Below are 109,971 nucleotides of genomic sequence, written 5' to 3' on the forward strand. Positions count from 1 at the left end.
ACCCTTATATGCAGTTGGGGAGCCACGTTAGCTAGGTGGTTAAGACGCTGGCTCGCTAGCCTGGAGGTTGGGTGTTCGATCCCTGCATTGGCCGAGAAAGTTCATCCTGATTTTCCGACGTGGTTTCCCCTTGTCAGTGGTGCAGAACGGAGGACCTGACAAGGACAGCTGTCTAGTCCTTCGGGTGATATGAAAAACCGAAGTCCCATGTATATATTGGAATGCACGTAAAAGATCCCCTGGCAGTTGGAATTCGATATAAGAGTAGATAGTGCCGCTGGCCGGGCAAAATTTCCCTCATAGCACACTGTATGGCGTATGCCGTCTTCATTAGCCCAGTATAGGAGCAGAACAGTAGGACGTTAAACCCAATTTCATTTCATATATGCAGTTGCTGTGATTTCATCTAACAGACCGTAATTTCTTACAGTCTACTTGCGCTAAACTATATGCAATAGAAATATAGACAGTGAAAAGGCAAGCTGCAGAGGTCTGGATCCATCACTTCAATATAGTTATCTCCGTTTAGTCCTATGACACTTTATTTTAAACAAAATATTCTACGGATCTAAAACCAGGAAAAAAATGTCTAATGATTCAAATAAAAGGAAATTTACACTTCTGAGTCAAACATAGTGTGCATTTATTAATAGCTGAACTAATCGAAGATTATTCAACATAATTTATCGCCACAGACTATGAGAAGAAGACTATGAGACGAAATTTGTGTTTGACCATTCGTTCACCCGCCCCCTAAAACATATCACGTGTTTATTAATAGCTATTACTGTAAAGTATAAAATACGAACTATTGTACTGAAGAAGACGAAACACATTAATTTAATTTGATTTCTTCCTTTTCAATAACAATTAAATAAAAATACCGGTATATAACCAGAAGGCAATTGACTTACTTTCAGTTTTAATGTTAAAAACAACCATTCACTCTTCATAAATTAGTTCCATAAATTTCTAAAACAGTTTCACATATTAACACATTTATTGTAATATTGGGGACATTGCACTAATTGAAAAATTCAAAAGAAGATCCAGTCATGGTTACAGGTCAAGGCCGTTATGAAGAACAATTCTGGTGATTATTCTATGTTTTCCGATCGAGTCCATATTATTGAGTTTAGAATGCAATCTACAATGCCCGATTTTCAACCTACGACCAAGATTTCACTGATTACCACTGTCTAACATCTTTATGGCGGTTGGTGGTTTACAAATGACCCTACATGTTGTCGGGTGAATACAAATGGTCGAAACGTTGACGGTTACGGAGAAGAGCAACTATACGGCTACAGTAAATCCTTGCCATTCCGTCACCGCGGAAAATCCAACATGCTGTAAAAAACTGCGAAACTGTAAAATAGTTAAATTAAATCAGACTAATCGGATTATCTACAAGCCGTGTTTCGTCTTATTCAGTACAATAGTTCGTATTTTATACTTTACAGTAATAGCTATTAATAAACACGTGATATGTTTTAGGGGGCGGGTGAACGAATGGTCAAACACAAATTTCGTCTCATAGTCTTCTTCTCATAGTCTGTGGCGATAAATTATGTTGAATAATCTTCGATTAGTTCAGCTATTAATAAATGCACACTATGTTTGACTCAGAAGTGTAAATTTCCTTTTATTTGAATCATTAGACATTTTTTTCCTGGTTTTAGATCCGTAGAATATTTTTTTTAAAATAAAGTGTCATAGGACTAAAGGGAGATAACTATATTGAAGTGATGGATCCAGACCTCTGCAGCTTGCCTTTTCACTGTCTATACATGTATTTCTATTGTATATAATTTAGCGCAAGTGGACTGTAAGAAATTACGGTCTGTTAGATGAAATCACAGCAACTGCATATATGAAATGAAATGGGGTTTAACGTCCTACTGTTCTGCTCCTATACTGGGCTAATGAAGACGGGCATACGCCATACAGTGTGCTATGAGGGAAATTTTGCCCGGCCAGCGGCACTATCGCCTACTCTTATATCGAATTCCAACTGCCAGGGGATATTTTACGTGCATTCCAATATATACATGGGACCTCGGTTTTTCATTTCACCCGAAGGACTAGACAGCTGTCCTTGTCAGGTCCTCCGTTCTGCACCACTGACAAGGGGAAACCACGTCGGAAAATCAGGATGAACTTTCTCGGCCAATGCAGGGATCGAACACCGAACCTCCAGGCTAGCGAGCAAGCGTCTTAACCACCTAGCTACCGTGGTTCCCCAACTGCATATAAGGGTGATAGATATGGGTTCAAACGGCTACAGCTGGCTATTTCCCTGTTTGGGGTCTAAACTTATAATATTTGAATATTGTTATATGTCTTCGTATATTTTGGCATCGCGGCAGGCGTATATTTTAAAACTTATTTATATTAAATAAAAATGTCTGAAAAAAGTAGACTACAAGGATAAATGACCGCAATTATTGAATTATGCCAGCGCCAGCTAAGGCCAAGGAAAAAGAAAATTTTGCGTGGACCAATGACCGACCCGGACACTGACCCAACCCCACCACGGAGCAGCCCCCTCACCTCCCCAAGGCCCACCCAACCTCACCCACGCAAAATTTTAGGACCTTTGGTACAATTTTGTTTTGTATGACATGTCCAGAAGGGGGCGTGGCAAATTTAAAAATTTTTTTTTTAGTTTTCATGCGTGACCTGCAGAATGGATACCGGATCACCCGTGGCCGCCCACCCCCAGCCGTGACACCTGGACACGACAAAGTGCGAATTACTGACTTTGGGCCAAAACTGCCAATCACATTCTCGATCCAACACGTTTTTACAGCCACTAAAATGTCCTGGAGTCCAGGTTTAGGGGGTCCTCACAAACATGCGTCACCACTGAACGTCTCTAACCCGGAATCCCATCCCACGACGTCCGCGTCTACTTCCGTCGGCCGCCAACGAACCGATTGGGCCTCGCTTCGCCCTCCCGGGGCGAACGGGGTGGTGTGTGTCCGACCTATGTGTTTCGGCAGGTGTCTTTCGAAGACAGGTAAATCCGAAAAGGACGGGTAGAGCCCTACGCGGCGCACGGGGGGGGGGGGGGGAGAGGGAGAGAGAGAGAGAGAGGCGGTCGAGCGCAGACAAAATACGCCTGGGAATGCGCCCTCGTTGCGGGTGAGAGAATACAGTGTCGGTAACAGATAACCCGTTAACGGGTATCGTTTCCTGGCTTGCGCTTTCGTCGCGGGAGCGAGAGAGGCTGCAGTGTCGTCGTCAACAGACATCGGGCATCGCCTGGAGCCAAAGAAAGGGCAGGAGAATCTACCATCCGCCGTCGTCAACAGACAATGACAGGTAAGGGTCTCAGAAAATCTAAATACACCCTTTCTATGGGGCAACCAGACTGATAGGACATTAACATTGAACGAGAGTGAAAAGTGGATTTTATACAGGTCATTTCGGGACTAACATTATGGTTTAATTTTATTTCAATAATTCGCTTGCGCGTAGTGGTTTTTGTGTGACGTCAGCGCATATGGCGGCAGTGACGAAATGGACTAATGGACGAAAGTAATGTAAATATTGGGAACAAGTGGCTATGATATCGTTTTGTGGGAGTATTTATGCAAATCAAAACGACTAGATTGACGAAAAAACATATCTGAGTGAATCGACAGAGGTTTGATTGCCTGACATTACGAATTGTTGAAAAAAAAAACGAGCCGAAGCGAGAGCAGGTAAAATCGAATCTTCAACAGGCATTGCATTCTTGTTCATTTTTTATTATATATTGTCTGGTTGGACATGGTGTATGCATATATATACGGATAGAAGTTCAGACTCCTGTGCATTGAGGCACAAAGAGCATTGAGTTTTAAAAAATGCAGTATGATAATATCAATCTTCATTTAATCGTTTGATTTTTACAAATAACTTTTTTGGGTAAACTTTTTCCTACGAATTACTCCAACCTCTGTTGAGAAAATAATTATATAAATTTATATGCTTAAAGTTTACTCTTTTGTAGGGCAGTAATGCTTTCGGTTCGGGGATGGGATTGTAATTTACTATCTGTTGTGTAATCTGCTTCCCTGTCATACAAAACAAAACAGAACCCATATTTTTTTTTATTAAATCCTGGAATGGTCCAGCAAATTATTGCCAAAAGTTTCAGTTATCTTGGTGGCTTCTGCGTACAAGTCCTGTTCTTTCCAAAATATACTCAACAAGTGGTGGTCTCCGCGGCATTGGAGGCTTACTTGCAAAAGTTGCGCAAAATTTACAAATTCGTTGTAAATAGTATCATGGTTTTAGCCCGTGGGCCCTCTATGTGTCACCTTTTATCCGATTTTGATAAATGATGCGTTCATATCCCAAAGATCTTGGTTTCTTTTGATATAGTCACATGTAGGACCGAAACATCCTGAATTATGGGCCCTGGATGTACGAAAAATTGTTTATTTTTTTGCTTGTTTTCCGTTTATCTCTTGCAAAATGTCGAAATATATCTTGCATGACAGCATCTTGTTTACATTTGCTTTTGTTTGTTAATAACAATTTGTTTATAACACCCACTCACTTTCTTCCAGTGAGATGTCAACTCAACTATCAGTTTAACAGTTCATTACAATTAAATGTACAGTTACTTTGGTACTAGATTCTTTATATCTTACTACCCTATTGGGTCAATGATAATGAATGCACCCAATGAATACAAATATTTGAATACTAATACGAACTCTAAATTTTACACAAAATATATTTTTCTTTAATTAGCAGTATCAGACAAAATTCAAAATTTAAAAGTACGTAGTTCAATCAAGCATAAGTCTTGACTGCATTACACATTTCATCATATGGGTAATTATTTTTTTGCTCAGTAGTGGTGGATAGTGTAATTGTAATGGTACACTATGTACAAAAAAATAATATGACCAATATTTCATGAGTGTATAGTGCATTTTATATTACAGAAAGAACTAAAACGTAAGAAGAGGTGGTTAAATAAATTTGAACTTGATTTGGTAAAAGATGTAAAACAGAATTGTAATGATAGTGAAAGGAATGAAGATATAAGAACATAAGAGAGACGATAGTGGAAAGAAGATGGTCAAAATCAAGCAGAAACTGCTGAAAAGTGTGATGATGGGTGGGATAATGTATTAAAAGAAAATAATGATGAGGATGGATACAGGAAAGAAGATAATGGTGGGAATGACGGTGAATACAGGCAAGAAGATAATGATGGGAATGAGGGTGAATACAGGCAAGAAGATAATGATGGATACAAGCAAGAAGGTAATGATGGGAATGAAGATGGATACCGACAAGAAGATAATGATGGGAATAAAGATGTATACAGGCAAGAAGATAATGATGGGAATGAAGATGTATTCTATGTCATTTCGGGACTAATTATAACATAGGGTTCAATTTTATTTAATTCGCTTGCGCGTACGAGTCTTTGTCAGTGCGGGAGGAAACCTGCATGGCGTATGCCCATCTACACTAGATCAGTCGGGGCAGAATAGCAGGGCATTAACCCCCAGTTAATTTCATTGCTTTACATCTCGCGTAACTTTTATGTTGACGTTATAAATCACACCATCGTGCACTTGCAAATGCATGTGGTGAAAGGATAATCCATTTTTCAAGGCATGGTTATCTTCTCTAAAACTATATCTGAAGCAAATACTGAGTGTCCGTCGAACGCAAATATAAATACAATTGAATACAGGTATGCGAAACTAAAACTTCATAAATGTATAAGATATTGTACAAACTTTACCAAAATCTTTTGAACACAAATGCGGCACAAAAACAATGGCATTCATTTTACGGGTCTTTTAGCCATGAATATCTTTAATATGATATTTAACATGATATCAAGATAAAACGTATAAGTATGAGGTATTAAAAATTATGGAGTGATTAAAATATTATTTACAATAAATTAAAAGGTAGTTGATGATACAGAATATATTAACATTATGAACAATCAAATATTGCACCTCATCACACTACAGTCAAACCTGTCGAATCTGGTGGGCTTCATACAGGTTTTTAGCATTATACAGCCAGCCAATAGGCACTTTCTGGACTTCCGCAACATGCTTATATATTTTTTTGAAACGGTTATAAGTGGATTGAAAGAATGATATCAAATTGACGGTACATTCGGAAACTTGTCACTGTCTTCAGTTGATATTGTTGGTTGTCCAAACTCAAACGATCGAAATGATTGCGCTCCGTTTTGATTGCAGCCCGTGATTGTCAAATTATCTGTCAAAGGTAAACCTATCATGCAACAGCTTCATTGATTTTGTCCAACACGTGACGAAAGCCATGTTGTCTTGCACTTCTTTTTTTTGGGGGGGGGGGGGCGAATGGTTAGCACGTTCCGAATCCCCGGTTGTACGTGACAAGGAGTAGGGTCGCCTGTCCAGCCTCGTGGGTTTTCTCCGGTCCTCCGGTTTTCTCCCACTGCTAGATACCCCTACGCGCAAGCGAATTATTGAAATAAAAGTAAACCATGTTAGTCCTGAAATGACCTAGTTTGTGTCGAATGGACGATAAACCCCATTTCTATCTCTCTCTCCCCCTGTCTTGCACTTAGTCGAGAATACAAGTAACTACGTCAATTTTTTTTTTAACAGAAAACATTTTTATTCCTTGGAATTATTCATTTTATGATTAAATCATGAATGGAAGCTAAGCAGCAAATCGGATCCTAATCTAGTAAATATCGCAAGCTAGCGATGATATCAAGAGTTGATTGTGGTCTTGATAAGTTAATTAATGTCTTATTAATTATTTAGATAACGTTTCAGGCCTGAAGAAAGCCCTGAAATAGGCAGATTTAGCTCTTGCATAATTTATGTTTAAAGTGCGAGTATTGATGGCATTAAATCATTGTGCAAATCGAATTTAGCTAAATGAAAGAAAAAATCCGAACATTTGTTTTTTAATCCCTTCAAGTGCTCGTGTAGATGGCATTCCATTAATCCATTCGGCATTGTGTAAATCAATTTTAGCTAAATAAACAAAAAAATCCGACATTTTTATATCCAGATAATTACAATAATCAAATAATTATTACTTATTGAAAACATATTATTTGTTTACGTTTTTGATTCAGTAAACATGTCAATCTTTTGAAATAAATCTAAAGGCATTTACCGAGATAGTTAGACCAGTTGATGGCTATTATCAAATATAATGTAAAGGAGCGTTCGGTGGGAAATGTATGTACTCTACACTCCTTTGTTCTTAATAATTCTACGCTAATGAAATGAAAATTATTTGTAGTTGTTTGACCAAAATTGGATTTTAAGATAATTTAAATGTACAGATATATTATGTTTTAAATATTTATATATGTAAAGGATTTGATATATTTGGTTTTAATTATACCTTCTGTGAGATTTGTTTTTATTTACATATATATGAATATATTTCTCTGTTTTAATTTAATTTATTTCTCTGTTTTAATTTGTCGCGTTAAATTCACCATGTTTGGCACAATATAGCCCGGTTGGAGCTGACGTGCCATAAAACTTCATTTTATTTCGGACATGCATATATGATTATAAAGTGTGCAACAATTCAGACGAATCTGCCCATTCAGATTTAAGTTAGGAGAGAACTCTTAAGATTAAATTTATCTTGAAATCTAATTTTTGTCGAAAAACTGTAAATAATAATTATTTCATCGAAGTAGATTAACACATATAAGCGAATATTTAATGAATTAAGTGAATAGAAGATGTATTTAAATGAAATTTAAACTATACGCCTTATCAGCACATATCATTTCTTCGTTTCGTTGTGAATTTTCCGGTAGTTCGAATTTTTGCAGCAGAATAAAAGATACATGGAGAATAAAAGAATCTCCCTCATCAAGTCGCATTATCCCTATGTTTTTGGCTTTCGCAATTCGCCGTTTTAGTGTAATCTGTATATTCTGTCCAAACTGTGGCGTCTTTAGTTTTATTATTTCTATACATTTTTCCGTACTTATTATACAGTGTTGTTGGACATGCGTAGTCGAGTTAGTTTTACATGTGGTTGAACGTTCGATGACACGAGAGCCATGCAAGAAGATATACTTATACGGCGATTTGGATGTCCGAATGGTTAGCACTTGCGCGCTGTATCCTAAGTTTTGTCACTGAGTCCAACTGGCGTGGTTTCGATTACCCAGTCTTACGTGATAAGGAGTGGGGTCGCCTGTCCAACCTCGTTGGTTTTCTCCGGGTCCTCCCATTGCTAAAGACCCCTACGCACAACCGAATTATTGAAATAAAATTGAACCATGTGTTAGTCTCGAAATAACCAGGATTGTGTCGAGTGGACCTTAAACCCGATTACTCTCTCTTTGATAAAATAATTAGATGTACTTTCAATGTATCAATGTTTGAATTATATAAAGCATTCAGTATTGATGATGAGTTAATTTATTATTATAAAAGTTGAACAATACAAATATCTATTTCCTTTTTAGGCTGGCTGGCCGTAATTGCGACACCATTCTTTTAATAAAACAAATATTGCAGTAGCTATTCCGATTAATGCTATCAAAATGGCGCCCAATAAATCCTCTAATCGTAGAGGTCGTTTGGTGTTTTGGGTCATACAATGTCGTGGACGATTGTCTTTAAATAGTCTATCATTGAGATTCGTTAAATAACCACTAGCCGACAGTTTTTCCATTGCTGATTCCAGATCGTATTTCAAATAAGAATTCTTGGTAACTGCAATGGCCTGTTGGTAATTCGACAAGATACCATCGACAAGTTCGAGATTACAATTGTTGGCATTCAAAACATGATATTTGGCATCATCTCCCAAATAAACATACTGTTCACCCTCGCTTAGTATTCTGTTAACATGTACATTTATATCCTTATCAAAAATAGTTGGATCTGTTTTATTAAATTCTTTCAGCCCTTTCCATATTTTGATCATTAGGGGGTCATTAGAATTCCGAAGAATTTTCTTCGTTAAGCTATGTCCCTGTATCCCCCATTTCCAATCCGGTAATTCCACAAGTTTCTCCATACTATTGAATGGTTTGCTGTATCTAATATCGGTTAGTGAAGCGGTCAGGTTACCCAGATAAACACCAGTAAATACAATACAAAACATCCATAGGAAAGCCACCAATAGTCGAACCGGTGCCTTCTTGGTCGAAACCCCGTCTCCGCGTGCTGTCAGGAAACTCATTAATAATAGAACATTGTTGAGTATAGAAATCACGAAGTTCCGCGGGCTGCAACCATAATTGAGATTTCCTTCAGTAGAATCCGTTTGTACCAAGGGAAGCAAAATGGCCACAACTGCAACCGTAGCTAGAATTGAGATGTAAACATAAGCGTTTAATGGACGAAATACTTAAATCCAGTTACTTTCTACCTGAATCCCCCTTTTAAATACAATTGCCCAGGTATTTATCAAAAATGGCGGGAGAATGAAGTCAATGATCTTTGACCTTTCATCCGTAAGCGTTAGGTCAGTAATGACAATGTCGACCTCATTACGAACTAACAATCCAACCAATCCTTGCCATTTCCCGTCGTTTGTTTTACCTGCATATCCTCGGTTGTTCGGTTGAACGAAGGTATAAGTAAAATTCAAATATTCTGCCAACGTGTCAGATAGTTCGACAGCGACACCTGAATAAATAGTTTGGTTGTTTATGTCAACATGTTCCTGTAACACGTTTGATACCAAAGTTCCAATTAGAACGTGGCGTTTACTATATCTGTGTTTAATGTTTGGGAACAGGGAATTCACAGAACAATTTTTGTGCTTTAGTTCGTTATTATGCGTGACGCCATGCGTTAAGCAGTCGAGTGTTGTCAAATCCCCATCTGATATTGTATAATGGTCAACAGTATGACCGGAACAGGTCAGAACAATTATGTTCTGTAATTCAAATTCCAAGAATTGTCTTTTAAATATTACAGATGACAGAATAATCCATCTTGAATCGGACCTATAATTCGTTGTCTTATTGGAGCTGGCGCCAAAATTATTCGCTATTTTCAGAAGTTCTAACGTGCTGTTTCTAAGGAAAAGAATAATATTCACTCCCCCGGATTCCATCTTATAAATGTCCACTAGAATTTCCCTATTCTTGGATGAGCTCAGTCTGGTGACGTCATAAATTGTTGTTTGGAATCCCAGAAGTTCTTTTTTCAAAATATAGCATTGTGCTTAAAACCAATTCTTCGTCCGCTGTTTCGTAAAAAATGATAATATCCGACCATTGCCGTATTTCAATGATTGTACTTAACGAGTCTAAGATATCACCAGAACAAATCCAAACACTGTCTTCTCTGGCAAGAGCCACTTGTGATGTTATGTCCACATCACGAGTATCAATTTCAGCAATAAGAAACCAAAGTACAGTTAGACTAACCCTAGCAGTCGTAACGCCAACCATCTTTGAATCATAAAGTTCACAAACAAACACAACTTATTAATAAAAGTCCATTGAATAAGCCTACACAGAGAAGATAAATATGAACTGAAATCTTTGTTTGATTAGGGACTTTCATTAAATCCAGTGACCTCACACAACAACCAAAGCTGGACCATTGCTTCACAAAACTAATATATAAAGGAAAGCGTAAAAAGAGGGCTCACTTCAGTCTCCGCATAAGGTTAATTGTTAATCCAGTATCACCGCCATCAAGGCAAACAATATTTCACGTTTATAACTGGTCAATACAGCAAACATATTGACTAGCTGGAACAATACGAGTATAACCAGACTAATTAAATCAAATTTACACAAGAATAAAATTGTGTTAAAGGCCATGTTTGATTCAGTGGTATCTGTCAATACAATATTTGAATTTAATTTCATTAATATAGTAAACGATTTTATTTCAAGGTTTTGTGTTTATTGTAATGGATTTCCATTTTTTTCTAAAGTAATAATTCTAAAACAACATGAGTTGTCAAGAAACGACACGCCCACCACAATCTAACTAGTCCGAGATGTTATCTTTAAAAATATCGGATCAAAATTGAAGCATGGTTTTTGTTTAGTGAAAAAGCGGACATAAAATTCCTAACATCCTTTATTGACCTCACTGTTGTTGGCGAAACACAATAACCTTTTTATACGCCAACATTTTCATGTGGATTTATATTGTCGTCGCCCCTGTCCGTCCGGACGTCCGTCCACAATTGTTTGTGGACTCTGTACAGGTCACAATTCTTATCCGATTTTGACGAAACTTGAAATATAGGTTTATCCCCAACAGATCTCGGCTGCTTTCGATATTGGCATCGAAACTTCATAGATTATGGGCCCTGATTGTACGAAAAATCACGTTTTTAGCTTGTGGACCCTATAGAGGTCACAAATTGAATTCGATTTTGATGAAACTTGAAATGCATGTTTATAACCTAAAGATCTTGGTTCCTGTCGATATTTGCGCATATCGGATCGTAACTTCCTGAATTATGGCCCCTGATTGTCCGAAAAATCGCCTTTTTTAGCTTGTGGTCCCTCTTGAGGTCAATTATTATCTGATGTAAAAAAAACCCGTTTGATTAGATCACCGTTACACCGTAGTAAATGTTGAGTTCGAATTTCCTGAAAATCAAACCAAAACTGATGAAACTTGAAATGCATGTTTATAACCCAAAGATCTTGGTTCCGATATATATCGAATTGTAACTTCATGAATTATGGCCCTTGATTGTAGGAAAAATCACTTTCTGTTTAGCTTGTTCTGTATCCATCTCTCGAAAATGTGGGCGTATCCTGCCTGGCAGCCGCTGGTTTATAATAAATTTTAATTTTGATATATTATCGTGTTTTCATATTAAATTGTAATATTTTTATACGCAAATCTTTGTGATATTTGTATTTTTTTTATTTTAACTGGTCTCTGATATCTGTTTTTAATTTTGTGTCTGAATATTTATTTTTGATAGTTGTTTAACTTGTCTCCAAGTTATCACCATGATTGACGCATTATAGCCCGGTTACATGCCGTAACATTTCATCCATTCATTCCGTTTTCTTTTAAATATCGTTGTAATAAATTGTTTTTTAAATTATAAATATTAATGGTCATTGTAATTCATTAGTTATTGTCAATAATTTTTTTTTAATTTCTAGGATGTGTTCCTTTATACTAGCGACGGATATCTATAGAAAGGTATGTTTAGCCATTGATTAGTATTTTGCATACAGAATTACATCCATAAAGTGTACAGCCATTGAAGCACATTAAATACATTTTACGCTTTTAATTAAAGCTAAGAGCTTTATCAATATATGGAGAAGACAAAGAAGTAAATTTAATTACCAACCGATAACCTTTCGTTGTCGGAAAAGTATTTGTTTATTAACGATTTGTTTTTCACCAGGCCAAAGATGAAGTTGTCCTGAACTTTCAATTAAAAGTTCTAATCTGTTTAAAAGTCACGTAGTTAACACATTGGGATGCCGTCAGCAGTAGTAGTAGCTAATTCACCGGTGGTAAAGGAGTTTATGAGCGATAATAAGAACATTTTTATTGTTAGACGAATTTGATTCACAAATATTATAACGTTAGTCCGGATCAAGTGAAAATGTGATAACCATTAATATAATGAAAGTAAAAAAATGATCATTAATATGATGAAGGTGCAAATGTGGTGTACATTAATATCTCAATTAATGTGGAATTATCCTTTGAAATCCCTATGGCCTGCCATACAAATCAATTATTAATGTGTTTTGCTTTACACAAAGACTGTATTCATTCATAGATTACGGGCATGGCGATCCCGCGTACATGTAATAGCTTAACGATTGTTTGGTTCCTTACTATTGGTGTTTATACCCGGAATTTGGACATAAATGCACCTTTGGAACCTGTCATGGACAGGAATTTGGGTTGTTATGATAATATCGCATCATCCTTAAGTATTATCATTAAAATACTAGAGTGGCCCGATGTTAATATCTTCTACGAAGCAGGAGACAATGAAATAGTTCTAAATACACTCCACTACATTGAACAAAACGTTTTGGGTTTCCAAACAACAGCCTTTGACATGACCGGAATAAGCCGATCGAAAATGGAGAACTTGCTACGGCAAATATATCAGAAGAAATCCAGGGAAGTCCGAATTATTCTGTTCCTGAGTAATACAACTTCTGAATTTTTGAAAATAGCAAATACTTTTGACTCTCGTTCAAATAAAACAACGAATTATAGATCGGGTTCAAGATGGATTATTCTGTCATCTTTAATATTTAAAAGACAATTGTTGGATTTTGAATTACAGAACATAATAGTGTTGACCTGTTCCGGCCATACTGTTGACCCTTTTACAATATCAGATGGGAAGATAACAACAATTGACTGTTTAAACCGCAATTGCATACCTACAACGGAACCGGAGCGCGAGAATTGTTCGGCGAATTTATTGTTTCCAAATATTAAACACATATATAGCAACCGCCATGTTCTTATTGGAACCCTGGTATCAAATTTCTTACAGAAACATGTTGACAAATACAATGACACTGTTTATTCTGGTGTCGTCGTAGAATTGTCTGAAATATTGGCTAAATATCTAAATTTTACTTTTACTTTCAGTGAACCAAGTGATGGTAAATATAGCGGTAAATCCAGCGATGGAAAATGGCAAGGATTGGTTGGATTGTTAGATCGCAAGGAGGTGGATATGGTCATCGCTGACCTTTCGATCACTGAAGAAAGATCAGAGGTCGTAGACTTCATTCTCCCGCCATTTGCGAGAAATACCTGGTCAGTTTTGTGTAAAAGGGGAATAAAAAGAGGAAGTAACTGGATTAAAATATTTCGTCCATTAAACGCTTATGTTTACATAGGAATTCTAGCAGCGGTTGCAGTTGTGGCCATTTTGCTTCTATTGGTACCGACGAATTCTACTGAAGCAAACTGCAGTCATTGTCTCAGCCCATGGAACTGTATGATTTCTACACTGAATAACGTTCTATTTTTAATGAGTTTCTTGACAGCACGCGGGGATGGAGTTTCGACAAAAAAGGCATCGGGTCGAGTATTGGTAGCTTTTCTGTGGATTTTTTGTGTTGTGTTAACTAGTGTTTATATGGGTAACCTGACCGCCGCATTAACTGATATCAAACACTACAAACCGTTTAATAATTTGGAGGAACTGGTGGAACTACCAGATTGGAAATGGGGGATGCGTGGGTACAGTTTAGCGAAGAAAATTCTTCGGAATTCTAAAAATACCGTTATGATAAAAATATGGAAAGGCCTGGTGGAATTTAATAAAACCGACCCACGTATTTTTGATATGGATATACATATTCATATTGCTAGAATTATGACGGAGGGTGAACAGTATGTCTATTTTGGGGGCGATGCCAAGTATCAGATTATGAACAGAAATGACTGTGATCTCCAAATAGTTGACAGCATTCTCTCCAATTTTCAAACAGCCATCGCAGTTACCAAGAATTCCTACTTGACGTCAGATCTTGAATCGGCGATGGTAAAATTATCGGACAATGGATTTTTAACAATGTTAGATGAAAAAATATATCAAGACAACCGTCCACAACATTGTAAGATAAAGGACACCAAGCGGCCTCTACAATTAGAGGACATTTTAGGTGCTGTTTTGGTAGCTTCAGTTGGATTAGCCACAGCTATATTTGTTTTATTGATAGAAAAGTGTCAACATCATACTAAACCATCTCTCCACTAACCCAATGATCCCAGTCTTTTCAATAAAGCGCTAATGTTAGTAATTCATAATATCGGCAAAAGAAAAATGATTGTGAAGATCGCAGATTGAGACTGGTTGCGTGCTTGTTAAAAGAAATTCAAGACATGGATTCAGAAAACATTTCTGAAAACTGTTCAAAAAACATGTAAGAGGGAGAGAGAGAAATGGGGTTTAACGTCCACTCGACACAAACTAGGTCATTTCGGGACTAACATATGGTTTAATTTTATTTCAATAATTCGCTTGCGCATAGGGGTCTTTAGCAGTGGGAGGAAACCGAAGGACCCGGAGAAAACCCACGAGGTTGGACAGGCGACCCTACTCCTTGTCACGTACAACCGGGGATTCGAAACCAAAACATGTAAGAAGTAAATGTGCAATTTGAATAAACATATTATATATTATTACATGCAGTGCTAGGGAAAGGGGACAAATTTACATAGCATGTTTGCTATACGCAAGTCCCACGACTGCAAAACAATGCTCCAGAAGTATACAACAAAATACAGTTGGACGAAAAAGTGCAACAATCAGATATTACATCAATACCTTGACTAGGTCCGATAATGAGCATTTTCTGCTCAGGGTAAGCAGAGTGGTAAGCAATTTGATTTGTCGAGAATTTTCTGATTAGGCAAATTAGAGACTTTAATCTGATTGGTTGAGACTTTGGAACACAATAACTCTCCCATGTTTTCATCATAAATTTTAATTGTATATTTATCATTTCGATTTTGTATTTTAAATATTTATATGCATAAAAGATTTTTTTATTATTAATTTTATTTACTATGATATCGATTTTATTTATGCATAAATTATACTTTTCTCTGATATTTATTTAACTTAAATAAATCACCATGTTTGGCGCAATATAGCCCGGCGGGTGCTGCCGTGCTTAACACGATATTTCATTTCTCTTATGTTACAGGTTGACTAAAATCAGATCCTATTTCGTTTCGTTTTTATTGTTAGTAATTTCGTTAGACTTGTCTTCACTATGTGGGTCATATTCCTGAAGCAATGGCCCGAAAAATCCCTCTCTGGCCATTGCTGGATTAGCTTCTGATACTTGCGCTTTTCAGGGAGTGTGTCTATTCTTCCCGTTCAATCAAATCTATCCAAAAGCACAGCAACATGACAGCCCTTCTTTTAATCTGGGGCCTTTCCTAAAACTTTGGACAGTGATTTAAGGTATTAAAAGCGGTGAAAGTGTTGCTCGTCTCAAAACAATATTGTTTACATGATATACACAGTTTAAAAATCGTGCTGACAGTTGATAGCCTTGTTTGTCACACAATTAGTTTTTCTGCAATATGCTGCTATGCACTGGTTAATTAGGAATATTAAAATCGTGAGTCATGACGTAACGTTATGTAAACATATTTGGTCCAATGTGGAGCTATGTTTAAATCGTAATGATATTGTTACGCAGTAAGCTATTGGTTGTTAATCGGACTATTGACCAGTCATAATTTAGAACAAGAATGTGCACTCTGTACAGCAGTGAGTTGTGGGATTAGTTCTAATCAAACGAAACACTGCGAGGAGTATATTAGTTCTAATCAAACGAAACACTGCGAGGAGTATGTATGTGGGTAAACATTCGCCGTGTTGGGAAACAATTTAAAGCAAAAGTAAACTAGACGCTGATACAGATCACAACTTCGGGTTTTAAAATCATTTATTTTCTGCAGTCCATTAAAATATTTCTTTGTGTGTGACTCTTCCCAGATAAAAGTTACCTGAAAAGTGAAAGAAGAGCCAGCAGCAACACAGAACAGAACAATTTAAACATGTACATGTATAAGAATAGTACATTACATTAAATACAAATTAGATAGATTTATATGCACAGCTATTGTTAATAAAGGGTTGTGTAGATCCTTATTCCGTTTGTCATTATTATTCGATTATATTATTAATAAAATGATCGTTCGTTCGTTTCTAGAGTTTTACGTCCACTTCCACCTAAGGTGATATCGTAGACAAAAAATAAAAAAAATAATCGTACAGATGGGTATAAACTGTAATTAGTACAGGAATAAAAAGAACAAACAATTATTTAGGATGAAAAATGAGCCACGAGCAATAGGTCCTGACATTAAAAACATAATATATATATATATATATATATATATATATACAGTAATTAGTTATAGATGAAAGTGATAATAAAAGATGAAAGAACAGGTATTATAGGGGTGAACTGAAGCCATAAGCAGTTTATCCTGACAGTAAAAACAAGATGCAGTAAAAGTAAATTTGTAAATATTTTAAGGAAATATACCAAATTAAAAACAATATTAAATATTAAAATTAACGGGTAATAACTGTATGAATTTTTCTGGGATGATGTAAACTACATTTTGATGATGCGATCATACGTTCTTGGAATGTAAATTTCTGGGTTCCTGTTTTATTTATTTGTGTTATATGCTTGATAACGACTTGTGAAATCTTGTTGAAACGTCGCAGTGAAATAAACCATAGTGATTGTTATCCATAAATAGTATGTTATTTGATTATGTTCCAATTACTAAATGCCATTCAAAGAATATAATATAAATGATAGCTGTGATAATTATCTTTTATTATTTCTCTTTCTTGTGTTTTACTAATTATCTTACTTTTATTTTAATATTTTCTATATTATATACACGTGTCTATTTGGTGATATTTTAAGAATTTCAAATGTACGTGCCGTTCCTATTGTATGTTGTACCTTATTACCTGTATATCCTTTTTCTATTTATATTTTTCTATTTTCATATTTGCTTTTATATCTATATTGTAAACTGCACTGGAGCACAGTACTGTGGAAGTGGCGCTATATAAATCATCCATAATAATAAATATCCCAAAATAATAAAGAATATGTAGTGTTTTAATGTCCTAAAATTTTCTGCAGCGGCGTTGCTAAAGAGTCCAATCAATCGAAATGCCGCTGGTAAAGGGCACAAGCCTTGGCTTGGCGTGATTCGAAACTTCGCCACTTGACTCAATGACGGATCCCGTGATCACGCAAGCCCCCGTAAGGTATGGCAATGGATAATGTGAAATAACAACCTGCTGATGATAACAACCTGTAACGATTATATATATAAATACCAACGATTGGATATCTATATCTGCCGTAATCATATCGTTTCTACCTGTTTACACCTTATCTTGTGATTGATCTAGAGGTATATACACCCAATTAGTAGAACAATTACTGAAACAATTATCTTTTACGTTTGGAAGTGAAACCAAAACCATTATATATATTTGTACAGATTCCTGAACATATGTAAGCATGACGGATAGCATGTTTTCATTGTTGACTTACTCCTTGTCACGTACAACCGGGGATTCGAAACAACATTCAGACAAATATTGTACGAATGATCTCATACCAATTAAAACAATATATTGATGATTTCAGACCAGTTAAAATAATATATCAACAAGTTGTTAAAATCTAATAACAAGCATTATTATCAGTAGTCCTAATATTAGACAAGTGTAAAGTGAAATAATCTATAGCGATATAGATTAGCAACCAGCAATTCTTGTTGACAATCAGAACATATAAACGCCGGTGCTTTTAATATATTTTAATTTAAAGTTATAACAACAAAATAAAATAAAACCAAGTACGAACAATCCAAGACAATATTCGAAGTCCTACAAAACCGGTATAGGCAAAATAGCGTAATCAGCACAGAATAAAATTTTGTAGGATATATTTTCCCACTTCTTATAAGATATGATAAAACTATTATTGTTCCAGCAAAATAAAAAGAAAATGTTTCCTACATTTTTCATGGTCAACTTTTACAAACGTCCCCAAACCTTAAACCTTGCCATGTCTAGCTACACATTATTTGTTTTGGCCATTAATCGTCTAGGTATGTCTGCCGTGTATTCTCTTAAATCCTGGCGTGGCAAGGAGTAGGGTCGCCTGTCCAACCTTGTGGGTTTTCTCCGGGTCCTCCGGTTTCCTCCCACTGCTAAAGACCCCTACGCGCAAGCGAATTATTGAAATAAAATTAAACCATATGTTAGTCCCGAAATGACCTAGTTTGTGTCGAGTGGACGTTAAACCCAATTTCTCTCCCCCCCCCCTCCCTCTCTCTTAAATCCTGGACTTCACGTCGTTATCATTTTGGACTTGACTAAATATTCGACTTTCGCAAAGACTTCAATATCACTTCACTATGACCTCCACTTCACTATGACTTAAAATACAAAACTCAGGAACACAGTGTTCTTTTTAAAACTAGTTTTTATGTTAAGTAGAAAGTAGGATACCCACATGATGTTGGAATTCCGGCCTCTAAGCCCAGGCGACCAAATGTTGTCCGATTCCTGGCCTCAAAGTCGAGGCAACTAAATGTCCCCCTGGGACCGATCTATGATGTCCAAAACATCTTCAACCCCGTTCTTTCTATAAGGAGGATACGTGACCCCCCCCCGCCCCCCCGGGGACTTGGCCAGTTACCTCCTTTATCTGATTGAAGCTACCCTGAATTTAAACACAATGTTCTAATATAGACACCAAGGAGGAGGGGCGGTTGACGGGTGTCCACATTTCTAATGCATGGGATACCATATTTGCATTACTAGCTTATGATGTCATTGCCCTATCTACAAGAAATATCTAATTAGTCCAGTTCTCGTTGTCACTTGTACTAACTAACGACTTCAATACATTAAACAGAACATCATTTAGAGTACTTAAATAACCTATACACAATATATAGTATTACAACTGGTGGTGTTTTAAGAATAGATATCCTACAAGTATCGATACCATTGCTAACGATGAAATGAAATGGGGGGTTCAGCGTCCCACCTTCAGAAAATGGCGGGTTTAAAGTAAGTAATAACGGGGTCTGAAAATGAATTTTAAAGTGCTCTTTGCCAAATAATCTACTAAGAATTATGGCTTAAATTTAATTTATATTTCTACATTTACAGAATACTGTTTCCCCACCACCCTTTATTAATATTATCGTTCCGGCACAGTTCACTACTCTTCGGTCATTAACTTTACGAATAGAACGTACCATAAACTCCACTTTCCGTTCCAGCCCGGGGCCACGGTGGCTAAGTGGGTAAGATGATGGCTCGTTAGTCTGGAGGCCGCGTGTTCGATCCCTGTATTGGTTGAAGGGGGGTTGGAGGACCGAATGGTTAGCACGTGCACGCTGTATCATAAGGTCTGTTAAAAAGTCAACTGGCGTGGTTTCGATTCCCCGGTTGTACGTGACAAGGAGTTGGGTCGCCTGTCCAACCTCGTGGGTTTCCTCTCCCTGCTAAAGACCCCTACGCGCAAGCGAATTATTGACGTAAAATTGAACCATATGTTAGTCCCGAAATGATCTAGTTTGTGTCGAGTGGAGGTTAAATTTCAGAAGCCCATCTTTTCACGGTAAGATCACAACATCAATGTTGATTTAAATTGACTAATAATTCCTGTTTTCAATGTCGAAGACTTTGAATGATATTGAATTAGAGACTTAACTACTTTAAGATCGCTGGTTAGCTCCCGGTGTCGGCCGAGTAAGTTTATAGGGACTTTCCGACTTGGTTTCCGCTTGTCAGTGGTGCAAGACGGAGGGCCTGGCAAAGACAGCTGTCTAGTCGTTCGAATGGGACGAAAAATCTAGGTCCCGTGTATACATTGGCGTGCACGTAAAAGATCCATTGACAGTTAGAATTCGACATGAAGAGCAGAACAGTAGGATATTAAAACCCATTAAATTTCCAACCATTCAAACTTCCATACATTTTAAAGTCCCATGATTGTGTAATAATATGGCGTGGACGTCTCGGTCCCGACCATAACCATTGCGTGCAGAACTGCACTATATGTTATGTACATAGTTCAATCTACGATGCTGTTAATGTTTACAAAGCCGAAATACGGTTAGCAGCTATTAAAGTAATTGTTAGATATTTTTGGGGTTAACGAGTTAAAAATTCGTCAGGAAAAAATCAATGATTTCCGATAATATTAGAGTGCACGTTTCATGACGCTTTTAAAACAAGTTTGATTTAAAGCAGGACCATATTGTCGAAATCGGAACCGGACCGGACAAAAAGCGGAACTCCGTTTTAAAACGGGAACAAATCATGTCTGCACCGACTAGGGTAATGAAGACGGGCATATATTAAATAATAGTATAGCCAAATTACGTCATAATTAGAGCCAGGGAGCTTATTAATAGCAGAAGTCTCATTTATTGACAGGTGAATAATGTTCAATAGATTGCAGTTGATATCAGATCATCCAAGGATGGAACGAATATAGAACAAACTCAACAATCCTGGATGTTGACAGAAATTATAGACGACTGCATTTTCAACCACCCTATATGCCAAGTACACAATTTTCTATTTAATCATACAATTATCCAATATAATTTCAGATATTTATAACTGGTTCAATTTAACCAAAGTGATCGGATCCTATATTTAGCTATTTACAGTCAACCATTACTGTAATAATAACAGAATGAAAAGAGATTTAACAGATAAACACAGCCAAATGGTAATATTTATCTTGATGATTACTGTGTGTTGTGCGGAATGGCTAAGCTCATTTCCACTGATATCATTCATAACAGACCAAAAATTGTTTCAGGGATTCCAATACAATTGATCTAACGTAGCTTAAAATTTGTAAATTCTTGTGAAAAACATTGCTGAGACGATTGCAAGTAGAAATGTTCTGATACACATTTTTATAGTGATGTAAGTGTCGATGTGATCAGCATTAATATCATGAGGAAAGTGATCTAGTGGGATCATCCAGATCAATTACTGATGTGTTTAATTTATAAACAGGGTGTATTATTCAAAGATGACTGGCATGTCGATCACACGCATATTTATTACCTTAACGGTTGTTTGCTCTCTTACTGTTGGTGTTTTGTCTCAGATTTTAGACATATATGCACCAACGGAGCAGGAATTGGAAATGGACAGTAATTGTGCTTCCGATAATATCGCTTCCGTGTTAAGTACTATGATTAAAACATTGGAATGGCAGGATGTCAATATTATCTACGAAACACGACACGGTGAAATACTTCTAAATACACTGCGCCACATTGAACAAGAACTTGTGGGTTTCCAAACAATAGTTTATGACGTAACAGGGATAAGCCGATCCAACATGGAGAATATGCTTCTGCAAATATATCAGGAGAAATCCAGAGAAGTTCGAATTATTCTATTCCTGAGTAACACAACTTTAGAACTTTTGAAAATAGCAAATACTTTTGACTCTCGTACAAATAAAACAACGAATTATAGAACAGGTTCAAGATGGATTATTCTGTCATCTTTAATTTTCAAAAGACAATTCTTGGATTTTGAATTGCAAAACATTATCGTGTTGGTCTGTTCCCGCCATCTTGTTGAGCATTATACACTATCAGATGCGAAGATAACTCCTATTGACTGTTTAAACTATTGTCGCGCGCATAAAATGGAACTAGAGCGCAAGAGTTGTTCTGTGGGGTCTCTGTTCCCAAATATTAAACACAGATACAACAACCGCCATTTTCTTATTGGAACCTTGGAATCTGACTTGTTACAGAGAAATGTTGACAAATACAATAACACTGTCTATTCTGGTGTCGTTGTCGAATTGTCTGAAATATTGGCTAAATATTTAAATTTTACTTTTACGTTCGTTCAACCAACTGATGGTAAATATGGCGGTAAATCCAGCGATGGAAAATGGCAAGGATTGGTTGGATTATTAGATCGTAAGGAGGTGGATATGGTCATCGCCGAATTTTCGATCACTGGAGAAAGATCAAAAGTTGTAGATTTCATTCTCCCGCCATTTGCGACATATACGTGGTCAGCATTGTGTAAAAGGGGAATACAAAGAGAAAGTAACTGGATTAAAATATTTCGTCCATTTAGTATTTGCGTTTACAAAACAACTTTAGCAACAGTTGTCGCTGTAGCCGTTTTACTCCTCTTGGTACAGACGTAGTCTACTGAAGAAAGTGGTAATTATGGATTCAGTCTGTGGAACCATATGATTTCTCTTCTGAATAACGTTCTAGTTTTAATAAGTTTCTTAACAGCACGCGGAGATGGCGTTTCCGCCAAGAAGGTGTCGGTTCGAGTATTGGTTGCTTTCCTATGGATGTTTTGCATTGTGTTAACTAGTGTTTATATGGGTAACCTGACCGCCACATTAACTGATATTAAATACCACAAACCCTTCAATAGTTTGGAGGAACTGGTGGAATTACCAGATTGGAAATGGGGGATGGCTGGATATAATTTAGGGAAGAAACTTATTGGGAATTCTAAAAATAATTTAATGATTAAAATATGGAACGGGATGGAGGAATTTAATAAAACAGACCCAACTATCTTTGACAAGGATATAAATGTACATGTTAAAAGAATTCTAAGCAGTGGTGAACAGTATGTCTTTCTTGGAGCTGAAGCCAAGTATCAGATTATGAACAGAAACGATTGTGCTCTAGAAATTGTCGATAGCTTCCTCTCCAATTTTCAAACAGCCGTCGCAGTTACTAAGAATTCCTACTTGACGCCAGATCTTGAATCAGCGATGGTAAAATTATCGGACAATGGTTATTTAAAAATGTTGAATGACAAAATATATAAAGACAACCGTCCGCATTATTGTAAGATAAAGAACACAAAACGACCGCTACTATTGGAGGATATTTTAGGTGCTGTCTTGATGGCTTCAGTTGGATTAGCTACGGCTATATTTGTTTTATTGATAGAAAAATGTGCTGGCTCAGTTCGAAAAGCACTTTCACACTAATCAAGCCGTCCCAACATGGAACTAAAGAATAGGAAATGTTCAGTTAATTCTTTGTGCCCGAATATTAAAAACCCACATATAGGAGCCCACATGTTCGTTTGGAACCTTGGTATCCGACAAGCTACATTAATATGTTTAATTAATACGACAAGAGTGTTTATTCTGATGTAAATTATGTGCAAATCTTTTGGATAATTCAAAGGTCAATATTATTGTCCGACTCACATAAACATGTAAAAGAAATTGGATGATTTAGATTTTCGTGCACATCAGACCGCAACTTATGGCGCCTGTCTTTACGGAAAATGTAAATTATGTCGATGAGTGTTATTTTGAAACATTCCGGAGTTCCCCCTTTCCAAAATCCCTGCGAACGTGACAGACGTTATAGCTACATAGAAGTGAGACTTCTAGAACATAGACTTTCAGATGAGGACAACCTTACTATGATGTATGCGGATCCCTGGGTTATGAGACCCACGGTTGCGAGGGTCACACTTAGATAACCAAACAGTCGATCTTTATTTCAAGTCCATCTCGCGTCCGTTGTATCTATGACAGATTAGCTCATTGGAAAAACTACAGGATAGGGTTTTTCTTATACTCTTTCCTTGTCTCCCTTACCCATCAAAACATTCACTGCTATGAGCTATGACCAGTTCAAATAAACGGTTGCCATGCTAAATACGCCCACAATTTGCACGAAATGGATGAGGAAGAGATAAACAATAGAATGTTTCAATGGCATTTAGTAACTGAACTAGAGTATACAGGTCACAATTCTATGGAATACAATTACTGCTTATTACTGAGCGACGTTTCGACTAGGCTTCTCTAGTCATTATCAAGCTATGATAATGACTAGAGAAGCCTAGTCGAAACGTCGCTCAGTAAAAAGCAGTAATTGTATTCCATAGAATTGTGACCTGTATATAAATCAATAGGGCTCAACCTCTCATTCAAGACCATTTGATCCTTAACATATTTGTCAAGTTTGATCAGAATGGGACAACAATGGTAGCCCCCCTCTGGAGGGCCTATAGAAAATCCATACATGTTTCAACTTTCGCGTGATAAGCAGTGGCTATAGCTCTAGAATGTATGGTCTGATGCGTACCAAAGTCGAACTCCTCCAACAACTTTTGATCCTTAACAGGTTAAGTTTCATCGTGAAAGTTCCACAAACTTCATTCATATTTTCATCTGGACGTATACTGTCGTCGCCCCTGTCTGTCCGTCCCGAGGTCTGTCCACAATTTGTTTGTGGACACTCTACAGGTCACAATTTTCATTCAATTTTGACGAAACTTAAAATATAGGTCTATCTCCCAGAGATCTCGATTCCTTTCGATATTGGCATATATCGGACCATAACGTCATGGATTATGGGCATGGCCCCTGATTGTACGAAAAATCACGTTTTTAGCTTATGTGGACACTCTAGAAGTCACAATTTTCATCTGATTTTGATGAAACTTGAAATGCATGTTCTTGGTCCCTTTCGATATTTGCGCATATCGGATGGTAACTTCCTAAATTATGGCCCCTGATTGTACGACAAATCGCTTTTTGTTAGATTGTTCTCCATCTCTTACACAATATGGGCGTATCTTGCCTGATTGATTATCGATGTCGCGATTTGTTAATTGCCTTATGCTTTAAGTCACTTATTAAAAGACTGAAACACATTAAACATCGTCTACTAAGAACGAGAGGATCGACTGGAATACATTAAAATAAACCAAAATCATGATAAACAAGATAAAGTATACATTTATTTTTGATTTACTAGCGAAAAATAAAAATATTGAATCAAATATATAAACATGTTTCAATTAAAGATACATTCCCACAAAAGTATTTACCCGATGGTTATTTCCAATAAAAGTATGGCAGTTTTGGTATACATGTATATTATGGAAAGTAGAAACACCAAATCTTACTAGAAAGATACCCATGGAACGCGCATGAGAGGGCTGACGATTAGGGGCTGTCGGCTCTAGTGACGTCAAAGGTTGCACGCGTAGATTGTGGAAAAGGTGAGAGATTCTTAATCGTACAATAAGTTCAGAGATAAAAAAAAAAACACGAAAAAGACGTGGGCAGCGGATATTCCGAGACTTTACTTCGATATTTATGATACATGGACAGCGATTACAGAGTGGGGAGGGGGGGGGATAACGTCCACTCGACATAAACTATGTCATTTCGGTTCAATTTCATTTCAATAATTCGCTTGCGCGTAGGGGTCTGTAGCAGTGGGAGGAGACCAGAGAACCCAGAGAAACCCCACGAGGTTGGACAAGCGACCCTACTCCTTGTCAGGTACAACCGGGGATTCGAAACCACGCCAGTTGACTCAATTACAGACCTTATGATACAACGCGCACGCGCTAACCATTCTGCCATCCAACCCCCTGTTTTGAGATGGATTAGAATATGTTTTAGTTCAAATATATCATCAAATCACCCAGTTTATACGCGGGAAGGTATCTTTAATACAAACTAAGTGTCAGTATTGAACATTACGATGTGAATTCGATCATACTGCCAAGGCTCATTTGTATTCAACCCATTATCAAAATAATAGACTAGAAAGAGATTTAACGTCAACACGAGTCTTAATATATAGTAATATATATTTCCATGGTAACGCGTGCAATATACGTCAGCTGTGATACTATGCAGTTAACCAGAACCTTAATGCTACTAAATGTGGACACCCCCATGACACGATTCTGCAATATTCGTAGACATGCGTCATTCACAGATCCCCCCCCCCCCCCACACACACACAGGCTATTGATAAGAATTGTTCATTTGTTTTCTTTTCGAAAGGTGACATAATATTATCTTATTGGGCAGTAGGGGCAAAGGTGGCATACTATGTGAAATATTAAAGAGCGCCGATGTACGTAGTGAAAGTGAAGTTAACACTTAAATACCATGTTGTATTTTGCGATTTGCCCCATTATTTTATAAATTTAGTTTTGCTGGTTCGGTCTTTTGATTTTATTAACACATCGTTAAGTACTTCTGTGACACAGGAAAGGGTCAAATCGGCGAATTCGTCCGGCGACGCTGGATTGTGTCACACAGTAATGTTGTGCGATGGGGTTAGTCTGTTGTGTGATGTGTTCAGACAATAGCTGTTACATGCCTACTCGATTTACGATACAGTTTATAACAGTTTATTTTGAAATTTGGCTGGAAGATTTGGCCTGGGCGTATTTCCGTGTCGTACATTTCTTGTACAACAACTGGGATAAAGATGTGGACATACGCCATGCAGATTGCTACGCCCTCACGTCGAAAATACAGCCCACTTTTAGTTCGATTTCCATGTGTCAAATGACCTTTAACTGCCTCAGTACCTCGGATTTTAGTCCCATCGGTATCACGTTAAAGATCCCTCGGTTTTTAGTCCCATCGGTATCAAGTTAAAGATCACTTGACTGTTGGAAATCGAAATTAGAAGGTTAATATTTTGGAACTGGAACTGTTCCCTAAGCGTTACTCGATTTTTTGTTGTTCTTCTTATGTGACTCCGCCAATCCAAGTACAATCGACATGAAACTAGACATGCGTCTTCCTATGCATCGATTGACGAACTCCGATTGTTAATATGACGTCACGATCCCAAGATGGCGTCATGCTCGGATCCTGATCCCTATAGCGCTATCGGCTTTGTTGAATTAAAATAACTCGTTATGATCTGTATGAGTCGCCGATTCTATCGACATTATTGATAATGAAAGACCCCAACGTATTTGCACGAAAAGTTGTAATAAACTTTTTATATGTTATTTATGATCTCTGCTGATATTATATTAAGGGTTATTATAACTTGAGCAGGGTACTTTACAATACGAGTATAAATAATAACGAGTTGATTACCTGACTTCTATAAAACACCTGACAGACTGATTGATTATAGAAGGTCTTATAATTACAGGTACACAATGTCCAGGTGATCGTCTAAAGAACTCGTCGTAGACTTTCTTTATACTTGACGTTGTTATTATGTAGTGGAATTAATGGCAAATTCATTATATGCACGCTCATATACGTTAATTGCTAAAACATCAGGCCTTCAGCGAAACCCAGTTGCTTAGAGTAATATGATATGGCTCTGCATTGACACATTCGATAAGTTTGGAGACGGAAGACGTTAGACCCACAAATCGCCATCTTAATTTCTGCCAACATCACAAATGGAAGGTAATATAACTTTAGCACTGAAGTAGTGCCCCGAGTGGTTTTATTTTTATACTATGGGTTCTATGTATATGGGAAGTGATTTAATCAACTCAAATCAACTTATATCTACAATGTATCAACGCACGTGGATTCAACCCGTTCCTGTCTCCAGATTACAACCCACGTGGATTCAACCAGGCCCTGTTCACAAATTACAATATGGGTAAGTGACATGATAAACATGGATATCATACTTTACACGTGTTATTCCATATTTTGAAACATTTATTTCGTACTAATGGGGTTTAACGTCCACTTGACACAAACTAGGTCATTTCAGGACTAACATATGGTTCAATTTTATTTCAATAATTCACATGCGCGTAGGGGGTTTAGCAGTGGAAGAAAACCGGAGGACCTGGGGAAAACCCATGAGGTTGGACAAGCGACCCTACTCCTTGTCACCTACAACAGGGGAATCGAAACTACGCCAGTTGACTCAATGACAGACCTTATGATACAGCGCGCACGAGCTAATCATTCGGCTACCCCCCACCCCCTGTACTATAAGAACTTCATCCATGGTTTTGAAATAGGGTTTAACGTATTTTCTACACCAATCATGCTAATGATGACAGACATGCAGGGGCGGATTTGGCCATCGGGCGATCGCCCGAAGGGCCGGCGGACAAAAAATGATACAAATAATTTTGTCCAATTCGTCTTAAAAACCTTTTTCTGCTGAACATTATGTGGGGGGGGGGGGGCATTAGACCGGTCATGGAGCGATGATGATCATGTTGTATATGGCCGGTGGCTTTAACGGGCCGCCACGCCATCACTGGAGTATTGAATGGGCTGGTGTAATAGACTTTCTGGGCCGGGTGTGCTGGGTGTGGGCCGAATTGGGAATGGTCAAAACTTTCTCAACTAGTCGCATTTTTTAACCAGTTAAATTCTCTTGACTCTTGACGATACAATGATAATACGTTAATTAGTAATGACGATATGATAATTGTTAATTACTTGCAAGTTGGGGTGTTAGCCTAAATTAATCGATTTATGAGATATATTATTTGACAAAGATTATCATCAGATATGCCACCAAATCGCATATTTGGGGTTCATTTTTCAAAATTTTCCCGGGGGAGAGCCCCAGGACCCCCCGTCCGGACTCCGCGGTCAGTAAAAGGGGCCGCTCCGAGACGGGAGCCAGGGCCGGTTCCCGGCCCCAATCCGCCCCTGCAGACATGCGGTATGTAGTGGGCCATTATGTAAATTTTGATTGGACAGCAGCGAGAAGGTCTACTCTTATTATCCAACTGTGAAGGGTTCTGTTACATACACTACTAATTTTTACACGCTGCAACTGACAAGCGAAATCTAGACTGGGATCAAACCCGGGACCTTTTGGTCAGCCAGCACAATTTTCATTGAGTCTCCGTATTAGAATAGACTAGATATTTAATAAAATAAATAATATAAAATATCAATATAATACGTTGTATTCAAATTTATATTTAATTTATTTTTGTTTGAGAAATGATGTTTGCTTTGTTAAACTATCAATCTTTTTGTGTTTCCTCAGACCGGGTTCGCTGTAAAATTAAAATAAATCCTAGCTGTGTCAATTTTCAAAATAGAAAGCAGATTAGGACTCTCTCTCTCTCTCTCGCGCGAAACTTCGATATCAGATCCCAATGATATTGAACTCTACCACCCATCTCCGATCACGAAATATTTCTGTTCAGTTTTATATAGTTTTTATGTATTCAGTGGGGAATACCAACGGGGTGAGGAGGATGTGCGCCTCGCCCTATCCGACGGATTTCAAAAATTAATATATGCTCTTTTCATTCGAAGAAAGTCATATCGAGGCTCTACGAGCCAATATTACCCCTTTCTGATCTATACTCAGTCTATAGAACCCTTATCCAAATATAAAATTCTGTGTTATACATTTCGCTGTTTAAATGGTACTGCCCAAAAATACCCGAGTGATCTCTTACAATCCTATACTCCTGCAAGGACATTAAGATCTGTAGATTTTTGGACAAAGGACTTTTCCTACTCCGCCATGATCTGCCACTGGAAACAAAGAACTCTCTTTGCTGTGTTTAGTTCCAGACTTAAAAACCTTTTTGTTTAAGAAAGCATTCACTTTATGACAGTTGTGATCATTTTGGACTGCGCTTTGAGGATGCTCATGCAAGGATATGGTACAATATAAATATACTATTATTGTTATTATTATTAGTATCCATGCTCCACGAGTCAATACTACCCCTTTCTGGTCAATGCCCACCGTCTATAGAACCCTTTCATGTATGGAATTGAGCATTGATATTCTGGTGTCACATTTGGAAAATATTCAGAATGACAACCCATTTACATTTATAATTGCACTTTACTTATTTCTTTTTTCGAGTTAGTTTTGTTCAGGGAAAACAGTTATCAGAAGGTATAGACCGCTAGTCGTTTATATTAAACACTTCATAACGTAATATATCACGTAATATAATAACTTTATTGCTATATAAGGTTCTAAATAATATCGTATTGTCAATCTTATCACCACTTACCTCACCTTAATTACAGTTTAACTTGTTTACTAATCATAAAAATGAACCGAAGCAGAATAATGAATTACATTTAACACTGGGTATTGAACTTGCTGTCAATCTGAACAAGTCTTTTTATACGACCACATCAAGTGTGGTCTTATAATGTTGTCACCTGCATCCAACGTCCGTTCACAATTTTTTTGTGACCACTTTGTCTGATTTTGTTTTCGAATCTGCACGGATGTTTCATGTGATTAATTGAAGGTTAAATACTTCTAAAAATGTTGATCGTAGATTTTGGATTTATTTCTTTGTTTAAGTTGAAATTTATGAAAGCTTTTACACACAATACAAGATAGTCTTAATGGAATATTTTCAAACATTTCGCATTGTAAATTTCGAATGCGTTTTCTGCCTGTTCGCATTTTGACTTTTAAATCTTTTAAATCTTTATTCGCATTTGACTTTTTTAAAACTTGGTGCGTGTTAGGGGACATGATACCCCGACGTCTAAGTTTATAAAACCAGGTTTTTTAGGGGACCTGTCACGCCTATGTTTTAAAGTACTGATTTATAAGGGGACCCGACACGCCCATTCTATGTCCACATCTATGGTTTAAAATACCGGTATCTTAGATGACCGACACGAAAAAAGGTGGGTTTATAAACTTCCGGGTTATTAACATATTTCAACTAAGGCATAGTGTTCCAAACTCCAATATATGTACTATAACCTGTACGATACCCGTACCGGAACATCTGATACCACTGTTCACTTATCTAATAGTTAGTGCAGGACAACTTCACCTGACGCAAAGCTACTTCTGAATGGGGATAGTCTGCCAGTTGACGTCATGAGTTAGAACGTAGAACGTCAAAAAATGTAACAACAATAACGGGTATAATCGGGATAGAATCTCGGAAAAGGCTAAAAAAATAAAAATAAGGTGTAGTCAGCAGATGTTGAGATATAATATGTTACCTATTAGTTTTCGTTGTAACAATTGATATGTCTGATTTAAGGGTTGGATCAAAATGTCGATAAGGACTTCACGGTAATAGTCTATCATATATTTAAACTAGAAGTAATAAGAGATACACCACTTGAATAACTAAAGTTATATTACCATATATCATATATCAATTAGTTACATACTTACCAACAAACAAACAGTATTGTAACTATCGGTTTACATAATAAGAAATCAGCGGTGTCTACAGTAAATGATATTTCGTGGATCTTTACTATATTTGAGATGAGATGAAGTTTACGGAGCAGCTTCATCTAAATCATTGGGCGATAGTCATTGGATCTTGGGTTTATACTGTACCTGAGGTCAGATTACGTTACGTCTAAATTATTAGACTGTATTTAGTGTATACTGTAACTGGGATCCAATGAAGGTATTAGACGACAATTACATTGATCTTGGGTATATATTTTTCTGAGGACAGATGCACATGATGCACATATCGGTATGCTGATATTTAAAATGTTATTGATTGGAAAGAATTAGATGATATTTTGGTGAAATTATTAGATGATACATATACTATATAGGAGGTCAGATAAAGTTTGGAGATATTTCTTGGGCATTTCATTGATGCAGTAGTTATCGGTACAGTGAAATAAGTTAAATCTTGAAACTTGGTGTATTAATATTAAATAGATGATAATTATTTCTTGTGCAGTGGTACTATATTTCATATTAATGGATAATTTAATTATGGCCTGGTGAGCATCCAGTATTGAGTAAGTTTCTCATTAAATTGTCAAATTATTCAAACTTCCGGTTAATCCTTCGTTATATACAAACATATTATCGTATATAGCTGGCCACACCATTAATATAAATACAGCATTAGAGCAACCCCGGGGGGGGGGGGGGGACTGAATGGCTAGCACGTGCGTGCTGTTTCATAAAGCTTGTCATTGAGTCAACTGGCGTGGTTTCGAATCTCCGGTTGTTATACGTGACAAGGAATAGGGTCGCCTGTCCAACCTCGTGGGTTTTCTCCCACTGCAATAGAGCCCTACGCGTAAGCGAATTATTGAAATTAAAAAAATAAACCATATGTTAGTCCCGAAATGACCTAGTTTGTGTCGAGTGGACGTTAAACCCCATTTCTCTCTCTTTATTAGAGCAACCCATTTCAATGGTTTGTTCTGACCTAAATAAAAAACGTTTCGGTCCTTTAAGCGAAGACAATCACTTAGCTATAGAAGGATCTGTAGTCCTTATGTCAAATGCTACAAAGATGACCTGTGTTATTGATATTGGCTGTAATAATGTCATTTGTTAATACTATTAAGTGTCGCTAGACTAATCCTATTACAGATCAGTTCAAGTGGAGCAATTAATGGGTCGCGGCTGTCGAGTGGTAAGGGAACAGGACTCCCGATTGGAATGTCTGGCGTTCGAGGCCAGCCATAAGTCCAGAAGAATCTCGGCGGGAGTTTTCAAGATCGGTTCCCACTTGTCAGAGGTAGCAAATGCAGGGGTGAAATGCAAAGTGTTATCTAGTTATTCGTATAGTACGAAACACCGAGCTCCCCCCGTCCACCCACCGACATTCTCCTCCCTACCGTTGCATAGTCTTTGAATAAATAGAAATATGTGTTTGTCAATCTAAAAATGATCGAAAGGGTAGATTGACAAGACGTTAAACTACCAATCTGATTAAAACACCAGATCCTATTTCGTTTCGTTTTTATAGTTCAAAATTTCGTTTTACTTGTCTTTACTTCATGTAGTGTAGGCCATCGAAAGTATAAAAAGACGAAACGAAATATAGATCTGTATTTTAATCGGGGCCCTTATTCACGAAAACTTAAAACTAAGTTACAACCGAAATTTTAAGAAATACTGCAACTTCATTGGATATATGCAAATTGATTTTACTGGTCAGCCAATAGAATTGCAGTATTTCTTAAAATTTCGATTGTATCTTAGTTTAAGTTTTCGTGAATAAGGGCCCAGATTGTTAAACTACCTGCATTGCCTTTCTCCAGGTTTAGAATTGTCAGAGAAGACTGGTGTGTAATATTCTTTTCCGTCAGCACTTGTTGTTGTTGATCCCGAAATGACCTAGTTTGGGTCGACTGGAGAGAGAGGAAGGGAAATTGGATTTAACGTCCAATCGACACAAACTAGGTCATTTCAGGACTAACATGGTTCAATTTTATTTCAATAATTCGCTTGCGCGTAGGGGTCTTTAGCTGTAGGAGGAAACCGGAGAACCCGGAGAAAATCCACGGGGTTGGACAAGCGACTCTACTCCTTGTCATGTACAACCGGGGAATCGAAACCACGTCAGTTGGCTCAATGACAGACCTTACGATACAACGCGCACGCGCTAACCATTCGGCTATCCCCCTCCCCACCCCCCTTTGTGTCGACTGGAAGTTAAACTCCACTTCTCTGCCTGTTGTTGTCGCTGTCAGATGTTGTTATGATATTATTGTCAGGATGGTTTTCATTAAGATTATTTACATATGAAGGAGGTATATAAAATTGTTATTTTAAAGCACGGTGTTAAAATTCGCATTCGTGAGATATGCGGGCGGGTCGTCTTCTCCTTTCGTCGTTCAAATGCTTCTTCGTCTGTTTTTTTAATGCCCGATACCATAGAAATACCCGACTCGTGTACTGATTTTAAAATGTCCATTATGTCTTAAATATTTCATATTAGGATCCCATATTTTAACGGCAAGATAGCGACATCAATATCGACTAAAAAGGGCCAACTTTAATTCGAGTTTTTAATACCGAATCTTATGGAAAGGAATAAGTTAGCGCTTTAACTCAATTAATACCAGAGGGCTAACTGATCCGCCATTACTGTTATCTTACAGTTGATCTATAACGATAACATGCTGTATTGATCGTAAATGTAAATTCGTTTATTAATCCTATTAACTACAGTCTAAACCTATCATAGATCAAGTCGATATGGCCAATAACAGAAAAATAACGCTAAAATAAAAAGCAACAGAATCGTTAGTTATTTTGGAGAGGTGTAATGAGTTCAGCTATCTGTAACTTGTGGTACTTCATGACGTACGAAATATAATAAGCTATCTGTGATATGCTGTGGATTCGCTTAAAGGTGAAAGGTAATATTATTCAGTGTTCCAACACGATTTACTAATGAAGCAATCTAATTAAAATACAGATCTATATTTCGTTTCGTATTTTTTTACTTTTGGTGGCCTATACTACATGTAAAGACAAGTAAAACGAAATTTTGAACTATAAGAAACGAAACGAAATAGGATCTGTATTTTAATCAGATTGCTAATGAAGTGATATCTGTCTGTGTTACTCTATACGAGATGAAATATTATAGGGACACCGGGTTAGTTTGAACATGGTTGTATTCGCACAACCCGAGTGGCTAATGAAGACATAGTTTAAACTACCAATTATTTACTCATATTTTCAAATAGAAGCGAGAGCCTCAAGCAGAATTTGAACACTGTCATGTTCCTTTGACAGTTTAGCACATTCTGATTGAGTGCAATCATCTCAAGAATGTAAGATCAAACTATTACCGTTGTCAGTCACTACAGTTGTTTGGTCAACCAAATTACATGAATATAGAAAATTGTATTAAACATGTCAGCAATAAAATAACTATCTAGAATAGACGCATTTACCTTATTTTACATATATTATCTACTTCTAATGGAATCTTCTAACTCCGTATTGTCTTTTTAACTATTTATATACACAAAAGGCTTAAATTTATTTGTGTTTATATTTAATAATATTATTGTCAATGATATTTGTTTTTATTTATGTATATAAATTTATATGTGTGATATTGGTTTAATTTGTCTCGTCATAAATCACCATATTTTTGGCACCATATAGCTTTGTTGGAGCTGACGTGCCATAAAACTCCATTTTATTTTTTTTTATTTCACTTCTTAATGAATAAGCGCATTATCCAGTTCATTACAACATTGATTATAGAAAATATACATCATTTAAGAAGATGATCAAAGACCAAAAAACTGATGGAAATATGTCTTTTTTTTTTCAGGAATGGAACGAAAATGTTGAATGTCGTAGAAGTAGAGAACAGGACATCGCGGAACGGCACGAGACTCGATTATCCTGGTCTATACACTCTTCGATTAATCAGCAACTGGAAGAACTTGTCTTCTTCGAAATTGAATATGGTAGGTTAATTTTCTATAACTGAACATCCCGAATTCACATGTCGCGTCAATCCATCTGGGCAGAAGGAGTCATGCGTTTTACCATTTGTGCAGTACTGAATAGGCCTAGCTTTGCAAGGATACGTAGGCCCTATCCGTGTACTTACATCACAAAAAAAGTACCATACATTTTCTTTATCTGTTGGGGGCTGAAAGACCGAATGGTTAGCGCGTGCGCGTTGTATCATAAGATCTGCCATTGAGTCAACTGACGTGATTTCGATTTCCTTGTTGTACGTGACAAGGAGTAAGGTCGCCTGTCCAAACTCGTGGGTTTTCTCCGGGTCCTCAGATTTCCTCCCACTTCTAAAGACCTCCTACACGCAAGTGAATTATTGAAATGAAATTGGACCGAGATGACCTAGTTTGTGTCCAGTGGACGTTACCCCCGCCCCGCTAGCCTGGAGGTCGGGTGTTCGATCCCTGCATTGGCCGAAAAAGTTCATCCAGATTTTCCGGCGTGGTTCTCCCTTGTCAGTGATGCAGGACAGAGGGGCTGACAAGGAAAGCTGTCTAGTCGTTCGGATGGGACGAAAAACCGAGGTCCCGTGTACACATTGGCGTGCACGTAAAAGATCCCTTGGCAGTTGGAATTCGATATAAGAGTAGGCCGTAGTGCCGCTGTCCGGGCAAAATTTCCCTCATAGCACACTGTATGGCGTATGCCCGTCTTCATTAGCCCAGGTTAGGAGCAGAACAGTAGGACGTTAAACTCCATTTCATTTCATTTCATTTACCCCCGCCCCTTTCTCTCCCCCTCCCTCTCTCTCTTTATGTTACGTGATATCAGGATTATCGAAGGCAATTAATAACAGACGAAACAATTTTATATTTAAAGAATGTGAGGCCATGTACAAGAGTAGCCGCCATTATCGTTATCCATTATCATATTAACGCTTCATTAAACCTTTATGGGGTAACTATTATAGTAAACATTGCATGGATAGAGTTTAATGTCCCACTTGCATGCACCTACCTGAATAATGAAGACGGTCATAGCCTAGACAGTGGCGAATATTTTGCGAGTACACTAATTGAATTTCAGTCCAGCCTCCAAGAGTTCTTTTACGTGCCGGCCAAATTATAAAAAGCGATATGACAAAAATGAAATGAAATGGAGTTCGTCCAACTGTTCTGCTCCAACTGGGCTAATGAAGACGGACATACGTCATACAGTGTGCTTGCCCTATGGCCCCCTCTTATATCGACTTCCAACTGCCAAATGATCTTTTACGTGCACGCCAATGTATACCCTGACCTCCGTCCTGCACCACTCGGCCAATGCAGGGATCGAACACGCGACCTCCAGGCTATATAGCCAACGTCTTGCCCACTTAGTCACCGTGGCTCCCGCGAAATGACAGCAGAAACACAATGGGATTAAGTGGAATAGGTTCTGGTTAGCTTTGCTGTAAAAAGAGTATTTTGTTTTGTATTTAAGTGGCGAGTACCAACTGAGATGAGATTTTCAGATGGTTTACAGTCAGATCTGCAAGATGGTAAGACATTTTCAATTCATTGTTTAGTTATTTCAGATGCATTGGGTAAGAAAATGTGCTGTCCGTTCTTGCTATAATAGTTTTAAAATATTGCTATGATAATACACAAAGTCTCGATTATCCATTTTGACGTACAAGTATTATATGGCGCGGCTATTCTAATCCATTTAACGTCTCGGGTATCATATGCACCAGAGAGTTGATTACGGGCTTACCATGTGAATATATGTCTACAAATTTTTTTTATAACATTTGAATCAGAAAGATAGAGAGCCGCGGTGGTTCAGTGAATAAAACCTTGACTCGCTAACCTGGAGGCCCCGTGTTCGATCCTGTTCATCAGGATTTTCCGGCCTGGTTCCCCATTGGACCTGGCATAGTCGTTCGGCTGGGACAAAAACTGAGATCCTGTGTACACATTGGGGGCACGTAAATGAACCATTCCAAGTTGGAATTTGATATAAGAGTAAGCCGTAGCGCCGCTGTCCGCGCACACTTTCCCTCATAGCACACAGTGTGGCGTATGCGGTTTAACGTCCTACTGTTATGCTCCGGCTGAGCTAATGAAGAGGGACATACGCTATGAGGGAAATCTTGCCGGAAAAGATGGTCTACGGCCTACTCTTTTATTGAATTCCTTTACGTACCCTGGATCCTTGACATGTCCTCCGTCCTGACAAGGGGAAACCACGCCGGAAAATCATTATAAGCTTTCTTGGCAAACACCATGAGCGTACCCGGGACCTCCAGGCTAGCGAGGTCTTATTGACTGAGTCGCCGCGGCTCCCTATATTGATATAGATTGAATTATATAATGGTTATAATTAGCCACCTATTGATTGTTGTAGTCAATAATACCCAGACACCTGTTGATTGCTGTAGTCAATAATACCCAGACACCTGTCAATAAAATCTCGTATTATATTCAGTTTCAGACGAATTCCCAACACGGCTAACAAAGGTAAGAATTTACATAAATATATTTATACTAATGCAAATGTAATTGGACCGTTTCCATGTAAACGGTGAAATCTCGCACGAAAACGCCTTGAGACGCGAACATGGAAAATGGGCTTAAGTGTGTGCTAGTCATGACGTCTGTCTCGGACTATATACAGATAACTGAAATGTTAGTATTTTTTTGTAAATGTATCACATCACCACAGATAGTTGCTTGGGACTGGTTGCAATAATTCGCTTATTATGTCCTTTCTATTTCTTTCACCTTGTTAGTTAATGATTTATTTTTTATGTCGTGGGGGCTGGTAAGGGAAAATGTGTAGTCGTGTACACATTGGCATGCAAGTAAAAGAACCCTTAAGTGTTGGAATTCGATATAAGAGTAGGTCGTAGCGCCGTTGTCTGGGCTCAATAAATGCCTTATAGCGCACTTTATAGTAAATGAAATGAAATTGGGTTTAACCTCTTACTTTTCTGCTCCGAACTGGGCTAATGAAGACGGGCATACGCCATACAGTGTGCTATGAGGGAAATTTTGCCCGGACAGCGGCACTACGGCCCACTCTTATATCGAAGCCTTACTGCCAAGGGATCTTTTACGTGCACGCCAGTGTGTACACGAGAGCTCGTTTTTCCGTTCCATCCGAAGGACTAGATAGCTGTCCTTGTCAGGCCGCACTGTATGGCCTATGTCCGTCTTCATTAGCTCAGTTGGAGTTGAACGATAGACCGTTAAACTGCATTTCATTTCATTTTATTTTCTGTGGTAACAATAGAGCTTTAATCTAGTTCATGGCATTTTTATTCATTATTCAAACTACATATTATATATTCTATAACTTATAACATAGCCCTTTCTGTTTATTTATTATATTACTTTGTACGTATTGAATGAAACTATTTTACGAGGTATTTTTACTATCTGGGGTTAACTTATATTCTTCTGGTTCATTAGCTTTTATTGGATTATATACTAGTCTATGATCTACATATATGTAGGTCTATCTTGGTACGAAATTACCCAACAGGGTATGTCAAACTACCAGCGCTGCCTACTTAAGCATACGGCTGGTTTGCTACTATATATCTCTGCTAGGTGGCTTTGATTACAAGAGAAAATGGATCCAAAAGGGCAATAATAAAATTAATCCGAAATATAAAATAGACAAAATATAAAATAGACAAAATATAAAATAGACAAAATATAAAATGTAAAATATAAAATAGACAAAATATAAAATGTAAAATATAAAATAGACAAAATATAAAATGTAAAATATAAAATAGACAAAATATAAAATGTAAAATATAAAATAGACAAAATATAAAATGTAAAATATAAAATAGACAAAATATAAAATGTAAAATATAAAATAGACAAAATATAAAATGTAAAATATAAAATAGACAAAATATAAAATAGACAAAATATAAAATAGACAAAATATAAAATGTAAAATATAAAATAGACAAAATATAAAATGTAAAATATAAAATAGACAAAATATAAAATGTAAAATATAAAATAGACAAAATATAAAATATAAAATGTAAAATATAAAATAGACAAAATATAAAATGTAAAATATAAAATAGACAAAATATAAAATAGACAAAATATAAAATAGACAAAATATAAAATGTAAAATATAAAATAGACAAAATAATGGTATATCTTGTTAGGAACGAATGGCGGGATTAGGAATGGATGTTCGGTTATGGAGTAGTTGGATTAAGCCCTGGGAACCCAGGTCAGTATTGTTTCGAAATGTATTTTTGAACACTAAAGGAGTTGAATTGCTTCACTTCATTTGCACAACACGTGGTACCCAACCCTAACTGGTTAAGTTGAAGTTACATAAAGTCATCTTAAGATATTTATTTTTATAAAACAAACAGCGTGCTTGTAGTGGATCCAATATTATCTACTAGACCCGCCGGATATTAAAGCATCCACCTCCCCTAGACGTAAATCCTGTATCCAGTAGTAACTACCAGACTCATCGTGCGTCTAAGACGTCATCGATGTCGCTTTAATGATAGGAATGTACTAATAATATGAGTCAATATGGTATTAACTAGTCAATTAGGTCTTATATGGTTGAATAGATACGCCGAGCTCATTACCCTGGCTGTAATAGTCTTAAAGAGACAATCTAACCATGCCTTTCTAAATACGTACAGGGTGACTCAACGACTCTCTCTCTCTCCCCTCTCTCTCTCTCTCTCTGTATGGGAAACACTCTCTAGCATCAAGCTCGTGGAATTTCTCCGGGTCCCCCGCCCCCCATTGCTAAAGACCCCTACGCGGAAGCGAATTATTGAAATAAAATTGAAACATATGTTAGTCCTGAAATGACCTAGTTTGTGTCGATTGGACGCGCCCCCACCCCCTCTCTTTCTCTCCCCCCCCCCTCTCTCTCTCTCTCTCTGAACGGGAAACATTCTTCTTCCTAGCATTTCATACTGACATATGAATAACCTTGGATTAATATCAAAATAGTTTACTAACGTTCCCACAAAGACCCGCTGAACATCTTGTAACAGTGCCTACAGAGGTAAAAGCCCTATTCGTTTTTATTAGCCATGAAATACTGGTCTGAACCAACCGGGCTATTGAACACTTTGTGTACGTGACGAAACTCCGAAAGCTTTCAATGTACAATTAAAACCATATCTATTTGCTATATCTTATTAACTTTTACTAATATAAGCCCATTTGAATGTGGATAACTAAAAGTGTCATGAGTATAAACTGGAATGTGCGCATTAGTACACACTATTATTATTAGATGAATTGTCCCTTTAAATAGTCAATAGGCGATGTATTATTATACTATGGGATTATACAGGTTAATCTGTTAGTGGAGGTTGTTGTATATTATAACGGTGGTATATATAGACAGGTAATAACACCCATTGTATATAGCCTATATACCCCAGTATATCTCGCGACCTAACAACCAATAAACGTGTATATACAAATCTGTACCGGTTACCTGTAACATAAATCACAGGTGTTAAACATTTTACCTGTAATCAATGACTAAATAACTGATTTGTTTACAAGTTAACAACTATTTAGGAATATGTACATCACAAATTGGAGGATTTAACCAAAGGAACGACAGAAGTGAAATAGTGTAACCGTGGTCACAAATCGGCATAATCCGCAGCTGCTAACAGTTTGAACTATTTTGTTCATTTAATCAGTAACTTTAAATACATGATTTGTAAAGTCTAACTATTTCGTGAAATTAGGAATTTTTCTCACAAGGCGACATGAACTTCATTTGTGGACGTTCTGGACCAACTGCTTGTGAATATTTTGGTCTTCGGGAAATAGGTGATTTATAGTACTGTTGACATTAATTTGTTATTTAGATTAAATTATTGTTAGAGATGCGGAATTTCTAGAATGAGTTACCGTCCCCTTACAACTGCTATTAAACTATGAGGGCTTGTTTTAACAGTTACAGGAAAATAAACATTATTGTAAAGACGAAATATTTCGTAAAATTAGGAATTTTTCTGACACAGGGACAGAGGTTTTCGTGGAGGTTCTGGGCCAACTACTTGTGAATGTTTTGGTCTTCGGGAAATAGGTGAATTACAGTACTGTTCGAATTTGTTATTTGGATTATTTTTATAGAGATGCGGAATTTCTTGAATGAGTTACCGTCCCCTTACAACTGTTATTAAATCTGTGAGAGGTTTGTTCTAACAGTTACAGGAAAATAAACATATGACGGACTTTTAAGTGGTAGAAATTATTATTTACAATCATAGAAATTCACGAACATCTTATGTCAATTTAGGTATACTATTGATAGATATTAAACTACGTACGATTGGCCGAAATCACCGAATGACCATTCTGGTTGTTGGAAGTGGTCGTATATCGGTCTGTGAATAGATTGGATTAAGAGGTCGAGTGGTATCAGGTGGTTTTTATTCAGGAGTCAATGGTACGATTGAGTAATGTAATAACATTACCCTATGAGGAGTTCTGTTTTAAAACCTGTGAAATATTCTGATGAGGTTTTGTGATTAGGCTTTCGCTGGCCCTTCTAACACTTTCTTATATGGGATTTTTCATCAAAACGTGATTTAGTATGATTTAAGTCTGTTTAAACATACTATGAATTCTCGTAATATATCCGAATTCCTCAAATGGGAAGTGAAATTAGGTGTTCTAAACTAATTAATCGTACTCCTTCACCCCTTATGAATGGTTTCGTTGTGTGAGTCTAGAAGAGAGGTGTGGTCTGGTGACGTAACGTCTATTCATAACGAAAACTTTATATAACGGAGAAGGGTGCGATTCTAACGCACTAGTGATTGTTGTATGTTTATTCCGTTGATTTCTGAATTTAGATTTGGGATCGGGCTATGTGTAACCCCACTCCCAAGCAGATTGTTATTCGACAAGTGTATATGAAAACGATTAGGAACAAATATTAATAATATTGTTATTATTACTATTATTGAAATCCCATTCCATAAGAGATAATATCATTCAACTAGTGTATCTAAAAACGATTTGGAACAAATATTAATAATATTGTTATATTATTACTATTATTGGAATCCCATTCCCAAAGAGATCATTTCATTATCTAAAAACGATTTGGAACAAACCATAATGATATTGGTCTATCGTTATTGAAGTCTGCATTATATTTAATTCACGCCATAACGAACACGATCAAGCTTGGGGTTAATAATATCATCACAGGGATCAAGTTGTAAACAGGATATCACACCTACCTCAATATAACATCGTAACTTAAGACACGGCGCATGTTGTTGGCAAGGGAACAAATATTATCAAATTAATGACTTTTAATCGGTTGTGAAAACCAATAAGCCTCGTGATGGTTTCATTTATGCATGAAGTATGAAGTAATATAATATATGATCCACAGAAAATCGTTTGTTTTACCAATAGTAAAGAACTATTTTTAATTAGGATTATTACGTCATCATTATGCATTGGTTTATGCCACAGGGTGAGTTCCGGCGATTAACAGACCAAGTTCGTGACGTCAGTATGGGCAAGAAGGACAACTTCCGAACTTCTAACTGTCAGGTAGGCCACATTCTTATTATTTTGGAGAACTAAAATCCGTATGTGATGGGTGAGGGGTCAATATATTGTACGTACACGACAGAGCATAGTAAAGTTTTTTACCACCTAAGGCAAAGAAACTTGTCACCAAGGGTAGTTATAATTTCGGCCTATTTTACTAAAATTGGATACATTGCATAATTAAGGAATAATAAAATGGGATGAAATTAAATATGTTTAATAACCGCTCCGAATGAATGTTATAACAAGGGTGATTTTAATGTATTTGAGCAACAGGGGAATAATTTTTAATTAACCGATATTAGTGACTAGATCCCTAAATATTCGCTCCTTTACAGCTACGCCCAGGATCGAACACTCCCCACACCCCTCGCTACCAAGCCGCCAATCAAATGGGTTCTACCTTTAACAATGTTTAAGGGATCTGAAGCTCTGGAGCTTAACAGGGTCAGTTGACGTCTGCAATCACGACGGAACCGGTGAGGATCGTACAGATTAATCAGGGAGTGAGAGAGGGGTGGAAGAGAGAGAGAGAGAACAAGAGAATAGAGAGAGAGATAACTAGGTCATTTCGAGACTAACACATGGTTGAATTTTATCTCAATAATTCGCTTGTGCGTAGGGGTCCTTAGCAGTGTGTGTATGGGGGGGGGGGGCGGAGGACCCGGAGAAAACCCACGAGGTTAGACAGGCGACCCTACTCCTTGTCACGTACAAGCGGGGATTCGAAACCACGCCACTTGACTCAATGAAAGACCGTATGATCAAACGCACGCGTTAACCATTCGGCCACCCATCTCTCGCTCTCTCTGGCGCATATATGGCTTTTTAGTAGTGGGAGGAAACAGGAGGACCCGGAGATAACTCACGAGGTTGGACAGGCGACCCCACTCCTTGTCACGTGCAACCGGGGGAATCTAACCACCCCATTTGACTCAATGGCAGGCCTTATGATCTAAAGTGCGTGCTTTAGACCATCCGACCACCCAACACCTGAGTAGGACTTCAAAGTTAACTGCCCTGTCCATAACAACACGAACGTGACAGACACTGGCTGTAAAGGAATTTAAACATACATTATGCAAGAGCTAAATCTACCAATTGCAGGTCATTTTTAGGCCTGAAATGTTATCTAAATTATTAATTAGACATTAATTAACTAATCCAGACCATAATCAACTCTCAATGGCATCGCTAGCCTGCGATATTTACTGGATTAGGATCCCATTTGCTGCTCGACTTCTATTCATAATTTAATCATGAAATGGATGATCGAGACTATGTGTTTTATCGTACAGGCTTTAGTAATGATGATCGAGGCTAGGCCGAAATTTCAATCGTTTAATTCTCGGTTCATAGAGGATCAATTTGTCTGAAATTTCCATCAAATTCCCTTTACATTATCAAGTTGTTAACTATTATAGCGAGAACTGTCAGCTCTTTATCTTATCCCCCATAATGTATCTTTAATAAGTGATAAATACGGCAGAAATCTCAAGTTTTGCACCGCCGTGGCACTGGTTTGCCAAAACTAATAATGCCCTGGGTTACATAGTCGCACCTCTATGTATTCCATCATTGAATTTGATGAGGTTTATGCTTAGGTTAAATTATAATCTTTGAATGGCATTTAGCGATTGAACATAATATAACACAACACAGTTGATAACGACCAGTGAAATCCTGTCGAAACGTCGTGTGATTATAATATAGTGATTGTTATCCATAGAACTGTGTTGTCTTATATTAGTTTAAATTAAACAAACTCCTTTAGCTACATCTATTGTCATTTATTTTGTCTGTAGTGTCGTGGTATTTAAGGTGTGTATCTTTTAAATGTTCTAACTGTCGTAACATCTTTCTGGATATTCCGGAATGTCTGAAAATTTAAATAATTTGTTCAGATATGTTAAAATATAATAATATAATTACAAAATAGAGAAAAAAATATCATAAAATTGAAATAGTTATAAATAATAGATAAATAATAGCATTATATTTATAATAAGATATGATAATATATACAAGATAGAAAAAAAAATATAATATCATGAGATTTCAAATAATAAAATTGCCATCATTAGATATACAACAAAATTTAAACAATATAAATTAAATAAATAGATATACAATAAAATTTAAGAAAAATATATCATTACATATAGATATACAATAAAAATAAAATAAACATGTCTTTAGATATATAATTAAATAAAAATTATATTATTAAATATATAATATAATAAAATGATAGAAATAATGATAAAAATAATAAAAATACAAAAAAATCAACAGCAAATTTCGTGTTCAGAAATACCATGTTTTGCATCAGATGTGTCCGTCTATATTTTATATATTTGATATGATTTGCACTAAATAATTTCAAATGATGTTCTTGTGCAGGACGTTTAAAGTACACAACACTGCATCAATTGAATGAAATGTATTTAATATTACCAGTATTAGTGTATCATCATCGGCTAATGTTCTAGACATATGAGAATCGCATTCTCCCTCTTTAATTGCTTTCTGTATCTGAACCAATGCCCCATCTTCTAGGGTAAAAGTTGACTGAAATATTAAAACAAATAATAGTTAATCTGAAAGCAGTAAGGTCAATTATTTAGGCCAAATAAAACGTGTTTAATTGGATTGTTTTAAAAATGATAGAGTGCAATTTATTGTTGTACGCCTTCATCCATCAGGAGTCACGATGGTTTAGTGGGTATGGCGTTGGCTCGCTAACCTGCTTTGGTCGAGAAAGTTCATAGGGATTTTCCGATGTGGCTCATCCTTGTCAGTGCTGCAGGACAGGGGGTCTGGCAAGGGACAACGTATAGTCGTTCGGGTGGGACGAAAAACCGAGGTGCCGTGTATACATTTGACAATTGGAATTAGAAATAACAGTCGGTCATAGCGCCAAAGTCAGGGCGAAATTGCACTCATAGTACACTGTATGGCGCATGCCCGTCTTCATTAGCCCAGTCGGAGTAGCACAGTAGAACGTTAAACCCCATTTCATTTCCTTCAGTCATCCACTGTGTAACGAAAACTCACCTATGTAACGAACTTCTATAAATATATGTTACTGATTATAAATTAATAATTCCAAATAAAAGCATTTGATATTTACCAAGTGCCAAAGTAATGTAAATATAGTTTGGCGACGCTTTTCTCTAAATATAGGACATGTACCAGGAAGTAATGTTCATGGCACTCGAGTAAATGTCCATAGGCCCAGGAAGAGTTGAATGCATTGTACATTAAAGGGGATTATGGGAGATTAGATAAAGTAAAGGGAATATGCTGAAAATGTCAGTCAAATTGCTCCACTCTGAACCGAGATATTAGCTTTGGAATTGTAGGCTAGCCTCGATCATCATTGCTAAAGTCGGTAGGCTAAAAACAAAGTCTCGATTATCCATTTATTGATTTAATTATTTTTAAAAAAAAAAACAACAACATGTATTCCAATCCGCAAATATCACAGGCTAGCGATGGCATTGAGAGTTGCATATGGTCTCGATAAGTTAATTAATGTCTAATATAATTTAGATACCATTTCATGCCTAAAGAAAGATCTGTAATAGGTAGATTTGGCTCTTGCATAATGTATGTATGTTTAAAGAGTCTCAAAAATAAAATTCCGAGTACGTATGAAATTTAAGCGCCAAAATATAAAGGAATGGTGTATTTACCCTGTCTCAAAATTTCAGCTCAAAATATTGAGTCATTTGGACGTGAACGTCAAAACTGCTTATTCGGACACGTAACCCTTTTAAGATTTTGGGTCAATTCTTTCGTTGGGTGACCTGATAATCGATTCCCGTTCCTTTAGGGGCTTATTCAGTTAATGACCCATGTGCTGTACTTGATAACGAAAGGTAAATTTCACCTACACATTATTCTTCTAAAATAAAAGTCTGGTATTATCCAGACACCGCATAATACAGCTCGGGGCACCGGTCCCCACTTCCAGATTAAGACTGGCGGGTTTAAGTTGTTTGAAAACGTATCAAATACGTCGAGTTAGTTGCTCGGCCCTAAGGTTGAGGATTTTAAGGGATTTTAACACAACAGTAATCAGTTTTATTCTCCAAAATATTATCGGGATTGGCCCTTTAAGCATCGGAGGAAGTCCAGCCTGTATACACAAAGATTGGAACACGGCAGATTATAGCCGGGATTACAACCATAACTTCTTAATTTTGAGAAACCCACCTTTACGTGCCTGCCATCCATCGTGTGTTCGTCAAATTCTTCCCCCAGTTTAAATTTTAACGTCTGGTTTTTAAACGTGGATGTTATCAATATCTCCCACTCGTCGCCATTTTGTCTGATTTCTTCGTAACTTGTAATAGAACCACCAACCTTCCTTAATACATAATTTACACCTGAAAGAAATAAAGGAAATAAGCATGAAATGGTGTTTACTTTTCTCACCAACCGGGCTAATGAACAAAGGCAGTATGCTACAAGGTGAATGTTGTAAATTCCAACTGCCAAGGGCTCCTGACATTTTTATTTCTAAAGTTTGGAGTTATGCCCCTCTTAGAATCCCAAGGCACCCCACTGACAACGGCTGTGTGGTAGAAAGCGTTTTACATACCCATAGACTTCATATATTCATCGAAATTTTCATTTTTTTCTAGTTTCCAATGTCCCACTAACTTTGACATAGTGTTCCAAAAATATCAGCTGCCGCTGTGGTGTTTCTATTTGGGCGATCGGTTTATGGCTTTTGTTTGCTGGAAAACAGATATGATATTCAGTATTAGCGTAAATGTAGATACTTGGTTAAATTTGATTTCACATGAGGTTATTGTTGTGATTTGTATGAAAGGCCTCAATAGCAATTTACCCCAAACACAGTCCCATAGACAGCTTAGATGAAAAACAAAACTATAATTGCATAATTTTACTCTGAGAACCGGACATGCAATTTTACTTTTGTGACCGCAATTTTGAATATTACGGTCATATCGGAATACCCTTTGGTCGGAACATATTTTTATGTTTATATCGGAATTAAATGTCCTCAAAAACCTATATTTCAATATATTATACGCCTATAAATGGGATGTTTGGATTTTCCAAATTGGCCCCTAGCGGAATTAGCTGTCACTTTCGGAGAGGGGATATCAATGCTCAATGGATTGAGCGAGTTCAATTCCTACAGAAACCACCTTCAACCCGAGCTTCCAGGGAATTGGCCACAAATAGAAATCCAACTAAATAACCAGAAAATGACTCATGACGGACATCGTGAATATTTCAATTTCTCTAAGGATGCCAGTGTGACATCACGCGGAATTTGAATCAACACAATATTGAAGATATATAATCCATCAAAAAACATTAGGTGGACTATATACAGATTTGTCGACCTGCTGTCGACTAATAACTAGTAAAACATGTCAATTGACCCTTAATCTTTTGAAACAAAAACATTATAATATAAGATATTCAACTACTTTTAGACTTTAGCCAATATAATTAGCACACGGTTATATCGAGTATCATCACTATACATTGAGTTGTCGATTCATTTCGAAGTTATTTGAAACCCTTTTCCTAAAACAAACAAATTAAAATATATACTTTTATTTAATAAATATCAATACTATGCACCGTTACCTACACAAACAACAAATAAATTTCTGCTCTTAAGAAAAATCTTCATGATTCTCAATGAAAACAGAAATGTAGTAAATGTTTCAGTATTCAAATCGTAGATGGTGTCCCGATCCAATTTGTTTCAAAGAGGTATTACGAAAGCCTTCTAATAACTCTATAAAAGATGACTGCTTTCAACATGTGACGTCACATCACGCGGTATCAACCATTAGTTCAATGGCGCTTGCATTGTTTACATAGGATGTTACTAGTTCGGGCAGAATGGTGCTTTTTACTCATTGTACATACCCATTTACACTAAATATGAAATAATTTTTACGTACATATAGTTCAAACATCTTTATTTATTTTTATAATGCTTAAAAATGTTCTAGAATTTAATTTGCAGAAGGTAAACGGTTAATATTGTGGGTTCATTAAGCTTCACCTATGACATCCCTTTCAGTGATTTTAGCGGCCTAGCGAACGAATATTCACTGCTGATCAGTATTCACTGCTAATCAATGTGGTTTCGGCCATGTGAAACACTGATTAAAGGGAGACTACCCCGATTAACATTGTTTGGATACAGACCACCAAATATTACCCCTTTGTTATTCTAATTTTGGTTGAATTGCACATTGCGAAACGCTAGTTCAAGGGTGGCTGCTCTCCTTGCACAGCCTACTCAAATATTGTGCTTTCTTTATAAAATCTTTATAAGACTTTATAATGGTTCTTTAAAAGATATCCTTAATTACAAGAAATTTCAAAACGTCGCCGGGCTCCACGTTGTTCCGACCCCAGAGTGAAAGAGACAGGAGACGATTAAGAACACTAAACAGTTTATTTATAGCACCACCTGATTAAATAGACAAATATCAATAGAAAAATATCTACATAGAAGAAAAATGGCATACATTGTAAGCAGAATAAAAAAAGATTATTTGTGCGATAAGACAGATCTTGATATTTTGACAGATCTGGAGTGGATATAGAAGAAAATAGTTAATCCAAGGCCCTGTTTCTAGAAAACTTAACTAAAGATAAAATCCAAGTTTTGATAGATACTTCAATTTTAATTGGCTAAGCACTAAAATCAATCTAATATTATCCAATCAAATTAATAAAATTTGGATTTTATCTTAGTTAAAAATTTCGTGAAACATGCCCCAGGTATCTAATATACATACATTTACCAACAAGTTCTATATCAGATCTATGATGTATACAAACTAAATAAACACTAAAGGTAAAAAAAATACACTGGATAAGATTAGATATATGAGTGACAAATCTAGATACTCTGACATATCTAGAGAGAGAGAGAGGGGGGGGGGGAGTGGACAACAATCAAGGTATCTAACGAGTTCTACATAATATCTATAAAGTATAAAAACTAGTAATATAACGATCGGAAGTAAAAATACATTGGATAAACAAGACTAGATAGATATATAATTAAATAGAATATAACACCATATTACGGGTTCTATGCTACAGTATTAGGCCACAATACTACGCTCAAATATCCAATCCAAGTTTGCACTGAGTTTAAAATAAACATAATAATTTTTAAATACAACTAGTGTAATATATTTTGTCTATGGTGTGTATCTTTTAAATGTTCTAACTGTAGTAACATCTTTCTTGAGATTCCTGAAAGTCTGAAAATTAAAAATAACACATTTAGATCTCTAATGGAATGGAAGAATGTCATTCCATATTAAAGACAATTAAATAAAATTAATACGACTGGATATACAAACAAAATTAAATAGAAAATAATATCATTAGTCTAGATATCCATTAAATTTCAAAATAACTTCACTAGATATGTGACATTATTATTACACTATATTGGTAGAAAAAACTTCGCATTCATAGGAACAACTAATCTAGGCTGTACCAAGTAACCCTATTTTGCATCTACACGTACATTGTCTTAATATTAATCACAAAGACGATGCGTAACAATGTCAGTTTGATTGCAGTTATTTCGTCATCAGGAATTGTAAGCCTATAAAGCCTATAGATGTTCAGTTGTGGACTTTAATCCAGAAACGTTTATGTTAATGTTCGTGTAAACGCTATATAACACTGCACGTGAACATCATGAACTTCAAGTACGTGTACTAGAAACATATTGTACACGTATGTTGCCATGGTACAACGAACAATCATGCCAGGGGCCTGCTTCACGACATTTTAACTAAGATAAAATCCAAATTTTAGTAATTTGATTGGATAACATTAGATTGATTTTAGTGCTTAGCCAATTAAAATTGAAGTATCTACTAAAATTTAAATTTTATCTTTAGTTACGATTTCGTGAAACAGGACACTGGTTTCGTGTCGATCGTACATTTGGAACCTTGGGCTTTTTTTGTGAAAAGCATCGCACCCAAGCGATGATTATCGCGTGTGTGCAACTAGTCCCTGGTTAAAGTCATTGAACGTTATAGAAATTATATGAATTTAATATTACCAGTACTAGTGTATCATCGCCGACTGCTTTTCTAGATATCTGACAGTCACACACTCCCTCTTTAGTTGCTTTCTGTATCTGAACTAACACGCCATCTTCTAGGGTAAAAGTTGACTAAAATATAAAAACAATGAACTCTTTAAACCTAAAGCAGTAAGATCAATTTGATTGGGATCAAAATTTATCTAATAAAGTTGGATTGTATGTCACGTTGCAACAGGATTCGAAACCCAACAGGGGGTCACGGTGGCTAAGTGGATAAGACGCTGGCTCACTAGCCTGGAGGTCGGGTGTTCGATCCCTGCATTGGCCGAGAAAGTTCATCGAGATTTTCCGGCGTGATTCTTCCTTGTCAGTGATGCAGGACGGAGGGCCTGACAAGGACAGTTGTCTAGTCGTTCGGATGGGACTGTGTACCGAGGTCCTGTGTGCACGTAAAAGATCCTTTGACAGTTGGATCTTAATATCAATCACAATATTTTGCTATCCCGGCAAAACTTCCCTCATAGCACACTGTATGGTACATGCCCTTCTTCATTAGCCCAGTTCGGAGCAGAACAGTAGGACGTTAAACCCCATTTCATTTCATTTTCGAAACCCAACAATCTAGTCCATAATTGGTACAGCGACATTGATTTTCAGAATGCTTAGTCTTGGAGAACCAATGACTTGTGATTAGGCTTCTGGCTTAATAACAAGGGGGTTTCACGTCCAGTGTTGGTCGAGAGGTTTCTGAGAAAGTTTCCAATCTTGTGTCTATCCGTGTACCAGGTGTACTAGCTGGCAAACCCACCTTTACGTGCCTGCCATCAATCGTGTTTTCATCAAATTCTTCCCCAAGTTTAAATTTTAACGTCTGGTTTTTAAAGGTGGAGGTTACCAATATTTCCCACTCGTCGCCATTTTGTCTGATTTCCTCGTAACTTGTAATGGAATTACCAACCTTCCTTAAAACGTAGCTCACACCTGACAAAATAGAAAAAAAATACAAACTGCATCTGTTGTGTTCGTACCCTAAAATACAGTATTTTTTTTTTATCTAGATTTGGAAACCAGATCGGGTTAATGGGATGTAATTAAAAATAATCTGGTTTCTTGTGTGCACATTTATTGTCATCGTCATAACCCCCCAAAACAATCTGATCGTCGCTACCGCGTATTGGTGTCGTCATACCCAATTACACAATAGAAAGAAATTGGTCGTCGTTCACGTGAGTTTATGTGCTCACTTATAGTCATCGTCATACATATACCCAATAATACAATAAAAATAATCTGATCGCCATTGGTGTGCACACTTATTGTAATTGTCATATCCAATTATGATAATATACTAAAACAATCTAATCGTCATTAGTGTGAGTTTGTGTGCACACTTACTGTATATTGTCATACCCAATAATACAATAAAAATAATCTGGTTGTCACTGGCGTGCACACTTATTGCCATCGTCATACCCAATAATACAATAAAACAATCTGGTCGTCATTAGTGTGAGTTTGTGTGCACAATTATGCTTGTCGTTATGTCCAGTAATACAGCTTTGCTCTCTGTGTTTGAAAACCAGATGAGGTTAGTGGAATAGTTTATGAGACTATTTCCGGTGACGGACAGTGTGAGTAAAATATCTCAGTCACAATGGGTTTAAAAGGCCACAGGCGAGACACTTCATGGACAAAGTATTTCTGAACGAAAATGTTGTACATACCCATAGATTTCATATATTCATCAAAATTTTCACTTTTATCTAGTTTCCAATGCCCCAATAACTTCGACATTTTGATTCACAGAAATCAGTAGCTTCTTTGTTGGTTTTTGATTAATGAAACGATGCTTATTCCAGGAACGGAAATGTCCAGCCTTTGCCTAAAAGGTAGAGATTTCCTTAAATTGTACTTTATTTGAGAGGGGATGTCTATGACTCGCATTGTTAATTTACCACCGCAAGTCAAAAAGATAGTAAAATGGCAATGAGAACTATTGGGTCCATATTTTGGACATCTGTGTCCGAAAGCACGATATTGAGTAGCGATATAACATTATTTGGTGGTGGAAGCAAACCCCATTTAGTCGTTATATTTGTGCCAATCACAGCACTCCTCGGATTGGATGGAACCTTGTTCACCAACACACAATACAGTCTTATAGATTCTTACATTTGATTTAATATCATTGGCTACGATTGATGAAATTGAGGCCCATACAATCTAGTCACAAAAAATATAGTTACACTCATTAATGGATAAAAATATATATACAATGCAATATACAATTTAATATTATAGTATTTAGATATTTACATTTCCTTGAAGGTCAATATTTATTTATCTACATTTCCAAAGTCAAAATCTATATACAATATGTGAATTACATGATATTAAAATACAGCTTTGACGTTATCCTTTGATGTTGGCGTATCATTATTTCAAATAATGGTACGGGCAATGTGGCAAGCATACATTACTTATACTAGTTAAAATTTTGGACCCGTGTGACGTATTTCATTGCAAAGCACGCGCGAGTGTATGTATTTCAAGTTGTTTAATGGTCTCGAGCTTAAGACATTGCGTAATATATTGAAACAACAACTCGTATGTGAGGCAGGGTATGCTTATGTGCTCTTCCTCTCCCTAGGATACATTTTACCGCTTCTCATACCGCTTGGCAAAGCTGCGACCAATTTTAGGCGGGGAGTTGTGAAAACACAAATAATATAGATAATCCTTCAAAGAAATCGCTTCGTGTTTTCTTTAAAGAAAAACAAAAACACTATGGGGCGATTTAATATCAAATTAGATATAATTAGATATAATGGCAAAGTGTCCAATTCATTAATATTGAACATGTCAATCCATACCTATGATAAAGCTTGGATTAATTCACACGGTTTTTATTAGGTTCTCAGGGTCTTTAAGTGTGGAAGTCATTCATGTATAAAAGGTAATGGGTTGATTTTTATGAATTTAGGTGTCGATTTAAATTGTATGCATTGGATTGAATTTCATGCCTTGATATGAATTTCATAAGTTAATTTATTTGAATTTCATATGTAAATTTATTTCAATTTCATGTGTTAATTTAATTGAATTTACGTGTTCATTAATGGTATTTTATGGTTTATTTGTTTTTATCAAATGAATAGTTTTCTTCGTTAACAATTTTGGCTAAATTTTTATTCTACAGTTATATAATTATAATAATAAATGTCCATCCAAATGCGTGACTCATCCTAACATAGAAAGGTGAATACACCACAGTTCAAACGGGTTTGTCTTAAAGACGAGATTCGAACTGGCTCCAATTCGGAAGTAATCTGATGGAGAATTCAATGTTTTGGATTCAGCTGTACGAAAAAGCTGGCACCGGAAAGACTTCAATTGCTAAATGGGAGAATTTGGTTTGCTTTGATGATTTGATCGTAAGTCTCTTAGAGCTGTTCACATCATTAGTTCTTGGCGGGACTCGCCAGTGCAATGATTTTAGTTGTAAATATGGCATCATGGATTCGTTCGAGTCGGTCAAGTTGGTTTCTCCGGCGACTAGATAGCAAGATTGTACAGTTATCCAGACGGGAAAGTATTCTGTCAAGTGTAGCGGCTACTTCCTTAGTTACGAGGTATCTTCAGCTTCTAGTTTACATTCTGTGGAAAATATTTGCATAAGGGGGAACGTCAACTAGCTAAGTCATAGTAAATTCAATGTCAAACACTAAACCCAAGCGTATTTCTTTTTACAAATAGAGAACAGTTAATTGTTTTTACATATGTTGACATATTCATATCAAAAATCACGATAAGATGTAAATAAGATCAGATGGATTTATATGGCATCCTATATAAAAGAAATAAAAAATAAATAAAAATATTTAAAACAATGTATAATATCATCCTAGGGTGTGTATCGTTTTGAAGTTTTTACAGCTACCACATTCTTCTGTAGTATTTTAAAGGTCTGAAATGATAAGAAATAATAGACGTAAGACTTAAGCGGGTCATACACGTTCAATTTATTCGTCAATTAATTGATGCCGATTAATTGATATCATTTAATTGACGAAGAAATTGAACGGGTATAGAGGACATTGACGGCGAATTAATTGAAACAATTTAATTGAATCAATTAATTGAGGGATCAAAGTTTCTTTGATATTTATTGAACGTGTATGGACCGCTTTAGCCTATCCGCTGAATGGTTTAACGCGTGCGCGTTAGATCGTAAGGTCAGGCATTGAGCGAAATGGCGTGATTTCGGTTTTCCTCTTGCACGTGTCAAGGAGTTGGATCGCTTGTCCAACCTCGTTTTTTTTTTTCTGTGGCCTTTGGTTTCCTCCCTCAGCTAAAGACAATTACATGCAAGCAAATTATTGAAATAAAAATGAACAACGCCTCTCCCTTAACCTACAAAGCCACCGTGCAGCATAATCTGGCTATTTATATAGACAATCTTTTCGCTATTTCATGCCTCCCTTTGGTCATAACAGCAGAGTAAGACTAATTGAGAGTTAAATTATTGGGTAGCTGAGAGCTGGCAATTTTATTCAGATGCCTAGGGTTCAAATCAAGCCTTTTTAACAATTACGCCATTTTTCCCGACAATCTTAAAGTTCAAATTTGAACTCCGTGGGTTCAAATCAAAATATAACTTTTCTAATGATTGGAAATATATGGCAGTGGCGGTTAAAACTTACAGTGCCAGTGGCACAGGGCGGGGGTGGTCGAGACAGCGTATAATCGTCGGGGTGAGATAAAAAAAAGCAAAAAAAGCAAGATACCCTGTACACGTTGGCGTGCACGTAAGCGAATCCTTGACGAGAAATGACATGAAATGGGATTTAACGTCCTACTGTTCTGCCCCGACTGGACTGATGAAGACGGGCATACGCCATACAGTGTGCTATGGGGGACATTTTGCCCAGGCCTACTCTTATATCTAATTCCAATTGCTAAGGGATCGTTTACGTCCTTGTCAGGCCCTCCGCCCTGCACCACCGACAAGGGGAAACCATGCCGGGAAATCTCGATGAACGAATCCTTGACAGTAGGAATTCAACTGGTATCAGTTCACAATGTATGACCTACACCCGTCTTCGTTATCCCGGTTGACGTTAAACACCATTTCGCTCATTCATTCATTCATACGGACATTAATACATGTTGATATTGTATGCTATTTCTCACCTCTATCAGTTCATCATTTTCATCAACTTGTCTGGTAATCACCGTTTCCATGTCGCCTTCTTTAATACCTTTCTGATTTAAAACTAGAATGTCATCTTCTAGGGTAAACGTTGCCTAAAAATAATCCAGACCTAGTATTTAAAGTTGTCCATATATATCAGAGTTTGTATAGTAATTCCTGGTTATAGTGCAGATAGTGTTAGTTATTTCGTTCATGGAAACTTCTTAGTTATTCCTATGAAGGTCTATGGTGATGCTGAACTTCCCATTGACCACTCCGGTGAATTGCAAATGAACGGAGGGGGGGGGGGCGGAGAGGCAAACATAAATGGTTTCATGTTTCTAGACGTGTGGTCGGTGGCTCGGTTGTTTGGAGTAAAAGTAAAACAATGTAATTTTCACTTCACGTCTTTCCCCCGGTTCTTGGAGTAGCTGAGTTCAGCTCATAACCCTGGTCGCCGGCAAAGAACATAACTAAGTTTTTCCCTCAAATGACTTGAACCCCGAATAGTAAGGATTGAACATGCAGCCGGATGCTTATAGATCTAGTTCCTTAACCTCTGCGATGTCCCCTCTCTCTTTATTTAATATGGCGTGTAATACAATCACAGATTGTTAGATGTAAACTGTAAATATGTAATTACCTTGATTTTTCTTCCATCCATCGTTTCGTCATCAAATGGAACTCCTAGTTGAAACTTAAGGGATTTGTTTTTCAACGTTGATGTCATGTTGATTTCCCAGTTGTCGCCATTTTGTATAATTTCCTGACAGATTGTTACTGAGTTGGCCACTTTTCTCATAACAATATTCAAGCCTGAAATATTTCATCATTTAACCATAGTACAACATAGGCTGTTATAATTGGTATACAACTATAGTATAAACACTGGTTGTTATAATTGGTATACAACTATAGTATAAACACTGGTTGTTATAATTGGTATACAACTATAGTATAAACATTCATTGTTATCATTGATTAACTACATATATAGTATAAAAATTGATTGTTATCACTGGTATACAACCATAGTACAATCATTAGCTGTTATCATTGATATACAACCATAGTACAAACATCGGTTTTTATTAATGATATACAACCATAGTACATACATCGTTTTTTTTATCATTGATATACAACCATAGTACATACATCGGTTTTTATTAATGATATACAACCATAGTACATACATCGTTTTTTTTATCATTGATATACAACCATAGTACATACATCGGTTTTTATTAATGATATACAACCATAGTACATACATCGTTTTTTTTATCATTGATATACAACCATAGTACAAACATCGGTTTTTATTAATGATATACAACCATAGTACATACATCGTTTTTTTTATCATTGATATACAACCATAGTACATACATCGTTTTTTTTATCATTGATATACAACCATAGTACAAACATTTTCGAGGTTATTCTTCCGAAAAGTTCATGAAAACAAAGAGTCTTAATTAAAATATATGCATAACATGGTACACATTTTGCACGCATGTCACGGCCATGTTAGGCCGTATTTGATTGCTATTGTGTTGTCAATAGTTATATTTTGTAATCATTTTAAGGGTGGTAGTTTATCTTAAATGATACCAATAATCGGAATAATTGGACCCTATCAAAGACGTCGGCCTAATATTAAACTCGCTTACGATTAAGTCAGAGCCACGCTGCCACAACAGAAGGTCCCGGGGATGACCCTCTGGATTTTTCTCAGATTGGTTGCCCATTGTCAGAGCTCCAGTGCAAAGAGTCTGCCAATGGCTGACGTCTAGTCGGTCGCAGGGGACGTAAAAGAAGCCTTGGCTGTTGGAATTGGATGAGGCGTGCACACACTGAATCGCTTATATCCGTCTTCAATAGCACGTCTCAGGTTCGCTCCCGGTGTTGACTGAGAAAGTTCGTCGGAAATTTCCGGCGTTGTTTCCCCTTGTCAATGGTGCATGACGGAGTTTCTGACAAACACAGCTGTCTAGTCGCTCGGATAGTAATAAAAAGCCGAGGTCCCGTGTACACATTGGCGTTCACGTATAAGAGTAGGTCGTAACATCGCTGTCCGGACAAAATTCACCCCATTGCCCACAGCATGGCGTATGTCTTCCTGCTTTATCCCACAGAAAAGTAGGGCGTTAAACCCCATTTCAATGGCAAGTTGGTACAAACATGTTGGATGGTTAAACTCAATAAAATCTAAGCCCAAAAAGAATAGATTTACTTACCCATGGCTTTCATGAACTCATCCCAGTTTTCATTTTTCTCTAATTTCCAGTTGCCAAGTATTTTTCCCATGTTGTCAGTAGTACGTTCAGCAAGAATTCCTTTAAACAGCTTGATATGACGAAACACGGAATCCTATAACTAGTTCGTGTCCCGTCTCCTCGGTTGAAAAATGTTTAAAGGTCAATAACTGATCACTAATAATATCGCATCAGTGTTTTATTGTTAGTTAATTAAAACCGATAAATATATCTGATGGTTTGACATGGGTTCAAAATCAGACAAAAGACTAAACGGCCTATATGATATGAAGGTCGTTTCACCCCTATACGGACAGTTAGTAAGATGTGTACTATTATATGAAACTGCTGAGAAAATCATAAGGCGTGTATACACAATTCTATATTCATATATTGTATACAATAGGCTCCCTTTCAATATATGATTGGAGGGCTTTAGGTTTGCTGTTTGTATTCGTTGCTATGTAGCCTATATTATGCCATTAACACACTTGCACTTGATCGATCAAGTTCCAAGTTCAGTTTTAATGTCGCGTTCACTATTTTATCATTAGTTAATCAAAACCCCACTCAACCGCAACACCGATATAAATAAGTTTGTTACAATCGTCAAATTATATCTATCGCCAATAGCATCTAATAATTGACTGATTGATTCACAATGCACCACTTAACGGTCAGCTCCCTCTGTAACAACTGGATATACGAAATAAAATCGTGTTATATGAGGGTTCAGTGTTCTGTCATTTTACACAGCGACTGACCAAACGAGTTTATGATATCGATTCCAGCAAATGACATTGTATACAGCGAATGGCCAATTGATTTAAATCTATGTTATGTTGTTACTATAGCGACATGCTTTACACTTACATTATGTATGCTACATGCATGTACTGACTGAATCCTGTGCTGGGACTTTACCACTGTTATAAGTAAAGCAGTTAAACTCAGGACTATGGCCGATTGCTATCATGTCGCGATGTCATGATGTCGTGATATTGACCTTACGACATTTTTACCCGACAACCCGACATTTTTAATGTCATAATGTCGCTTAAAAATGTCTTATTATTGTGGGTTAAAGAGTCGTGATGCCGAGTGGTCGCCTTTCCAGAACAATGGTAGAAGCGACCACACCCATCCCAATATTAGGATTATGTACAATGATCCTGGTGTGGGTCAAGAAATTTTCCCAGGATTTTGTCGATGGGCCCGGTAGAGAACTGTGTCTAGTTGCATAGATGGGACAAAAACACAAGGTCCCGTGTGTACATAAAAAAACCTTTAAAATGTCATAATATCGCGTAAAATGTCGTATTGTCGTGATGTTGGCTTGTCCGGTTAAAATGTCGTGATGTCGTATTGTCGGGTTGCCGTCCTATGAAGGTCGGCATTACGACATGACATGATACCAACCGGCCACCATACATGACCTCTGTATTATAACACAAAGATACTTGCGACACTCAAGGGCAACTCGTTATAACGTTTAGCGTTGTTTTTGGTACGATTGCACACCTGTGATGTTACATTTTTGGTACGATTGGATACCTGTGATGTTGCAAACTGATTTAACCATAAACTTTCATGAAAATGAAATGTGATAGACACTGTAACATACAATTCAAGCGTTCTATATTTTAACCCCATCAATACTAATCTAAAATGATAAAATAGAAAACTACCGTCCTATATTCTAACCCCTGTATTATTTATAAATTAAGAAACATGGTTATATAGAACACTGCTACCATACAACCGTTCTATATTTTAACCCCATGAATGAAGCAAGTTCTTTAAGTGTGGTTTAATGGTCGAGGGTGGAACATAAATATTGATTTTGCAGAAGGACGATAGTCCGAAGTCTACATCTATATAATGCGCAACGTCTTGCACGAGATCACTAAACAACTTAAAATACAGACACTATTCAACACGTGCATTTCGATGATATCGTCACGATAGTCCAATATTTCATCTAGTATAAATAATGTACGCTGGGCACGTTGCCCGTACCACTATTTGAAATAATGGTACGCCAACATCAAAGGATGACGTCACATAAATGACAGACCTTATGTTACAACCCGCACGCGCTAACAATTCGGCCATCCAACCCCGCGATTGAGACCCCAATATTATGTTAATACTGAAGGTCATATGTACGTCGTCATTACGCTGGTTGACTCAGAAAAGTAGGGCGTTAAACGCAGTTTTATTTCAATTCATTATCTTTGTACAAAACACATGTACATAAAGGAAGCGGATAAATCGATAAAAAAAAAATAAACATATAACAGTAATAGTAGTGTGATCCCTTAGAGTATTCACATCAACCTTTCCCTGGTTATCTTCCCTTGTATTGCTTATTGTATTTAAAAGTAGAAACATTGAAAAGAAATATAATAGAACTATAAAATATTTAAAACAGTGTATAATATCATTCTAGGGTGTGTAACGTTTTGAAGTTTTTACAGCTACCACATTCTTCTGTAGTATTTTAAAAGTCTGAAATGATAAGAAAATAACAGACGTAAGACTTAATTAGCCTATCCGGAGGTTTGGATGACCGAATGGTTTGACGTGTAAGCGTTAGATTGTAAGGTCTGGCATTGAGCGAATTCCGGTTCCCCGCTTTTACGGTACATGGACTTGGGTCGCCTGTCAAAGCTAGTGGTTTCCTCCCACAGCTAAAGACAATTACTGGCAAGCAAGTTATCCTAATAAATTCTAATTTCACGTTTTCAAACCAAAATATAACTTTTCTATTGATTGGAAGAATATGGCGGTGGCGGTTAAAACTTACTGCCAGTGGCACAGAACGAGGGTGGTGGAGACAGCGTATCATCGTCGGGGTGAAATGTAAAAGCAAGATACCGTGTACACGTTGGCGTGCACGTAACCGAATCATTGACAGCTGGAATTCAACTGCTGTCATTTCACAATGTATGACCAATGAACGACCAATGCCCGTCCATACTAGCCCGGTTGACACAGAAACGTCGGACGATAAACCCCATATCTCTCCCGCATTCATTCATACAGACATTAATACATGTTAATATTGTATGAACAGAACACAGTTTTTATGGGATACAATCACTAGTTTATTCTAAAAGCACGACGTTTCGACAAGTATCCTCTTATCGTTATCAAGCACGATAAGAGGATACTTGTCGAAACGTCGTGCTTTTAGAATAAACCAGTGATTGTTTCCCATAAAAACTGTGTTCTGTTAATGTGTTTCACAATCGCTAAATGCCACTTAAAGATTAATATGGTATGCTCTATCTCACCTCTATCAATTGATCATTTTCATCAACCTTTCTTGTAACTAACGTATCCAAGTCGCCTTCCTTAATACCTTTCTGATTTAAAACTAAAACGTCATCTTCCAGGGTAAACGTTGCCTAAAAATAATGCAGGCCAAGTTTTAAAAGTTGTCCATATATATTAGAGTTTGCATACTTGTTCCTGGTCATAGTGCAGATAGGGTTAGTTAATCATATGGATGTCTATGGTGATCCTGAACTTCCCATTGATTATTCCAGTGAACTGCAAATGAATGGGGGCCGGAGAGGCAAAAATAAATGGTTTCATGTTGCATTGGCGAGCTGGACGTGTGGCAGGTGGTTCGTGTGTTTGAAGTAAAGCAATGTAATATTCACTTCACGTCCTTTGCCCACAGAACATACTAATATCTTGACTCTTTGAAGAGGTGTCTTCTATGCATGAATTGTACCTAGCACTTTCCCATCTGATAGACGAGAATGTAGGGATACTGTTTCGAAATACATCTGGCGTGAGAATCGAACATTCAACTGTGGTATTACGGATCTAGGAGGTCCCGAATTATCTCTCACAGTCAACCAGTCAAATGACTTAGATACCCACCATGATGCAGTCGAATAGGTTACAGATCTAACGCTTTAATTTCTGCGATGTTTCCCTGTCTTTATTTTATATGGTTTCTAATACAATCAAAGATTGTTAGATTTAAAACGTAAATATGTAATTACCTTGATTTTTCTTCCATCCATCGTTTCGTCATCAAATGGAACTCCTAGTTGAAACTTAACGGATTTGTTTTTAAACGTGGATGTCATGTTGATTTCCCAGTTGTCGCCATTTTGTATAATTTCCTGACAGACTGTTATTTTGCTGGCCACTTTTCTCAAAACAAAATTCACGCCTGAAATATTTAATCATTGATATAAAACCATAGTACAAACATTGATTATTTTCATTTGTAGACAACCGTAGTAAAAAAGATATACATGCATTGTAACGTGTGCTGGGTTATGCTTCCAAAACGTCCAAGTAAAAAAACAATTGGGAATATAATACCAATACAAATATATGCATTGTTGAAATCATATACATATACTGTAGAGGTTATTTAAGTTCTCTAAATGATGTACTGTTTAATACATTAAAGTGGTTAAATAAATGATGTGTTAAATGATATCCTCTTACGTTAATGATGTCCCTGCTAAAATTTATCTCGGGGTAAATGATGTTCTATTACGTTATGATAAGACATCAGGTCGGAGGTCTCTGGAGTATAGATTAGCTCATTTTCATAAACATTGGGTTAATGGAATACTTATCCCTAAATATGGAATCCCACGCTTTAGAAGCGTGGATATCCGTCATCCGCTCCTCCTCCTTGGTGCCCATATTAGAACATTGGGTTTAAATCCAGGATAGCTTCTGTGCAACTGCCCAATCTGACAAAGGAAGTACCTGGTCAATTTCCCGGGGTCAGTACATGATTCACGCACATATCCTCTTTATAAGGAAAGTGTGTGGTTTAAGTTTCTTCAGACATCCGCTAGTCGATCCTAGGAGTTCCTAGGGGAACATCATACCCACAGCCTCCTCGGCCGAGGGAGATCATCATGTAGACTTAGAAAGAAGAGCGTAAGGTCGCAAAACCCAAGCTAGGGAATAGAGAACATATATTTAATGTCATAGCTGTGTGCGTATTTTCTTGTATATAGCGTTGTATTATGGATTTTATGAAGATATAAAGGGGGTCACGGTGGCTAAGTGGGTAACACACTGGCTCGCTAGCCTGGAGGTCGGGTGTTCTATCAATGCATTGGCCAAGAAATTTAATTCAGATTTTTCGGCGTGGTTCCCCCTTGTCAGTGAATCAGGGCGGAGGGCCTGATAAGGACAGCTGTCTAGTCGTTCGGATGGGACGAAAAACCGAGGGCCCGTGTACCCATTGGCGTGCATGTAAAAGATCCCTTGACAGTTGGAATTCGATATAAGAGTAGGCCGTAGTGCCACTGTCCGGGCAAAATTTTCCTCATAGCACACTGTATGACATACGCCCGTCCTTATATTAGCCCAGTCGATGCAGCAAAGTTGGACGTTAAACCCTATTTCATTTCAGACATGTAAGATATTAAACCCAATTTCATTTCATTTCTGTTGGGGTAGTATTTGGGACTATCAAACAATAGAATACTTTTACTTACCCATGGCTAACATGAATTCATCCCAGTTATCATTTTTCTCCAATTTCCAGTTGCCAAGTAATTTTCCCATGTTGTCAGTAGTACGTTCAGCGAGAATTCCTTTAAACAGCTTGCTATGACGAAACACCGAATCGTATAACTAGTTCTTAACCCGTCTCCTCGATTAAAAAATGTTTGAACAAATTACGCAAAAGGTTAAAGTTCAAAGTTCAATAACTGATCACTAATAATATCGTGTCAGTATTTTATAGTTAGTCAATAAAAATTTAACGAGTCAGCGTAATATGGATGTGAAGTGTTCGCGTTTGAAGGTTTGGCGTTGGTTGAAAATCAGACAAAAGCCTATACGGTCTATCAAGGTCGTTTCAACTCTACACGGACAGTTAGTTATATAGTAAACCGTACTGTTCAATGGGTTACACTGTAGCTCCTTGCTTAACGGATATGTCACTAAGATGTATACTATTATAAGAAACTGCTGAGAAAATCATATATATATATATATATATATATATATTGTATACTATATAATAAGCCCTCTTTCAATGTATGATCGAAGGGCTTTAGGTTTGTCGTTCGTCTTCGTTGATAAGTAGCCTATATTATGTCATATAACACACTTGATGAAGCTCAAAGTCCGTTCGTTCGTTCGTTCGTTCCTTGAGTTTTACGTCCACTTCCACCAAGGGTGATATCGTAGACAAGGTTCAAAGTTCACTATTTGATCAGTTTCAATATCGCGGTCAGTATTTTATCATTAGTTAATCAAAACCTCACTCAAACGAACACCGATATAAATAAATTTATTACTATCGCTAAATTATATCTATGAGCTGCTTATATCGCCAATAGTATCAAATGATTAGTTGATTAATTCACAATGCACTACTTAACGACCAGCTCCCTCTGTGACAACTGGATATACATCACTTAGCGATTAGCATTGATATACCTCCTAACTCGAAATAAATGATTCGAGTTTCTGTCTTTTTATACAGCGACTGACCAACCGAGTTTATGATATCGATTCAAGCCAATGACATTGTATACAGCGAATGGCCAATTGATTTAAATCTATGTTATGTTATTACTATAGCGACATGCGTTACACTTACATAATGTATGCTACACGTACTGACTGATCCTGTCACAGTTTATTACTGTTATAAATAATACAGTGAAACTCAAGGCTACGGTGGCTGATTGGTATCATGTCACGATGTCGCGACCTTCTTAAAGCGACAACACGACATCACGACATTTTAACCCGACAATACGTCATTTTCACCCGAAAACCCGACATTAAAAATAGCATAATGTCGCGCAAAAAGTCGTGATGCCGGGTGGTCGCCTTTCCAGAACAATGGTAGAAATGACCATGCCCAATTCAGTATTAGGATTATGTACACTGAACCCGGTGTTGGTCAAGAATCCTGTGTACACATTGGCGTGTACATAAACGAAGCTTTAAAATTTCCCAATGTCGCGTAAAAAATGTCGTATTGTCGGGATAAAATGTCATGATGTTGTCGGGGTAAAATGTCGTGTTTTCGGATGAACATCGATATGACTACATGATACCAATCAGCCACCATACATGACCTTTTTATTATAACACAAAAATACTCGCGACACTCAAGGGAACTTGTTATAACGTTTATCGTTGTTTTTGGTACGATTGGATACCTGTGATGTGTTGCAAACTGATTTAACCATAAAGTTTCTTGAAAATGAAATATAAAAGACACTGTAACATATACAATTCAAGCGTTCTATATTTTAACCCCATCAATACTAATTTAAGATGATAAAATAGAAAACAAGTTCTTTATGTATGGTTTAATGGTTTAAGGTTGGGACGTAAATATTGATATTGCAGGAGGACGATTATCGTAATGTTACAGTACAAAATCTCACGCTCCTATACTTAAATCGCATTCATCTCAGTATTCATGTGTGGTAATTGTTCGAGGGTGTGTACATAGCGGCGGACTTCGAGGGTGAGTGTTGTAAAGGATATATTAAGAACTAAATTTTCCGAACCCATAAAGACCAGCATATTTCATGTAATGTGCTAGCGACGTATCTACCACATTCAATACTTCTTTTGTTTGCACCTCGATATCAAATGCCCTGGCACTCGGGTAACCAGACTGGAGAATCTGGAACCGAAACCGCGAGCACCTTGTTAGCTATTCACCTCCATACACAATCGGGTAACAAAATCTGGATAGACGGTGTTACGAAACGAGTTATAAATTTGATTTTGGATACACAAATATAGTATCTTTATACTACATTCTCTTAGTCACCGGTTAATCTATCCAAGGTCAGCGTTGAAAATGTAGGACATGCTAAAGTCCAATTCAATGAATGAAAAAGAAAAGCACATTTAGATTGGGCCACTGGCCGAACACTGCTATTACCGACCGGGAATCTTTGTCTAGTATTCTATCTTATACTTATTGTCTTGGCAGATACTCAAATAGATGTTCCGATAATGAATACTATATCGACCAATCATCATCTTAGCTAACCACTTGATTGCATCACGATTCTACCCACAACAGGCCGGATACCGGGGGATGAAAAAGCTGAACTCCATATTTTGCACAATCGTGCACACCCTATGACTACCAGTACCAATCTGTTTCACAGAGAATTATGAGTCTCGTATAATATCTCTGTCATAGATGACTGCCTTAACACGTGCTGTCACAGCACGCGGTGTGAATCATTGGCTGAATGGCGCGTGCATTGTTTACATAAGACATAACTGCTTCGGAGAGAATGCTGCATTTTAGTCAATTTAATACCCATTTACACTAAATCGGAAATAATTTTTACCTACAAATACGTCAAACGCCTTTATTTATTTTTCCAATATATACAAAAAATGTTTTAGAATTTAATTTGTCGCAGTAAAAAATTTAATATTTCTAGCTCATTAAGCCGCATCAATGTCATCCTTATCAGTGATTGTCGCGGCCAAGCAAATATTCACTGCGGATCAGTGTGTACCAGTACTAGTATTCTACTCTAGTAACACTGGTACGTACATTGTATGACAATAATATATATCATCATGGTGAAGCAATCAGGGTTCAAAGTTCAAATAAATAACAAATATGACATGTTTAAAATTCAGGGCAGATCAGGTCCAAAAGAAATACAAAGTAAAATGTATAATCAGTTGCTATGGACGAGTTTGTGCTTAGGGGATTTCCAACCGAATGCACATATAACAGTTCCACATGTACATTGGATGTTGGTCGATAAATACTGCCCAGTTTTAAAACGTGGTAAATAGCTGGTAATTGATATCTGTTAAAATCACCGGTGTAACAATAGTACTGTGGGGGAGGGGGTGCATTATTGTCTGGGAGATGTTAATAATTACACTTATAAATAGCTTGGCTGTATAATCGGTGATAACTGGGTGATCAAGACCCCAAAGTTCTCTGTTAATATGTAACATCTAAAGGGGATCGTGTTTGAAATAGTGTATACTTACCATTTCTATCAGTTCTAAGACAATTTAATGCTTTTACAATGATTTGTGAAGTCACGTGACATTTCCCTACCCAACTTTGAAGTACGAAAAGGATGAACAATCTCATTGCTGTTCTTACATCTGACAAACAACAACTCTGACACGTGTTTCTTCGTTTTGAGTTTTGCAAGGCGAGCATCCCACTACACACTTCTAACTTTTGAAATGTTATACTTATATATGGTATTATATACATTTCTGACCTCGTTCTACGCCTTTCATAATACAACTTTCTAACACATTAATAATTGTTACCTGTTCAAAGCCCTCCAATCATTCCCCAAGTCCTACAAAAAACGAAATTGGCTACCTATCAAGTCCCGTATTAAGTTCAGGAGTTGACCGTTACCGTTTTGTCCCGTAATAATTCTGAATCACCCGTTTACCAATGTGAACTTATAGAAATTTCAGATCGCAAGACCCAAATCGTTTAACTCCTTTATAGCTAATATCACACGCTGTGCCATATTTATTAAATGACATGTCTCAGCTTGTAGGATTGCTAATTTTAAACGCCAACTTAATATTAACTTTAAAATGTTTTTTTTTTTAAAAGTGTGCAGATTTGTGTTTTATCGATATCTACTTTCGTATCACTCCATATATGTGCAATTTATCTTCAAATTTATCTCTATTTGTATGGTACGATATCCTATGTCGCCATCTTGAAAGCGCATTAAAGCCCCCGTGTGCTTGATTTCGCTACCCTATATAAATGAATAAATTATTATCATTATTTTTTTTGTATATTGAAAGGTATATCTATATTGGTCTTACCTGAGTTTTTATGAATTTAATGAATCCTTCACTCCTTCTTCACTGTCTTCTGTGGTTTATAATACCAATATGCAAGCTTATTTGTTATCAGTTCATTGAGTATATCAAACTATAAATTGTTATCAGTTATAGTAGAAGTTCGTCTAGAGGTCAGATTTGTCACGAAATTAACTTAAACATAATCTTCCGGCGACACTACAGAATTTTCTAAAAACTGAAAGGAGGGGAAACATAATTCATCTAAAAAAGACAATTTTAAAATGTTAATCAATAGATATAAATATATCATATGTTAAAGAAAACCTTAAATATACATTATGGGAGATTAGCTAAAGAGCTGGTAGTTCTCACTATAATAGTTAAAAACTAGATAATGTAAAGGCAATTTGCTGAAAATTTCAGTCAAATTGATCAACTCTGAACCGAGAATTTAGCGATTGAATTTTCGGCCTAGCCTCGATTATCATTACTAAAGTCGGTACGATAAAAACATAGTCTCGATCATCCATTTCATGATTAAATCATGAATGAAAGTTGGGCAGCAAATCGGATCCTAATCCAGTAAATATCGCAGGCTAGAGACGACATCGATAGTTGATTATGGTCTGGATAAGTTAATTAATGTCTAATTAATAATTTAGATAACATTTCAAGCCATAAAGAAAGACCTGCAATTGGCAGATTTAACTCTTGCATAATGTATGTTTAATTTACCTAGTTATGCAAAAATACTGCAATGAAATAAAATAGGGTTTACTTCGTATATTTTTACATCAACCGGCTGATGAAGAAGGATCTTAAAAGGGTTCTTTTATGTACACGGCAGCGGATTCACGGGACCTCAGGTGTTTGTCCCACCCGAACGGCTGGACATAGTTATTGCATAGCTGACAAGGACAAACCACGCAGGAAAATCGAATTATATGTCGAATTATTTTATGAAAAACTAAAAATTTTGTATTATCAATAAGGTCGTGGATTATGTTTACAAATTGTTCACAGATTTATAACTGGCGTAGACGTTGCTCTAGGTGTTTTAATTTATCTTGCCTCACCTACTTCAAATCCTAATCTAGAAACCAGTCAATATTAGCTTTAAGATCTTCGTGATCACAATGTACAAAATTTCGTTTGATTTATTAATTTACGTTTCGAAAATACTTTATTCGATTCTAGACCAAGTCGTATTCATAATAAAAAATCGAGGTGGCCCGTATCCCCCCCCCCTCCCCCCAACAAAAATGAAATCCACTAAGTATTAAACTCAAAATAAACGTTGAAGTAAATAGCGAAAGGTAGGGTGGTCCATCAAAGCATTACCCTATTGTCTGCCCTTGTATTTGTTTTTCGAGTAGAAAAGGACACAGGTCCATACATTGTTTCGTGCCGAATTATCTGCAGAGGATACTGCGGGTCATATGTCCGTCGTCATTACGCTGGTTGACTCAGAAAAGTAGGGCGTTAAACCTAATTTTATTTCATTTCATTATTTTTGTACAAAATACGAGTACATAAAGAAAGCTGATAAATCGACAAAAAAAACCATAAATATATAACAGTAATAGTAGTCTGAACCCTTAAAGTATTCACATTAACCTTTCCCTGGTTATCTTCCCCTGTAATGGTTATTGTATTTATCGTTAAAAATAGCATGACGGGGGGCCTGACAAGGACAGATGAATAGTCGTTCGGATGGCCCGAAAACACGAGGTCCTGTGTATACATTGGCGTGCACGTAAAAGATCCCTTGGCAGTTGGAATTCGATGTAAGAGTAGACCGTCGTGCCGCTGTCTGGGCCAAATGTCCCCCTCATAACACACTCTATGGCGTATGCCCGTCTTCATTAGCTCAATCGGAACAGAACAATCGGACGTTAAACCCCATTTCATTTCATTTCATTCCATTTCGTTAAAAATAGAAACATTGAAAAGTAAGACGGTAGTCTGATGCCTTATAGTATTCGCATCGGCGTTATCTGGTTATTCCCCCTTTATTGATTATTCCTGTTTTTTTATTGTATAAAATCACGCCAAGTTTGTAATTATATCAATAACAGTGCTAATTGTTTATTTATACTTACTGCCAAAACAACGTCCAAGTTGCATGTCAATAACAAAAAGAAAAACAAAAAGATATATTTAGAAACATTGCGTGTACGGAGGGTTGATCTTCAGGAGTGTTGGACCACATGCATTGGTAACCGGTTAGCGCTCTGGTATATATATATTCCTGTCTGGGCTCATTGAATCTGAATGTTAGGGTACAACTTAAACATACATTATGCACGAGGTAAATCTGCCAATTGCAGGTCTTTCTTTAGGCCTGAAATGTTATCTAAATTATTAATTAGATATTCATTAAGTTATCCAGACCATAATTAACTCTCAATGGCATCGATAGCCTGTGATATTTACTGGATTAGAATCCGGTCTGCTGTTTGTGATTAAAAAAAGAACATGAATAATCGAGACTATGTTTTTATCGTACCGACTTTAGTAATGATGATCGGGGCTAGGCCCAAAATTCAATCGCTAAATACTCGTTTCAGGGTGAACCAATTTGACTCAAATATTCAGCAAAGTTCCTTTACAATATCTAGTTTTTAACTAGTATAGCGAGACCTACCAGCTCTATATCTAATCTCCCATAATGTATCTTTAAAAGAAAAATCAATGATATTTGTTTTATGTAGGACTCACAGCAAGTCACTTTTTCCTTTTACATATACATATTAATTCTTGTATTTATGAGAGAGGTCATATAGGCTATGCCCGTTCCTCAATTCCTTTCAATTTCTGAATAAAATATTGTTTATGAAAAAGAAAAGTCACATGCTGGGTTTCAGTGGATAAAATATTTTAGCAATATTAAAACAAAAATATGGTGTGTAAAACAATAAGCAAATGTCCCATTCAAAAATGTATGTACGACTCTGAATTTTGGTTATGTTCCGTTCCCTATTGGATTAACTGAACATTCACAGAAATTTTGAAAACCTCTGAGATGTAGGTTTATCAGTATTATAGCGTAAAATATCGAAATTATATTTTACTATAATTCATCTCGACCATTTCATATACCTTTTTCTTGACACAAGAGTTTTCTTTTCTTATTTTTGGCAAAGGAAATTATTGGCATTAAACAGGTGATTCTATCTGTCAGGTACCATTGGCGCGATTTGTCTTTCTACCAGGCAGGCCTAAGTACCAAATGAGAAGGGTTTATTTAGTATTTCGAAATTACAGACGCATGTGTAGCGAACATGGAAGCGAAACCACATTGCTTACCAAATCCGACGTGTAGCACCATTCCTACTACACATACTTTGTTGTGGCCAATGATCGTCTGGGTATATCCGTAGCAATCAAAATTGCGATATGTTTGTCACAAATTGGTAATTGAAATTAAACCCCGATCCATTTCCTATATGCACACATACCTAGTTACTTCAGTTGGTCACTTTTACATGATTTTGAGTCAACTGATAAACCTGTGAAAAAAAGGCCGGATATTTTCGAATGCAAATAAATGAAATGATATGGAGTTTTTTGGCACGTCACGTTAACTCCAATCGGTTATATTGCGCCAACCATATTAGTAATTATGAGACAAATTAAACAACTATCACATTCCATGCTAACAAACATTCACTAGGCTAGGAATGAGTGGGATAATATAACGTACATACAGGCGCCATATAAGTACTCTTGTGTTTCACACCGTAATTTAACATGGTGGATTTTATAAAATAATTAATATCATTTATGAACATCTTATCTTAATTCATATGTTCTGTGTGAACTTGTCGTATCTATGTTTTATGTCGAGTAGTTACATAGTTATTTACATTATACTTTTACGGTAGTTGTTATATTAAAGGGAAATGAAATGAAACTGTTCTGCTCCTATACTGGGATAATGAAGATGGGCATACGCCATACAGTGTGCTATGAGGGAAATGTTGCCCGGGCTGCGGCACTATGGCCTACTCTTATATGGATTTTCAAGTGGCAAGGGATCTGTTACGTACACGCCAATGTATACACCGGGCCTCGGTTTTTCGTCCCATCCGAACGAGTAGACAGCTGTCCTTGTCAGGCCCCCGTCTTACCCACTTTAGCCACCGTGGCCCCTCGTATTAAAGGTATAGCGGTGCTGAGGTGGTAGTAAATAAGAGTTAGTATACGTACGCTTCCACCGGAGTGATATCTGGAGAGACCAACAATCTCATACCGTTATTCCTTTTCTTGGCGTACCGTTGTCGGCTTTCAGGGTTATTAGCCGTGGAATCCTTTAACGCTCTGATACTTTTGTGGACTTTCAGTCTGGGGACGCATACATATTTCTCCGTCGGAGTATGTCACTTGGAATGGTAGGCGTCGAGGACTAGGGCCTGGGAAACCATGTCACTCGCCGTATTTGCATAATCTTCCCTGGAATACCGAACACGTCAGTTATAATTTCAGGTTCGCACTGTCAATTAATCATGTTCTGATACTAATCGCCAAGTTGTCGACTAATCGTTGGACACGACTTACTGGGTCCATGGTTCCATACTGTAGACTGGTAAACAGCGGTACTTTGGGATAGGGAGGTTGGATGGCCGAATGGTTAGCATGCGCTGTATCATAGGTCTGTCATTGAGTCAACTGGCGGGGTTTCGATTCCCCGGTTGTACGTGACAAGGAGTAGGGTCGCCTGTCCAACCTCGTGGGTTTTCTCCGGGTCCTCCGGTTTCCTCCCACTGCTAGAGACCCCTACGCGCAAGCGAATTATTGAAATAAAATTAAACCATATGTTAGTCCTGAAATGACCTTGTTTGTGTCGAGTGGACGTTAAACCCCATTTTTCTCTCTCTCTCGCTTAGTGGAAAGCGGCTGAATCCCCACCGTGTCTTTGCCGTTAAACAAATTCAAGAGGTTTCAGAACCCATGTGCTATCCAACTCATTGATTCCGCAACAACTGTGCTTAGTGGAACGCGTCTGAATTCCCACTGTGTCCTTGCCGTTAAACAAATTCAAGAGGTTTCGGAACCCATGTGCTATCTAACTCATTGATTCGTCAACAAGTGTCCTTAGTAGAAAGCTTACGAATCGCCAGCGTGGAACACTTTAACGTTGAACACGCCCAAATGATTTGTCAGCACCTATTTGCCAACCAACTGATTCCCCTACACGCAAGCCAATTATTGAAATAAAATTGAACCATGTTTTAGTCCCGAAATGACCTAGTTTGTGTCGAGTGGACGTTAAACCCCATCCCCCCCACCTTTAGGATAACTATTATACTACTGTCTCTTTAAAACATCTACAACACAACTTCTATGCCACGATTTCTCTCTTTAAAACAACTGTTATACTACTGTCTATTTTAGACAACTGATTACTTTTCTACTTGAAAAATCAATAAAACACGAAATGTGTTGACAACGTGAACTTACCAGGAGTTTAAAATAAATCTTCCTTAATGATAAAACGTCACGATAAACTTAAGAACAGGGGTAGACGCAATTTAGTTGTAACAGTTTCCATGCTTAGTATCTATAGAAAAGGATGGTTTAAACACACAGCTTGTGGAGATACGAAATTGGCTTAAAGTGGTTTATATATTCTTGGTGCGATTTAATTTCCGTGTCCAGAGTGAGAGTCAATGAGAATATCCCGTATTAGTCAACGGAATAGGGTTGCCTGGATATGACTGAAGAATAGGACTTTACGTATGGTGATATTAATCCAGAGTTATATATTCAACAAAATTAGTGAACGTACAGGGGTAGTAACATCGATCCTGTATCTGGTCGTTCGTTCGTTTCTAGAGTTTTACGTCCACTTCCACCTAAGGTGATATCGTAGACAATATATCTGGTCAATCTAGACTTATGTTAATAGTTTACGTGAATCTATTTAAAATGGATACACCGCACCAATCAACGTCATTATATTGTTCAAACTTAGATATCTGAAATAAACTTCAAGTCAATTAAATTTGGATTGTTTCAGTTTATTGTAGCAATTTCTAGAATTTGGTTCCAAAGGGATATCCGGTAACCGCAGGCGGCGTTCAAGAATGGTCACATTGTAGATTATGGTAGTATGGTAGAATTGTGTCAGTCTAACTCATTTCGAACATATGTGTGGTCCCCTTTAACCTGTGAAAGTGAAACGAGACGAATGTTTACTAGCACTAAACTGCATATAGTCGAATTCATCCCGGGAATCTGTGTCCATGAGTGTGTGCCGTGAACACGAAACGAATTTTTATACTTCCAGAAGTCAAGACTAGACTTTCCGATTCATTCCAGAATGCGTTGCTGCACCGAATATGTGATATAAATTGGTCTGTATGATGAGGTTATTTCGGAGATCATTGGCATGTAAAAGTGTGCGTTCCATTTTCTAAAATCACTCTTAACAATTTTATCGGTACCTGGATTCTTTAAAATTATTATACTAATTGAAAATGAATCACGGTGTTTTATGGACATATATCCCCGAACACGTGGTTATACAATATATAATTTAAAAGGTTATAGACGCGTACCTGACCTAGTGGGTGGTGATTAACGGCTGTTTGTACGGTAGTAATATCGGGGGTAAGGACAGACGTGTACCGCAATGATTAACGTTTTTATACATTAGGAAAACACGGCAAGTGGGGTTTTACATATGTTGCGTCTATTCCGAAAACCCATTCAGATTTCCGGAATAAAATATTGTTTATATAAAATGTGTACCTGAGTGACTGATGTTTAATACCTACATGTACGGTAGTTATATCGCAGGCAAAGACCGACGTGTACCGCAATGATTAATGTTTTTGTACATTAGAAAACACAGCAAGTGGGTTTACATATATTACGTCTGTTCCTATTCAGATTTCCGGAATAAAATATTGTTTATAAAAATAACTCACGGGAAAACGAATAACTATACAACGTAAATTAGACAAAGAACGTCCAACGTAAATTAGACACAGGAATTTAGACAACGTAAATTAGACAACGGAAAAGTAAATTAGACAACGAACGTCCAACATAAATTAGACAACGTAAATCCAACATAAGCAGTGGAAATTAACACCTATTTTTAAAGGAAATACTAGGAATACGCGAGGGTAAACGATGGAAAGTGAATTAACTGAACTGTTTGTTATCCAACCTGAAAAACTATATGTTCCATCAAGTAATATCTATAAACTGAATCAGGATACTAACACACGAGCGGTAGGTTGAAAGAACACACTATCCAAAGTCAAATTTTACATTCACCTCAACAAAAATCCAATCACTGTCTATTTCATATATTTGATCTTAATTATGTTTTCATTGAATTTGTTTTGAGGGTGAATACTTTTTGTCAATTGTCTGATTGTGTGTTTGGCTTTTTTTAAAATCACGTTCATTAAAACGCATAACTGTCGCCTCCAAATCATGCCTATGCACCAAAACCTGACAGAAAATGTAAATTTAAGCACCCCTCTTCGATTTTAGACCAAAGGCACCAAACTATCAATTAAAATTGCAATACAAAATGGAGAAAAATCTATAATAAATGAATTACATTCATGGGTACCGAAATAAAGGGGAACAATTGCTAATCTTAATCCATAAGCATATTCTCGGAAAACCAATTACTTTCCTTAAGAGTTTTTATTATCATAATCGTTGTCCACTTGAACTTGGTCAGCAATGTCGGGCTTATTTGTGTTGTAGAAAGCAAACAAATGAAATGAGGTTTTCTGCACCGACTAGGCTAATATGCAGTGTGCCATGACTTTAATTTTGCCCGGACAGCGGCGGAACGGCCTACTCCGGCGCTACGACCTGCTCTCAATTCGAATTCCAATCGTCAAGGGTTCTTTTATGTACATGCCCTTGTGTACATGGGATCTTGTTTATTCGTTCCATCCGAACCACTAGACACTGTCCTTACCAAGTCCCCCGTACTGCACCAATGGGACACCGCGCCGGAAAATCCCAAGGAACTTTCTTGGCATACACCGGAAGCGGACCCGAGATCTTGTCTTTAGTGAGCTACCGTGGCTCCCAGACAGAGGGCACATATTGACCAAATAGCCAGATCTTAGTTAAAGTAAATTTGATATTTTATTTATTTCAGAAATTATACCCAGTACAGAATAAAACTACTGACAGCCTTAGTCAAGTTTATCATTCACAGTTAGCAGCCAGTCTGAAAGCTTTTCAAGATAAAAAATGGCGTCCATTAAAAGAGAACCGAATCGAACCAACCGTATTAAGATGTCGACCACAATCATCAGCATCTTCTAAAAGGTAAATTTGAGGACAGCGTTATTGCTATCTACGGTGTTTATAAATAAAAATTACCTCGTAACCACGACTTTTTACGAATAAAGATTACCTCGTAGCCATGTTTTTTACAAATAAAGATTACTTCGTAATCACAGCGCTTACCGCGAGCAAAGATTATCTTGTAAATAATGTATTAAAGATACATTATGTAAGATTTAGACAAAGAGCTAGCCATTTTTGCTATAATAGTTCGAAAACAGATCAGGTAACATAAATAATTTGAAAAGTTCATTCAAATTACTCTATTGCGAGCGAAGATATTAGCAAGATGTGTGCAATAATTTCAATAACCGTACATGTTCTTCGTAGTCCATTTTGAGCTTAAATCAAAATATGGCGGAACTGTTCTAATATATTTAATATCAGAGAAATCAAGAGGCCATTGAGGGTTGATTATGGCCTGGATAAGTTAATTAATGTCTAATTAATAATTTAGAAAACATCTCAGGCCTAAAGAAAGACCTGCAATAGGCAGATTTAGCTCTTGCATAATGTGTGTTTAATGTAAAAAGGTTATATTTCGATTGGTCAGCCCCTTATCTCTAACAATCTCTGTAAGAATTGTGCCTTCCTTATATTGGACGACACAAAATAAAACGGAATGCGATATTTGGGTAACGTCAATTAGACTGAGTGTAATCTGGTAATAAATGGCCACCCGTTTCCGCCATTACACTAATGCTTATGGGTAGACAAGTCAATTATGTTATACTTAATTACCCGCCTAATTACTTTTCGAACACTGACCAGTATAAACTTGCTTGGGGAGATATCATTTCCAGACCAAAACTAAAATCTGTTTTAGAAAGAAATGTTTTTGTTGCATGGTGATATATCACTTGCAGAGCAAAATCTGTTTTAGAAAAAGGTTTTTTTGAAATATAGATACTTGAAATAAGAGTTTAAAACCAATTTAAATCCAATTGATCCGATATGTACGTTTGTTGTTTGTGAGGTCTTTATATTGTGTCTTGTCCGTTGATTTGTCTTGTATAATTGTGTGTGGTGCAGTCCTCCTGCACTTACTATTATGTATAATCCCAGTGTAATATTTATATTATATATTTACAGACCGCAGTCGTCCATATGCAAAGGCATAACATCATCAATGACTCCGACACCGAATCCACCCTCACGCCCTCGCTCTGTTCCGAGTGATAAATTACGACCAACAAGTTCTTACAGACGACCTGAAACACCGGAAGTTAAACCGGGAAAATTTGACACATTAGATCCGGAAATTCTAGCTAAATTGATTGGACGAGAGAGACCCCTGAGTGTTTACGGTGAACGATGCGTCACAGATCAAAGTGACGTAGATGCAAGCGATGATGACGTATGTTCGACCAGTGGTATTGATAGTGATGCTTCTACATTAGAAAATGGCGTCGAACCGGATGTAGATTCGGATCGTAAAGTTCCGGATTTGAATCTTCGACCTGAAACGCTAGACGCTATATATGTCCCAGAAGATCGAAAAGAAAGGAAACGTTATGACTTCGATGCTAATAATGTAGATATTCCTCCTTATGAATTTTCGTGCCCAATTCCGAAACCTTACCAACATTTGGAATTTTCTATCATTGCCAAGCAAGGCTTGAGCTGGCGAAGTTTGACTGAAATGCCCCAATCTAAAAATACAGAAAGATTTTTCGATCGTCTGATTTCCTTAGAAAAAATGCAGCAAGAAACGGTAGAGAGCGAAACTCGAGTCAAAAACCGTCCCCCAAGCAGACGACAACCGGCTTCTCGTACTGGTAGTGCTAAATCACGTGACAAACGGTGTAGTAATTCGTGTTTACAATTAGCGTGCGTCGGTGATTGTCCGGATAAAACGACCAATGACATTTGTAAAACTTGTCTGCAGACATTTTGTAATGGTTCATGTTTGATGTCGTATGAGCAACACATGCGTCAACCAAGAACCGAGGAAACGCCAATGGTAGTTCCCAAGCAAAATCCACGGTGCTGTTCGTCGTGTCTTAAAAAACATACAGCCAAATTCATCAACGCCAATAACACTCTGCTCGGTCGACCACGGTCTGGTAACGCCACGTTCAGCAGGGGGATTAACTACGTCAAACCCAGAGATCTACGTCCGAAATCAGCAGTGGGCATATCATCAACTTCTTTACAGCAATTTGAAGATCTCGGCATAGAACCCTGCCAATCTACAAGTCGCCCATCTACTGCAATGTCAGGTCGCCCGAGAAGTCGCAATGGTTTATTACCGGGTAAATCGTTTTCTTCGAATAGGAAATGCTCCATCACCGATTCTAGGCCAAAATCAACAATTAAGGTTCGTAGTAAATCGGCTACCGTTAGGTTGAGAAATAATGTCACTCCATCCTGAATATCAGTTTTGTATTACCCTATTACAGTAGGTTATTTAGTTGGTGTGTGAAAACCTGTGTTAGAAACACCGTAGAAATATAATTCGTTCGTTCGTTCTTGGTGTTTAACGTCTGCTTCCACATAAGTGATATCGCAGACAAGACATAGGAGAGCCGAAGCTGATTCCAGTTTTTTAGAATATGATTTTGCAATCTTTCCATTTGGCCTTAGGCCATGGATTTGGTTTAGTGGGAAGTTCTTCCCTTTATTTAATACAAAACATATCGTTTGGTAGATGATCTCGTCTGCTTCTGGATTGGTAGATGTCATCGTTTGGGGTTAGTGTTTAGGTGCCAGGCCCGTCTTATATAATCCAGTTGTAACGGTTCTTATCCTATAAACTTGAATGGTGTTTGTGGTGATATACACATTGACAGTGATGATATACATGTCATTTATGGTATCTGTTGCCATGGTGTTTGTGGTATTATGCGCTGATGTACGTTACTGTGGTGTTGGTGGTGATATACATTGACAGTAATGATATACGTTATCATGGCATGGTACTTGTGGTGTTATGCGATGACAGTGATTATTAACGTTACTATGGTGTTTGTTGTGATATACATGGACAGTAATGATATACGTTACCATGGTACTTGTGGTGTTATGCGTTGACAGTAATGATATACGATGTCATGGTGTTTATGGTGATATACATTGACGGTAATGATATACGTTGCCGTGGTACTTGTGGTGTTATGCGTAGACCGTGATTATTAACGTTACTGTGGTATTTGTTGTGATTATATTGGCATGAATGATATACCATGGTGGTTTTAGTTATATATAATGACAGTGATGATATACGTTACCATGGTATGTGTGGTGATATACATGACATTGATAATGTACGTTACCATGGCATTTGTGGTGATATACATGGCAATGATATACGTTAACATTGTTTCTGAAAAAGTATAATTATGGCTCTAGCTACTATATAAAATGACTTTTGTATTGCCGTACCTAAAATGCTGATATGTTTTTTTAAAACCTTATCCTACCCTTTTAATTAGAACGTAACCGTGACTTTTGTGCTAAGGAGCTTCTATATATTTGCACCAAGATATATAAACATTATTGAAGAAGTTTCATTTTCTCTCTTTTCAAAGGTATTTGTGCTGTTAGACGTGAATGCGTGGATGTAGGTCTAATTAAGATTGTGTTTTAAGAAGTAAGCATAGTTTTAAACGGATCAAATCTCATTGATTTAAGTCATAAAAAAAGTATTGAATTGGGTTGATATGTATTTTTTCAGTTAGTGATGGGGCCACCACCAAAAAATTAAATTTTGTTTCGAAAGTAGCCGTGTTTTTTATTGTGTGAAATAAATGTTTATCACCCAAAAACACATTCTACAGTAGATATCGCTTCTGTGATAACTTTCATAATCTACATGAATTGGATTGGTCAATCAAAGGGGAACTACTTTTATATATTAAAAAGGAAATCCTTTTTTTTAAAAAAAAGGGAAATCCTTTTTTTTACCCCCCCCCCCCCCCCCCAAGAACTACCTTTTGGATCTAGTAATATTGTTGAAGACAGGTTCTCAATTACCATAAACAATCACTCTCCATAACCTTAAAGGAAACACCGGGTCAATATATAGGACTTTGCAATGGGTGACTTGCTGTCAAAACATGATGTATCACTACGCCGTAATTGTGTTAATGAGACGTTTAGACCCCAATAATTTAACACAAAGGTCAACAACATGTATAGCTTACAACATTTCCAATATTTGCTCTTTTACCGCAAATTATAACAAAAAGGTTTCAAACAAAACTGGACGAAAGGCAAGAGTCTCTCTCTCTCTCCCTCTCTCTCCCTCACACACACACAATAGAGCAGGCATAGCAAGACGCCTTCGTAGGATTTGATTTATATTCATAGGTTTTTATGGATCTTAGATAGTTTCGACAAATGATTAGCCGTTTTTTGGGGGCAAAATTAATCCCTTTTAGCAAATCAAAACCAGAAAAATGAACTTACTGCGTGATTCCGCAGCTGTTATTGTGCGTCGGGGCTTACAGTCGCGTATGTTTTAGGGGGCAATGACTTTTTATATAAGGAATAAAAAGTTCAGGCTAGCGGGTTCTGATCGCAATGGACAAAATACCCAATTAATAGGTAATATTTAAACAAATCTGACACAGTTATATGGGGGGGGGGGGCAGGCAACCCAATTCCTTGTCACGTACAACTGGGGATTCGAAACCACGCCAGTTGACTCATTGACAGGTCTTATGATACAGCGCGCACGTACTAACCATTCGCCCCCCCCCCCCACCCAGTTATATGGGACAACAATCACTGGTTTCGTATACACAAGTTTCGATAAGTATCCTCTTGTATCAAGCACAATGGCATTTAGTAAAATGAAATGAAATGAAATGGGTTTTAACGTCCCACTGTTGTACTCCGGTTGCTCTAATGAAGACGGGCATACGCCATACACTGTACTATGAGGGAGACTTTGCTCGAGTTCCATCTGCCAAGGGGTCTTTTACGTCCACGCCAAGATGTATACGGGACCTCGGTTTTTCGTCCCATCCGAACGACTAGACAGCTGTACTTGTCAGGTCTTACTCACTTAGCCACCGTGGCGCCATACCGTCTAACGAAGTTCAAAGTCTTATTTTGCTATAAAGTCCATGTTTAATTTTCATTATGGCAGGTTGGAACTTTTAAATATTCAATTTAAAGATCCACAAAAGACAATGACCTATAATTTCTTAAAAATGAATTTAATATGATTAATTTAGAACTACACTGTCACAACTGGGGTACTTAAGTATATACAATGAACATTACATACATTATGTTGCCTGGCAACGAATATACCTCCATCAACAACAATTTGAAGGTTGCGTTTTTGGGGCCAGCGGCAATAACTAAGCATATAATGGATGGTACAAGGTCCCAATGATTCGCTGACGACAACGATTACTCTTAAATTATAGAAGGGTGACGATGGCTTCCCTCGGCCCATACTCCACCGAACTTTTCCAGGAAAAACCTCTTAAACTTAAACTTATGACATAATGATATTAAGAAGCTCTAACAACGGAATGATAAGGTTTCATTGAAATGATCATGAAGTGTGCAAAGGTGCCGATATCAGATGGAATCGTATTTGTGACAGTGTGTTACGTTCTTTAAAATGGTTCATCTGCAGGATATTCTGGATGGCCTATGCCCCTGGAAAAGAATAAAAGATAAAAAATTCATGTCCTGATACTTTCTTAAACATACATTATACAAGAGCTAAATCTGCCTATTGCAGGTCTTTCGCAAGGCCTGAAATGTTATACAAACTATTAATTAGATTTTTTAACATGACAAAACCATAATCAACTCTCGATGCCATCAGATTAGAACGATTCAGCCATATTTTGATTTAATCTAAAAGTGGTGAAGCGAGACTAAGCTTCGATCAACCAGCGCAATGGAGGTAATTAATTCACACATCGTGTCAAACCTTCAAACGCTAATATCTTCACTCGCAATGGAGCAATTTGAGTAAAATGTTCAATAAATCCATTTTGCATGATCTATTTTCGAACTATTATAGTGGGAATGGTCAGCTCTTAGTCTAAATCTTACATAATGTATCTTTAATAAATGCATTTGAGGAAGTAAAGACTATATTTAATGCCAGAGTGTTCATCTGTAATTCGCATATATAATGCACAATAACAATATAGGGTCATATAGGATACATCACTTTTAAACATTTCTTAGATAACTCTTTGTCAAGGGTGGTAATTAGATTTCTACTTACACCTCCATCGTGAAGTATCGGTGATCTTTGTTAAGACCATTAATCTGATCAATCTCACTATCACTTAAATAAAAGTCAAAAATCTGGAAATAGAGGAAAGGGAAAACTAGAATTAATATTCAAACATTTTAAAGTCGTGTAGCGAGTGTTGTTGAGTGTTTGTGGGTACGAGGGATTGCAATTCCAGAACGCCCCCCCCCCCCATATTATCTTCCATATTTGTTTTTCCTTTAATACACACCCTATAAGCCCCGACTTGCCGGTCCAGAATGTTAAGATTTGACTGAATTGCTATCGAGTGACACGAATTCGGTCACAGTTCTTCTCCCAATCTCCTGCCTTTTTGTAAGATTATAGGAGCAGTTTGAGTCAGTATTGATGACAATATCTGGCAAATCGTATATATATATTGTTGCGAACGATGTATGAGAAATCCCGAAATGGATTCTCAGGCTGGGCCCATAAATAGCAGACTCATGGCTTCGAGTTACGATGGGTGAAAAAAAGAACAAAAACAATGTTGATGGTACGAACTCTGTAGTGCATCTCACATGCTTTATTTTGGACTACATTTATATTATATTGCATGCTTGTATTACTACGCCAATAGGCGTAATTAACCAGTCACTCTTCACAGCTGAAGGGAGTTTATTTCTAACATATATATATACTGTATACAGATCACTTCAGTAATGTTTTATTTATAGCCATGGGAGAGAGAATATCCTTCTGAAAGCATACCCGCTTCTCTAAAAAAAAATATAGCAAGTGCTTTCTGTATGAACCTCCCAGTCCAATAATATAACTTACCTGGATATTTTGTGCAATTCGAGTAGGATTGGCACTTTTCGGTATAACCAGAATATTTCTCTGTGTCAAATACCTCAACAATATCTACAATTGTAAGTATTAAAAAAGTTAGGTGGAGATGAGAGCAGTGCGTTCCTCAGATTTGAGAGAGAGAGAGAGAGAGAGAGAGAGAGAGATTGGGTTTAACGTCCACTCGACACAAACTATGTCATTTCGGGACTAACACATGGTTCAATTTTATTTCAATAATTCGCTTGCGCGTAGGGGTCTTTAGCAGTGGTAGGAAACCGGAGGACCCGGAGAAAACCCACGAGGTTGGACAGGCGACCCTATTCCTTGTCACGTACAATCGGAGAATCGAAACCCCGCCAGTTCACTCAATGATAGACCGTATGATACAGCGCGCAAGTGCAAACCATTCGCCCCCACCCCCTTACATTTGAACTGTTCGCGTCTTTAAATGTCTCCTATAATTCATTGCTCGACTAAACGGGTTATTATTGGCTAATCTAATATGAGAGGGTACATAATACACTTTATTTGAATAATACAAAAAATGTAGCAAAAAGGGATCTGTCTTCTGAACCGGAGATGCTGAACAACGTATTATTTAATTAATTGTCGGTCTTTAAACATTGCTACATTAAAAAAATGAGAAATAAAATAAGGGTTTATGCCATGTTGGATTTGTTACGCCGCAGGGCGCTATTTTAGCCTACTTTGGGTTTCATTTCCGACAACTGCTGATATAACATCGCCCCAAAATTTGATTGGCCAATTAGTTCACGTGAACTGAATGCCGCCATCAATAGAACTAGGTCAGATGTTAATGTAGCACCAGAAATAAAACGGAATGAAATTGACATGTGCATATTGTATTACTTAATTGTAATACCAGAATGATTGCGTCGAGTGGAAGTTGATCCTAATACTGAGCCTCGCCGTTGTTTGTCGCTACCGTCCTGTCAGTAAACTGGGCTTGGCAAATCCTAACGGTTCTGATCAACTGATGTTAGTATCCGAGCTATGTGTAGGTTTAGGATTGTTTTACCTGTCCAGCTGTCTTCTTGTATTTATCTGCTAATTCTTTAATCAATGGTTCTTCTAATAATACAGGTTCAGCATCCTTCTTTCTACAAAATAAATCCTCGATTATACTCTTTCTCTAAATCATTTTCTCAAAATAGTTAAATTACCACAAATGTCTTCATAAAACGTCTATCAAATGTGATTAGACTAACGTCTTTTATAAAAAATATAATTTATAAAATTAATATGTGAGCTGTCTATCATACGAACAATTTAAAGCTATGTATTTCTGAAACATATAATACAGAAATATGTGCTATTTTTGTCCTCTATATTCTGGGGGGTTATTCCATTCCATTAACATCTTAAACCATGGGAACACGTGAATCTTGCCCCCCCCCCCTCACACACACACACACACACACACACTTGCTACAAAACCACGATCCCGAGCGAAGTATATAAATAAAGATGTAACATAATTAAATCGAGTCATTTAATAGCCTAAGTATAATTGTATCATGTCTTCATTAGCACAGTCAGTGTAGAAAAATAGGACGTTAAACCCCATTTCATTTTGTTTTATTGTTTCATGAAAAACCCAGAGTAAACGACATGACAATGTTTGTTATAGAAATGAAAAGGGAGGTAATCGAATATAACGTTATCTCGTGGACTAGCACTACTAATTGTTTCATCTGTTTATAGCAATTCCCTTTTTATCCCCTTGTGCATAGGATTTTGTGTTGACCTTTCGGTCTAGAATCGAAGAAGAGCGTTTTTGAATATCCATTCTTTACCAGGTTTTACAGAAAACATGAATGATTTTGAGGCTGAAGAAACAGGAAGTAAACAAAAATGAATTCCTTTGGCCAGTCTAGAATATAAACCGAAAAGTCAACCACCTTCAATATCTATATCAAATGATTGTCACATTTTGTTTCTGTTTGGCTATACGTATTAAGATGTTCGGAATGTTAAAAAAAATGTTATAAAACAAGAAATGTCATCGTTTTAATATTGATGTCAACGAGAAAAGAATTACTAGTCTTTATAAACCGGGGTAATAATGTACAGCACGTGGAAAATGTCCTCGTTATTATAGTTACTAGCTATCGTTAAATATCTTAAGGATTCATAACTTTATGACGTTTCAAAACTAATGTCTACTTACAAGTAACTTGGTCTTCCAGGGGATCCGAGACTGGCGTAGGACGTCAAGGTTACGTTAAGAGCTTTACAGAAATCCTGTAATCTCTTCTGATTCAAATAGGCGTGACACTCTACCTGAAAGAAAAATAAACGTGAATGAAAATGTGAAATGATGTATGTTTGGTACCTGTGCATTGAGTTAGGCACATTACGTGTCACCTAATATTTATAAACATAGTATATTAGTGCTGTATTGCCTTACATTTGTTTTGGTTTTTTTTTGTTACATTTGGTACCTGATTAGTAATATTTGGTGAATGGATTACACAGTTTAGTTGTTTAGTGACAGGTGTGATTGTAAATGAATTACACGTTTACTTGATTAGTGATTATAATTTTACCTAAAAAGTGACGGGTTTGATATTAAGTGATACTTATATAACCTGTTATGTGGTGGGTGTGATTGTAAATGGATTACACATGTGATGGGTTTAATTGTAAATAAAATACACATTTGGTCGGGTTAGTGGTGGGATAGATTACAAATTACGTTTTACCGAATTGGTGATGTGTTTGATTGTAAATAGGTTATGCATTTGATCTGATTAGAGATGGTGTTGATAGCAAATAGATTACGCATTTTACCTGATTAGAGATGGGGTGTTGATTGCAAATAGATTACGCATTTTACCTGATTAGAGATTGGGTTGATTGTAAATGGATTACACGTGTAACCAAATTAGTCATGGGTTTGAATGTAAATGATTTATGGGGTTAGCAATGTTTTAGCACATGTTTTACGTGATTAGTGACGGGTTTCATTGTAATTGTAAATCATTTACATTGTTTACCAACTTAGTAACGTGTTTGTACATGACTTACATATTTTGTTTGTCATTTTCTCATGGCGTGGGTGTGGTGGGGTGGGGGGGGGATACACGATTTCCAGTTTTTACCTTAATTGATTTCGCGGTTGACAGTTTAAGATTTACATTTTTACCTGATTAGTAACGGGTTTTATCGTGCAAGATTTGCAGATTCTCTCCACTTGTTTGCTGTTAAAATTTGATACACCGATCGATTTGGCTTTCCCTAGAGCAACAGCCCTCTCCATTCCCTGTAAAATATAATTCGATGATTACTTCAACTAATCGTAATTTGTTGAAACAGGACACTTGAGTAGGATTGAAAAATATACATGTACCCAGCATCAAATCCTCGGCTTAACATGTCAATATAATTTTATAAAGGAAAGACAATAAAATGAAATGAAGCATTAAAGATACATTATGGGGGATTAAATAAAGAGCTGGCAGTTCTCACTATAATAGTTGAAAACTAGATATTTAAAGGGAATTTGCTGAAAATTTCAGTCAAACTGATCCACTATGAACCGAGATTTTAGCGATTGAATTTTCGGCCTAGCCTCGGTCATCATTACTAAAGTTGGTTGGATAAAAAACATAGTCTCGATTATCCATTTCATGATTTAATTATGAATGGAAGTCGAACAGCAAATCGGAACCTAATCCAATAAACATCGCTAACTAGCGATGACATCGAACGCTGATTATGGTCTGGATAAGTTAATTAATGTCCAATTAATAATTTAGATAACATTTCAGGCCTAAAGAAAGACCTGCAATAGGCAGATTTAGCTCTTGCATAATTCTAATTAATAATTTAGATAACATTTCAGGCCTAAAGAAAAACCTGCAATAGGCAGATTTAGCTCTTGCATAATGTATGTTTAATAAGGAGAGTGGATGGGTCGTTAATTTGGGGCAATGTGAAGGTAACCCCCACACGTCTAAAAGTAAGAAGACATTGGGGTATAAAATAATAACCAACCTTCCATGTTTCCTCGATGGGAATATTAAGATGAGCAGGTGTTCCATCTTCATTTTCAGGATAAAAACCCTTGCCTGTCTCCTAAAAATATTTTTTTAGATTTTGAATATACATTGAATTTAATATGATACCCTATACTATTTAGAGGGGTGAAAAATTGACCAATATTATTTACGGAAATTTTAACACGGTCTTATCGAACTCTTAAAGGACTTAAATAGCTAATATTTGGGACTTAGAAATTGACACAAATGGGTTGCAATATGTGAATGTATATACACTGATTTACATTCAATCGTTTCCGTTTTTACTCTAATTCGAAATCAGTCATGTTCTGTGAAATACGCCAGAAGTCTCAATCGAATGGCAATCTTTAGCGTCTGGTTATTCCAGTCTACACCGATATTTTTTATTGTGCATGCTCTCCAGATAAAAATATGACGTCACCGTTTGACATGACTTGTGGAATATGTCTAGCCTCGTTCTTCAAGTCCCTTGTTACAAATGGCGATGAAACGCATTATGGTACACGATTCGTGTACCAATGGTAAAATGTTTATTTTGTCTTAAATATTTGATCAATGTTGATTTAAATTGACAAATAATTCGTGTTTTCAATATCGAAGACTCTGGGTGATTACCTTGTATTACCAGGTGGTATTATTTCAATTTAACGTTAACTTACCTTGAAATACCTGGATAGTATGATAGTATTATTTCAATATTACGTCAACTTACCTTGAATGCACATGGAGTATGGATAAGATAAAGATCAACAAAGTCTAACTGTAGGTTTTTTAATGACTCGTTTAAACCTTCGAGAACACGATCTTGTTGGTGGAATGTTATCCACAACTGCAACAAAATAAAAGGAATAAGTGACCACCTTATGACGAAAGAATCGTGAAAAAAGTTGTGGAAATCCAAATTATTAAGTAAGGAAATATAGTCAATACAAGCGACCTCCTGTATTGGTCCAAACTATTAGTTGAGGAAATACAATGAACATAGCTGCTGTTGTTTTCAAGAAATACAGGTTTTGTTAGATCGTGTGCCTAGAACGCCCATATCGTGGTGTTACAACCTCGTAGGTTTTCTCTGGGTTCTCCGGTTCCCTCCCACTGCTAAAGACCCCTATGCGCAAGCAGATTTTTGAAATAAAATTGAACCATATGTAAGTCACGAAATGACCTAGTTTTTTTCGAGTGGACTTTAAACCCTATGATATTATAATGTTAAAAATTAATTATTTGTTTTAGTGAAAGTAGTTTTATACTTTTTCAAATAATCTAAATGCGAAATCAACAGTATGTCATGCATAAATTACCTTTGTAGTTATAAAAAAATCTTCTCTTTTAAGTTTGCCGGCCTTCATATATTCCTGGAGCACCTCTCCGATATCAGCCTCGTTTCGGTATGCGTATGCTGTATCAATATGGCGATACCCAGCATCGAGTGCTGCCCTGACAGCGGTCTGACATTCTTCTTTAGACGACTGAAATTAAAAAAAAATACATATGATAGCCTCTGTTCAAGAAGTACCTGCATGGTTTGGCTGGGTTACAATCATGTGCCTTAACCCTCGTGACCATAGGGAAATCTGTAGATGTGCTCGTGAAACAGATCTAGCCCTGCGTATATAGATAATATTGCTATATTTCAAATATTTCATTTCTAAAATGTTGATAGTGACATGTCTGGCACATATTATCGTTATCAGAATGCTGAAGCAAATGTTTCAGGAAAACATATGGCATGGAGTCCATCATCTTCAATAGAAGGCTTGATCTCGCTTAAACTCGCAGTCGTTGCTTCAGGAGGAACATGTGAGTCCATGGGGAAATGATTACCTGTATGAATCAAGAGTTCATCGTACATAAATGAAATGAAATGAATCGGGGTTAATGTCCTACTGTTCTGCTCCGACTGGGCAAATCAAGACGGGAATATACCATACAGTGTGCTGTGAGAACAAATTTGCCGGACAACGGCACTATACGGTCTTGTCTTATATAGAATGCTAATTGTCAAGATTTCTTTTACATGTACGCCAATATGAATACGTGCCCTTGGTTTCCACACGAACGACTAGAGGTTGCCCTGCACTATTGACAGGAGGCAACCAAGCCGGAAATTCCGATGAAATTTTTCGCCAACGCAGGGATCAAGCATGGGGAATTCAGGTTAGCGAGTCTCTCACTGAACCATCGAAGCTTCCTAATCACATAATAAAGGTCAACTGCACGTTGCAGACATAGCTATTTTTTCTTTCCGGCTAGAATACAACTAGAGAAAGGTCTCTGCTCCTGAAGAATTCAGGCGTACACGGTTGTAGTATAGCACAATGAAGGTAAAGAATTACCTGCCAAGTTCCAAGTCCAAGAATCGGAAATTTTCTTCCATTGTTCAACACAATCATTCTAACAGCTGCAGCCATCTTGGTTATTTAAATAGATTTATCTAAAATTCCCAATGAAAAACATACATTTGGACTAAACATGGTTGACAGCATATCGGGTAGGGAATACATGCTTTAAAGTAAATTAAATGAAATGAAATGCTTAACGTCCTTGTGTTCTGTTGCCCGGGCAGCGGCAGTATGGTCTACTCTTACATCGAATCCCATCTGCCAGGGAATCTTTTCCGTGCACTCCAATGTATACACGGGACCCCGGTTTTTCGTACCATCAGAACGACTAGACAGCTGTCCTTGTCAGGCCCTCTGTCCTGCACCACTGACAAGGGGAAACCACGTCGGAAAATCTCGATGAACTTTCTCGGCCAATGCGGGGATCGAACACGCGCCCCCACAGGCGAGCAAGTCAGCGTCTTACTCACTTAGCCACCGTGGCTTAATGCTTTAAAGTGACAATATGCACTAATCACCCAGAAACCAATAACGTTGGATTGCTACTTTAATAACGGTGATTGTTTGTTTAGACTATTATCCTACTTGATAGTTGAAACCGGCCTACTCTTATATCGAATTCCAACTGCCAAGGGATCCTTTACGTACACGCCAATATGTACACGGGACCTCTGTTTTTCTTCCCATCCGAACGACTAGACAGCTGTCCTTGTCCGGTCCTCCGACCAACATCACTGACAAGGGGAAACCACGCCGGAAAATCTGGATGAACTTTCTCGGCCAATGCAGGGACCGAACACCAGACCTCCAGGCTAGCGAGCCATGGTATCTTTGAAAGGATTATACAGGTAGTCTAAATAAGTACGTGGACATAGTAACTAGATACTATGATATTTTACTACTAAATCGCTACGATAACCTGCCTGTACATGTATATGGCATAGATTAGGAGGCGTGAGGACAAATAGCTCGTATTACCCAGGGTACAAAATATCGGCCGTATTGCAATTTCAACAACAGGGTTGAGTGGGGCACCATGACTAACTCATTGTGAATAAAACCCAGCAAAGCCTAGAAAACTCATATTGCTATCTGAATGTGCGAATATTTTGAGTGGGGCACCATGGCTAACATAATGTTAATAAAACCCTGCAACGCCTAGAAAACCCATATTGCTATCTGAATGAACGTCATAAATCGTTTAATCAGACAACAAGTGTCACTTTACGATCATATATTAGAAATAATCTGACTACTTGTGACTATAGAAGTCCCAGGGCAAATAATATTCACTACCAATAAGCTATCAAGACAATAAAATCCGTTAATATACCCGTTGGGTAAGCCATATTGAAAATTTTATAGAAAACATAATTCTAAAAATCTCAAAATGTTCTTCCAGACTGACGGTGGAATTTGAAGCCGAGATAATCTAGATGTACAGTGCCAAACTGTTTTACAACAGAGATTCGAACGGAATCAGTTGGTTGGCAAATAGGTGCTGAAAAATCATTTGGGTGTGTCCAACGTTAAAGTGTTCCATGCTGGCGATTCGTAAGCTTTCTACTAAGCACAATTGTTGCCGAATCAATGAGTTGGATGACACATGGGTTCTGAAACCACTTGAATTAACGGCAAGGACACAGTGGGGATTCAGTCGCTTTCCACTAAGCACAGTTGTTAGGGAATTAATCAGTTGAATAGCACATGGGGTTCTTGTGGAATCAGTTAGATGGTACATGAGTGCTGAAATCCATTTGAATTGGTTGTTGTTGTTGTTCTTAGTGTTTAACGTCCGCTTCCACCGAAGGTGATATCGCAGACAAGGTTTTTTTTTTTCATTAACTTAGCGCACGAGGTTGAGAAGGCGCCCCTTTCTCCAAGCCACATACGCTCACACGAAGGATCGAAACCACAGCCGCAAGCCAGAGGTGACCGGCCAGCTAGAGGTCGAAGCGCGGCACTCTAGACCACTAGGCCCTTTATAATGAAAGCATGTACAAGACTTACTTACCTTTGACTTCTCATTCAAACCCTGCTCCCCGTGTATTGTACGTTATTTATATAGGTCTAGATTTATTTAATGTAAATAAATGATATGGCGTTATCAGTAAATATATTGACACTACAATAGATCCTCCACTTGTAGTCAAACATTCTCATCGATACAACCTAGCTATGGTAAACCTATCTATATGACTAGACAAAAAAAAACAACTGACCTTTGTGTTGTTACATCTGACGAAATGGATCATTATACACACACCTTTAGTTTTTTGGGGAGCCGATACAAGTCGAATCGAGATCAATTCTATCATCTATCGAAGGAACAAGAAGAGTTAGCTATGGGAAACCTATCTATGACTAGACAAAAATATACACCCGACCTTTGCAGTGTCACATCCTGACGAAATGGATGTTTCGGGGTGCCAATACAGGTCGCATCGAAATCAATTTTATTATCTATGGAAGCAAAACGAAGACTGATGAATGACTGGACAAAAAGAACCTAGCTATGGTAAACCAATGTATAACTAGATACACATGACCTTTGCATTGTCACATCCTGATGAAATGGATCATTATACTCACTCCCTTAGTTTTTTGGGAAGCCGATACAGGTCGAATCGAGATCAATTCTCTCATCTATGGAAGGAAAACGAAGACAAACCAATTTATGACTAGACAAAAATATACAATTGACCTTTGTATTGCCATACCATGACGAAATTGTTCCTCACACACCTTTAGTTTTTTGTAGATTTTGGGGTGACAATACAGGTCGCATTGCGATCGAATTTGACCATTCATTGAAGGAAAACGAAGACTGATTAATGACTGGACAAAAATAATATGCAATTGACCTTTGTATTGTCACATTTGAGGTTTATGGCCGAATGGTTAACGCGTGCACGTTGTATCATAAGGTCTGTCATTGAGTCATCTGGCGTGGTTTCGATTCTCCGGTTGTACGTGTCAAGGAGTAGGGTCGCCTGTTCAACCTGTGGGATTGAATTCGACAATCTACTGAAGCATGCCGAAGACTATATAATTGGTTACAGTCAAATTCATTCATATTTACTTTACTACACTCGTACAGATATTTATTTATTTTATAAAATTAGAAAGTTCAAAGTATCCCTTTAATCGAAGAGTTATATATTCAGTTTCTATGGGTTTTGATGGGTCAGTTGTGACAAACATCCTTCTTGTCAGACGTGGCTCTAGCTAGTTTCGATCCCTGGTAGAGCGTATGCGGCATGGAGATAGGGGTGCCTTTTCAACCTCGTGGATAGTAACACTATATCTTAGTGATAACAGTAGATCAGTTTCGTACAAAAAGAGTTTATTTACATCGGAACAGAATATAACACATCTACATAATTACAACAAATATGCAGGAACTTGAACTATACAGGAACTAGACTATGACAGGAACACATATAACTATATTAAATACCTCATTCCGCCCCTCTGCCAAGGCAGCGACTGAACTTGGGTGAGTCCATTCACTCATCCAAGCCTCCCCCCCCACTTGTCTCAGGTCGTCTCGTATCTGTATCCCTCCTCCGTTCTGCTCGTCTGTCTAACTATCAGTAAACTCCTGATTATATAGCGCCGGAGAATAGATAAGACGCATGATCATACATGTAATTGTCTCTTTATCACGTCATGTTATGCTTACTGACCAGTGCATATTCTTTTGAAGTCATGTGGAGCTTGTACACAGAGCACATGTAGTTTGTAAATGACATATGGGATTAATTAAATGATTAATTAGATCATCGCCAGTCCGTGCCGTAAGAGAAGTATATAAGAGTTGAAAAGTCAATATAATATATTATCAAAAAGCAGCTTAGTTCAATAAGTTATATGCACCTAAATGATCGTTCGGTTTGATGAAAGTTATAGAGTACTTTGTCACAGGGTTTACTCCGGGTACTCCAGTTTCCTCCCACAGGAAAAACACAGCGCGTGCGCTAATATAAGAAAAAACATGACACCATGTCTGCGAAACCTCCCTCGGTAGAAACGGACGTTAAACACCACGAACAACAACAACAAGCGGACGTTAAACCATAACAAATAACGGAGAACGAAGGATGGTGAGCAACAACAACAACAACAACAAGCGGACGTTAAACCATATCAAAGAACGGAGAACGAAGGATGGTGAGCAGGCATTGTATTGGAAACTCTCCGTCATATTACGTCAACTCCCTTCGCGATTGTATGAGACGATTTCAACATATATTGGGCGGTTTGTTAGTAGAAATGGTTAGGACCTTCAGAATGTCCGAACACATGTGTAGACCATGCTATAGCGTGAATTTAACATTGAAAACACTTCGGCGAAAAACGATGGCGAGCTTCCATCGTAGATGAATGGAGTTGCCTCCCTTCAGTAGATACATTTCTCTGGCCCAAATCGGAATAATTACATCGCCCTAAATACTGCGTCTACGAATAATCTGTTGCATTTATTTATGGTTTCATAATGTAGATGCCATAAAATAGTTTATGAAGGCACGAATTAATGGAGTAGTTTCCATTACCAGCTTGTCCATAAAAAGGAGTAGGGTCGATTGTCCAACCACGGAAATTTTATCCGGTCTTCCGTTTCCCCCAACTGCTACGGACCGCTAACTATAAGCGAATTATAGAAATAAAATTTCGGACTAAAATACGATTTTTTTTCTATTTAGATTACTTTCTTTAATATATTGGTCTGGTCTGGGGCGGGGTCTGGCAAGGAAAGTGTGTAGTCGTTCGAATGGGACGAAAAACCGATGTCCCGTGTGTACGTTAGCGTGTACGTAAAAGACAACCCTGACAGTTGGGGGAGAGAGAGAAATGGGGTTTAACGTCCACTCAACACAAACTAGGTTATTTCGGGACTAACATATGGTTTAATTTTATTTCAATAATTCGCTAACGTAGGGGTCTTTAGCAGTGGGAGGAAACAGGAGGACCCGGAGAAAACCCACGAGGTTGGACAGTCGACCTACTCCTTGTCACGTACAACCGGGGATTCGAAAACACGCCAGTTGACACAATGACAGGTCTTATAATACAGCACGCACGTGTTAACCATTCGGTCATCCACCCCCCCCCACCCGACAGTTGGAGTAGGTCGTTGTCGGTGAAACATTTTCCTCATAACACTTTGTTATATATCATTTCTTTCTATATATCACATACAGACTATAACACATGACCTAGATTTTATAATATAATATTTGATATATTAATTTATTCCCCTAAACACACTGTAAATCACAGCCTGTTATACTTAAAAAAAACATGTATCGATAAATAGAATCAATTATCTATAACAGAGAGAGAGAGAGAGAGAGAGCGCTACCATAGTATGACAGTCAACTTTTATTACAGGCTGTTCAGTTTTTTTCTGAGAGAGAGAGAGAGAGAGAGAGAGAGAGAGGCGGCTACCATATAGCATGACAGTTCCCCTTTAAGAGTCAACTTTTATTACACGCTGTTCGCTTTTTTCTGAGAGAGAGAGAGAGAGAGAGAGAGAGAGAGAGAGAACGGGGGGGGGGGGCTACCATAGCATGACAGTTCCCCTTTAAAAGTCAACTTTTATTAAACTCTGTTCAGTTTTTTTCTGATAAATGATGTGTAATAGATATTAAATAAATGTGTTTTCTGCTTGATTATCTCATTTTCCTCGTTTTATTTTCAAATCGTGAAATCAACATCCATAAAATAATCTAAAGTTTATAATCCCTCATCATCTCTACTTCAATAATTCAATCTCAATTCAACCGTTAAAAACATAAATTGACGAGAATCGCTGTAAATTTTACATTAATTTAACCACCGATAAAATCAAGTTGTATTTGATGGTTCATCGCTAAATAAATAATACACGCGTATATAAATTCTTGATTTATTTTCTACAATTTCAAGAGTTCATTCGAAGAAACAAATACATGAAATGAAATGAAATGGGGTTTAGCGTCCTACAGTTCTGCACTGATTGGGCTAATAAAGACGGGCATACACCATACAGTGTGCAATGAGGGAAATTTTGCCCGGCCTGCTGTTATTTCGAATTCAAACTACAAATGGTTCTTTTACGTGCACACCAATGTGTACATGGAGCCTCGGGTTTCGTCGCATACGGAGGCATGGACCACTGACAAGTTCAAACCACACCGGAAAATCCTAAGACATTATCTCGGCTAACACTTAGAGCTAACCCGAGACCCCCTTGTTCATAAGCCCGTATCTTACTAGATTTTTTTACGTGTTAACATCTGGTCATATTAGCTCTCCTTTCTATTTTCTGGGGAGGGGGGAGTTGGATGGCTGAATGGTTAGCGTGCGCGCGCTGCATCATAAAGTCTGTCATTGAGTCGACTGGCGTGGTTTCGAATCCCCGGTTGTACGTGGCAAGGAGTAGGGTCGCCTGTCCAACCTCGTGGGTTTTCTCCGGGTCCTCCGGTTTCCTCCCACTGCTAAAGACCACTACGCGCAAGCGAATTATGTAAATATAATTAAAAACCATATGTTAGTCCCGAAAAGACCTAGTTTTTGTCGAGTGAATGTTAAACCCCATTTCTCTCTCCCTCTTCTATTTTCTGCATCTTTATTTGTTTATAAATAATATATATTCAAATAAATTGGATTGTACCACCTCTTCAGAGAGAGGGAGGGGGAGGGGGGGGTAACGTTCCACAAGGTCATTTCGGGACTAATATATATGGTTCAATTCTATTTCAGTAATTCGCTCATTTCAATAAAACTCCTTGTCATGTACAACCGGGGAATCGAAACCACGCCAGTTGACTCAATGACAAATCTTATGATACAACGCGCACGCAATAACCATTCGGCCAGCCACCCTCACCCCGTCTCCAAAAAGGTACATACATAAATATATGTGAAAACATATGAAAGGTATAGTCAAATTAGAAGATGGCTAAATATACAGGGCACTATCCTTTTCACTAGGCTTAGAGTTTTTTAGCCAGCCCTCGTGTCTTTTAAGTGCAGGCCAGTGATGAGCACACGGATTGATCCCGAATTTCCGTACCGACCGACTGGACGCCATTTCCTGCCAGACACCCTGTCCTGAACCACTTTTTATTAAAACCGGAAGTGATGTAATTAGTTCACAATGCTCGATGGTCTCAAAGGTATATAGATTTGGTGTAAATTTAGCGCTGTATACAGTTCTAGCAGTAGCATCGTCGTTTGGCCGAAAATCTGATTTTATAAGATAAAACATCGTACTGGCTGTCGTAGTACACATGCACATATAACTCAGTTTTAACTATGATGTATTTCCGGCGTGGTTTCCTCTTGTCAGTGGGGCTGTGTAAAGATTAGTGTGCAGGTAAAAGACCTCTTGATAGTTGGAATTCGATATAAGAGCAGGCCATAACACCGCTGTCCGGGCACAATGTCCCTTATATGACATTGTGTAGCAAATGCCTATCTTCAGTAGCCCAATCGGTGCAGAACAGTAGAGCATTACGTTTCATTTTGAACAATGATGTACGTTATCAGGTTCATATTAATCATTTTGAATATCCAAAATGAACTCTACTTAATTTCAACAAAGAATCCCTTTAGACTTATCGTCTTCATCTTTTTATACAAGCTCAGATAAGTATTACATAAGTTTAATTGGTTTGTTTTCTTCACATTAAGTTTTGAAGGACGAATCATGGAATGTATAATTTGATTTCAGGGTTATAAATAACACAATTATATAAATGTTCTCACAAATTAGTTTATGATTGAAAAATCTATATATTTTATCTGAGCGCAAGGAAACAATCTTCTAGTTGAACAATTTGTAAATATTGTTTAAAAGGAAGTGTATCTCTTGATTAATTTGAAATGACATGACCCAATGGTAGACTTTAAACTTTCGACCCACGCAGCACCCCCCCCCCCCCCCCCCCCGCCCCCCGAACTAAGAAAAATGCAATACAGTGAACTATTCTGAAAATGTTGCCACAACAGTTTTGCTACGATCAACTCTGAAATTTTGAGACAATGTAATATACCATTCCTCTAACTCAATATCATCCAAAATCTTCGACATTGAAAACACGATTTATTTGTCGGTTTAAATCAACATTGATGTTGTGATCTTACCGGGAAAAGATGGCCTTCTGATATCCAATATTTAAGACAAAATAAACATTTTACAATTGCGTTTCAGCGCTATTTGTAATAAAGGACTCTAAAAACGAGGCATGTCAAACGGTGACGCTATATTCTTATCTGGAGAGCAAGCCCAATAAATAATATCGGCGTAGACTGGAATAACCAGACGCTAGAGATTGAAATTCGATTGAGAATACTGGAGTATTTCGCCGAACCTAACTGATTAAAAATTACACTAAAAACAGAAACGATTGAATGTAAATCAATTTATATACATTCATATTCCATTATCGTATGCTTTGCGACCCATTTGTGTCAATTTCTAGGTCCTAAATATTAGCGACTTAACTCCTTTAAATATCATACTTTTCATACTGCTAAAATCAGGATGATCCCTTTAATGCTATGTAATTGCGTTTCATTGTTTTGGTTATTAATATCTAAAGACGCACCATAGAAGTGGAGAATTTTTTACCTGAAGGTATTTTTTTGTTTATTTATGCATTTATCTACAGTAAACAAAGAAGTATATTATTATATTTGCCTACTATTCACATAGTTATATCATCTGACTGATGAACACGAGAGTTTCCTCGTCGAAAATCGGATAGTAATAAACGCAGTAATTGTACCTTGCGTTAATATGCCTATCAACGGAGTTATACGTTCTAATGTATGTAGTACACTTTATCACAGTTATTACAAGGTTTATTTTAATGTTGGTTAAAAAAAAAAAAAAAAAAAATCTTGAATGTTTCACTTAACCGAATTAAAATGTGTCTGGCAGTGTATAACATTTTGTATTTTTTACACGATAAATTAAAAAATGAGATCTTTAATGTAATAAAATATAATAACAGTGAATTTACATTTATTTAAAAATTTCTCGTTGAGCAACGGAATATCATACTTGAATTGCTACGTTTTATAAATTCTAATATAGTTGATTTAATTTAATCCATAATGTTACATGAATATGGTTACAGAAATTAACCTGGAAGTGGAAATGTGTTTTTTAAAGTCGTACACATCACAAGGATTATATATTTGCCGCCGTCTTCATTAGCCCGGTTGGTGCGGAAAATCAGGACGTTAAATCCCTTTTAATTTGTTTTATCGCCAACATCTCGATTGTTGGTCTCACTAAAATAACCAATTAGAATGCCCATAGCATACGGACACAGATCACCAAAGCTATTTTTAGTCTTCCTCTCCCTTTTCCTTTTTCCCCCTTTTGCATGGCGATTTTTGTTGACTTTTTGGTGTAGAATCGAGGAAAAGGGTTTGAAAATACATTTTCTGCCAGGTTTTGGTGAATATTCATAATTTTGATGCGGAAGGATACAAGAGTTGAGAGGTTGGTTAGGTTGAAATGTAGGGCCTGAAATTGCATGTTTACTTGTCTCTACTTCCAGCTTGTGTATCTCAAGTTTTTCATGAAGAACCTCATACGTGCTTTTGGGCAAGTGGTTGCCACATGTTGCTCCATCTGTGGTAGAAAGCGTTCTACCCAACGAAAATTTGGGAAAAAGTTAGAGCCGGTCTAAGATACGAGAATTAACATTGGAGTCAATGGGGAAATCTTTAGTGATCTGTGTCCATACAGCTTTTGGTTAGACAAAATGGCGGCTTCCGCTATTCAGAAATTATTGGGTGTAACCAATTGGGTAAAGGGAATCACGATGGCTCAGTGATAAGGCGCGTGGTCACTAACGAGGCGATCGCGGTTCAATCCAGGTGATGACCCAGAGAGTTCCTTTGGGTTTTGCAGTGTGGTTTCTCCTTGTCAGTGGTTGGGTGGAAAGTCTGGCTAGGAACAGGACTAGCGTATACACGCTGGCTTGCACGTACTTCACGAACCGTCTACGATTTATCTACCAATCGGTAAAAGTTTGGATCCGGGATGATTGGTGGCATTCGTAGCCCACGTGAAAGCCGACCGTAAGCGAACCCTTGGCAGTTACAATTTGATGATGTGTAAGTGGAAACTCGATCATCAGATCAAAATGCCCCTCTTTATATACCTGGTTACTACAGCAAATTAGGGGGGGGGGGGGGGCCGAATGGTTAGCACGTGCGTGCTGTATCATAAAGCCTGTCATTGAGTCAACTGGCGTGGTTTCGAATCCCCGGTTGTACGTGACAAGGAGTAGGGTCGCCTTCTAATCTCGTGGGTTTTCTCCGGGTCCTCCGGTTTCCTCCCACTGCTAAAGACCCCGAAATGACCTAGTTTATGTCGAGTGGACGATAAACCCCATTTCTGTCTCTCTCACTGTCTCTCTCTCTCTCCCTCTCTCTCTCTCTCAGCAAATTAGGGTGTTAAACCCTATTTCATATACTTCTAATCATGTCAGTGATATTATGTGGATATTACCCACGTAATTCGAATGCATTATAACAAAGGGGGGGGGGGGGCAAATACAAGAATATTATTGGGACAGCCCTAGTCTAGCCGCCACCCTCTGAAATGACAGACAAACAAACGACAGTCACGGAATTCGAATGCATTATAACAAGAGTGCAATTACAAAAATACGTGTATTATTGAATAGTCTTATTTAATATTTAGTTTTCATGCATAAGGTCTTGTTACTTCCCCTTCCGAGCTACCCCTATATACCAAATTTCGGCCTCGGGGGGGGGGGGGGTAGCGTAGCCGCCACCCTCTGAACAGATAGAAAAACACGCGACAGCCGAAGCGTACCCCTCCGCGTGTGAAAAATGTGTCGGTCATAAAAACAATAGATATACATTGTTCGTCAATTTTACAGCACCCCATGAGAACACTTCCCGCCCCCCCTCATTGCTCTCAGCTAGTTACGGCCCTGCGACAGCCACGGAAATCGAATGCTTTATAGCAAGGGTTACAAGGGTGCAAATACAAGAACATTAGTTTTACTTTTAGATTAAATTTTCTTGTATAAGGCCTCTGATTATGAGACAATATTGATCTATTTGTAAGTCGTTCTTTTGAGAATATCAATAAGTAGTACAGTTTTGTTTTATTTCAAAAGATTTGCGATTTCGGTTTTTTCGACAGATTGTTCCTTCGAGATGTGTGTTTTATTGAATATTTTTTTCCGGTTTTGTCTGCATTTTGACATCAAGATTATGATCAAGTCAAAGAGAATTAGTTTTTGCAATAAAAACATCCATAATAGAAACGACAGAAATAGTATTATATTATGAATGTTTATCAATACAAGAAATCCATTTCCATATTTGTAAAACTTATTTAAATATTGAACATCCAAAGAAACGCCATTTTTACGAATCACAAAGAAATTATTGAGCTAATTGTAGTCCTGTTAAATGTATTTCGTTGTCTACACAACACAGCTACGTTATATCGAGACTAACATAAAATATGCTTGCTTAGATTGTTCTTTGATGCGGGTTAGCGCGTGCGCGTTGTATCATAAGGTCTGTCATTGAGTCAACTCGCGTGGTTTCGATTCCCCGGTTGTCCAACCTCGTAGGTTTTCTCCGGGTTCCACGGTTACCTCCCACTGCCAAAGACCCTTACATGCAAGCGAATTATTGAAATAAAATCAAACCATAATTATGTTAGTCCCGAAATGACCTAGTTTATGTCAAGTGGACGTTAAACCCCCTCTACTATGTCTGTTTGCCTGTCTGTCTGTCTGTCTCTCTCTCTCTCTCTCTCTCCTATTTTTATGAACAGTTTGTGATAACAATCAGCCGTCATTATCCGAAGCTCACTTGGAATTGAAATGAAATGACATTTAATGATCTTTAACGTTCTACTGTTCTGTATCTACTGAGCTAATGAAGACGGGCATACGCCAAACAGCTGCGCTACGGCCTACTCTTATATTGAATTCCAACTGTCTAGGGATATTTTACGTGCACGCCAATGTGTACACAGGACCTCGGTTTGTCGTCCCACCCGAACGACTAGACAGATGTCCTTATTAGGCCCTCCGTCCTGCACCACTGACAAGGGGAGAACACGCCGGAAAACTTACTCGGCCAACACCGTGAGCGAACCAGCGACCTTAAGGTTAGTGAGCCAGCGTCGTACTCACTTAACCTCGAAGCTCACTTGAATCTAAACGGTTGTTCTAGATGAAGTCAACAATGTGCTAAGAAACATACACAAAACCATACAAACAAATTAAAAAATAATGACCAATAAGTCGATATCTTGACATACTTATTTACGAGAAAAATTAACAAACCTCGATTCATGTCATTTGGTTTTTAACTCTAATAATTCTGGTGTCGGAAATTAATTTTACAGATGAACTGCTTGCTGTATTTTTTTTACATATATGTTACATAATTTCATCACAAGCTGATTTAAGTTTTTGCATGAAAGTGCTTCTAGAATAACTTTCATCGTGTTTCCGATATTTTAAACGTTTTTACTTTTTTCAGATGACCGAGTTTATTGTTTATACCCTGAAACCAGATTCTGTGCCGTTGCTTTTTACTTAAAGTGACCTTTATGTAGTGGATCAAATTCACGACTCTATTACAATAATACAATAATATTATTATTACTAAAATCCGGACGTAAATCAAATAAATGAAATGAATTGAAACGAAATGGGGTTTAACGTCCTACTGTTCTGCTCCGACTTGGATAATGAAGACAGGCATACGCCATACTGTGTGCTATGAGGGTAATTTTGCCCAGATGGCGGCGCTACGGCCTACTCTTATATGGAATTCCACCACCTATCAAGGGATCTTTTACGCGCACGCCATTGTGTACACGGGACCTCGGTTTTTTACCATCCGAACGACTAGGCAGCTGGTATTAAGATGGTAGTCTGAAAAAGGAGGTTGGGTGGTCAACCGATTTAATGCTTGGACTCCAGATCACAATGGCTGTTATTGAGTCAAGTGGCGTGGTTTCGATTCCCCGCTTGTACCTGACAATTGGTGGGGTCGCTTATGCAACCTTGTGGGATTTCTCCGGGTCCCCCGATTTCCCCCTTGTAGCTGACAAGGCGTGGGGTCGGTTACCCAGCCTCCTGAGAATTTTTCCGGGTCCTCCGATTTCTCCCACTGCTAAAAACTTCTACTTACAATTGCAAGTGAATTATTGAAATAAAGCCGTATCACCTAATTTTTGTAAGTTGATATTAACCACATGTATTGATGGACCTGATTTGAATCCGATTCAATCCAAGGACGTAGATTATCTACCGCTAATAGTTGTTAAGAGGATGTTAAACCACATGTTTTGATGGACCTCCCTTTAATCCGTCTACCGCTGATAGTTGTTTTCTTAATTAAATGTTAAATAATCAATATGAATACCCTTTAGCGTAGAATAAGCCGTAAAAAATTAAAATTAGATGGTGACCGAACAAGTACGAGCGTACTATGGTCAAGGAACCGAGCATAACATTATCGCCGCCATCTTGGAATTGTGACATATCAAACATGGAAGTCCGTCAATCAATGCACCATTGTACAAGGAACAAGTGTCATGTCGATCGTATTTGAATTGACGGGGCCTTAGGCTTTATTCCAAGAGCATCGTCCTTCCAAAAACAAAAAGAGGAACAAGAGTTCCTGGTCCACAAAATGACGATTAACGTCTCTAAGGACTGTAGTTGTCTAACGCGTACTCGTGAAATCGCAAGGTATATCATTAAGTCAAGTGGCGTGGTGTCGATTTCCGGCTTGTACGTGTCAAGAAGAAGGGTCGCCTGTCCGACCTTGTGGGTTTTTTCCGGGTCTTCGTGTTTCCTCCCTCTGATAAAGACCCCTACGCGCAAGCGAATTATTGAAATAAAATTTAACCATGTGTTAATCCCGAAATGGCCTAGTTTGTGTCGAGTGGACGTTAACCCCCCCCCCTCTCTCTCTGTCTCTCTGTCTCTCTCTCTAGGAGGGTTGGATGGCTGAATGGTTAGCGTGCGCGCGCTGTATCATAAAGTCTGTCATTGAGTCGACTGGCGTGGTTTCGAATCCCCGGTTGTACGCGGCAAGGAGTAGGGTCGCCTGTCCAACCTCGTGGGTTTTCTCCGGGTCCTCCGGTTCCCTCCCACTGCTAAAGACCCCTACGCGCAAGCGAATAATTGAAATAAAATTAAACCACATGTTAGTCCCGAAATGGCCTAGTTTGTGTCGACTAGACGTTAAACCCCCTCTCTCTCTCTCCCATTCTCTCTCTCTCTCTCTCGCTGTAACCATAACAAAGCATGGTTTAAATTTATTTGATTGCGCATTAATATAAACTTTCCATGTTCACCCATTTATTGACACCGTGCAGCTGTAAACTGTGGCCATTAAACTGTTATAAAATGTAGAATGTGAGAGTATTAAAAACTATTTTAATGTTTTACCCTCTTTACGTCAATAAATCTATACATTTATATCAAACGTAGGTGTACGAATTCAATTAGTAACCTAGTTCTCTATGCACTAAACATAGTTTGGCACATTTAACTTCCAATAGTTTAACGTCCACATGTAACCTTTGTTTTTATCCATCCGAACAACTAGACATTGCTCATTGTCTGGACATCCAGTCTACCCTGCCTTGTGCACGACACCATTGGTAGTGGATCTCGGAAGTCACCAACGCTAGATTTTTATGGGGGTTGGGTGGCCGAATGACATGATTTGATTCCCCACTCGTACGTGACAAGAAATAGGGTTGTCTGTCCGGTCTCGGGGTTTTCTTCGGGCCCTCTGGTTTCCTTCTACAGCTAAAGACATCTACACACAAAGCGAATTATTAAAATAAAATTGAACCATATAACCTACTTTATGTCGGGTGGACGTTAAACCCCATTTGTCCCTTCCTCTATATTTTCTATCCGTATCAACACAGGATCTTTAAACTATTTAGCAAGGTAGATTAGATCGAGTTTTCCTTTCAATCGATTTTGATGCGAGTTAATTTAGTAGAGAGTTGAATTACGTTCACATCACGCTCCACATATAAATCTTACTGTTAATGCAATCTTTAACGTGCGTGGGAAACATTCAACGCTTACAACAAATATTACTGTTTTTTGGTATCTTTACAATAACTATTTCCTATAATACATTTTTTACATTTTGGCAACATCGGTAGTCGATTGTCATACACTACTGTGGTTCGTCTTATCGGTTTCCTATAATACAGTTTTTACAGTTCGAGAACATCGGTAGTCGATACTGCTGTGGTTCGTCTTATCGGTTTTTCTTTTGGTTTGCAGTGACTTTCTCTTGTCCTTTCTGCTAGAGTAGAGTTTAGCCCTTCGTACTGTGATTCCCCTTTTAGCGTTACTGAGACTTTTGAGGCTTTCCTCTGAAATCTTTCTTCCCCAGCATAACCGAAGTCGAGGACTTTATTTTCTTATAAACCGTCTATGTTTACATGTATGTAAAATGAGAATAACCGAGAATTCCAGCAAGAAAACCTTATATCATGTGTTCTTATGGAGAAAACACCCTACTCTGGAACAATAACCCTTTACAGGTTTAAAGAAAAACTTTCAGAAGAATAACCACCCCCAAATTCCCCCGTATATATTCAAAGCCGCCCCCCACCCCTCCGATCAAAACGATTTACCGTTATAGGTCTATAAGACGCTATAACAAATGATGTCAATTTGTACACTTGTGAACATAAACATAAATGGCATCTTAGAGAAACAGTTTTTACAGTTGGGTAGTCGATTGTGATGCTACTTTTACTTTATAACATTTACATCCTGCAGCGATCGTGACATTGACACCATTAAAAACACTCTCACCATTCCGCTTGGGGCCCCTTTCATTCTGAAATCAGCAGTAAGCGACTTCCGTCTTTTACTCTAGAACGTAAATATGAAGTGACATCTTACAAAAACGACACGTGGAATAAAGTATTTAAATGATCTGAAAAAGCATTCGGTCAGAATGTTATTTGGTATTGTTTTATCCAGTGCTAAACTTCATGTCCTGTTTATGAACATTATCTGTGTCTGAAGCATGTTACCAAAGCGAATTATTAAAATACAATTGAGCCATATGTTCAGTCCCGAAATGACCTAGTTTGTGTCGAGTGGACGTTAAACCCCATTGTTGTCAAATTTAAAGGTACAAATGCTCGTTAAATATAAAATGAAAATGGACCCAGAAGACCCACATCCACTATATGAAATGTGCAATGAGATACCTATACTCTGGTAACAAGGCGGGAGTTGGATGGCCGAACGGTTAGCGCATGCGCGTTGTTTCATAAGGTCTGTCATTCAGTTAAGTGGCGTGGTTTCGGCTCCCCAGTTTTACGTGACAAGGAGTAGGGTCGTCTGTCCATCCTCGTGGGTTTTCTCCGGGTTGTCCGATTTCTTCCTACTGCTAAAGACCGTTACGCGCATTGAAATAAAATTGAACCATTAGTTAGTCCCGAAATGACCTATTATTTGTCGAGTGGACGTTACCCCCCCCCTCTCTCTCTCTCTCTCTCTCTCTCCTTAACAACCCCACCCCAGACACACACTTCCTCCCCCATGCATATTTAGACATGTATTTTTATTTCGTAAAAAAATCGAAATCTGCCAGACGTCATGAATTAAGGAAAACGCTTGCGGCCAAATTCTCGGCCATCAAAGATAAGAACACTTATAAAAAATAGATTTGGCTGCCAGATGAAGAAAAAGACCACACACTTTGCTGTAGGCCTGGAATGAACTGCTTAATCTCTGTCCCTGAACATGGAAATCAGCCATCGCTTCCTATTATCTGTATCTTGACTTGAAGTTAATTCAATTGACCTTCTGACTAACAATATTTAAACAGTGACAACTTTCACTCTAACAGTCACGAACTTAACCAACAGATATTTTCATTCGGTGATTACACGTAACCCGATGGTCTGGTTGCCAGCAATCCTTTTTCCATAGACTATCATTTACTTGAAATTCATCTCATGAATTATAGGTCCTGAATACAAAAAAAAATTACAAAACTCTCTCTATATCCAGTCTCGGTGGACCACAACAAGGTCTAGTAACCAGGGCCAGTCTGTAATTTATCTTCAAATTAAAGGGAAAGTAGGAGTAGGAAAATGGGTGTTAGTTCTTTTCCAGATTTCTTATTGAACATTACGAAGAAACAACATTAATTATAGTAAGGAGTTTATAACTAGTTGTATCAAACAAGTCATGGGTTAACCTAGCTATCCTCGTGGGTTTTCGTGGGGTATTACAGTTTCTTCCCACTTGTAAAGAACCCTACGCGCAAAACAACACTGGAAATAATGTTAGTCCATAAATATGTTACATGTAAGTGGACGCTAAACTTCATTGCAGATTACAATTAAAGTAGATCGTAGCGCCGTTGTCCGGGCAAACTTTCCCTCACAGAACACTGCATGGCGTATGCCCGTCTTCATTAACCCAGTCGGTGCAGAAAAGTAGGACGTTAAAACACATTTTATATCATTCCATTTCCAGGTCGGACCAACTACTTGACTATACACAGCGGGAAATCGGAACGTTAATATGTACGTACTTGACAGAATAACGTCAATGCGGGGACATAATCGATTGTGTATTTAAAAGACGACATTTTAAGGACATAAGGACAAAAAATACAGTACAATGACTAAACACCCCAACTTCCGCTAATGTTCCGTAACTTATCATTTTATGGTTAACAGCCATAATTAATCGACATAAAACATCAGACTAACCCAATTCTTTACATCATTTTCACCGAGATTACGGAAGTCCGTCCCCCATCGCCTACCCTCCGGCTCACATTCTAGTAAACTTGAAACACGTAAAATGAAATGGGGTCTAACTTCCTACATTAGTGCATGGGCTGGACTAATTAAAGATGGGTTCCCGCGTACAAACTGGGTGATTTAATGGTATATATGGACTAAAAACATATTCAAACTAATTAATTTGTCATAACTTTGCATCAAATCCTTCTCAAACATTGTAATTGCGAAGGAATGTCCTGCTATAAAAACTCGATCAAACCAGGTCATGTTTACGTCACGTGACTTACCTCTCTTGGAAATCAGAGGATAATTCATTGCATACATAAGACAATGTTGTCTTTAATCGCTTACTATTTATTACAAATATCGAATCCTAATTAAATTCTCGGATTATCCACTACCCGCGTCTTTTTCCGTCATTTTTATCTCAGAAAGTGTTGTACGTCTAACTCTTCATAAAATTTATCAACTTATACACCAAACGCTCAATGTTCGCGTGTGACCTTTGACATCACGCGTGCAGAAATTCCTAATCGTCGGGCTGTTGATTAGGGGAACCCTTACATTTTTGTCCTGTATACACTCCATGAGTGTTTTCGGGGAATCCAGTATTTCCCTAGTAAGATTGGATATCTCTACTTTCCATATATACCAAAATCACCATACTTTTATTGGAAATAACCACCCGATAAATACTTTTTTGGGAACCCATCTTTAAAATGGACACACGAAAATCACCTTATCCTTGAGCGAATATCCATTAATTATGAATTTGTTGATGTCAATGTGGAACTTTAAAACCTAAATAGAAGCTATGATGTCGATTTTAAAAATTCTAATGAGAGAAAACTTACAAATTCTTTAGATACACAAACCAGAATCGGAATGTTATTTCCGGCAGAAGAAGCCCTTACTCAACCATAAGAAGTCTATACCCAACAGCAACGTAACAGGTTGTTCAAATCTGGGTTGCTTTCGTCTTGTCGTTCATTGATTTAAAACCCAAGTACCAAAAGCAAACCTAAACTTTGGTGGAAAGATTGTTAAAATGTTGTTTTCACTAACTAGGTCAATAATAGGGCGAAGCAAACAGGACGCTGAATGCCAGCAAAGTATTCAAATATATAGAAAAAATACCCTTCGATATAATTGAACACCTTGCAGGCAGTAGAAACCTATAATAATAACAAAAAAAGGACAAAACAAAACGAGTAAAATCAAAGCCAAATAACCAGAATAGAAAACAGACCAGAGATTTTTTTTATGGATATTTCCGTAGAAATAAAACATAGTACCATTTATTATATCGATCTTATGAAAATTATACTACACGCAATGTTAACATTTCCCTATCAATTATATTATTACGTGAAATACAACACTAATTCTAGTGGTCTTCATCTGCTTGCATAGACATATATAATTTCAAGATACCACAAACTGTTCTACAGAATCGACGTTACGTTATAAACAATATAACCAGTTATCTTCTTCAATAGGGGCCACTGTATGGTGCTTGTTTACTAGCCAGGGGTTCCAGGGCATAAACATATTTTATGAGATCAACAAAAATAACTTTGAATATAACTGGATTGGACAACCGTTAATTAAATTGCTCTTTCCATAATTATCACTTGAAGACTCAGGGGAAGAACGATCTAAGTCACATTTTTGTCTTTTCGCATAAAAGGCAAAGCAGACTTTTGCACGAGAATGTTTGACGCGAACAGAACAACGAGTGGGTTTAATTACAACTTCAAAATGATGTTTAATACGAATCATAATTACCAGTAGAACAACTGACTTCCACTTTTCAGCCAAATTAAGGTGAAATAAAGGGTACGATGGACGAATTTGTCCGGGAGGCCATTTCAGAAGGACCTTGGTTCGATGAGACTCGACTGATCGTTTTTACCTGAAATTGATTGTTCCACAGAAAGCTTATACAATTTGCTACCAGATGGCGCTA

At 37.4% G+C, this 109,971-nt stretch overlaps 3 protein-coding genes across 6 annotated transcripts; 1 reads left to right on the forward strand and 2 right to left on the reverse strand.

Annotated features, from left to right (window-relative positions):
- The first annotated feature begins 27,805 nt into the window (after nucleotides 1-27,805).
- LOC126816108 (uncharacterized) lies at nucleotides 27,806-80,480 on the forward strand. 3 transcript variants are annotated; one of them, XM_050542308.2, is made up of 7 exons: nucleotides 27,806-27,965; nucleotides 35,356-35,494; nucleotides 36,975-37,032; nucleotides 37,962-37,993; nucleotides 43,004-43,084; nucleotides 76,570-76,742; nucleotides 77,853-80,480. In XM_050542308.2, the coding sequence occupies exons 1-7, from the start codon at nucleotides 27,817-27,819 to the stop codon at nucleotides 79,132-79,134; spliced, it is 1,914 nt and encodes a 637-aa protein (XP_050398265.1). In that variant the 5' UTR covers nucleotides 27,806-27,816; the 3' UTR covers nucleotides 79,135-80,480. The 3 variants fall into 3 exon arrangements, with proteins under 3 accessions (XP_050398265.1, XP_050398266.1, XP_050398268.1); XM_050542309.2 differs by lacking the exons at nucleotides 27,806-27,965; nucleotides 35,356-35,494; nucleotides 36,975-37,032; nucleotides 37,962-37,993 and having other exon boundaries at nucleotides 41,110-43,084; XM_050542311.2 differs by lacking the exons at nucleotides 27,806-27,965; nucleotides 35,356-35,494; nucleotides 36,975-37,032; nucleotides 37,962-37,993; nucleotides 43,004-43,084 and adding an exon at nucleotides 75,566-75,674.
- LOC126816120 (fatty acid-binding protein homolog 5) lies at nucleotides 44,878-68,586 on the reverse strand. 2 transcript variants are annotated; one of them, XM_050542329.2, is made up of 5 exons: nucleotides 68,451-68,586; nucleotides 47,694-47,832; nucleotides 47,306-47,478; nucleotides 45,542-45,655; nucleotides 44,878-44,963 (listed from the first exon to the last, which is right to left on the reverse strand). In XM_050542329.2, the coding sequence occupies exons 2-5, from the start codon at nucleotides 47,761-47,763 to the stop codon at nucleotides 44,901-44,903; spliced, it is 420 nt and encodes a 139-aa protein (XP_050398286.1). In that variant the 5' UTR covers nucleotides 47,764-47,832; nucleotides 68,451-68,586; the 3' UTR covers nucleotides 44,878-44,900. The 2 variants fall into 2 exon arrangements, with proteins under 2 accessions (XP_050398286.1, XP_055955349.1); XM_056099374.1 differs by lacking the exons at nucleotides 47,306-47,478; nucleotides 47,694-47,832; nucleotides 68,451-68,586 and adding exons at nucleotides 51,982-52,154; nucleotides 52,898-53,018.
- A 1,478-nt stretch (nucleotides 80,481-81,958) lies between the features above and the next one.
- LOC126816114 (aldo-keto reductase family 1 member A1) lies at nucleotides 81,959-90,261 on the reverse strand. Its single transcript, XM_050542320.2, has 10 exons — nucleotides 90,167-90,261; nucleotides 89,132-89,299; nucleotides 88,543-88,659; nucleotides 87,805-87,885; nucleotides 86,954-87,070; nucleotides 85,976-86,088; nucleotides 84,824-84,905; nucleotides 83,773-83,856; nucleotides 82,963-83,045; nucleotides 81,959-82,379 (listed from the first exon to the last, which is right to left on the reverse strand). The coding sequence occupies exons 1-10, from the start codon at nucleotides 90,239-90,241 to the stop codon at nucleotides 82,337-82,339; spliced, it is 963 nt and encodes a 320-aa protein (XP_050398277.1). The 5' UTR covers nucleotides 90,242-90,261; the 3' UTR covers nucleotides 81,959-82,336.
- Between the last annotated feature and the right edge of the window lie 19,710 nt (nucleotides 90,262-109,971).

Source organism: Patella vulgata, chromosome 3, assembly GCF_932274485.2.
Source record: "Patella vulgata chromosome 3, xgPatVulg1.2, whole genome shotgun sequence".
NCBI lineage: Eukaryota > Metazoa > Mollusca > Gastropoda > Patellidae > Patella > Patella vulgata.

What these genes read in the sequence shown, in the direction of transcription:
- LOC126816120 (XM_050542329.2), bottom strand. Translation starts at nt 47,763, where the DNA reads ATGTCAAAGTTAGTGGGACATTGGAAACTAGAAAAAAATGAAAATTTC. An exon ending in TGAATATATGAAGTCTATGG is followed by an intron (nt 47,479 to 47,693) that starts GTATGTAAAACG and finishes TATTTCTTTCAG; the next exon opens with GTGTAAATTATGTATTAAGG. An exon ending in ATGATGATACACTAATACTG is followed by an intron (nt 44,964 to 45,541) that starts GTAATATTAAAT and finishes TTAAATTTTCAG; the next exon opens with ACATTCCGGAATATCCAGAA.
- LOC126816108 (XM_050542308.2), top strand. Translation starts at nt 27,817, where the DNA reads ATGGGTTCTATGTATATGGGAAGTGATTTAATCAACTCAAATCAACTT. An exon ending in TCCCAACACGGCTAACAAAG is followed by an intron (nt 37,994 to 43,003) that starts GTAAGAATTTAC and finishes TTTATGCCACAG; the next exon opens with GGTGAGTTCCGGCGATTAAC. An exon ending in TCATCAGCATCTTCTAAAAG is followed by an intron (nt 76,743 to 77,852) that starts GTAAATTTGAGG and finishes ATATATTTACAG; the next exon opens with ACCGCAGTCGTCCATATGCA.
- LOC126816114 (XM_050542320.2), bottom strand. Translation starts at nt 90,241, where the DNA reads ATGGCTGCAGCTGTTAGAATGATTGTGTTGAACAATGGAAGAAAATTT. An exon ending in TTGGACTTGGAACTTGGCAG is followed by an intron (nt 89,300 to 90,166) that starts GTAATTCTTTAC and finishes TTTTAATTTCAG; the next exon opens with TCGTCTAAAGAAGAATGTCA. An exon ending in CCTGGAAGACCAAGTTACTT is followed by an intron (nt 84,906 to 85,975) that starts GTAAGTAGACAT and finishes TTTATTTTGTAG; the next exon opens with AAAGAAGGATGCTGAACCTG.